At 40.4% G+C, this 142,457-nt stretch overlaps 2 protein-coding genes across 2 annotated transcripts; one reads left to right on the top strand and one right to left on the bottom strand.

Annotated features, from left to right (window-relative positions):
- Positions 1 to 31,663: 31,663 nt before the first annotated feature.
- Positions 31,664 to 86,581, bottom strand: NECAB1 (N-terminal EF-hand calcium binding protein 1; the record flags this gene model as incomplete). The annotated part of the gene is made up of 13 exons (XM_080610651.1): positions 86,183 to 86,581; positions 82,020 to 82,044; positions 73,527 to 73,635; positions 61,779 to 61,804; positions 57,726 to 57,823; positions 46,755 to 46,891; positions 46,006 to 46,118; positions 42,910 to 42,986; positions 38,785 to 38,838; positions 37,480 to 37,592; positions 35,372 to 35,449; positions 34,555 to 34,646; positions 31,664 to 31,692 (listed from the first exon to the last, which is right to left on the bottom strand). The coding sequence occupies exons 1-13, from the start codon at positions 86,456 to 86,458 to the stop codon at positions 31,664 to 31,666; spliced, it is 1,227 nt and encodes a 408-aa protein (XP_080466777.1). The 5' UTR covers positions 86,459 to 86,581.
- A 32,408-nt stretch (positions 86,582 to 118,989) lies between these two features.
- Positions 118,990 to 129,198, top strand: TMEM64 (transmembrane protein 64; the record flags this gene model as incomplete). Its single annotated transcript, XM_080610538.1, has 3 exons — positions 118,990 to 119,754; positions 125,683 to 125,838; positions 128,939 to 129,198. 3 exons carry the CDS (start codon positions 118,990 to 118,992, stop codon positions 129,131 to 129,133), a joined length of 1,116 nt encoding a protein of 371 aa, XP_080466664.1. The 3' UTR covers positions 129,134 to 129,198.
- Positions 129,199 to 142,457: the final 13,259 nt, after the last annotated feature.

Here is a 142,457-nt window from a genome sequence, read left to right as displayed (position 1 = left end):
GTGGATGTTTCAGGGATACATGTAATTTAAATTATCTATGTTCCTGCTAAGACAAAATGATATTCAGATAAGGATTTTGGAGCACAATAAATGTAAATGATCAAACTGTAAATGACCTGTCTTTGTATGTTGCTAAATGTATAAAAGCAGTAGCTCAGGATTACAATGTACCTTTTACAAATAAACTAATAAAGAAATAAAGATTATTATTCAAACTTAAAATATTTTGTTATGTATATGTAAAGGAAAATACACAAGTGGAAGAATTTTCTGGTATGAGCAATGAAGGCATTGTGCAGCAGAGGTAAGTTCTGCATTTTTGCCAAATGGCAGCCTCAGGAATACAAGACAGCAAGAACAAACTACCGATGTTTTGGGAAGAATGAGGAAGTAAATAAGGGATAAGACTACTGTTTGGGATTGTTTTCTTCAGTCAGTGGCTTATTGAGGGGAATATGGTAATATATTCTTTTCCTAATTCTGTTTACATCCTTTTGCTGTAGGGATTTGCTATGGTCATTTGCATCTTAAACCTTTGAATGCTCTTTCCAGGTGTCCTGTATTTCAAAACACTGCCTGGCCTCCATGTCCTGAAATAAAGTAGGCTGCAGCTGTACAAAAAATCATCTACTGCTTTTGAAACAAGGGCAAGGGGAGCTTAGGCATAATATTATATTAATGAATCAAAGGAATTTGTACCTTCTCTCCCGCCCCACCCTCCCCCCCCAGTGTTAAGCTGTACTTGATTTCCTGTCTTGTGTTTTCTCCTTAAATTTTGTGTTTTCTTCTTAAATTTTTTGAGCAGAAGGGAAGATACCAGGGCAAAGTATTTTTGTTTGGATAATAGGATGATACTTGCTACTACTTCGTTTTGCAAAGTGAAACGTAGTTATTTCTATAAAATTACATTTATTGTGTCACTGTGTTTCAAACACTTTGCGGTATGTAAGAATGATTTTAACAGTGTAAGAAAATGGCATAATCTGAAAGGATCTCTATAAGAAACTCAATTGAATCTGGCTACTTGCGAAACAGGCGTGTTTGTGGAGTCATGATCTGTGTTGAACTACATCTCAATCTGTTAAACTTCTCTAAACTAAGTTAAAAACAATAAAATAATCCTGTGCTGTGCATACCGACCTTTTTACTGAACTAGTTTCTTCCATTGACTTCTAATAGACTATTCCTCAATGTATTATTTTTGTGTTAGAGGTAGATTGGAATTCACAGTGAAAGGCTTCTGTGCTTTAGATTTTATCTTCACCTTTCCCTACTCTCCTTCCCATTAAAGAGTTTTCTTACAAACTGAGTGGTGGTATCTACGAAACACTTCAGGCCTTAACCTCAGGGAGTGTGTGTGTTTGTTTTCAGTTGGGGTTTTTTGTTGTTTTGGTTTTTTTTTAATTGCAACCCTACTGCTGGGTGTGTTAACTGATTTTGTTTGTACCCATCATACATGCTGAGCTGTTGTCTTTTAAAAACAAAGACTTAGAGGGTAATGTTTCTGCAATCAGACTATCAGGAGATCTTTGTCATGAGTAGCATGTTGAAAGAAGCTTGAGGTTTGAAACGGATGATGAGCAATATCTGCTGTTTGCCTAGTCTTTCACACAGAGTATGTCTTTACAAACAGAGGGAAAGCTGGGGCAGGAGCTTAATATCACGGGCTAAAAAAAAAAATCTCTGTAACTAACTGTAAAGACTTGAATAAATAAATAGGTAAGCAGTAGCAGAAAGGGTTTGTCACGTTAGATGATCTGTCTCTTCTGACAGAAATTCTGCACTGAATGAAATATGCCCTCTAAAGACGTGTGACATGTTCTTCCAAGTAAGCTTGAGAAACACATTGGTAAAATTATTCAAAGGTAATGATTATCAAACTAGGAGGATCTAGTGAATCATAGAATAGTTAAGGTTGGAAGGGGCCTTAAGATTATCTAGTTCCAACCCCCCTGTCATGGGCGGGGACACCTCACCCTAAACCATGCCACACAAGGCTCTGTCCAACCTGGCCTTGAACACCACCAGGGATGGAGCATTCACAACTTCCCTGGGCAACCCATTCCAGTGCCTCACCACCCTCTCAGTAAAGAATTTCTTCCTTATATCCAATCTAAACTTCCCCTGTTTTAAGTTTTAACCCATTACCCCTTGTCCTATCACTACAGTCCCTAATGAAGAGTCCCTGCCCAGCATCCCTATAGCCCCCCTTTGGATACTGGAAGGCTGCTATGAGGTCTCCACGCAGCCTTCTCTTTTCCAGGCTGAACAGTCCCAACTTTCTCAGCCTGTCTCCATACAGGAGGTGCTCCAGTCCCCTCATCATCCTCGTGGCCCTCCTCTGCACTTGTTCCAACAGTTCCATGTCCTTTTTATGTTGAGGACACCAGAACTGCACACAATACTCCAAGTGAGGTCTCACGAGAGCAGAGTAGAGGGGCAGGATCACCTCCTTCGACCTGCTGGTCACGCTGCTTTTGGTGCAGCCCAGGATACGGTTGGCTTTCTGGGCTGCGAGCGCACACTGAAGCCGGCTCATGTTCTTTTTTTCATCGACCAACAGCCCCAAGTCCTTCTCTGCAGGGCTGCTCTGAATCTTTTCTCTGCCCAACCTGTAGCTGTGCCTGGGATTGCTCCAACCCAGGTGTAGGACCTTGCACTTGGCATGGTTAAACTTCATAAGGTTGGCATCAGCCCACCTCACAAGCGTGTCAAGGTCCCACTGGATGGCATCCCTTCCCTCCGGCGTATCAACCGAACCACACAGCTTGGTGTCATCGGCAAACTTGCTGAGGGTGCACTCAATCCCACTGTCCATGGCACCGACAAAGATGTTGAGCAAGACCGGTCCCAACACCGATCCCTGAGGGACACCACTCGGTACCGGTCTCCAGCCGGACATCGAGCCATTGACCACAACTCTTTGCGTGCAGCCATCCAGGCAGTTCTTTATCCACCGAGTGGCCCATTTATTGAATTGATGTCTCTCCAATTTAGAGACAAGGATGTTGTGTGGGACAGTGTTGAATGCTTTGCATCCAGGTAGATGACATCAACTGCTCTGCCCCTGTCCATCAGTTTTGTAGCCCCATCATAGAAGGCCGCCAAATTGGTCAGGTAGGATTTCCCCTTCGTGAAGCCATGCTGGCTGTCACCAACCACCCCCTTGTTTTTCATGTGCCTTAGCATGCCTTCCAGGAGAATCTGCTCCAAGAGTTTGCCAGGCACAGAGGTGAGACTGACTGGTCTGTAGTTCCCTGGGTCATCCATTTTCCCCTTCTTGAAAATGGGGGTTATATTTCCCTTTTTCCAGTCATCAGGAACTTCACCTGACTGCCATGATTTTTCAAATATGATGGCCAGTGGCTTAGCAACTTCATTCGCCAGCTCCTTCAGGACCCGTGGATGGATTTCATCAGGTCCCATGGACCTGTGCATGTTTAGGTTTTTAAGATGGTCTCGAACCAGATCCTCTCCTACAGTGGGCCTAGGGTCTTCATTCTCACAGTTCCTGCATTCGCCTTCCAAGACTTGGGTGGTGCAGTCAGAGCGTCTGCCAGTGAAGACTGAGGCAAAGAAGTCATTAAGAACCTCAGCCTTCTCCAAATCCAGGGTAAAAATACATGCCAACTATTTGGAAATACTTAATATTTTTATAGTGTGCAGTTTATTTCATTTATTTTACTCCTAGATGGTAGGAACTGAGAGCAAGCGCAATTACCCATGCTGCTTTCTTACTTATTTTCCTTCTGATGTGTGATTCTGATTTACAATGCTGGGGACTGACCTTTACTTTTCAAAAAATCTGATGTGGAGAAATAGATCACTGTTGGAGAAATTACTATCACTTCCAATAGGAAATTCTAATAGCATTTAATATAATGTGTAATGTTCGAAAGCTGGACTCTATCCCCCTTCATACCAAAGTTTATTTTCTTTATAGTGGAGTTACAAGTCACATTTGCCCCAGTAGTTAGATTAAGTTGTCCCCATTTCTCAGCCTTGCACTTATGTCCATCCCTATACTATGGTCAGCAGCAGAGCTGTACCCCAGGAGAGTGTGAGCGGCTACACTGTGCACCCATCACTGGGGGGGTGGAGGGGAGTCTGCTTGAAAATAACTTTAGAAGTGCCTCCTTCCTTCAGATTTCTTCCAGTGATTTTATTGGTACAGCTGATGAGCAGCGGATTGCATGAATGTGAAGAACAAGATGATGGAGGTCATGAAAGAGACGGGGGAGAGGAACCTGATGCCATTTAAGTTATTTGCAATATTTTGTTATGGTTATTTGAGCCAACAAGAGAAGAGTATCCAGGCTCAGTTTCGTACATCTTTAACCACAAAAGGGCTTTTATTTTTGAACAATAAAGCTACTTGTTAGCCTGATTAGCCAGCAACTCGTCATATTACACTTCACTGGAATCTGGAGAAGTCTACCAGGGAGGTATCCCTGTATTATTGTTTCTGCTTTTGTACTCTATCTTTAGGCATTCACTGTTGGCTGCTTTTGGGAAGAAAAAGGACATCAACACTCAATTGATTTTTATGGTTCCTTTTTAACAGTTATGAGCAAGCAGTGTGTTCAGTTAAATCTTGTCGACAAAAGTAACAGCTATGGCAGAGTATGGATTGGAAATTGCTGATCCAGGTGACAAGCTGTATGTCATTGCAATAATTTAGTAAAACAATTATCAAATGGGTTTAAGAACACATAAAAAATGGCTAAAAAATAAATCCTGGTGATATGTATGGGGTCAAGAGGACAGTTGCTTATTATTGTTTTATCCAATAAGCGTGTCTCATAATGGAGAAACAATTTATTTCAACATAGATTTAGTACTAGCTCTTTTGCATAGCTTAATATCAATTTGTAATGACACAATTACCATTCCAGCTTACTAAAATTTAAGTGTGTTGCTTAATGTTTAAAAACAAATTGGGGGAGGGACAAAGAGGCTGAGGTTAGAAAAACACCTCTGATGCCATGCTGCTTGTTTTTCTTGCAGTATTTTTTAGGGAAAATGATGTGGTTGATATGAATTTCAAGACTGATTTGCGTTAAACTGTGTGAGAAAGAAGTTACTAGCAGGCTCATGAGGCCAGGCCAGATGACACACGGCATATTACCTTCACAGAAAGACCAGACTGAATTTCTGGTATTTCCAAAGCAACTTCATTAAACTTTCACTGTTACGTAATGAAGTCTTTTACCTATGTATGTGTCCTGGGTTCAGCAGTAGCAGTCACTTCTTCTTAGTAGCTGGTGCAGCGCTGTGTTTTTGACTTTCAGCCTGGGGACAGTACTGATAAAGCTGATGTTTTCAGTTGCTGGTCAGAATGTTTACTCTGACCAAGGACTTTGTGAGTCTCATGCTCTGCCAGGGAGGAGGGGAAGCTGGGAGGAAGCAAGGACAGGACACCTGACCCAAACTAGCCAAAGAGGTATTCCATACCACAGCACGTCATGCCCAGGATGTAACTGGGAGTTTCCCAGAAGGGCATGCTCTGCTCAGTCAGGCTCATTTTTGGTGGGTGGTATCATATTCTCTTCCCTTGTTATTTCTCTTATCATTATTATTATTGGTGGTAGCAGTAGTGATCTGTGTCATACTTTAGTTACTGGACTGTTCTTATCTCAACCTATGGGAATTACATTCTTTCGATTCTCCTCCCCATCCCTCCGCGGCGGGGGGGGGGGGAGTAGAAACTGCGTGGCTGACTTGCAGACTGGCTTAAACCACAACAGTATGATACATCTTTCCTGTTGTACTTTCAATTCGTTTAAAAAATCTAGTGTTGTTGCCTAGATAGAAAGAGGCAAAGAATTTGATTTTTAGATTATTTACCTCCAAAATGTTGTCTATGTACTATTACTGGAGGATTTTGGGTCCTCAGTATTTTTGTAATGTAATTATCATCTTTTTCTGCAGATATGTTCAGTTTTATGTCTGTAACTGATACTACTGCGTATACTATTTACCATTTTCTCAGAGAAAACTTGAAATACTTTGAATACTTGCCTATATAAGGGATACCTGTACAACACACTGCATATAGTTTCTAACCATTTCAGAGAGATAAAACACAAAGCACCTTGAAGAAAATAATTTTTCATACAGGATTTATTTCTATTGAACACCAATTTGAAAAGTATAATACACTTCCCAAGAAGCTCTACAAGCTTGGAGCTCCTCACCCTGAGCAGGCTTTGTGGCAAGGAACCCCAAAAACCAATCTGAGGAGCCAGCAGAGAGTAAGCAAGCTTCCATAAGAGTCTTCTGGCTGCATAAAATGCAAACACTGCAGGAGGTTTCCCTTCAGAAATCTGAGTTTGACAAACTGGCATTCTCTGATTACTTTATTTTTTCTCTCATCCCAAATTACTCAGCTAACTCTAATCAGTACTAGAGACGGCTGAAAAAGCCAACAGTGCTATTTATAGTCATTGTACCTTTCTTATTTAGGAGTAAGAAAACAGTAATTTATGTTCCTTTTAACATAAATGCACACTATTGTTATTTTGATGGAAAGGTCACCGAACTAGAAAAAGTGCTTTTAAAAGAAATATTTAACTAGCCTATCATTTCTATCCTCTGAGCTTTTATTGTTTCATTTCTGTTGATGCTTATAATGTCAAATATTAACCTTTTAGATCAAAATTTTCCATCCCAGGTGTCTGTCTCGGGCATATTCTCTCTGCACTTTCAGTTAAAATAGTACTGGTTTTCCAGGAATAAAAGCAGGAGAAAATAGTTTAATTTCTTATGCTTGAATAAAACCATATAGCCAGAAAATTCCAGCTATCCCTGCCCTATGCTTTGGAGAGGTCTGGCAGGATCAGTTGGAATTGTGTCAGGCATGTTTCCAACTCTCCTGCAAAAGTGAGCTGAAATGCAGCTGACTTAGAAAAATTTCACCTGTGTTCTCTGTAGATGTTTGTTGGTAGTAGTCAGCTAAAAATCTCAAAACATCTATTTTATACCGGGTGTCTGTTTCCTCTGAACTGATCAAATTGGTACCTTCATTCTGGAGGTGCAGGAAATACACATGGTATTACACAGTATTACATCTGAAGCAGGAACCTTAACAAGAATGCTTTTTCCAGATTAGCAAAGGAAAAACTAGGGAGAAGAAACCTTTTTTTCCTTCATCTTTGTTATAAGGTAAAAGCAAAAAACATTATCTGTTAAATATCAAAAACTCCAAAACCAGCAGCCCTTCTGCTTCAATACAGTTTAAAACAAAAATCTAGTGCAATTGGTTAGATTTTTCTTTTTTTCTTTTTAATTGTATTTTCTTTTTTAACAAATCCTAACTGAAAGCTTGGGATATATCTCATTTTGGAAGACAGTAAATGAAAGCTTTCCATAGTTTCTTACCTGGTGAATTACGGAAAGAATATTGTTTCCTCCTCTAATTCAGGCTTTGCCAAACAAACTATTGAATTTTCCTATGCTTTTAGCATTAAGAAGACAGTGCAGGTCAAGAGTGTGTAGAGCCCAATGCCATGCTTCACTGCCTGCAGGAAAAGCAATATATTCCTGTCACACACCGCCAGCACGATTCTGTGTTGGGAGTAACACTGCCCTTCACTCCACCAGAGAAATCTCCTGGCTGCAGCAGCAGCCAGCCATCAGTACAGTGACAGGAGCAAGAATTTCTAGCGCTGATAGAAAAGGCAGCATTATCACAGTAGAATTTATAATCTTGTTATGCCCAAAACAGCACATGTACTTTTAACACAGCTTTAAGTGTATTTGACTGTTGCTAATACCGAGAGTAGGCAGAGGAAAACGGTAACATTTACAATTCAAATGTTTATATTTGTGAATTTTAATTTACTTCCCTACTAGGATTATCTGCTTTTAGTTTCACACTTGTAAGCACAGAGGCTGGATGAGCTAGAAGGCTTGAACAGAATTTTCAAGTTAACAGCAGATCCTAAACTTGGCTTGAAGGAAAGCATTGGTATGAGCTGATTTAATGAGATACTGATGTGAGCTGACTGAACCCTAAATTTCCTATTTCATTATTATTTATGGAATCCCTGTCCTTCTTCTAAGCCTACAATCTTTCCTAAATCAATAAGGCATACATGCTCTAATGAATATAACAATTTCTTTGATACTCTTTGACTAGAGTGACATAACTTCTTCTGTTTAGTACAACTATCTAGAATAGTTTTCATGATGGCCATATTGCTAACTTTGCTTGGATTCAGGACATCAAAAATTAGGATCTACTTATCCTGCAAAAAAAAGATAGTGCTGATAAGAGACTGATACCACTGGAATCCTTGGAAGTCACTTTGCAGCAGTGAGATCAGACTGAAAAACAAATTCGTGAGGCAAGCCAGCCCATGCTTAATGATCAGTATGGGATAGTGTCATCTGTGTTTAACTTCCCAAATACATGTGTCTACCCCTGGCTGTTCGGGGTGGAGAGAGGGTCACAGCAGCTCACCTGTTGATTTCTCATCAGAACTGACCTCCTAGTGACAGATGTCTATGAAGAATGTGAAGAGTCCCTCTAAAATCTCAACTTCCTAAATGCTTTTGTGCTTAATTAAAAACTGTGGATTAAAAGCTAAATAAATCTGGAAATGGGTTATATTTGTTGTTCAAAGTACAGTTAACATATTATTAAAAAGACTATCCCAGAAAATTTCAGGTTTCTCATAAAACTTGGTTTTAATTTGCAGTGGCATTTAAAAACATGAAAAGTGAAATACTTGCCTAAAAATCTTCTTTATGGTTACAACCTTTGAGAAATAATGTCATTTTTTTGCTATATCGTATATAAATAGAGACTTTTTTTTCCCCCCAACTGTCTTTCACTACACTTGTATGAGAAACATGAAATCTAGATTAAAGCTCCCTTTAAAAATATTTATCCCAAAATACTTTTTTAAAAACTTGGAATATAAGCCATGGTAGAATAATATAAAATAGAGAGATAAGATGTACTGGTATAAATTTGTTCCAGGCCATGAGATATTATTACTGTAATACTTTTAAAGCCCTAAAAAAATAAGATTTATAAATTAAAACAAAGGAATACCTGTAACTACCTCATGGGACCAAAAGTCTCTAAGCATATGCTCGGAGAACAGACTGATTAACAAACAGTATTTCCTACAGAGAAATGAGAACTTGATCTGATTTCTTTATGTTTCCTTTTTATTTTTAGTAAGATGAATTGACAATCCTTTAGTTTTTGCCAGTAAAGGGGACACACTTTGTGCTTATTCTTAATAATGTCAAAGATGTCTCCTGTTCATTCTGCTGGCAGTGAAATTCTTTATTCCACTTCATATACTGAAAAAGAGACCTTTGCATATTCAAAAAAATCTGACTAATTTTAATTCCTGGGGTGGTTGTAGGGCTTCTGATCCAGAATAGGATTTTTTGTCCCTGCCCATGTCAGGGGGTTAGAACAAGATGATTTTAAGGTCCTTTCCAACCCAAACCATCTACGATTCTAGGTACTATGTGTTTTCTTTTTTTTAATTAATGCTCTGTTCGGTTAATGACAGCAGCAATTCTTTTGTTTCTGTTTAGCTCCTTATTCTAATTTGCTGTATGGTGACCTTTGCTTTTCCCTACCTTTATCACTGTTTAATTAGCACACAGTAAATTACAGTATAAAATATAGAGCATGCAGGTGAGAAAAATCATCTTCTTGGATGGAACAACCTGCTGTCTCTTTTATGAAAACAGCCAAAATGTGATGGGTCCATTGCTACAATGAAGTGGCAAGCTTAGATAACTGAAAGTAAATGAAGAGTGCTCTGGAGCATAAACTGTACAGTTTCTGGCATCTTTTAGCAGAGTAATCTCCTGTAGGCAATGCCAAGCCAATCACCTTAATGCATTCATTTTCCCTTAGTGCACCCCAGTTCAAGAATTCACTTGCCAGAGCCTTCCTGCTTCTGGCAATCAGTTTCTATTGCAAGGAGTCCCTGCCCAGACAGGAGTTAATTCAACTACCTCTATCAAACTGCTGTTTCTGGCAGAGAAAAGGCATCCACTAAGTCAACAGATAGAACTTCCAGTGCTAAACTATTTTCTGCATTCGAGATTATCTCTGCTGTAGGTAGGTGTATGCTCCAGACTCTTTCAGGACACGACTAAGGCTCGTCCCCTGCCTGCTTCCAGACAGAATGGGATGTATGAACTGCAAAGAGGTACAATAGTTCCCCCTGTCCTTTTCCATGATTATAACATCTGCTGGATATTATACAAAGTGTTATCTGTCCTTTAGTATACATAGAAGTGAGAAGACAGAAAGGCCTGGAAAGCCTATTTACTGGACAAAGCTTTTAAAATCCTGGGACACACACATATAGAACACAGAAATTGAGGTGATGTATGACATAATGCAGAAAGATCAGTATGCACTGAGTTTATACTGACTGCTGTCTTGACGGTTCATCTTTACAAGCTATTAGATATACACTACCACCAGAACAGTGAACTCACACAGAACAGTGAACTGGCTTAAGATAGATACAAACTTAAAAGCTGTAGAAATATTAATCTCTTTCCCTTGTACGTAATTTAAAATTTAAGTACTGATGTAAGTAAGAAATTTGATTTTGATTCCTTATAAATCAGCCATACCTCACATTTAGAAAAAGCTAAATGAGATCAGAGTTTTTCCACTCCAATTTTACAATAATCTATTTCAGGGTGACAAAGCAACTCTGCTTTCCTAGGGTGCATGACAATGAACTTATTTACAAAGACTAATTTTCACTTAGGTAATTCCTAGCCTTGTATGTATATACACACATCTGAACACATAACAGTGTTACTATCTTCAAATCGTATTTCCTATTTGGCATGTAAACTAAAATTGTCAACAATTCTGATAACCATCTTTCCCCACAGCTATTATTATCTCCATGCATGACTGCATAGTTTTAATAATCACTACTCTTTTGCACAGCTAATATGTGTTTCCTTGTGTCACATTCCAAACTTTGGTCCTTTTTTTCCTGTTACATGCTTGGTTCTGGCTCTTCTATTCCCATTGTACCATGTCTTTATTTATCAGTACAGGTTTTGGTGCCATCTGCTGAGTCATGCTGATTTTTTAGTCTGAATCTACAGGTAGCAGTGCCTTAGTCATTAGAGGCTACATATACTCCTTGTACTAAAAGCTATGACAACAATCTCTGTCAGCATAACGAGTAAACCCAGTTCCCATGGCTGAAATACCTGAAAGCAAAATTCTGCATTCTATTGGTGCATAAGGTGATTTTTCTTGAATGTTCAGATTCAGAGAATAATTCCAGCATATATAAAGATTTTTAGGTCTTGTAATTCAGCTATGATAGTTATATCACAGGTGAGAATTCAGAGAAAGGAATCTATAAAAATATTTGGTGAAATTTTGGGCCAAACCCAGGAAAAAAGTAGAAAACTTGCACTAAATTCATTAAGCCACAACTTCAGAATTCCAGTCTCCCACAGCAAATTGAGCTCTTCCAGGATATTATCAACTATTAACTGCAAGAGTCTCTCCCTCTGCATATATAAAAACATACAAAAGAAATATATATAGTTAAAAAAAAATCTGTCTACTAGTAAGTGTATGTATACATAGATTATAAAACTTTGTTGTTCTAAATAATATTAGATGTGGATGCATTTTTGTTGATTGATTTGTGCAAGACCACAAATCTTTCTTATCTTCTTTCTCTTATGCTTTTGATAATGCAAAGAAATAAGCAAGTAGCAGCTATTTTGATACTTTCTGATACCCACCTTCATATACAGCGTTAGTTCATCAAGCTGTTTGCTGCAGTCTGGCAATTTTCCTTCTCTACAGATCAACTGTCCCATGGCATCTTCTTCCACTATCGGAGGCAATCACGGCAAAATGAAGCTCTGCATCAGATGTGCCTTCCACATGCCAGTTCCCTCAACAGAGGCACAGTTTTGTGTATCAAAACCAAAAGGGCAACTCTGAGAAGCATGCAGCTCCTCTGCTGGTGCAGGCAGTAACAGCAGACCCTGCTGCCTAGGTAAAACCTCTGTGACATACAGAGCCTACAGTTTCCATCAGCATTTCTGCCTTTTAATCCTCCTGCCAGTAGCTTCTGGCATCCCCTTCAAAAAGCAGGACATGCAGGTGGCTTTTCAGAGCCTACAAAATAAGGGTCAGTTGAAAATTTGATGTTTGGTGTCTGCAGCTACTGGGAATATTCAGGTCACACAGCCTGAATGCTCTGTTCAGTTTAGATGTGGTAATTAACCTCTGCAATTCAGCACTGCCACCTCTCAGTGGTGAGATGTGAGCAAGGCAGTCCTCCCCTCAGACAATGAATGCTTAATTTTGAGATGTCTTTTATATATTTAGTTATAAAATTTGTTTCATTTACCATTTGGGGATTTTTCGGTACTTGTATCGTGCCTTTGATCCATGTTGTCAAGATTTTTCTCTACATTCACAGAAATCAGAAATATTGAAGAAAAATGTTGAGAATATGTTAAAATTAATGATCCTAGAAAATTAACTTTAAAGACAAAAATCCTAATCCAAGAGAAGCATGACAGTTTACAGAAATGAAAGTTTTGCATGTGAAGAAAATATGTTTGCATATATTAATGTACATAGTATTATATGCTGAACAAACTTCTTTATATTTACATGTGGTAATCAGTAAATACAGCAATAGTTTCCTACTTTAATTCAACAGTTCCCTAGTCAAAAAGAACAAGAATAATACTCATGATGAACCTGAATTCTTAAATGTATTGACAGCACAGCATCAATACAGTGCATAGCTCAACTTCAGTAACAGGCAGAGGGTAAACAAGCTTTTGTGTTCTTTCCCTGTGCTGCTGCCACAGGACAAGTTACTAGTTTAGCTGTAGGATCCACTTCACAAATGTACAATGGAAATACTCTCTGTGCACACATACACATTTACACGTTCTTGTCTATCGGTTTGTTGACTGACTAATAAAGCATGTAACATTGGAAATAATGTTTTGCTTTGTCATGAAACTACTTTGAAAGTGCCTTCAGAAAAAAACACAAAAAAGAGTCTCCCAAAACGTACTGCTAAATAAATTACAATTACACATGCAAATAGAATGATTACATTAGGCTGCACAACTGAGTAACAAATCACACTGGAAAAATGGCTTTTTAAACTTGCAACTACAAGCCTGCCCTCAGGCTGACTCAGGAGCCCTTTCATTTCAGCACAAAGCCATTACTTTCCTATTGAGTGCCATCCACTACAAAACTAAAATCATGTGCAATTACAATTACACGCTCATTTAGATGTGCAACTGCTCATTTTTATATGTGCAATACTGATACTGTTTTTTTAAATGTTCTATGCTTTCCTAAACCCTATCTAGAAAAAGGAATGTGATTGTGTGGCTTTCTGCTATCTGTAGCCTTTAGGAGCAGAAGCAATATATTTAAACAAAGGAAATAATCTCTCTGGTTCATCAAGCAGTTGGTTTTGCAGTGTTTTTCCCCTACATATATACATTTTGTTCACACAGCAATAAAACTTTTAATAATTATATTTTGTTATATGTAATAAATCTTTCTTGGCTAGGCCTGTCATTAGCTCTTTATGTTAAATATTGTATATATCAAGTACTTGAGAGAACACTAAATTATCATCACGTAATGTAAGAACATAAACCAAATGAAGTAGAAGTTTCTAGTAGGTCAGTTACAAGCACCAGCAAACTGAGAGAAAACTGATAAAGCAGAAGAAACGTTAGTGTATGTTTTCACCTCCCACAATCAGAAGCAGGAGTCTTTCTAGGCACAGGCCAAGTTGCTTGAGACAGCAGGTTGCTGGGATCTACGAAATGGCTGTGGTCCAGTGCTCCCTCTGCCTATGCCAGACTGCTGGAAAGCTGGACTCACTGCTACTGCTGGTATTGCCAACTCACGGGCAGCAGCGTGTGAGGTGTTAACTACTCCTGCTGGGATGGTCAGCGCCTCAAAAAACAGCCATTACCAGCCCTAATATTCCCAGCTTCCCAGCAGGTCCAGGAGCAACAAGCTTTCAAAATATCTGGCACACTCCATGTCTTTCCTTTTGCCCTATTTCTGCTCCTGCTCCTTCCCCTTCCCTTATATGTTAAAACCAACAGCCTAGTCTACAGCCCTTGTGAAATACAAAAGTGAGGTGTTTTTTTTTGCTATTTATTTCATCATTAGCATATTTAAATCTGCAAAAAATACTGGAAGGATACATCACTCTACGCGATACCATTTTGATACATCAACCACAAAAAGGTTGTATTGATCTTGTGCAAATCTGGTCTATAGCTCCTGACACTCTTCTTTCAAAAAACACAACAGCCCCATGAAAAACCATATCTTTGTCTTGGCTGCTCCACTGACTTTCCCACCAGTAACTGTTCTGCAGTAGCAACAGACAATTATGTGCACTTACATATTATTAATTGGTAATTATTCTGATGTAGAGAATGGTTAACAGAAATAACATGAATCGTTAACCATGAATAGGGGAGTAACTTTTACATGACAGTCCTGTGAGTATAAATAATGGGTCAGAAGAAACATGATACATAATTCTGAGTATAAATGAATTAACTTGGGATAAATTACTTCAAACCAGATTTAAATGGCAGCAAGTGGGTTTGCGAGCATGCAGATACGCTGCATCAGTGTCTGCAAAAAGAATGTGATGGTGCACCATGCATGAACAATTCAGGAAATGAACTGGAAGATGCTGTGTTATGAGAGAAGACTACAGGAGCATGACTTCTAGGTATAACAGCCTTTATTTCAGGGATGGTATTTAACTTTGCACACTTAAGAAAAATAAAAATCAGAGCTTGCAGCAAAGACAAACCAAGATGCTTGGTGTTAGAACAAAAAAAGTCTTTATATATGACAAACCAGGACTGTAAAATATTAATAATTAAATACCTGTTATTTAAGTACTTGCTATTTATATAATTGTTACATACTTGATGTTAACTACCTACTCTGAACCTCTGGAGTCAGAGTTAGCGGGTGCTATGAAATACCAAAAACCAGAACCAAACGAAAAACAGAACAAAAAAACAAACCAAAAAATGTAAGGACTTTTCAGTAATGTGTACTTAAGTAATGTAAATAAGGTGACCATCTGGAATCTAACAAATTAACATCAGGGAATTTTATTCTGCCCCCTTGTGAGTTACCAAGGCATTTCATGTTGTAAGAAAAAATACATTTTCATTTCCAAAACATGCAGGATGCCATCACTTATGTAAATCAAAAGCCAGTGGCTGTTCTGTGGTCCCTCATACACATGTAACGTGTGGGTGTGATAGGGGCAGGCTGGCAAGTGCTGTTTTCTGGTTCACAACTCCATCCGACTGCTTTCTCAGGCCTGTGGATTTTACTTTTCTGTCTGAGTGAATTTAGTTGTGGAGGCCTTGCAGTTGTGTTCAGAAATCACTTATTTTCTCTTAATTTTCACTCCCTGGCAGTGTTCAAGGCCAGGTCGGACAGGGCTTTGATCAGCCTGGTCTAGTGGAAGGTGTCCTTGCAGGGGACATGGCAGGGAGGTCGCTTCCAACCCATTCTATGATTCCATGACTACGTGTTGTGGAACATAGTTCTACGGACAGCATTTCCAGTCCCTCTCTGTCCTTACACAAGAGGGAGCTAGGGACAATGCCTTTCCTGCACCCTGGCAAGGCCGACAAAACCCTTGCGACCCGAAAGGCACCTTTCAAGTCTGCACTCCCTCCCTAACACAGCAGGTAGCGGCAAGAAGCCACAACAGCCACACCAAGGGGCGCCCAAGGCCCTCCCTCGGCTACACCAGCCCCCCCCATCCACCCGCTTGGCGGCGCGACCGTTTAACGGGCTCCGGCGCCTCACCGCTCTTGGGCCGCGGCTGTAGCAGCTGCCGCCAAGCTTGGGCCGCGCCCCTGGGGTACTGGGGCGGAGGCGCTGCTTGCGGCTGGGGAGGCGGCCAGAGGTAGGCTAGGGGTCGGACAGAGGTGGGTTGAGGCAGCACTCCAGGGCGTGAGGGGCTAACAGGCGGTGAGGTAACCCGCCGGGGAACGCCGCCGCTTGCCTGTAGGCACCGCTGCGCGGGAGGGTGACAGCTTCTGTCCTGCTGGTGGGGAACGGTAATGGTTGCTTGTGGGTTGTGGTGAGGGCTCTGGGTAGAACAGCGCTGTACTTCTTTGGGCGAGGGGAGATTGTCAGGTTTTGGTTACTCGTGGGCCTGCACGAGGGGTTTTCACAAGAATTGTGTTAATTCTCATTCATGTGTTCAGAAAAGTGTGTTCCAAAGAACATTTCTAATGGCCCTCATCAGCTGTCTACTGTGAATGTCCAGTTTGTTCAGATGCTCAAAACTAAAAGGTCATGCAGAAACCCTGCTAGGCCCATTTGCTACTGCATGGAGCTTCCTCTGAGTGGGCAGGTCACCAGCTGGAGCAGCTCCTGAGAAGCACTATGGCCTTTGTAAGGGGGAGGTCTTGGCGTGCAGAAGGCGTCTCTGAAGTAGTAGTCTGTCATGGAAGCAGTTTATTTCTCAGGTATTAAAACTAATTCTCCTCCACTTTTCTTGATACTAGATAGAGCACCAGTAATACAAGAAGGTTGGGCTAGGTAACATGAGATCTTTTCTAGCATCTTGTGCTTAAAGAAGGAAATAGAGCTGGTTTTTTATTTCACCTCTGCCCAAAATTCCCTCTCTCTCATACTCTGTTATATTTTCCTTGTTTTCGGAGTATGGGGTTTCTTAGAAATCCTCCTCATAGAAATTTGGGGTTGAGGGAAAGGGGTAAAATGCACCATTTTGCTGTCACCATAACTGATCTTGTTTTTGTAGTAAGGAGAACACTAAAAATAGAGGTGTGCTATGTTTTAGAAGCTAGCCAGCCAGCCTCTTAAACAGTTTCTCCTGTTTTTAAACAGGGTGCGTATCAGTTGCAGTCAAGGCATGGAGGAAAACTTGTTTTTTTTAATCTTCCAATGCAAATACTGCTTTATGTGGAAATTTAGTATCTTGAATAAATATGATTTAAACAAGCATTCCTAATCTGAATAAAATGAAATCTTTCGTGTCAGTAGTTTCAGTTCATTCACTTGCAGGAATTTTGATTGTTGCTTTGATTACAGCTTTCAATCTTTCATTTTTAAGATGAGAAGGTAGCATACCCTGGGGAATCAAATCAGAACTTTCTTCCTGACTTTTGCTCAGCTGCTGTAATTCAGACAGTAAAGATTTAACAGTTGGTTTCTAGACCTGAATAGGTTCAAACTGGCTATGTTGGAAAGTTGTTACTTGAAGATATTGAAAGTTAAGTGGTCAACTTCAAATTATTATAGTTTAGTAAATCTTCAGGTGATTTCCCCCACCACATACCAGTTAAGGAGTGATACTGGATCATATTTTAAATAGCCTAACTTTTCTCCTGTTCCATACTGGAACTGGTTAATAATCTCTATAGTTTTAACTTTTGAAGTCATGATTGTTTACTTGGGATTTTTTTTGTTATAACAATTACTCCCTTGTCTTGTAAAGTCAGAGAAAACACAATTTCAGTACCCTTCATTATTGTGTTAGTTGTTTCTGCTATTCTTTTTCTCTAAAAGAAGTTCCTTCAAATGATGAAATCTCCCAGTTGACAAAGGAGATTGGAGGGGTGTAGGAGAAAAGTTAAGGTATAGATATTACAAGTCAAGATTTTACGACCAATGGTTTAGATAGAGTGGGAGATCTGTCAGCCCAGCACCACCTTACCAGTTTTTGGTGCTTCTATAAGCAGCTAAACTGAGTGGGAAGTTGCAAAACTGTATTAATTTAACTAAAGTAGATATTAAAAGCCAATTATGCAAGTTTTATGTAGATATATATGAAACTCCTACAGCCAGTAGACTGTAAAGGGTACACTGGTGTTAATTAACCCAGTTAATTAAATTGTTAGAAAACACCTTCATTTCCATCATGTGTCCCCATCTCCTTTTTCCAAGTGTACAGACAAGCATATAGAAAAAAAAAATCTTTCAAAAAAGAAGCTAGGGTAGCTCAGTTGGAAGGAAAAATGAGAGGTATGTCTGATTCTGTCCTTATGCAAATTCTATCCAGTGTATTCTGTCGTGTAATAAAATTTCTGTGTTAGGCCTTCTTTTTCCTGTCCAGACACTATAGTATATCCTCTTGTCAAATGCAATTAATGAGTAGTAGATAGACTGCTGTTCTTAGCATCCCCATGTGGAACTGAATGCTCTGTATTGACTTCTGGTGGTTTTTTACAAGTGTCGTGCTACAAAACGTTAAAGGAAACTAAAAAGTTTAGTGGTAAATCAGTTCAGCCAGCACGACCTGTGCATCATCTGTCTTTTAAACAAGGTGTGAGTAGCACGGATACGATACAGTTCACTTTGCCAAAGCTGCAGTTGCTTTTAAGGAGATAACAAGGACATGTAAGGTGACTTGGATTTTGTTTTTTAATGACTTTGTTCAAACTGCAGTCATGTGTGAATGTCTTGCTCTGTGTTGAGTTTACTGCATCATCTCTGTGATAAAATCTGAATTTAAACTAGATTTGGTTTATGCAGAACTCTGGTGGTGTTCTAGCTTGGCATCTGAAATTCTAGCTTCAGAAAGCTGGATCAGGCTTCTCTATTAAATCTGGATTTCTTGGGTTAGTTACACATAATGTAACATAGCTTATTGTTTAAGTTTTATTGCAAGCATGCTATGCTGCACTGTACTGTTCTTGTCTAGCCTTCATATGAGTTTAAAACAAACAAAAGCCTTAGAAAAAAATCATGCAGTATTTATCTCAGGTGTGGGTTGGTTTGTGTATATGCTATCTAGATATTGGAGTATTACAGCTACTATTATAGTTAAATTAGAAATAGTTTGGTGGCCAGAGAAAGTAACAGCACTGATGATGTGAACATGGTAAATTTTTACTTTCTTTAAACTTCATGGAAGAAATGGAAAAATGGTCCTATGGCGATTTAAAATTTCAGGTTTTGAATACATGCCCATATAATCTCTTTGCAGTTGGATTTCAGCAATGTTCTTGTGGCAGTTATCACAAAATAAAAATGTGAAGTATATTTAAATGTTTGGGTTTTTTTTTTCTGAATTTTTTCTGTGTCTTCTCCAGAATCAGCCATTGCGTTAAACTTTCAGACTGAATTACCTGGCAACACTGATGTATGTTTGCAGAGTAAGGTTGACTGGGTGAGTACTGAATAAATAATAGATTACAAAGTTGATGGAATGTGTTCTAAACTGTTATGAATTGGAGGTCAGCTGTTCCCGTATGTGATCAAATGTAAACTATTTTGAGCTAGGAGTGTCCTTGATGCTATAAACTAGCAGTGTCAGAAGCGTTAAAAAGAAGTATGAGTTTCATGAATGCCCTTCCCTGATATTTGCATACACTAAGTCTCTGAAAAATGCATTCTATGAATTGCTTATTCAGATAGAGTCTTACAAAAATCTCATTGGAGTTTCTTTAGTCTTCATTGAATTTAAGACAGCTGTTTAAAACTTAAAGTACTCATGTACAGTCTTTGTTTATTATGTGTAAAGAATAACATTAGAATTTTTTTTTTTAATCTTGCTGAATGTTATGTTTCAAAAAGCATCAGCGATGATCTGAAAAAGCTGTACGTTGTTACCCATTTACTCTTTGGCTCCTGATATGGTGAAATGTCCCCATTCCTAGAATAATATACGTATAAAAATGTATCTATTTCACTTCAAGAACTTTTTCTTCAAAATTGTAATTGTATTTCACATACTTTAAATCTTACTGCCTTTTTGGCAAGAAAGTAATAGTGCTGTATATCTTACAAGCGTAAAACTTTAATTATCCTCCTCCCCTTTCCTTCCTCCTCCTCCAATATAGTACCTTCTACAAAAGATAAATAAGCACAACACTAAACACACTGTAAAGTGAAAAACAAGTTTTGCTATAACACTTAGTAGGGCTAAAGGGCTAAAGCTTGTTACAACTTTTTGTACCAGTCATAGTCTTATGTAGTGATAGTCTGATGTAGTGATGATCTAGTAAAGAGAGAATAAATTGAAGTTAATATAGGTTAGGATACAGGAAATACAGGTTGGTTTCTGGAAAGTATGGTGAATGGTGAAGATTTTAAAAAGTAAAGCAGATTATATTTGCCATGAACTTACAGATGTTTAAAAAATAAACTCGGCTTTAGAAACAAAAGAAATGCCAACTCTGACAAACCAGGTTCTTAAAGCAGTGAAAGAACTGAAGAAGAATCTGGCAACTGAATTCTCGAAACTGCTTTACTCTGGTATATTTAGTATGCACACTTAAAGCTGCTTAGACTTCTGCCAGGAAGAAAAGGATCATCATTATGGAACATCAGGAGTGCTGTTCAGTGTTAGATTCAACTCAGTACGAAGAACAGTGAATTATAGAATTAAAACTACTGAGTCTGAAACTTTTAGTCTTAAGCCTTAGAGGAAGTGGAGAAGATCTACTGTTAATAATGGGCATGGTGACAGTACTTGTATGTAAGATGTTAACTTTGATTCTAGCGAATTTCTGCCAAACTGGTGTTCAGAGTGAAAGTGAAGCCTGAATGCTCGCTGTGCCCTAACTGGATAATTTAAAGCAAAGAATAAATTTTATTACTTCATGGTGTGCCAGGAATTTTCAGATCTGGAGAGTGTTAAGTCCACTACCTAAGATCTACTTGAGGTAGAGAGAGATGCTTGAAAAGTCTCCCATCAGTCAGTATCAGCTTTAAATTACTACTTCTTATCTACCATTTAAAAATGATGTTGAGCTTCAGAAATATGTGCCCTGCTCTTGGGTTATTCTTTATGAATGGATTCCATTCTTTGTAGATAGATTTCAGATAGGAATGTGGGTAAGAGTACTGTTATGAGTGGTGATGCTCAAATGTTAAGTTTTGGACTGAAAACTGAACATGGAACTCTTGATATTATAAAGCAGTTGGCAGGATGATGTGATGGAGATGGTGCAGGAAGAAAGGTAAAAATATTGTGTTGACACTGGCACATTGCTGTAAATTCTGCTTTATCATGTATGTATTTTTCTGTGGATTTGAGAGTATGTTAAATTCTTATTTGTACTTGGAAAGAGCCTTTAAATAGCTAAGAGTTGTGAAGACTAGGTAAACATCACAAAGTAGTTAGAATTAGCAGTAGGGTTCTCTGTTACTTCATTCTCCAAAATCCCAAGATTTTTTCAGATTTTTTTTTTCCCCAGTTTTAGACAAGTCAGAAAAAGATAACTGAATTTAAACCACAAAAAATGGAAGTGCGAGCAGGGTGGATAATATACTAGAAAAATTTGCCATGTCACAATTTCTACTCTTAGCACACCATGAAAGCTGGTGATACAGTTACGGTGTTAACTGCTGTCTCTGTCCAGATAATAGGACCTCTTCTGCTTTTGCAGCTGCTTCCTAAAATTTTCAGTTCTTTCTGCTCTCCCCCACCATTTCCCCCTGTCCCCCCCAAATGAGGCACTGGAATGGGTTGCCCAATGAAGTTGTGAATGCTCCATCCTTGGCAGTGTTCAAGGCCGGGTTGGATGTAGTCTTGGGTGACACGGTTTAGTGCGAGGCGTCCCTGCACATGGCATGGAGTTGGAACTAGATTATCTTAAGGTCCTTTCCAACCCTAAGTATTCTATGATTCTGTGATTCTAAATCTGTCGCAGAATGAGATTACAATTCCTCAGCCAAACCTGTGGAGACATTTGAGCATTTGAGAGCTGAGTCAAACTGTTGAGAGTAAACAGCTTTCCTACTTTCCTAAACAGTTCAGGGTTTTGGCAGCTGGAAGGAACTCAGTGTTATACTGTAGTTCTTAGGTCTTATGAAACCTTTTTCTCAGTGACAGAATCCTAATCTCTCTCTTGGTCTTAAGGAAAGTCCTTCCTGCTTTTATTATTCCCAAGTGTAGCAGCTTCTGGCTGTGTTCTGAGTGAGTTCAGAGAAAAGGAGGTAATTGTGTTATTTTTAAAAACTAACAATAGCACTGTGAGATTCTGTCTGAAAGATTGCTGTCTCAGATGTGGTTACCTATACTGTTTTGTAAGTAGTTGAACTATTCCTTTTATTATATGTAATCATGAGTAACAAACATTCTACAGGTACAAATTAAACTGTGCTGCAATTATTTTTTACTAAGAAACCCAGAAACATACATCTGTGTTTTAATGTGCTTAACGTAAACAAACTTCATAACTTAATACTGTGAAATATATCAAAAAATGCTTAATTCTTTCCTTCCTATTTTAGTTATCTGAAATGACTGAAGTGAAGATTTTAACTCAAACTATGATGCCCTGTCAACCAAACCAGCATGAATCAGAAGGAAAAAAAGGTAAAATGCTGCATAAAGATCTGTGTCAGAATTATATTTTCTGGATAGAAGACAACTGAACTTCAAAGCAATGTGGGATAGGATGAATATTATTGCTTCTGATTAACTAGTGCTTAGAAAGTTTGGCTTTCTTCTGTATCACAGTGAGAGCTACATGAAACATTTCTGGTTTTCATATAACACTCTAGAGAAAGCATACAAATTGGCCACAGCTGAGGTGAGAAACCTCCACTAGTAGATTTGCTCACTTATAAGGGTGTACCTGTCTTTTTTCCTTCATTTTGTTTTGTTGTTTTGGGGTTTCTTTGGGGGGACCACAAAACCAAATAAAAAACCCCAAGCATAAAAAGAAAGTCTTCACACAAAATCCTGTTTTTGTGTAAAGTACTTCTGGGTAGAGTAGTACAGATTTGAGTTGCATCCATTAGCCTGTTGCAGGGCTCAATCATGCCATGAAGATTATTGCATGGAACCAATTAAAGAATTTAGCAGTTTGGCTTCGTTTTCCTACTCTTACTACAGTGCTTCTGAAATACTAATTTTCTGATGGTTAGGAATCACTTAATTTCTTTTATGATTAGTTCTAGACAGTTCGTTCTTCTGTCAACACTATCCTTAAATTTTGGTTCTTATGCTTTTGTTTTTGTACTGCCTATCACTCAGTACTCATAAAGCATAACAGTGTTCTTGTCATTGTTTGATAATATAAACAAGCCAACCTTTTACTCTTTTTTTATTAAGAAATAATCCCAGATCCCCGATGTATCCTCATGGTCCTCCTCTGCACTGCTTCCTGCCTAATTCTTCATTCTTAAATATGTCACAGGAGCTGTGACAGTGATCCACATTAGGTCATCAGTTCATTGAGACAGTTTCTTCTGTTCATATCTTCCTGTAATCAGGTATCTCAAATCTCCATCTGCAATCTCTAATCCTTAAGTAATCTCTGGAGACTTGGTTTGTTCAGTTGCTCTTAGTACTCAAGAATTGAAATAATTCTGGTTTTTTGAGTCTTTCGTATTTTTCCTCAGTCTGAGGTTGCCATCACCCAGGTTCTTGAGCACTAATTTTACACTGTCGTGTGATTAATTTGAAAGTTAAGTCTTCCATGTAACCCCTTTCAGGCTCAGGTTTGTTTCTTCTATTTTTAATCTTAGTAAATAGAATACTGTTCTTCAGGCCTAGTTTGGTGTCAGGCTTGTCAAGTTCTACTATCTGTTTCTAATCTTTTACTGATTCTGCTTTGTGGTATGTTGAGACTGTTGTGTTTTACAAGATCTTACATGACTTCTCATCAGATCCTAGTCTCATTTATAAGTCATCACATTGAGTCTTTTTTAGTGGTTAACTGCTCTGTGATGCCTTGCTGAGACGACTGCTCATTTGTCCGTAATGTTAAACTTTTTTCAACACTTGCTTTCAGAGGCCTTTTGTTTGTAGATTGTCATTATTCTTTCCTTAAGGAAAGTTGTAGCACAACTTCAGAGGTCCTGCTGTTCAGCTGCTGTCTACAAATACTTCCATTGCATTGTAAGATTTCCACTGGAACTCCATTTTTATCTCCAGTTGTACCTTAAATTCTAGATAAGAATTTCCATTGTGTATCTGTTCAGTTATCTGTCTCTGCAGTTCTTAAGTGCTTGTTACTGCTATCTCAATCACTTCCTTGCTTTCTTTCAGAATCATACAATACTTCTGAGTTGGAAGGGACCTTTACAGGTCATCTAGTCTAACCTCATTGCAATGAGCAGGGACATCTTCAACTAGATCAGGTTGCTCAGGGCCCTGTCCAACCTGACCTTGAATGTTCCTGCTCCAGTGCTGACGCTGCAGAGCTGGACACAGTACCTCCAGGTGGGATCTCATGAAGAGGGGCAGAATCACCTCCTTTGACCTGCTGGTCATGCTGCTTCTTTTTAATGCAGCCCAGAATATATTTGGCTTTCTGGGCTATGGGTGCACATTGCTGTCTCATGTCCAGTTTTTCATCCACCAGTAACCCCAAGTCCTTGGCAGGGTTGTTCTCAGTCCCTTCGTCTCCCAGCCTGTATTGATACCAGGGGTTTGCCCCAACCCATATGCATGACCTTGCACTTGGCCATGCTAAACCTCACAAGGTTCACGTGGACCTAATTCTCAAGCTTGTACAGGTCCTTCTGGGTGGCATCTCATCCCTCAGGCATGTCAGCTGTACCACTTGAGCTTAGCGTTCTCTGCAAACCTGCTGAGGATGCACTCTATTCTACTGTCTGTGTTATTGATGAAGATATTAAACAGTACTGGTCTTGGTACAGGCCCCTGAGGAACACCACTCATCACTGATATGCTTCTGGACATTGAGCCATTGACCACTACCCTCTGGATGTGACCATCTGACCAATTCCTCATCCACCAAACAATCTATCAAATCAATATCTCTCAGTTTAGAGAGAAGGGTGTTGTGGGGGACTATATTGAAGGCCTCATCAAAGTCGTCTTCATCATATGTTTTTAAACAAGGGAAAAACAAAAGAAAGCCCTAAGTTTTCAAATAAGTCAATTTGATAAAGTGAAATTCTCTGTAATTTCCTACAAATTATCCTAAGGCAAGGTCAGACTTAAATTGCTGTTGGGTTTACTGCTGATTTTTGTATTCTATGTGCAGCATTTCTGCCTTTGTAGAAGAAATAAATCAGTTCTCTGAATTCCGAACCTTAATGCCTTGAACAACATCAAACATTGTAATTTTGTATATTGACAGGAAGGATCAAATACAGCAGGGATTTCCTTCTGAAACTTTCAAGTGTTTCTCTCTCTCAGAAGAAGCCAGATTTTCTTCCTGATCATCCAATTGTACTTGAAAAGCCAGTAAGTACATTTTTTTATTAACTGAAGTTGTAAAACAGTCATGGAGGTTTTGACAACCCATTTGATAGGAAACCTTTTTCTTCTGACTTGCCTCCCAAATTGGTAAAACTGTCAAAAGATAGATTGTACAGTTCGGCTCTGTTACTTTTGTACATGATTTCCCCAGTTGGTATTTGGCATCTTACAATGGCAAGTGCCATAAAAAGGAAAAGTGTTTTTTTTTCTTTGTTTTCCAGAAATTCCAAATTTAAAATCAGAGTGGAATCATATAGAAGCTTTCTACCATGAAATCACAGTACATAGCTTTAGTAGTCTGTGTGAATTCCATATCTGTCTTCTGAAAATAAAAAAGAGCAGTCGATAAATTTCTGGCTTTATGAAAGTCTGGTTTCAGTGTTGCCCATGCCTCAGTGTCCACTGATGAGCTTAATGCAGTTTGTGTTAACATTCCTGATCTGTGTTGTTGGGGAGAAATGAGTAAAAATGAATAATGAATGTGAAGGATATCCAGGAGTGCCACCTTAACCTGTAAGAGGAAGTAATCCTCAAAGACTTTGTATGCTTAGAGAAAAGAAATTAATGCCTTGCATTTCACACATCAGGTATGGGAAAACATTCTTGGGTATAAACATATCAAATCAGGCTAAATACTAGGCTGCCTTTGAGGCCATAAGGGTGTAGTTCTTCCAGAAGTAGGATTCCTATCCTGGAGAAGTATGTCCGGATGACTGCTGTGTTGGCCACAATTTGAGACAGTTTTAAACTTCTGATCCTTGGGAAAAAAAAAAAAAAAGTTAAACTAATATAAGACAGAAATTGCCCTTCCTTGATCTTACTTTTGACATGTCCTCAAGGTGAAAGCTTTACTTGTTTCAAAGCCTGCCTGCAGATAAGGAAGTTACAACTCTTGACTTTCCCAACTTCTTTTCTCTTCCTGTCACTTGAGTTTCCACGGGGGCAAATTTTGATAATATATACATTTTCACATGGCTATGTTCGTAAGTAAAGGAGAATCCCTGCAGAATGTAATCAGTGGACGAATGAACTCTAAAATTGCTCATGACATGGCAAAATTGCAAGTAATTTGGATAGAGGGAAAGATGGATAGTAAAAACTGGTGCAAGCCAAGATGGGTTGCATGTGTGTTAAGAGATTGTTTTGGGGCTGGAGGATCTGTGTCTGTAGGATTCAGTTATATATAGTTGTGTTGTTAGAAATAAAGAGTAACTGACTGTGAGGCCTGCTCTTAAAGTCTGTCCTCTGCATATGCTAGTTTATCATACATATAAAAAACCTGAGTTTTCTGATTCTATTCAGCTGCAAAAGGGGATGGGTAAATTAGAAACCCTTATTAGGCAGGATATTGAATTAAAATAACATAAAGTGTATCACTTAGCTATCATTACTGGTGTCTTAAGCACAGAGTATGGATGGTTAAGTAGGAAGCTAAAGGGAAAATAGTCCTGTTATTAAAAGAGGCAAAAGCTGGAGAATTTGCTGTGTGATCCTGGAGAGTGTTGAAAAAGGTATTGCAAGTATACTGCTCTTGTTAGTATATAAGGGTAGTAGTATGAGCTTTCCAGTCATACTTCGGAAGAAACTTGGTTAGTGATAGTCTGCATTTCTGAATTGACTAGAATAAATGTTTTGTTGTTAATATAGGGTAAACCAGCCACTCTTGTATTCCAGTGTTGAATTTTGTGTAGACATTGAATTTTTAGTAATTTGGGAATTCGGCAGCATATTAGCATGAATTAAACATTTAAGCTATTTGGATGTGAACTGTCTTAAGATACATTTTGTATGCCTGCATGGATATACCTGCTTTTTTTTCACTAGGCAGTTTCCTTATTGGCAAGGAAGAGAAAAAAATTACCATTGTTTCCAAGAGTGTTGTAAGATCTCAGTTAAAGTATAAGAACCTTGCTAGAAATCCCAATGTCAGTGAGCTTGTATTTAGGAGCATGTGGTTGTCAACAGTTAGCCATGGAATTGACTATTCAGGTAGTCCTTGCCCATCTCAGGACTTTTCCCTAGTTCTGATTTTTTGAAGTTGCTGCTGAAGTATATGCCCATTGTTGAGTGAAAGCCGTACTTTCAGATGGAGAAAGCTCCCTAGAGGTACAAGGCAGATGCTGTTGTTGCCATTAGCAGGCTGTGGGTTGCATTTGTCCTGAAGGACACTGGGGTTTTTTGAGACATAGGGATCAGGTCTACCTATACATAGCTCAGCATTTGAACTGAAGTCTCTGTGTTGACAACGTCTTCCAGAAGGATTTCAGCTGAAGTCTGTATGATTAATGAAAGTAGAGCTGTTTGCATCAATCAAAAACCCCAAACGTAACAAAAGAACAAAAACCAAAACCAAACAAAATTGTTAAATGTATGTGGAGTAGAAATGGGTTATAAGCAGACCCATAAAAACTTCATTTAAATGACCTCATAGAATGGAAGTAATTTGACGGTTTATTTGTCTTACAGGAAAGGAGCAGGCCTTTTACTGACATGTGCAAGAAGTGACAGGTTGTTTGGAAAATGAGAAATCCATCAATGAAGGAGCTACATGTGATGTAGATCTTTAAAATTTTTGAAGGTACTTGGGTGCCTACAGATGAAAGTAGAACCCAGTGAAATTTATGAAAAAGCCTGTAATTGCCTGACTGCGTTAAAAGCCAAACCTTTAATTTGTAAAGCCTGAGATAGTAATAACAATTACAGTGAAAATAAAAAATTCCACATTTTACTGTGGCAGAATTTTTTCCTTGAATTGTCTGTGTTACATAACCATTTAGTGTGTCTGACCATAAATTCTAAACCAATGCTTGACTGGAGCTTTTTGCGTGCTCTCACCACCCTTTGTTAGCACTAATAATGGAATGATACATACTGCCTTTGTCAAATTTCAGCTGTCTTAGGGTATGTGCCCCTCTAGCTTATTTTTTCCCCCCCGAAACATCACTGGCTTGCTTTCTTAATTTGAAATCTCAAACTTGACACAAGGTAGTACATCCTTAGTATATTATGGATACGTACCTTCTTTCAAATTACAAAGTCTTTTGCTACAAGTTTCACTAAAACATGAAATCTATCTCATCATGGATCATATAGAATAGTTAGGGTTGGAAAGGACCTTCAGATCATCTAGTTCCAACCCCCCTGCCATGAGCAGGAACACCTCACACTAAACCATGCCACCCAAGGCCTCATCCAACCTGGCCTTGAACACTGCCAAGGATGGAGCACTCATAACCTCCCTGGGCAACCCATTCCAGTGCCTCACCACCCTCTCAGGAAAGAATTTCTTCCTTAGATCCAATCTAAACTTCCCCTGTTTAAGTTTGAACCCATTACCCCTTGTCCTGTTACTACAATCCTTAATGAAGAGTCCCTGCCCAGCATCCTTATGGGCCTCCTTCAGATACTGGAAGGCTGCTATGGGGTCTCCACGCAGCCTTCTCTTCTCCAGGCTGAACAGCCCCAACTTTCTCAGCCTGTTTTCATATGGGAGGTGCTCCAGTCCCCTGATCATCCTCATGGCCCTCCTCTGGACTTGTTCCAACAGTTCCATGTCCTTTTTATGTTGAGGACACCAGAATATTCCAAGTGAGGTCTCCCGAGAGCAGAGTAGAGGGGCAGGATAACCTCCCTTGACCTGGTGGTCATGCTGCTTTTGATGCAGCCCAGGATACGGTTGGCTTTCTGGGCTTCAGGTGCACACTGCCAGCTCATGTTAAATTTCTCATCGACCAACACCCCCAAGTCCTTCTCTGCAGGGTTGCTCTGAATCTCTTCTCTGCCCAACCTGTAGCTGTGCCTCGGATTGCTCTGACCCAGGTGCAGGACCTTGCACTTGGCATGGTTAAACTTCATAAGGTTGGCATCAGCCCACCTCACAAGCGTGTCGAGGTCCCTCTGGACGGCATGCCTTCCCTCCGGCGTATCAACCGAACCACACAGCTTGGTGTCATCGGCAAACTTGCTGAGGGCGCACTCAGTCTCACTGTTCATGTCACCAAATCTCACTGTCCATGTCACTGAGACATCAGATCAGAGCAAGAGAACTGCCTATGTTTTGCATTCCTTGAAGTTCTTTGAAAATAACTGACCCGTGGTTTTGACTTTGAAAAGTGGAAGTAATGGACAAAACTGAGGAACAAGACAGATTTTAATCATGTCTTATATGGGTAAATGAGTATACCAAAGCATAGTTTCTTCTGTTACTTCCTTAAATTAGTAGAGTATTTCACAGAGAAGTGGAATGCAGTAGTTTATGTTCTGAAAGCATCCTTCAGATGGCGAGTGTCAATAATAGATATTTGTATGAATACAGTTGCCCTCAAAACCCTTACTCAGACCCACAGCAACATCATCTGGGCACTGAAGGCAATTTTCTAATATGTCGCAAATGATAGTGGAAGCTAAATGAGAATGTATTGACTGGTAATCGTAAAAGTGCAGAAAACTTTCAAGTTGCATTTGATAGACACTAGATTTCTTTCCCTGAACTACTCAAATAAACTTGTTTCAATTTAGGATTTTTTTGATGTTTAGTAGCACATAGTCAATTAGAATAAAGTTGCAAGTATATTCTATTATTTGTATGTTTACAAGTAATGTTACAGAGAACTGAAATCATTGGTTGGTTGATTGGTTGGTTTTTAATCCCTGGGAAATTTGTGAGTCCTATGGATCTTTTTCTGCAGTATGTGTTGAAGGCAATCTCTTTGTGTAGCTCTCAAAACTCTTAAGTGAAATGTCTCAAATGTATTCTGGTGTGTGGTTCATCAAAGTGTTTGTTTACTGTCGTGGCTTAAGCCCCGCCAGCAACTAGGTACCACGAAGCCATTCGCGCACCCCCCTGCTTCTCTCTCCCCAGGCAGGATGGGGAGAAGAATTAGAAGAATGTAAAACCTGTGGGTTGAGATAGGAACAGTTTAATAATTAAAGTAAAATGTAGTGATAATAGGAATAATAACAACGATAACAATATTAACAATAGTAATAATAGGGAACAAGAAAAAAACGAGCAATGAAAATTCAAAAAACACAGTAAATTGCTTACCACCACTTGATTGATGCCCAGCAGAGAGAAATAACTCTATCTGAGCTGAAACCAGAATATTTACTAGTAAATATACAAAGCAGAATAACTATTAGAAAGACATATGGCCTACTAGGACTTTCCTTCCCCCCCAACACTCAATTGATATGGAATTCTAAAGCAGGTTATTTAAGAATAATTTTAATATGGCTTTTCCAGTGGAAAGGAAAAATGCCATAAACCTCAGTGTACTCAGTGTAGTGTGTCTGTTTTCACTTACAGATTTACCCTGCAGCAGAGTCACGTATCACTATATTTCCTTTGTCTATAGATCAGTAATGACAAAAGAAAACATGCCATACAGTAGAGTAGCATCTTTGATAGGAAAAAAGCCAGCCACATCTTGAGGTGTATGAGTAGTTTTACTTTGCTAAAGACAAGAAACCTTTAAACTTCCACTGGTATGTCATTTTGTGAGTATAATATGGCTATTTGAGTGCCTTTTTTTAAATTAACAGATCTGTAGTTGGATCATGTCAATCTGGGAAAGCTTTGGACTTCAGTATTAAAAGCATTCACTTTTGCTGAGTTACTGTAAGAATATTTACAGGTGAAATTTGTCTTTAACATGGGCACCTGTCATTTTCTGACACCCATATTTGTGTAGAGAATCTAAGTTCCCTTGACTTAATTGGCAAAGGATTTGATTCAATAATCTAATGCAAATATTTTCTGAGTGGTAAGGATATAGGGTTCAAAGCAAATTGTTTGTGAGATGTTAAGTCTGTGGATCTATAATGGTTTGACAGACAGGTAGATATGTTTCCTCTCATGAGGGGAGGGGCTAGAGGCTGAAGAGAAAATGGTACTTGTCTTGTCCTAGGCAGAAAATATCTTGTATGAGTGAAGCTGTGTTAACACAGAAAGTTGTCCCTATGTTTACTGTCCTAATTAATGACATAACTTCTCTGAAGCATAAGACATGTATGAAAATGTTTGTGTTCATGCATGTTCGTGTTCATACCTGTTTGTTCTGTAAAAGGAGAAGATAGGAGCGTTAAGTGACAACTGTTTATTAATGCAAGACTAAAACTTTTCACAAATATTTAGTCATATCAACCAAGATGAACTTTTCTGTGACAGTTTTCACTGAATATATACAGTAAACAGTTAGCATAGTTGCCTTATTTCCGCCTTTAGGATGCATCATTTCACTAAAGTAGTCACAAGAAGGTCATACATGTGCAGTTTTCCGTATTTTAAAATGGAAAAGGTCATGTCCAAAATAAGAAACAGTATCACATCATAAACTTATAACCAGGCACACCTGGACACTGCTATATGAATGTTACTGCAATGAAAGACAATGCAACTTTAACATTACTTGGAACCATAGCTTCTAGTTGTTATTGAGGACCCACCACGATGCTGAAAGAGAGGGGAATTTATTTATTCAGTTGTTAACATAAACAGTATTTCTTTTCCCACCTCTTATAAACACCCTAAATAAAATAGCTATGACATATATAAAGAAACAGCTAATACTACTTTATTTGAAAGCTGCATACCATCAAGGACAAAACCTCTCCAGGCAGGGTAAGAATACTTAAAATAGTAAGAGAGCTGAGTCTTAATTGGTTGGGGTATGGCTTCAGCACAAGAATTTATATGTCCTTTTGATAACATCCAAAGAAGCATCAGTATGTCATAGGTGCAGCTGCATAGAATTAAGCACCCAGAACCCAGAGAGCAAACCACATAAATCCTCCCTCCTGTTTTGCTGTGTGTCTCAGTGCTTAAGCCAAGCACTGTGTTCCCTGGGTGGCTGTGATGTCTTTAGTGTCTTTCCTGCTGACATATTCAAAGCTGGTGTTCTTTTCACACAGCTCTAGGGCTTGAGTGTTTTGTCCCAAAAGCAAGACAGACTTGTAAAATGTCATTCCCGTAAAAGAAGATCTGTAATCACCACATTATAGATGGAGCTGGAGTGAAATACATCTGTATTTCTCCAGAGTCCCTACCTTTTGGCCTTTGGAAATTGAATGTTCTGCAGAGGAACTGCAAGATTTATGGAGAGAGACAGGATGGGAGGAAAGGAATCATGACTCTATGTGAGATGCCCAGTTCCCTCAGTGGAAGGGCGTACTAGGCTCAGTAGGTTTTGCACTACACAGTTTGGGGATTAAATTCATTAACACAGTTGTTTTAGTGAATGTCCATAAATTTGTCAATTTATGCCATTTTCATCAAAAATGTTATTCTTGAAGAATGGTGAGAAGATACTTAAGAATCTACCTGAGTTAGTGCTAAGAAAGCCTACTAGTCTCCCAACACATCATTGTATTAATGAATTTGGGGAAAAAAAATGCCAATTGAACAGTTTTATTTCATGGATTATAGTGTCAGTAAGTGCTGAACAGTTTTCCCCTAGCTTTTCTTCACCAAAAGGTTCTCTAGTGTCCTAAAGCCCAGATCTTACATAAAAACTGTGCATTCACTGAAGATGAACTGATTCATGCCACCCTGGTAGATTGGCCTGAAGCATACTTGGTTGGTTAACAGGTGTGTGAGTGATTATAATAGGCTGAGGTTCCTGTTAACTGATGGTAAATTAATTTGCTTTAGAATGATACTGGATCTAACACTGTTGAGGACTCTTTCTTGTCTTCCTGACTTATTCTTAGCTGCATAAGCGCACATTTATATATTAATTGGTGGAGACTCTTGAGTTGTAATCTTTGATTGAATCAGATTCAGATTAGAAGTTTTTCAGTTCTTAGTTACCTGGATGTGTAAAAAGATGGGGATGTGTCAGAGCTAGAGTAAATTTGTTTTTAAAATAGAGCCTCTATATGTATTAGTGGCAGAAGGGTTTTTCTCCCTGATTTTGCAATGGTACTACAGTGTCTAAAATTCTTTCATAAAGTATACTTGTAGGATTGCAGTCATCATTTTTTACTTCAAGATCATTTTCTGTCTTTCAAATACAAATACAATTTATATAGATCAAACATGGGAAGTACTTTCATGAAACAAAAGTTCAAATTTTTGAGCAGATTTCTAAATTACAGGTAATCTATAGAGCTGTAGAAAAAGCACTGAATGCCATACTCCCCACTGCCCCCCAGCAAGGAGTGCACAGTGAGAAATGCTGTTTCTATGGCAACTGTGCTGCAGACTGAAATCCTCTTAGCAGGCAGAGTAGATGCTTTAATGAGCATTTTTAGTCCAATTTCAGGTACTTCTATATGTAGGCATTTAAAAATTATGTTTGCATTTCATTTTACGTTAATTGTACCTTAGCTGTGAGTGAACCGCCCCTGGAACATTCCTGGGCCATGTGCACTTTAGCTCTTGGACACCAAGAAGTTAGGGAAGAAACTGCATTGTTTCCTTCAGCCAAGTTTGTCTTAAATCCAGCAGTCTCCCAGTAAGACAGAAGATTTTAATAGATTCTTGATTCATTAAGTACAATCTCCTGATACTGCGGGAATCCCTGGCATATAATCGTGTGTCCAGATCAGGCTCATGAGGTCTGAAAATGGGTTGGCTGCTTTCTTTCAAGGTGAAACCCCAGGTACAGAACTATGTAATATTGTCTTCTTTTTTTTTTTTTTTTTCCCTGCTAGGTGGGATTTTATTATTTTAAATGTGTTCTGAGCTCAGACATAGGGAAATCAGGGTTTCACTGTAATAGATTTGTGTTCCCTAACAAAGATTTGCTGTTCTCCCGCTGTAAATATGGGACTGATGCTTGCTTTGCTTCATCCTTCACCCTTTTGAGAAAGATAATGTTGCATGCTTATTGGTTTTGTATTAGAAACAATAATTTATAATATTTTAATACCTTGCTGTTTCAATTTTTTTTTCTTTAAACACAGCAGGAAGCAATAGGTTAGTAAATGTCAATTATTAGTAATCAAGGATCCCTTCAATCAATGTAAGTATTAAGTTGATGAAATCTTCATCAGCATTTTTCTGCCTGAAAATCTTACACAGGGTCTATTTTACGATTCACAAATACTATTGTTTAGATATTTTCTTAAATAGTATATGCTAGCATAACTTTGCACTATATAAAATAAAGCATTGTGAGTCTCATTCTTGCTGATGCACTTTACATTTCTATGCTTAAAATAAAAACATTTGGATTTCCTCTCTCCTCCATATTTCACCAAAGATGATGTGACTAAGGGTGATATTTTGCAGTAGTCCTGCATAGAGAACACACTAACGTAGCAGGATTCTTCACATGGAACAAATAAAATAATGTGAAATATTGGTATTTACCAGGGACTAGCATTGTTGTCATGAGCTCTGGAGCTTCCAAGAAGTCCACATTACTTCTTTGGAATGTCTTGCTGTAATTCATTTGAAGGTGGCTAAATAATTGTAAAAAAATAAGAATATATAATTTTTTTTTAAAGGGGCTATTTTTTTTTTCTTAATGAGCATTAGAAATTTTGCAATTAATGCTGTATCAGAAATAACTGTGCTGCAAAACTTCGGCAATGGTGATAGTAGGAGAGGAGACCAGATGAGCTGTGAAGTGCTTTCATGTTTTATTAAACACAGGTTGACTTCTGTGCAGTTAACTGCCACTCTGAGGCACTGGGTGACTGGTTGAGCCAGTCTAGCGTTGACGTGTTTTATTGAGTCTTAGTGAACATAAGCTTTGAACTGGGGTTTTGTTCAAAAGGAAAGCAACTAAACTTCTAGAGACTTCTTCAGAATGGTTTCTTGTCTCCAGGTTTAGGACTATAGGGTTTGTTTGGGTTTTTTTAACAGTAAATTTACTTAAGGAAAATCTTTTTGTCTGAATTTCTCAGCCGTCTGCCTCCTACAGGCTAGAATTTGCCTGGTAGGACTTTTAATCACTACAACTTCTATTCAAATTAGCTTCGTCTTTCTGACATTTTTCTTTACATATGTTAGTATATTTAAGTCTTTAGCAACCAAAATATTGTTCTGAAGTATTGTGATATATTTAGCAAGAGATCACTTAGCCTTATTTAAAGCAATTTTTGTTCAGTCTTTCTACATGATTGCTTTCTAATCTTCAAAATGGTATTACAAAACCAAATCAAACCAAACCCCCAAAACTTACCTATTCCAGGCATTGCTGTTCTCCCAGAACTCATAAACAATGAAGCGGGAATCACTTGGAAGCTTCTGTATGGAAACACTATGAATTGTAGAGTAGAAATTGTAGAATTTAAAGAAACATGGCAAAGTCATTGGACGTACACATCTTATTCCAAACTGCTTAAGAGTAGCACCAAATGCAGTGCTTTTTGGGAAAAAAAAACCAAACCAAAACTAAAAAAAAAACAAAAACAAAAACAAAAAAAACACCAGCCCAAATAATAAATGTAAATAAATGCAAATTATGAGCTTTTTTTTTTTTTTTTCCTAAAAAATGTCTTGGAATATTTTCATGGCTTTTTTTTTTTTAATAAACATTTTACTTTACTGCACTTATGATGGACCCATTTATGAAACTCCTTTTTCATATTGCTCCAGAAGTGTAATTTATCTAAAGAACTGCTAATCAGTAATACAGAAAATTAATCAAATAACTGTGGTTCAGAGAAAATCGGCAAATACAGCGTATCATAGAATCACAAAATCACAGAATGGTTAGGGTTGGAAAGGACCTTAAGATCATCTAGTTCCAAGCCCCTGCCATGGGTAGAGATGCCACTCAAACTGATGTTTAGACGTGTAGCATAAAAAGTATATATACATATTTCTCAGAGTGCCCAAGTGTGAGACTGCCGATCTTACTACTGACGTCCTTGAAAACTGGTCTCAGATTATATTTCATTCTGTGAGAAGCAAAAATTGGTACGATTTATCGTCTTTCTCCTGCTCTGTGTGAAAACACATTGTAAATTGGCAAAAATACCAAGAACTGTTGGAAAAAAGTCATATGCAGCTACAGTAAAACTCAACCGCTAGGTGGCACTACAGACTTACCAAATGCCGGTAAATCTGGGAAAGAAAGTCAATTTTTTGCCATCATTTGTTAAGTTGCGTTCTGAAGTCATGTAAGCTCTCTCCCCTGACAGGGTTGCACTCACTGCAGTGTTTTGCTGGATGTTCGTTTTTGGAGGAGGGCTGGGCAGCTTCTCATCTTTGTTTTTTCCAGCTTTTGGTACAGAAGAGAGTTTTATTTTCATAGAATCATAGAATGGTTTGGGTTGGAAGGGACCTTAAAGATCATCTAGTTTCAACCGCCTGCCATGGGCAGGGACACCTTCCACTAGACCAGGTTGCTCAAAGCCACATCCAGCCTGGCCTTGAACACTGCCAGGGATGGGGCAGCCACAGCTCCTCTGGGCAACCTGTGCCAGTGCCTCACCACTGCAAAATAGGTCACTCTTTTCTTCTTCTAGCTAATTTTACTTTTTCTGGTCTGGGTGAACACTACTGATACAGTCCTAAGTGTGACAATCAAAGAACCACAAGGCTCACAAATTAGGGATGTGACAGTCAGCTTTGGAAGCCTTTGAAGATACAGGAAGAGCCTGTATTGTGCACACATTAAGAAAGTATTTCTTCCAGAATGTTCTGTAGTGTGTAAAATAAGCATCTTTCTCCAGCATGTTCAATTAAGAAATTCAGTACACTAGTGAGTCATTAAAATTTATTCTTAACACAGCTCTAATGTTTTCTTTAATTCTAAAAGGAGCAAAGCAGAAATACCCCCATTAGTTGAAAAATTTGCTTTTTAGTTTTTCCCATTATTATGAATGAAAATTTTAAAACTGTAGCTTAAAGGGAAGATTCGGGAAGATTCTGAAAGATTCTGAAAACTTCCAACCAGAGAACTGGCAAACAAGGTGGTAAGTTGTTCACTTGCCAAGTGAGCGCAAATGAAGGATGGCAAGTGAGTCTTCCAATATAGCGTGTCAGCCTAGGATCTTCCAGAAGCCATGAATTGATGACCTGCAGAGCTGAGAAGCCTTAGAAGACTGTTTAGGATCTTTGAGATAGTCTGTGTTGACATTTTGTGATACTACTTAGCCTGCACATACACTTTGACATGTCTGTGGTTTTAGTTGTCTTTGAAAAGCTCTGCCTTACACACATGCCAGGAAAGAGGATGTTACAAGTTCTCTCTTCATAAATAATCCAGCTCCACTTAAAAGGTATTCAAGAAATTAGGCTGCATTCCTTCCTTCAGCCCAAGCACAATAACGTTGTACTTACTGCAAGCAGCCACCCTGAGTAGAAGCGGATTCTACATACTGCTTCAGAGCAAGCCGGAATTCCTCAATTTCTTCTTCTATCACAGACATTTGACGTTGGACAATCATTATGTGCTGATACAAGAACAAAACATTATTACTGCCATATCATCTTCTTGAGTTACTTGTGCTTTAAACTCAGAAAAGTCTACCATAAAACAATAAAAAACACAGTTTGCAGTCTCTAGTTTAGTGCTCTGGAGTGAAGAAGTATAAATGCTCGTATTTGGCTTTTACGTCTGGGCAAGGTGAGGCGCAGAATGGGAACACTCAAATGAGTGTCCACATTAGAGAAAACAAGAGTTGTCTGAACCCTGTATAAGAGAGTAACTATGTGAAGCCAATGCTGATCTTTGAAATGTTCAGTAATACAGTCAGCATGTTTCCTTGGATGAATCTGGATGCAGCCAGGTGCGAGGTTTGAGATAAGAGTGTATTCCCACAGTCTGCAATGGATGCAGTGTTACTTTCATTGAGGTGCTCTTATAGTCTTTTACCTTTTAGAGCTATGACTCACACCTGAATGAGATGCCTAAGGTAGCCCACGTTAAATGATGAACAGAGATTGTCTAGCAATATTGTATAATATAAAAAAATATCTAATTAAACTCCTGTGATGAAAGAAGGAATTTGATGGATCACCTCTTTTGGCTATTTTTTCATGTGTATTTGATTCGCATTTTGCTAGGTCCAAAGCCCTGAATGTATGAATGCTAGTGTATCAGAAAAAATGAGCTTCATCTTGGGACATAAGCTTACTTAACAGTAAATTTATTGCTGGTCATGATTTTGGTTTTGTAAGTTGCAATACTGAGTATTGCTTAGTACTAGATGATCTCCAGTCTTTCCTGATAAGGTTTCCTGTAGCAGTTTTGGAAAGGAGGGAGGGAGGAAGGAAGAGGAGAAGACCATACAACAGTGATTTAAAGCATGCATTCAGCATTAGGTGATTTGGAGGAGAGAAGCTATCATCCCTTAAACACTGCTGCCAAATTGGTAAATCTTATTAATTGTACCTATTCCTCCTTATGTGAGTTGAGGTTTTGGCTACTGCATCCTTTGAAAATGATCAAAAAATTAATATAAAAGTTTTGCCCATATATTCTTTTGTTGCCTCTTGCACGATGTATTCTGCTAACTAAAATGGTTTCTTATTGCTGGAAAAAGTGAGGATGGTGATTTTTTAAATTAGTTTTCAACAAAAGAGATCAGGTGAGATTGTTGTCTCAATACCTGGCATGCAAAAGCAATCTTGAAAAGCACTTACAGATTTTGCATTTTCTTCCAAAACCTCCTCTTCAAATGGCTCAAGCTTTAGGTCCTTTGAGGCAGTTGAAAAAAACAGAAATATACGAGGCAATACTACATCTGTAGTCTGCTCTTTTTAACAAACTACTCCAATAGCGAGATTCTGTTTAATCTCCAGAAGTTATAATTAAATCCCTTCTTTATTAGCTGTAAGTCAAATAGAAGTATTGTTTGCAATATCTTGCACGCTTCAGTGGTTAAATCCAACCCTAGCTGTTCTGTACAGTTTTATTTATAATGCTGATCAGGTGATATTTCATTTGTAAGAAATCCACTTTTCACAAATGTGTAAGACAGATACCTTCTGAAGTTGTCATGTGGACTATGGACATGAGCAAGGATGGTGATTTCAATTACAGAATCAACTAGGTTGGAAATGACCTTTAAGATCATCAAGTTCAACCATTACCCCAGCACTGCCAGGACCACCACTAAACCATGTCACTAAGGGCCTCATATACACAGTTTCTGAACACTTCCAGGGACGGTGATTCCACCACTTCCCTGGGCAGCCTGTTCCAACGTCTGACCACCCTCTCAGTGAAGAGGTTTTTCCTAATACTCAGTTTAAACCTCCCCTGGCGCAGCTTGATGTCTTATCACTCAAGACTGACCCCCACCTCACTATTACCTCCTTTCAGTTATTTGTAGAGATCTATAAGGTCCCCTCTGGGCCTCCTTTTCTCCAGACTAAAAAACCCCAGTTCCCTCAACCTCATTTGAAACAAACTATCAGCTACCATTCTGCAATCATAAAACTTTACACAGAAGAAACTTCCCTATGGGGGTTAAAGGTTGCAAGGGACTGTTTTTCAGCATTGCTCCAAGTCAGATTTCTGAACTACTGCACTTGCTTCTGAGGACAGGCAGGGCAGCAGCAAACAGATGCATCTGGGAGGCAGCAGTATGCTTTCTTGGCACACAGACTGGATGCGCACTTCATGAATCAGTGATTCATGCAAACACTGTCTAGTAATGCACACACAATGAGCATTTACATGCCAGGCACATGCACTACCTTCGAGCCCAGTGCCATATGGATATTCTGAGAAATATCTATATGCCTGACAAAAAGCAGACTGATTTGCAGTAAGCAGCTGGAGCAAGATGTGCTCTTTGTTAGTGGTGTTTCACATCCTACTGCACGCAATTCTTGTGTAGGAAAGATAAAAACATTCTGCTTCCTGCTGGGTGAGGATTGATTAACCTCAAGGAGCAAGTGTTTTGCCAGTACAAATACTGTACTCATGGGAAAGCCAAGAAGAGGTGTGCAGATAGAATCCAAATGACCAGGGGACCCACACCAGCAGCAGGTGGCAGAGCAAGGCAGGAGTGAAGCTGCAATTGCACTAAGTCCAGTGTAGCTTTACTTCTGTAGAATGTGCATAGAAGGGCATGACATGCATGATTGGAGGGAAGAAAACACAGCTTTTAATCGCTCATTTGTCAGTGCAGACACTTCAGGTAAAAGCCCTGAGGGAAAATGCATATTCCTGTGGCTCTTCTATACTTACAGTGCCTTTTATTTCTAGGGGAAACAAATGGAAAAAGAGAGGGAAGGAATGACTCAAGTTGTACTGGAAACTCTCTACTAAGGTAGCAAGAAAAGTATTCCATTTTTTTCCAGAAAATATGAATGTAGAAAAGAAAAAAAAAAGGTATTATTTAAGGAAAAAAAAGACAACTTATGAGACTGATTCATGGTTAAATTCACCTTTGACAGAAGACAGCAGAAGAATTAGACAACACTAAATCCTTCACCAGGTAGTTTTCCAGTAGCAAACACAGATGGGTAACTTGCCAGCCCCCTTAAGAAGTTTTAAAAGGTCTATGCCCTGCCACTGCTTCCCTTTGGCACTGAGATCCTTTTCAGGCTGAGGTTCTCTGTCATTTATCTGTAGCAGATCTGATCATTTTCTAACATCCTTGTTAAACATCCTCAAGTTATATACTACAAAATGGTTGGCTGCTTTCTGTAATGCTTGCAGTGCATTAGTGCTGTATGCCAGGTCTCTTTTTTCAGTCAGATTCTTTTAAATGTTAAGTTTCCTTGAACTCCTTTTGGCATCAGTTCATGTCGGGAGGCAACTGTGGCAGGACAGGGGGCTGCTGTTTCCAAAGCAGAGCTGGGAGTAAAGCTGGACCAAAGGTGGGAGTTGTGTTTCATGATGGACTTTGACATTTCAAAATCCAACTTTTATCTATTCAGAAAAAAACCAAGTTGCTACTAAAATGTCATTAATGTGGCAACTGCTGTGTAATTGCTTTCCTCATGCAGAAATGACCTCCGGGAGGAAGCTGCTGTGTGCAGGTGGATGGGTATGCCCTGGCCAGAGGCTTATTGGAATGAGCAGACCGTGAGGAGCTACTGAGCACAGCAAGGAGCAGAGTGAGCGGCTGACAGAAGTTACAGACAGTGCCACAGAGAACGACCAAATTTCACAGCTGGTTAAGGAGAAATGATGCGAGAGACTGTCAGACCTCAGGGATAACCGAAGGAAGTACTGAGCTTTTGGAGAGCAGCCTTACATGGCCAGGGGTGACTGCATCAGTCATGCAGCTAATCAGTTATAAAGCTAACTGAAGTACCAAATTTTGATCCCAAAGTGGGACCAAAGGGTAAAAGTAATTAGGAGCAGTTTGTTCATTTGGGAGGGAGCAATGGCAGAGAAAGGTCATCTTTCTGAGCCCTGTGCCAGATCACCACCATTTATTCTGGCTTCTTGTCTAATCCCTCACTTAACTATTTTTTTCTGTGTGTATAATTTGCTATTGAACTCAAGCTGCACTAGCAGGCGAGATGGAGGAGACACTTGTCTGCCACGACCCAAGGTCTGAGCCAGTGCCTGGCTAAGGGGCATGGATACAGCCACAAACACTAGATAAACTTAAAGCCCATGATAATGTTCACAGGGGAACATCCATCCTGCTCAGCTGGGAAGAAGGATCAGGCTGTTGCATATTCTTCATGTTTCTGTAAGTGATGCCTGTCTGAGGGTGCTGGTGAAGGTACGTGTGCTGCTGTGCTTTTGACCTATGTTTCTGGAGTATGTGCACAGCCTCATTGCTGGTGAGCTCTGACCTGCACAGAGGAGCAGCATCAGCCTGATTGAAACTGGAGCAACTCCTGGGTGTGAGAGCAATTCAACCTAAAACTTCGCCTCTAGTAGACCAGGAGGAAGAAATCCCCTGAGTCCCAAATCCTTGAATACAGCTACTCCCTTAGCATCTATCCAACATTAGCTGTCTGTCCTTCAACAGAGATACTTCATGTAGAGAGCAACACAGGAATTTAAAACCTTACTTAAACCCCTGCTTTCTTCTCCAAAAAGAAAAAGTCATCACACATAGACATAACCAAAATTTTAAAAGCTAGGGTAGCATTCAATCTCATTGAAAGAAAAAAGAAACAGGTACTTTCTCTACAGACAGATGTTACTCAGGTTTTTACAAGGCCCTGGAAGCCCCGGTTTCATTGGATCAGATGGGTCATTTGTCAGATGCCCAGATGGCTCTACTTTGGCATGGGAACTGCAGGCAGTCTCCGGGCTCTGTGAGCTGGTGCAACCACCTCCCAGACAGGATGATAAGATTTGCATTAGCTTTTGGCTGAACTGTACTCAGAGTACAGTTAAAACACTCAGAGTGTTTTAACCTTTATAAATCAGTTTTCTCTGGTGGGGAAGGAGGAAACACAACTTTATGTCAAGCTCTAGTGGGAAAGTTCAGAGAGGAAATGGAAAAAAAAAAAAGATCCTAAAAAGAGAGACTTGTCCCATGTTCCTGAAAACAAGCATAACTAAATACAACAGAACCCTCCAGTCATAATGTGACTATTCAATTCTTGATGAACAGCTGGATCTGTGATGATGGAAAGGGGAAAGGAAAACAGAAAAAAAACATGTCATACTCTGATGAAGCAGGAAAGAAGGTGGAAGGAAAAATATAGGGATTTAATGGGTGTTAGCTGTCTTAGGTGATGTTTCACTCACTGATTGGAAAGGCTGTGACTGGGACATGGAAAGCAGTTGTGGTTTAAAGACTTCTTTACTGAAAAGACAAACAGGTGAAAAGAAACACACACCTTCTTTTCCAGCCTGTCAATCAGGTTTTGGAGTCTGTTTATCTGGGTCATCCACTGGCCGTTTTCCTCCATCCAACCTTTGGAAAACATAAATAATGAACATTTATCAAATGTTACACAATCCTGAAATACAGCATATTCATTTATTTTACAAAAATATTTGGCTTAGCTGGCAATTTATTTTGGTTCTTGAAGATTGTGCTGCAACTAGTTCCATGTTCATTTAGGTGTAACTAAAGGAAAGCATGATTTTGACTATATGAATTATTTTCTTTCTTTTCAAGATATAACTGAAATCCAATACAGAATGAGAACTACATTCTAGATTAATACATTCAAGTGCTTTTGAAATCATGCTGGTACCTCAAGAAAGAAACACTCTCCTCTGCAGATTTAACCAGCTCATTACCTGAGTACTTCTGCTCAAAATGCAAAAATAATCTGGGAGGGGGGTGTGTGCGTGAAGGTTTTCTCTATCTTAATATTTTTCTTAGTTTGCCGTTTCTTTGTCTTCTTTATGTAAAGGTTTCTCTAAGAGTAGGAGTCAGCTCTTCTGCTGCATAGCAAGCGTGTCTTTGGGATTCCTTTCAAATACATCCCATGGAGGGACCATGTGTGTGTCTTGACTGCAGTTCCTCTTTCCCCTGAGAGCATCCGTGAAAGTGAAAGCAAGGCAGTTAAGAATGTCTGAAATATTCTGGCATGGGCAATACAGCTCTAGTGACAGGATCTTACTTCCCCCTGCAGACACAGCAGAGCTGCTGTGGGAACCTGACTTCAAGGACATTGTCATAGCCAGTCTGTTGCTGTTCTTAGGGTCCTGATACAGTGTTTCCAGCAGAATTCCAGGATTATTCAAGGTTAAGAGTATGAATGTTCTTTCCAAAAAAACCAAAACAAATCAAAACACAACATTCTTATGAACAGTAGAAAAGAATTAATTGGGTGTACATCTGCAGCTAAGTGATCTAGGTTTCTGGCATGGCATGTTGAGGAATCCTGATATTGAGGGATTCCTGAAGGAGCCTCCTAAAATAATTGTAGAATGGCTTGTATGCATTGGGAATAAGGGGCTTTTTCTTCATTCAGAGAAGGGCATTTAGCTGCTACAGCTGTTTTCATACTTAAACTCTGACGGGTTTTCAGCTTTTTAATAGTTATCTGCAATATGCTGTCTTTAGGGCTTTCATGTATCCCCTAATTATGGTATAACCTTGTGGTGGACTCTATAGCTAATTTAATAACATTAACTTGATGTCTTTGCAGCTAATGACCCTTCTCCACCTTTCCAACAAAACAGCATTCCTAGGTGCTTGATGAATTCATAGAATCATAGAATAGTTAGGGTTGGAAAGGACCTTCAGATCATCTAGTTCCAACCCCCTGCCATGGGCAGGGACACCCCACACTAAACCATGTCACCCAAGGCCTCATCCAACCTGGCCTTGAACACCGCCAAGGATGGAGCATTCACAGTTTCCCTGGGCAACCCATTCCAGTGCCTCACCACACTTTGAGTAAAGAATTTCTTCTTCAGATCCAATCCAAACTTCCCCTGTTTAAGTTTGAACCCATTACCCCTTGTCCTGTCACTACAGTCCCTGATGAATAGTCCATCCCCAGCATCCTTGTAGGCCCCCTTCAGATACTGAAAGGCTGCTATGAGGTCTCCATGCAGCCTTCTCTTCTCCAGGCTGAACAGCCCCAACTTTCTCAGCCTATCTTCATATGGGAGGTGCTCCAGTTCCCTGATCATCCTCGTGGCCCTCCTCTGGACGTGTTCCAACAGTTCCATGTCCTTTTTATGTTGAGGACACCAGAACTGCACACAATACTCCAAGTGAGGTCTCCCAAGAGCAGAGTAGAGGGGCAGGATCACCTCCTTTGACCTGCTGGTCACGCTCCTCTTGATGCAGCCCAGGATACGGTTGGCTTTCTGGGCTGCGAGCGCACACTGAAGCCGGCTCATGTTCATTTTCTCATCGACCAACACCCCCAAGTCCTTCTCCGCAGGGCTGCTCTGAATCTCTTCTCTGCCCAACCTGTAGCCGTGCCTGGGATTGCTCCGACCCAGGTGTAGGACCTTGCACTTGGCATGGTTAAACTTCATAAGGTTGGCATCAGCCCACCTCACAAGCGTGTCAAGGTCCCTCTGGATGGCATCCCTTCCCTCCAGCGTATCAACCGAACCACACAGCTTGCAGCAATATTGCAGCAATATTTTTATTAGGATTGATCCATCCTCCACTAGATTCTCCTAGAATGAGATTTTGGGTTTGAGATGTGCAATTTATGCCTGTGGTGACTTCAAATTTCGACCGATTCAAGATCGATTATGTTTTGTCATAATAACTTTTATATCTTTTTCTCCCAAGTCATAGAAGTTAGCAGCAGAGGAAAGACTAAAGACACTGTGTCTTGTCTCTTTATATGGATAAGACATGCCCCTTTTAGAAGACTTTCTAGCTCCCCATCTCTACTGCAGCCATATTTATAACTGTATAATGATCTGATATCATATAGCAAAGGTGAAGCTAGAAAATGTTCTACAAAGGCGCAAGCATCTCTGAGCCTCTCTAAAGTCTGTGGAAAATTTTGCTTTGCTAAAGCCTCAAGAAAATACTCAAGGAAACACATATGTGCATGTTGAGAGCTGTTGCTGGCATCACCCACAGTGTGAATGTGTATGTCAGTGATTGCTCTAAAGAGAGAGAAAGGTCATTTATCAGAAACTGAAGAATTTTCAACACATGCTCTTGATATGCAAATTCAGTAACTTGCTCATTTTCCAGCTGAGAGTTCCTGTGGCACCTGGACTATGTTTTGATCAAACAAAGAAATCTTAATACTTGGGATGTACCATGGGTGTGATATGTAGAGGAAGCAGTGTGGCTTTACCTGAAAAAGTACAAAGGCTAAAGAAGTGCTGGCTTGAGAGTTGCGCACACACACACACCTGCGGTATTACTGTGCACATGGGTAGCAGGCAGTAAGGAGGAAGACCAAGTGCTGAGACAAACACAAATCTTGTATGTTTTTTCTGTATATGTGTGTGTATGCGTGGTTTAAATATCTTTAAAATGTGAAATGCTATACCTGTGCTAAAACGAGGGCTGTTTGGTGACAGGCTGTTATTCCTCTGCAGCCTTCGAGCTGAGTGTTCTCCTGGCCACTGAATTGAGAGCACTTCTGGTTTTACTGGATCTTGTCTGCACAGAAACAGGAGACTTTATAAAGTAAAAAAACAAAGGTTAAGCTGGTGTAAAACCTATCTTTGAGGGAGAAAAAGCTCAAAGCTGGTGTTTGTGATGTGGTTCTGACCTGACCTAATGAACCATTCACACCGTTCCCTCATTCTCATGAGTTTCACAACATCTCTGTGGAGGAACTAGGGCCACAAGAACAGCTAAAAGTGAGATATGAACTTTAAATGTTGACTCCTTCAGCTTAAAGATTGAAAAGATAAACAGTAACATGTATCTGATAATAAGGAAGGAAAACTGATGAGAATTAGCTAATACTGGATGGAGAACAGATACATTTCTGGGACTATGAGCACCCTTAAATTAGTTTAGGAATATGTTAATGGGATTTTGATTCAGACAGTTTGCCTCTGGGTTAAGCATAATTGAAGATGATTTTACATAGGGACTGGGGCATCTGCACTAGGAACTAACTTGTTTTCTCCAAAATAGCTGTAGTTGAAGTGCTGAGTTACCCTGGCTTTTCCATTGCTACTCCTATATTCCTTCAGTTTGCAGGGTGAAATGTAAAATGGTGTTGGAGGTTCACGGTGACCCCTCTGCTCACACCCTTCACTGCAGCTGGGCAGGAGGTTTGCTCACCTCTCCTGCCGCGTCTGTTCCTCTGTGGTTTCCATGGCACACTCCACGGAGCTCTGGAGGGACTGAAGCTGGTTCAGTGTTTCCTTCAAAAGAAAGCGAGTCACAAACTGCTCCAAATTAGAAGCTTCCTGATAGTCCTAAAAAAATAAAAAAATAAAGTAAGGATTTGCCTACTAGGTTAGAGGAAGGATTCAGATTTAATTCAGAAAGGAAGCAGCCTGGATGTTTTCATGCTTATACATGTGAACCACATAAGCAACCTATCTTTACATTTTGGGACCAAAAGACTTCTACATTTCCAGGTTTAAATGCTGATCCCACCCAAGCTGAGAGAGCGTCACAACATCATTTCCACCTCCAAAAAACCCTTTTCCTTACATTTCTTAACTCCAGTTGATGGCAGTACCACATTACTTCGTAAGTGTGGAAAAGCCAAGATATGATTGACAACTGCAGAACTAGCTTTTATTCAGCTCCACTCTTGTGAAAGAAGTTTATCGAGCCCACTGACCTGTCTCTGACAGTGATTAGGGGAATAGTCTTTGAGCAAGGCACATGCCTAGTGATACTCCCGGAAAACTCCACCAGCACTTTGGCTGGAGGACTGCCTGTGCCAGAGAGATTGCCCTCTGAATTTAACAGTCTTTAACTGATTTTTGTTCCTATAATTTAATTATTTTTGAAACCACGTATCAATATATTTCACAATTACACTAAATGGATCCAGAAGTTCCTTGAGTTGGAGCTTGGTTATTAGAGAAGTTTGCACCTACATTTAGCATAATATAAAAAACCTCTTTGTGGTTTTCTCATTAGTAAATATAATAGAGAGGATAGACCCCTAGAGCCTCTGCTTACTGTGTAGAGCTCCCATCTGGAAAAGGGAAGGAAAATGGACTTCTATCTCTAACTGTAAATGAATTTGTTGGGTCCTACTCTGATGAAAGTATGCTGGTGTGCATTTTTCATATGCCCTAAGTGTGCTTATGTGTGCAGAAATCCCATTCAGCTGATCCTGAAAGCCTTTGGCTACAATTCCATCTAAAATGGTTTCATAAAATGTGAAGTACATTGAACGAAAGATTTCTCTAGTCACCACAGTTGAAGATGGATTGACGGTCTGTTATCTCCAAGCTTTAAAGAAAACTTGTTGTTTGAATGTTGTTGCCTCCTACTCAAGCTGACAACCCATTTGAGTATTTTTGGCAATGCATATGAGTATTTTCAAGCTCTTCCCTATTCTTCTCAATGTGAAATGCCTTTTTGACTTTTAGACTTCTCTTAGAATTTTTGCATGTATGTGTTTGCAATCAGAACACAAATGTGGGACGTTTTGAAATTTGTGTGTAAAATAAAAGGACTGAGTTAATAGCTTTAAAAGCATTTTGCTCTCAAGTGAGAACAGTCAATTCACGATATGTGTTATTAACTTAGTTCTTGTTGGAAGACTTCTGCTAGAAAGATCTCAGATGTTAAACCACCCATGAGTCATTGGAACTTACGTTGCCAGGAGCAACTTCTATATTTACTTCTGTCTTCAGATGAATCAGGCGTAAGCCTCTCTCCAACAAATAACTTCTCATTTATACATTTTTAAAATAGATTTTCATGGGAGACTGTCCACCTTTTGAATGAATACCTTAGGCTCACACCAGCCTTACAAATAACATTTATGGCAACCTTTATGATTAGTATATCTTATTATGCAATAGCAAAGCTTATTTTCTTCTTCTGCTTCTACATTGTCTTCACTGCAACTGATTTAAAACTGGTGCACCTGGCAGACATCATTTAATTTCATGCTGATGGGAGGGGATCATACAAACATTAGCTCTGTAAAACTTGCTGCTCTCTGAGGCTGGCTGCTTTTTGACTCCTTTAGAAATATTTCCTGCACCTGAAAATCGTTAAGATTTCAGGGTTTTTTTTCCCATCAGAACTACTACAAGTTTGCGCATTGCACCAGGATTTAGTCTTTTTTCTCTTCCTGTTCTGTTGTTCTGTAAGTTCTATACTTGAAAAAGACCTATGGAAAAGGTCTTTGTGATCTTTAAATACAGCTTACAATTACAGGTACACAGAGTTTATTTCTAAAGATGGGCCACGCAGGCAGGATGCTAACATATCTGTGCGAGTCTAGAATTATCAAAGACTCTTTCCTTATGCACATTTTACCCAAACAGGAGTGCTTACAACTCTTCTATACAGAAGACTTAACTCTTTTAATGAGTAAATGGCTACTCAGTATTTTTCTTTAAGTAATGGCTCTAAGCCAGCAAATCTGAGCTCACAGCAATGTTGGACAACTTTGACTCCTGCCCACTGAAAGATAACTATGCCTACCTGTCCTTCTCAAATTCTTCAAAGGTCATGGAAAAAACTATTCAGCATATCTAATTGTCAGCATTATTATAATTTAAGTCACGGAGGAAAAAAGATTGGCCATTACAATTCAACTTAAAGCTGAACTCCAGCTCTCAGCAATGAGGAATTACATGCTTTGTTATCATTTCACCACTCTACTTCATACAGAAAAATGCTTTCATTTGCATTTCACAAGAGGCACACTGGTACAAGATTTCATTAGGAGAAAGGCATTGTTATTTCTGAATTAAGAAAAATGTGTATTAATTTATTAAGTGTACATTATGGTAAAATCAGCATAAGTGGCATGCCCAGTATTTCTATTCTTCGTGTATCGTGCCACCAATTAATAATAGGACCCACAGATGGTGTCTATATATAAATTAGAAAAATGACCTGTTTAATTTCATTAGCTGCAAATTCCCAGTCATTAGCATATACATTATACTGCACAGCAGTTTGAGTAGTCCACATGAAATAAGTCTGTGTTAACGTATCACTCTGCTTGTTAGTTTTACTGATTGTGACTGAATGAGGATAATTTTCCACATCTACCTCATCAAGACACAACTGTGACCTTTGTGAGTAGCTAAGATTTGAGTTCCCATTAATGCAACTGAAAATACACATACTTGGGTGATTTCTCTGTGGAAAAGGTCACTGTGGTCTTTAAAGCTTGCTTACAGCTGTGTTAAAAGGTTCAGAAGAGGTTCTCCTTTTATAACGATGGAGGTGGTGGGGCTTTAGGTATCCACATCGCAGGAGTCCACATCTCAGGGCCACCACAGGTTCAGTCATTCTCTTGATCCTCTCAAGTCCTGGTGCCAGCCCCAGTTCTCTCCCCCTGGGAGACCTGACACCATACTGATCCACTTATCACAAGAGCAGCTCCTTGAGATGGAAAGGAGGGAGATACCTGTGTTCACTGACTTGGGACATGCAAACTAAATTTGGTTGGGGCAAAAAAACTCTGACATCTCTCAGAAGAGGTGGGAGCTTAGGCAAAGCTCCGCAAATGTAGTGGGAAAGGACATCTGGCTGTCATCTATTCCAACCCCCTTTCCAGAGCAGGGCCAACTTCAAAGCTAGTGCAAGCTGCTCAGGGTGATGTGCAGCTCAGTTTGGAACATCTCCAAGGATGGAGATTACTCCATCTATCTGCAAAAAGAATTTTCCGTATGTCTCTTCCACAAGCTGCAGAAATTGCCTCTTGTGCTTTTGCTGTGCACCCCTGAAAGAGATGACATTGTTTGGTCTTCACTATAACCCTCCTTTAGACAGCAGAATTACATCTTCCCACAGCCTCTTCTCCAGGCTGAACAAACCTGGTCCCCTTGGCCTCTCCTTCCTATATTGCTATTCTACGTAGCATATTATGTTATATAGCACTTTATAACTTATTTATTGTACTTTATTTGTAAAATTACTTATAATAGTTATTACTGTTTCTTACTTTGCAATTTTCTGTTTCCTATTTTATGTGTCATATAAAAATAATTTCATAAAAGATATTTATGCTTATCTTTACAGAAAATACCCCCAAGGTGACTGAAAAGTAGTTATAATTGACAAAGACTCAGTGAGGAATAACCTATTTAAATTTCTCTTGATCATGGGATGTCTCGTGCCCTGTGTGTTTATCCTACATTAGTGGGACAATGCCATGCGTTATAACTTTAAATTGAGGATATAAAATTAGTCAGGATGACTGCTATGCTGGTGTGATGTTTTCATATGCCCATAGGAAAAAAAATAAAAAAAAATAAAAATCAAGCATTTTGATTTAATTCCGTAAGATCTAGTTCTTCAGACTGTATCAGAAGAGTAAAGTCAAGAGTAAAATCATAAATTCACCAGAAGCCAGATCCAGATGCTCACTGTGTTGACTTTTACAGCATCCTCATTGTAAAAATGAAAAAGCATAGCATGCCAAACTATGACATAGATTCAGCTTCAGTTTTTGAGTGTGGCACAAGCTTTCCAAGTTTATCAAAGTATTTTATTTGGAATAAAATACATGTTTCAACTCTGCCTAGAGAATTGGAACAGTGACAATCTCTACTAACCACTTGCAGTGCTGATGTAAGAGCAAGGAAAAAAATAGGTAATCATGGGCGATTATAGGAGAATATTGACGTATAATAGTAATAGCATCCATCAGAACCACATAGTCTATCACTCTACTGAGATTACTGAAGAAGTAATATACTCCTACTGCAGTAATAGTACGTACGAAATTCATGCATGGATAAAAAAAATAACTTGTATTTAACTGCTATTAAGTGCATCACACACCTTGAGACAAGAAACTGTGCTTTTTATCAGCAGGTAGCAAGGATATGTGTAATGCCATTGCTCCCAGGAGAAGTTTGTAAGGATTCCAAGGAAAACATCAAAGCTGTTGGTGGTGGTTTTGATAGGTATCAAAAGGAGAATGGCTAGGTTTAATGTTTCTTTTTCTGCTCCGAAGTTAATTCTATACACTTCTAGGTTTAAAGGTATGGATAGTAACTTAATGAAGGGGTTTGGTTTGGTTTTGGTTGGTTGCTTACTTTTAAGTTCTGACTATTTAACACATCTTCTCTGCTACCAGCAGAATTTTGAGCATTGCCTCCTTCTCACCCAGTAGGTATAAGACTTCCATGAAAAACATCAAAGAAGATTCCAAGAATTTTCATTACTCTGATAAGGAGCTAGAAGGAGAACCTTGACTTGCCCTAGTAGTCACAATCTTAAATAAATTTCACAGATAGAAAATCCTATGAAATTAAATTCTAAAGCCTCATTTATTAATGTCTCTAGCTAAAATTAGCTGTTTATTCATAGGGTCATCTCTGCCTTTAGCAGGGTGCAACTGGTGATATATTTAGCCCTACCACCAGCATTCTTCTCTCACAAGTGGTGTTCCCAGGACTCAGTATTCAGGGCAGTTCTGTTTAGTATTTTTGCCAGTGATCTGGATGAGGGGATCGAGTGCACCCTCAGTAACTTTGCAGATGACACCAAGTTGAGAGCGAGAGTGTTGATCTGCTGAAGGATAGGAAGGTTCTACAGAAGGATCTGGACAGGCTGGATCAATGGGCTGTGGCCAATAGCATGATGGCCATTAGCACAAGGCAAAGCACCAGGTCCTTCACTTGGGCCACAACAACCCCATGGAACACTCCAGGCTTGGAGAAGAGTGGTTGGAGAGCTGCTGGCAGAAAAGGACCTGGGGGTGCCGACTGACTGAGTTGAACATGGGCCAGCTTGTGCCCAGGTGGCTAAGAAGGCCAATGGCATCCTGGCCTGTATCAGAAATAGCGTAGCCAGCAGGACTAAGTAAGTGATCATCCCCCTGTACTTGGCACTGGTGAGGCTGCACCTCAAATCCTGTGTTCAATTCTGGCCTCTGACTGCGAGGGAGACATTGAGGTGTTAGAGCGGGTCCAGAGAAGGGCAAAAAGCTGTTGAAGGGCCTGGAGTACAAGTCTGATGAGGAATGACTGAGGGAACTGGGGTTGTTTACTCTGGAGAAGAGAAGGCTCAGGGGGACCTTACTGCTGTCTACAACTACCTGAAAGGAGAATGGAGTGAGGCTGGGGTTAGCCTCTTTCCCAGGTAGCAAGTAATAGGAAAAGAAGAAATAGCCTCAAGTTGCCAAGGGCAGGCATGGTTTAGATTGGATACTAGGGAAAATTTCTTCACAGAAAGGGTATCAAGCACAGGAACCGGCTGCCCAGGGAAGTGGTGGTACAAATACCACCCATGGAGGTATTTAAAAGATGTGTAGATGGGGCGTTTAGGGACATGGTTTAGTGGTGGACTTGGCAGTGCAGGGTTAAGAATTTGATTTGATGATCTTAAAGGTCTTTTCCACTCTAAACAATTCTATGATTTTAGATTGACACTGACCTGAAAAAACTTTGTGATAAACATAAAGGAACAAATGAAGTGGATTCAAAGCCAATGCATGAAACTTAATAATCAGGATAAACAGAGTAATACTTGCCTTAGGTTATTCTCATGCAGTAGCTATTCATTACATTCATTCTGTGAAAGGTGCATTTGCAAAAAGTGCAATTTCAAAGACAAGATTAGATTCTATGAAAATTGTTAATAAATTCTGCTCACATACCCAATCTGGTGCTAGCCAATTTAACACAGATTATGTGAAAACAAAACTACCATTTGAAGCTCCATTTTTACTCAAACAGAATGTTAGCTGTGGAACTCTGTTGCTGACATATGCTTATCTAGTTTTTTTGCTTTTTTCCAGTTATTTTGTTTTGCAATATAATTTACATAATCACTACTGTTACTATTACTCAAATATGAATTAAAAAAATCTTGGTATTCTGGTTTATAATGGGTATCAACCCTCCAGAGTGCAGCTATTTACATAATTACTATAAATGCACCATCAGTAACCAAATTACATGTCCCTGTGTTACTCTTTCAGCTCCTATAATTTTCTCTTTGACTAGCTCCTATTTTTAGATTATTCAAGAAGTTTTCCAGTAATAACAAGGCTGCATTAACTTCACTTAGCTTGTTGGGTTTTTTTTTTTGAGCAAAGCAGAAAAATGACTGATTTCATAGGACCAAAGAATTAGACATGCTCTGTCAGTCCCCAAATCCAGCATCTTGCTGTTGCACACCACATACTGCCCTGCCTATCTTTTTGCAAGCAACATGTAAAAAATAAAAAGTAGTTAGGGTTTTTTATGCCCCTAAATGCTTGGAAGGATATTCCAGAATTTGATTACTCTATTGAATAAAAATTATCTTTCATTTCCATCCTAAACTTAATATTATCCTTTTCATATTGAAATGATGGGTATAAACCAGTCATGGTTTCTGCTGTTTAACTGGCGTTTGCTAGTTCACCAAGTGTCGTCCCCAGCTATCACTGACAGAGTCTTTGCTGTCCTTCATTAAATAGTTGCAAAGGAGGGAAGAAAGTCCCTGCAAAGCAATTTCCTACTGACAGTCCTTCCTGCTTATTTCAATGTTCCCTTTACTTTAGATCTGAATTCCTCTTTTTGCTGTTCATAAATGTTTTCTATTGGATGTGTAAAAGTCCTGGTCAAGCCAAGTCACTGAAATCATGGAGCAGGAAGCATGTCCCATCCTGGAATCCCCCTAGTCACTTGGCCACCAGCCAGCTGTGGTTAAACTTTCACTAACTCTGCAGTATAAGCTGCCCTCAGCAGCAGGGGGTTTAAAATCATCTGAAATGGTCCCTGCTTCCGGACAGTCCTTTGCTGCCAGCCACCACTGTGCAGGTGCCAGTGGGGACACATGGGGATACGTCCTGGCTGGAAAATGACCCTGTGCCATTGGCAAAAGGGAAGGCAGAAAGCAGGAGAAGAGAAGAGTGCTCTTCAGCTAGTGAAAAAACGTGAACTTTAAATGGGTGTTACAACTTTGATAAAAGGCACTGTCAGATCAGGGCAAGCCATCACCAGGTCTTCCTTTGTTAGACAGTTCCTCTGAGCAAACACCCTTCAGACCTCAGAGCTATTCAAGTACCTAAACTTGAGTCTTGTGCGCTACAGAGACCCCTGCTTTCCAGCTGCTGCCTCAGACTGGGGTCTCATTCTGCCCCTGGGTCTCCAGAGGGCCTGTGTGCATTTGTCAGGCCTGTGCAGACATGTTGGACACCCTTGAATACAGATTCTCTAAAATACCACTAGGTGCTTGATTAAACCCCTGAATATTTCTGTATTGTCAACTTCATTGTATACAAAAATTACATTTATAGTGATTAAATGAGCTTTTTCTAGTTTGCTGAGAACAGAATAGCCCACCACCACCAGCAGGTTGCATTTCCAATAAACTATAGTAATACCAGAAATAAAAATAGAGAAAAGCTTGTTCTTACTGATTAAGTGGCAAATAGCAACGATTTTATGGCTTGATAGCTAAAGGAAGACATGTTCTTTTGTCTCTAAGTTTCTGATTTTCAGCATTCACAAGTCAACAGAACCAAGATATCAAGCACCTTAAAAAAATTGGTTTCTTTTCATCTATTTGCATCATAACTCAGTGACAGATTTTCTGTGCTGTGGGTTGCAAAGTTTCTCTTTATTGTATTTATATGTGACTGCAAGCTACAGATTGTAATAAACATGCAGCTTGCTGAAAATGTTATGTTTATTTGGATAATAAAACCCCATAGATTAAATATTTTAATTACATATGCTTCCGTGTTTTGCTATAAAACATGTCAGGAAAAAAAGGCTTAAAGAAACAAGCCTTCTAATGCCTTTGTGAAGTTTTGCTGAGTCTTTAATTTGTAATATTTCCTGTATATAAGATGAAGAAGAAATGAGATAAATAGAACTATACCAGCTTATACTTTCATCAGGAAAATATCAATCAGGCAGGTACAAGAAAATGATTGACACTAATGATTAATTTGTGCTCGCCAGTCCGGTATAAGCAATTCACACAGACTCTTGACATACGAGAGAAATTATCAAATACCACATGCCACAAATCTCTTTTAAAATCCTCAGATAGATGTGTTTCCCTTCTTTGTGTGAAGATGAAACACGAGGAGAGCAGTAGCAAAATGGAAGGTCTGTAGCTCCCCAAGCATCCTCTGGTAAGATGTTTTTTGTATTCAAAGTGTGTTGCTTGCAATGCAGCTCAGTGGTTTTTGTGCTGAAGTATGTTCTTGCTATATCTATTTCTCTGTATTTTTAGATTAAGACTTTCCCATCAAGCAATGGAGCATGATCCACTCCTACACCCCCAAGGGCTTCCTGTCTGTTTAGTTTGGTTAGGAGGGATCTGGCCCTAGAACGGTGTAAGGAAGTCTGGTTTGAAAGTTTCTTGAACCTGCTAACACACTGGAACGTTTTCTCTCATAGATGACTTGGTATGTCTACTTTCAGATAGCACAGGACTGGAAGAATGGAGAAAAGCTCAGTTCAATAAACCTGTGCTGACAACCCTTCAAACCACAGAGGGCAATAAAGTACATAGAAATTATCCTGCAATTACCTTGTAGGAATCAGTTATTTGCTAATGTGTTGGATTAAAAGTATCTATATGTGGAAATAATTTGGAGTGATGGGAACAATTTGGTTGATCTTGATTTAAATCCAGGAATCTATAGCCAAGCCAAACTCCAGCTGCTCTTGGTGGAAGACTATATTTAGAGTTTGTGTGGTAAGGTTTGGGGGGGCTACAATTTATGGGGTTTTCATCTGTATCTCTGTCTATATCTGGAATAAGGTGGGTTTATAGATTAGATTTAAATTTTTCAGACATGCCAACCCACTGTTCAGCTTTTCATTCAAAACTGACATCTTCCTTCTCTGGGGTTTCCTTGGAAACTGAAGCTGAAAAATTTTGCTAGCGCTCCAATTCCACAGCTGCCCCTCATGCACAGTGTCTACTGAGTACAAGCAACTTGAATTCGTAGAAGAACACAGACTTCCTATAGGAAGGACTGAGTGGTGATTGTTTATCAGACTCTAAGCTGGATAAATGAAATGATCATTATTCCAAGTTGCTCCCTTTTCCTCTCAAATATTTAAGACTGAATAAGCTGCCTACCTGAAGTGGCATGCACTCTGGGAAAGTTTAGCAGAGACTCAGAGGTGCTGAGCTTTCTCTAACCCACAAAAAGTCAGAGGGGTGGAAACCCCACAGCAGCCCTGAGGACTGATAATCTGTAATCAGCCCCACACTCTGCAGAGTGGAGTTCAGGTTCAGCCTCAGAAGTTTTTACTTTTGGTTTTTAATAGGAGAATTTGGTCCTGGCCATTGGAAATAGACTCAGCCACTGTACATATGCACAGCATGTCTTTGTAGCTCTCAAAGTGTAGGTCTTCAATTCTGGTTTGCATTTTTTTTTTTCTTTCTTATAGATGAATTTTTAAACTAGATGTTGGCTTAGAAGATAGTAACAAATGCTCCCATTACTCAGTGACTACTCAAAGGACCAGGTGACTACAGTGGCAGAGCAGTGACAAAACTTTATTTTGCACTGGGAGAGGAAACCCAGGCCTTGCTCTGGATACATGCTGGTGTCCATTCATAACCAGACCACCCATTTCTGAGGACCTGCTTGTTTATGCTGGGGAGTTAACTCAAGCTAGTAGCTACATCACATCTTGTGTGTCAGTGGTGATGTGCATCATTTATACACGATATCCCAATATGCTAACTCGCTTTTGCTGCACCCCCAGCTCTATCACAGTAGTGAGAGAGCTAGAGCAGCTCTGGTGAGCACCTGGTGCCCAGGCAGGGTCAACACACCACAATTATATTTCTCAAATTCAAACAATTTCCAGATGTTGATATGCTGATCACATTTACCCACATCTGGATATGGAACCCTCTCAGTACAATTTGAAGAACATTCTTCAGATGTTTTCCAAAGATAATTGTAGTTATATCCAAACTGTAATACTTTGCAAACAGAGCTTTACAGCTTTGAAATTCAGCCATTTAGACGAGCCTTTTCCTGCTGGACTTTTGCTACAAACATGCATATTTGGAAGAACTTAAATATGAACTAGTAACTTTACCTACATAAGGAAAATACTGGATACACATTCAAGTAAACAAAATATACAATGTAAAGAAAATTTCACAAGTTTTACTCACTTTCTTTGTTTTGTCCATTGCCTTCAGTATGGTTATGTTTAAGTCTTCCAAGACTGATAAAACATTTTCATACTCTCCTAAGTGCTGGGAAAAGTATTCTAAAGGAAGAAAACCCATGTCAGCTATTAATGACCTGAAAAAATCAATGTTTAATGAAATACCAATTTTATCATGTCTGAATTTAGTTATGCTGCTATTAACTATCTAAACATATAAAATGAACAAGAGTTACAATGAAAATGATGATTTTTTTTCCTTCAAAATCATTCTCAGAGTACTTAAAAATACCATAAGCAGTGTTTTAGAACATTTTCCCTCAATGAGTTGCCAAATTGACAAAAATTTAAAATGTCAGTTTAAGAGCTGAAACAGACTGACAAAATATCTGCATTTTCTTTCTAAACTGGATTTCCAGTCTAATAGTTTACTTTACCGTTACTAGCAGGAAATGAAGTTTTCATGTGTTTGTACTAAATCTGATTATTTCCATACAAAACCAAGTAATTCTGGTAAAGCCCTTAGAGGAGATACGATGAAGTGGGGTGTGCTGTGAGTTGGGGTTAAGTGAGAAATTTAAGACACCATGATCTGGTCAGATAAGCTTCTAGTCCCAGGTACTGTGATGACATTTTCAACAATTATGATGTATGCAAAATGCTTTTAAAAAAAACCACGGAAATAACATAAGGTGTGGGATATCCTTGCATAGGTGCTCAAAGCAAAGGACATTTTAACAGAAAGAGCTGATGTAAAATCGGGGTGCATAACTCAGAGGCATTACAGTGAGAGGAGGAGGCAAACATGGGAAATCATGACCCAAGTTCCAAGTCTTGGAAGGCGAACGCAGGAACTGTGAGAATGAAGACCCTAGAGCCACTGTAGGAGAGGATCTGGTTCAAGACCATCTTAAAAACCTAAACGTACACAAGTCCATGGGACCTGATGACATCTATCCGCGGGTCCTGAAGGAGATGGCAAATGAAGTTGCTAAGCCACTGGCCATCATATTTGAAAAATCATGGCAGTCAGGTGAAGTTCCCGAAGACTGGAAAAAGGGAAATATAGCCCCCATTTTCAAGAAGGGGAAAATGGATGACCCAGGGAATTACAGACCAGTCAGTCTCACCTCTGTGCCTGGCAAACTCTTGGAGCAGATTCTCCTGGAAGGCATGCTAAGGCACATGAAAAACAAGGAGGTGGTTGGTGACAGCCAGCATGGCTTCACTAAGGGGAAATCCTGCCTGACCAATTTGGTGGCCTTCTATGATGGGGCTACGAAACTGATGGACAGGGGCAGAGCAGTTGACGTCATCTACCTGCACTTGTGCAAAGCCTTTGACACTGTCCCACATGACATCCTTGTCTCTAAATTGGAGAGACATCAATTCAATAAATGGGCCACTCGGTGGATAAAGAACTGGCTGGATGGCCGCACACAAAGAGTTGTGGTCAATGGCTCGATGTCCGGCTGGAGACCGGTAACGAGTGGTGTCCCTCAGGGATCGGTGTTGGGACCGGTCTTGTTCAACATCTTTGTCGGTGACATGGACAGTGGGATTGAGTGCGCCCTCAGCAAGTTTGCCGATGACACCAAGCTGTGTGGTTCGGTTGATAACGCCGGAGGGAAGGGATGCCATCCAGAGGGACCTCAACACGCTTGTGAGGTGGGATGATGCCAACCTGATGAAGTTTAACCATGCCAAGTGCAAGGTCCTACACCTGGGTTAGAGCAATCCCAGGCACGGCTACAGGTTGGGCAGAGAAGAGATTCAGAGCAGCCCTGCGGAGAAGGACTTGGGGGTGTTGGTCGATGAAAAAATGAACATGAGCCGGCTTCAGTGTGCGCTCACAGCCCAGAAAGCCAACTGTATCCTGGGCTGCATCAAGAGGAGCGTGACCAGCAGGTCGAAAGAGGTGATCCTGCCCCTCTACTCTGCTCTTGGGAGACCTCACTTGGAGTATTGTGTGCAGTTCTGGTGACCTCATCATAAAAAGGACATGGAACTGTTGGAACAAGTCCAGAGGAGGGCCATGAGGATGATGAGGGGACTGGAGCACCTCCCATATGAAGATAGGCTGAGAAAGTTGGGGCTGTTCAGCCTGGAGAAGAGAAGGCTGCGTGGAGACCTCATAGCAGCCTTCCGGTATCTGAAGAGAAGGATGCTGGGGATGGACTATTCATCAGGGACTGTAGTGACAGGACAAGGGGTAATGGGTTCAAACTTAAACAGGGGAAGTTTAGATTGGATATAAGGAAGAAATTCTTTCCTGAGAGGGTGGTGAGGCACTGGAATGGGTTGCCCAGGGAGGTTGTGAATGCTCCATCCTTGGCGACGTTCAAGGCCAGGTTGGATGAGGCCTTGGGTGGCATGGTTTAGTGTGGGGTGTCCCTGCCCATGGCAGGGGGTTTGGAACTAGATGATCTTAAGGTTCTTTCTAACCCTAACTATTCTATGATTCTATGATAAGTTCCCATTTGGCCAGTGTGATGAAACACAATAGAGAGAGGCACAGAAGGGAAAAAGCATAAAAAAGAAAGAATAAAAAAATAATGTTAAAGCTAGAGACTGTGTTAGACAAGGCACTTGGACATCAAATCACCTGGAAGAGCATGAAAAACAACAACTAAATGGCAGACAAGAAGAACAAGATTAGATATGAGCTTTCTGAAATAATAAATAGCAATACTTTGAGGTTTTTTAGAGGTCAGCATGGACTTCTTGAGGGAGTCATGAAACATAAGGTTTCAGGACACTGAAACATAACCTGGTATCACTGAAAGATTGAATGGAATGATGCATAACAAAAATATATCGTGAATTAGTATCCTGGAAATGAAGCTTCATTTCTGACAACTCAAGTAACTCAGAAAGAGCTGTATAATCACTAGGTTAAACACGTGTTCAGTAAACTTAGTACCAGGTTCACAGATGAGAAACACCCTAGTTAGCAACCTATGAAAGATTTAAAAGGCAGCTGAAGTAGCCCATGTTTAACAAAATGAGAATGACCATGAGGCTGACACCCCAAGCCCCAGCCCCAGCTGCAACCCTAGCCCTCTGGCCAGTCTGCAGGGTTAGGTGCTGGGCAAACCTGTAAGCCTCCAGTAACACATCAAAAGCAGTAAAACTCTTGTGGAACAAGGCCACCTGCCTTCCTTGGCCAGTTTTATATAATTTTGGCAAGATGTTCAACCAGAAGTCATCACAGCCCAAGTCACTTTACCTGAGTCGCTTGCCATATATTTACAAGCCACAGGCTGAGTATGTTCTTGGCCATGGGTAGAATCACTGTGTAAATGAGCTGGCATTGAACTTTACAATATTTGCAGCTTTTATAAGTCTTTAACATCACTGGCCACTGGAATATTTATCAGGCTGTCATCTTTCCTTCAGAAATAGGCTGGTTTTAACAAGCATAACTGGATTTTTTTTGATGTTTTGTGGGAGGACTTGCAGAAAGTTGCACTCCTTGCACTCCTAAATCAAGTGCTGTAAGATCAGCTAGAGAGCAAATGGGGTTTAGGGGAAATTACAGCCCAGAATGTGGTACAGAAATGGGTAACTGGGCCTTGCAGGAGGGTTTTTTTCCTTGTAGAACTTGTCAAACTGCTGTCATCACCGGCTCAAGCTGGAGGGACACAAGGAATTTTCTTCCAGTGGGTTACTAATATGACAATCTCTTTCAAAATTGCCAAAGCATAACTCTGAAAGTGATAAACCAACTAGAAAAAATATCTCACATGAAAGGGAAATAAGATAAAAGTTATCTATCAGAGCAGATCTTGAAGCTCAGAGAATGTGAAGTATTGATTAGGAAAAACATTTTCAAAGTAACTTTTGCAAGTAATGGATGACAGAATGTAAAAAGGTTGTAAGTCATCTTCATTTTCCCAGGAGTTCTTTCAATTGAAACTATTTTCTGTTTTAGCTACAAAGATTAAACAGGGAGAAAAATCGTATCACATGATATGTTCACTTGCGCAGGGCTGCCATAGGCATAGATTATTCTAGAACACATAGATTATATATTCTTGCCCAAAAAGGAACTTACCGCAGAGCTCTTCTGTGTCAAGGTTGCTGGAAAGATAAGAGTATAGAAGGTTAGTAAGCTTAGTAATTTACTTTTGTTGGATTGATGAACAGCAGGACTTAAAGATTAGCCTGACTCAAAGATCAGCCTCCCTACCTGGGCTGTAGCAGGAGATGTGAGAGCCTGGCTCTTGCTGGCCTTGCTCTTCTGCCTTGGGGAGACTTGTCCTAAGCTGAAGGCAATAGCTGTGCCGCAGCCTTTCTGAAGGTGGCTGCAGGTGCAGTATCCCTTCCCAATCATAGACTTGTTTGGGTTGGAAAAGACCTTAAGATCATCCAGTTCCAACCCCCTGCCATGGACAGGGACACCTTCCACTAGACCAGGGTGCATGTTCCCACTGGCACCTTCCTACTCACCAACAACCCTCTTCACAAACCCAGGCTTTGTGAATCATGGTGCGGAGCCATTTCTCCTTAGGCTTTACACACTTGGTCCCAGTGCTGGCAGAAATCCATCTAAACACCAGAAATTGTTTGGTTTTTTTTTCCCCTCATCTTTCTGCCCATACTCCTTTTCTGTTGTTGTCGTGCTGGACAGCATGGCTCAGAGAGCTCAATTCTCCATGCTGTATGAGGGAAAACTTGGTAACTTTCTCCTGTTTACAATCCGCACTCTGCAGTAGGGTTCCATTGGAGAGACAATACAGCAGGAGGATAAAACCAGACATAGCCCATCAGCACACATAGTTCCTAAGAACTTCTGGACATAGAAAATAATTTCATCAGTATTACGGCAAAATTAGTGATGTGAAAAGCATAGCTGTATTGCCATATTCCCATGCCAACATTATTAAAATACATAAATACATTCAGGTATCTTATACAATTTAAAGCTGTTCACTTGAAACAGACTTCATCTTGATCAACTCTAACTCTTAAGCAGTATTTCCTCTTTGAGGCCTTAACAGTCAAAAGAAAAAATGTTTGACCTACAGCTCGGTTCTGAAAGTTAGCACATTGACTGTCTTCCAAGGAGGAGAAGAAACTGATTATTAAAGAAACTTAAAAGCATGAACGTCCTTTTTGAATCTTGCTGAGGGGTGAATACTGAATGGCTTATTGCACTTAGGATTTTTTCACTTATCTTTTTAATGGGATTTTTTTATTGACCTTTTAATAAAATGATGACACAGTGTTATCTTAAAGTCGGTTTCAACAATGTTAACTCCCATACATCTGGCTTTTATTTCACGAGGGAGAGAAACAGACAGAAATTACATGATCCTGGGTTGTTACAAACTTGCATACTCAGGGCTATAAAGACTTCTGAACACTTTTAACTGATTATGTAAATGAGAATTTCCTACAACTTTTATTAATTGAAGGTGACCTTATCTTCATTTGAACAGGCCAAGCTGAATGGCTGCAAATGAGTCTTGCATTTGATTTTTCCAGTAGCCCTGGTGTTAGGTATAATTCATGGTCTGTAAGAACTGGTGCTGAAGCTGAAAAACTTAGCTCTTGGCTCAACAAACTATGTGATGGGGAAAAGTGTCTGTGACTCCTCAAGGCTGTTCGCCAAAGATTACTGCTGCATCCATTATCAAATGTGTTCTCTTCAACCACTTCTACAGTTCAGCAGCCATTTTTGGAACAGTCCAGACATTCACTTTTTGAATGCAAACTGAAACCCTGAAAGCTGGAAAATTGCCTGAGTCAAAGGCAGTGACAGAATAACGTTAAATGACAGAATTTGCTGTTATAATGCCTATTCTTTCTCATTGTCCCTGCATTTTCTGCCCCTTCATATCATCTGCCCTAGTGCATTCTCTCTTAATGGACAGCTTGATAACTGTGTTTTAAACAGCCTTTCACACTGCTTAGCAAGTTGAATTCATGCTCTCTTTTCAAAATTCATATTGAAATCCATTCTGGCCCTTGTTTTTCTGCAGTATCCTCAGCAGTGTGGTAGTGATAGGGAGTGGCTCAGAGGCTTTCAGCGTTGTGGTCACGAGAAAATTGCTGTTATTCCTATTCACATGAGCAACACAGCTGCAAATGTACTACAAGTGAAAATGGTATTTAGCTGCTGAATTTATTTTCGGTTAGAAATGGGCACCTGAATAATGAGAAAATTATTGTTCAATGTGATTTATGCAGCAGCTTTCAAGAAGCCTGTGACAGAACGTAGAAATGACATAAAGAGCATGGATTTCAGTCTAGCTTACTCATAGTATTTCCTTCTCTATTACAAATACCCTCTGAGGCTCCATTGTTCTTGACATTCTGTTTGAAAGGGATGCTCATCTAGGTAGGGAAACTATAATTTCTTGTCACTGATTATTTCATTTGCTCAGAAATAATAACATGCTGCTTCAAACAGAGTCATGAACAAACCTAGGAGTTCTTTTTCTGTATACAAACAATTTTGAGCTCCCTGTAGTATGCTACAGAAACAATTAAAGAAGTTTGAAATATATTTAATAGTACAGCAGTAAGGTGCACACCAGAGGGCTGTTTCTGCATCTCAGTACTCAGGTGTACAGTTGGCACCTGTTAATCATTTCAATGGGTAAGTATGCCTAGTATGCTTCTGCTTAGACCTATAATCTGGTAATGCTGAACATGTTATTTGCAGTATTTGCTGGATGACTCACATCCAGATGCCAGCACTCCACTCATGATAAGCACCTGAGGCAGAGGGTGCAGCCAAATGCATTCACGTCATGTCAACATGATAATTTTTCAAACTTGTGCTCTCAGTTTGCTTCCTGAGTACTAAATGCAGCCGTTTTGCATGTCTGGCTTTGGGTCAAAGAATGTTTTCTACCTAACATGAGCTATTTTTAGGGGACTGTTGTAAATATTCCACTGAGCAGTCCTGATCATTGCAGCACTGATCATACCTGTTGCCCAGTGACAGAAGCTTTAAGCAAATTCATTTCAATGAACCATGGCAGAAGTGCCTATTTGTGACACCTCTGGAAGAAGCCCAAAATGTAGTAGTGTAAAGCAGCTGTGATCATGCTCTTGTTCTGCCCACCAGAGTCAGGTGTGAACTGGGGCCAGCAAGGGAGGAGGGAAGGTTAAAGCTATCCCACCCATCCACTGGTGTGAATTCACCAGTCCACAGCCCCATCCACTGATCTGACACATACTGTTCTCTGGAAGAAAAGGCATCTCTAGGCAGAGGTACCAGCAAAAGATATGTATATTTTCTCTGGACCACAAGAAGAGGCAGTGGCATCTCTTCAATACAGGAATTATATATAAATCATGGACTCTAGTGTCTAAAGAAGCTATTTTATTGAAGAATCCAATATACGAAAGACTTTCTGAACTAGCTTAATTTAGGAAATTCATTGCCATGAGTATCATAGCTGGAGAAGGATAGCACTTTTCTTCTTCAGATCTCTCTTCATTCTCAGATATGACAGAGACGTATTTCAGAGGCTTAAATCAACCCTTTTTGGGTCCCATTTGCACATCTCTTTGCTAAATTTGGATTCAGGGAGGAAAGTTCAGGGTTGGTATCTCCTATTGTTAAGTAGAAGCGTATAATTTGTGACTGAAAGGAATTAAATGTTACTTAGACTGTGCAACTGAATAGACACGCATGGATAATCTCAGCCAAAAAGATGTAAGCTCTTTGCAACAAGAAAGCCTGCATACCATCCCACTTCAAGTCAGCAAAATGAGACATGTGCCCCAACACTAGAAAAGGGAGAGGAGGAAGAAGAGGTAAAAGTGCGACAGAGCTCCCAGGACTGATCCTTGGGAAACCAGACTTGCTGCTGCCCTGAAGACACCTCTGCTCTTCAACCCCAGGGCTAGCTGGTCTGTGCAGCTTCTGGGCTTCTAAAGGCAACAACCAGCTTGGCTGTCTGGGCTGTGGCGCGCTTTGTGTGTGGCAGAACTACAGAACAGAATAAAGGGTTTTTTTTCCTGACTAACAATTCATCTGAAAAAGAAACCCAAAACTAGTCCTTTGATAGGCAGCAATTCACAGGGATGTGATGACTACACAGCTGGCTAGCCACCTTAATCATCCAAGCTGTAACAGTCTCTGTGCTGCTAAAAGTATCTTAATGATACTATCAAAAGTTGCAGTGCATGATAAAATCTGTAGACAGCTGTACAAGGGCTGCAGAGCTATGATTTTTGAGGAGATGTGAGGCAATACCATGGTGGGTTTTTTTGCCACAAGGAGCAAATTTCAGAGTTTTCACCCCATAGAAGCCGATGTTTCAAATTCTAGTTCTGTCCCCAAATTTTTTTTAACTGTGTTTAAATTATTTATTGTTATACAAAATTATTTATTGGTATACAAAATGTTTATTTTGTTTATTAAACTCCTCGGAAATGCACATGTTGATAGACATAACAAACCTGCTGTGGTTCTTTAGGAAACCCAGATTATGGAAGGGACTAGGCCCTCAGACTACATCTACCATTAAGCAATGAGCTCACTGCTTGAAAACCAGTGTTATCTTCTGAAGAACTGAACTGATTCTAGGTCAACTACATTTAGGTCAATGCAACTGAAACTCCTCATTACAGTTTGATCTTCCCACTGTAAGTGATTCTGTTTTTTTCTGCAGAAAGCTGAATTTCCCCTTAAAAATAACCATTCCTATGGAAAATTTCCAAGCAACTCTATTTGCAACTTGTCTTTCTGACCAGAGGATCTGTTAGCATCAGTACTTGTGTAAATCATTCTCAGTGAACTTGTTTTGTTCAGTCATGAAATACCAAACTATATAATCAGCTCACAGTCTGACCAGTCTCTTGCCTTTTTCTCTGTTCATTTCCAACTAATTTATATAACTATTGTTTTGAAAAGTGATACTTAAAACCAATAGCTGCAATTGTGTCTCTTAAACAGTAGCAAACACGCCTTTCTGATGTCAGTGCTGCACCATACGCCTGAAATTCTTACTCACTCTAAAAAATCTGGTTTAAAAAAACCACTCAAACTCCACTGTATTATTTTAGTAATGCATTTTTTTTGCATTCAATAAGTCCTTTTTAGAAAAACATCTTCAGTCGCCTGCAGTTCATCTAATTAAAAAGCCTGTCTGTATCTCACGCTGGTTTTAATAAATCTTTTTTTTTCTTCATTGTACTTATAAGTTTATTATTTTTTTACTTGTATTGAACCATGATAAATCAGCAATAGCATGAGACTAAAATATGCCTTCTAACTGAAACAAAAGAAAACCATCCCAGCCAGAGATTATAACTATCCTAGACTACTGTTAAGCTACTGAGGATTTGTCATTATTATCTTTATAACCAGAGTCTTGAAGGAAGCACTGTGGTGTCATATAACATGCATTCCATTTTAGTTTCGGTGCTCAGTGCTAATGCAGGCTAATGTTGGATGGGTTCCCATGATTGTAAGGATAATGCTAACCAACCTTTTGCTCTCAGCCATCATATTGACATCCTTTTGGAGTTTGCTATTTGGGCAGATGATCTCAGCATTCCCCTTTTGGCCTAAAGGAGGAACTAGGGCTCTGCTAACGAAGATCTAGGCAGTTGGAAGGAAGGTGGAATCACTTTGGGGCTGAGTCCTAAATGCAGATAGCCGTAAGCGCTCTTTGTGTCCAGCCTCCCCTGCCAGGCAAAGGAGCCCCAGTGTATTCAAAGAAGTTGGGAGATTTTCAGTAGACCAGCTATCAGGAACCTGAGTAGTTGGATATAACATAGGCATCTAGCGTTGTGTCAGATGCTCTGGCATTTCTCCCACCACCTATGTCCCAACTGCTTTGCCTGTGTCATCCTGTCCCTTTGGGCTGATGTCTCACGTGTGAACATCTTAAATGCTTATGCCTGGGCATCAGTGCTGAAACCTCTGTGAGCAGAATTACTTCTTAGGTGCCAGTGACTTCACTGACTACGAGGAAGCCTCATATACCCTGCTGACACATATGCATGCAAGTGTAGATGTGTCTCCATAGTGCCAAATCCCATCCCTACATGTGCAATATGTGCAGTATGACAGACTTTCTTCCAAATGTGCAGAATAAGCTCAGCACTGCAAGTGGCTGAGGCTCTCAGGTCCTCACCAAATTCACCTCTGGCTTGCGCATAGTTAAGCTTGTGCCACAAACAAAGGTTTAATGGGACCTTACCTTTGGGAGGTTGCCTGTGCCTCAGGTCTGCCTCAGTAGTTCTAGCATCCCTCTTACCTTCTAAGGTCCTGGCTGAGAACTTTGTTTTACCAATGAGAAAAGTGAGAAAACCAAGTCTAATTCCCCACTGACTCATCCAAGTCAGTAATCAGTGAAGCTTTTATCACAGTCTCTCTAGCAGTGCTGCAGACTGAATCCCCTTGAGATCATCTGCATGTCTTTTAGTTTGTAATTTTGCCATATCTTCTCATTATCTTCTGATAATTTTTCCCTGAGGATGCCATTATTCAAAAACAATTTCCATGAAAGTTATGAGTTGGGGAAGGAAAGTAGAATGATAAGAGTAAAAGGGAGGCTTACATTTGCAATGATTGCTAAAACCCATTCACTAAACCATTAACTGTGTCAAGGATTCTTGCTCTGCTGAAACATGGGCTCATCAGAGCTGACATTAAAATTAAACTGGGGCAGATTTACCAAGGAAATGAGCTATAGAAGTATTCACCCCATAAGCCACAAATTTCAAACTTTTCCTGAATACTTCTCTCCATGTATAAAAAGATCTGTGCTGCTGATAATTTCTCTCTATTTCAGGCAATAACAAATGTAAACAAAACAGCTGTGTTTCTATAGAACTTCATCTTCTGAAGCTGAACTGTGATGCGATCCTGTCTTGCATGCAGGTTGTTTAACATTCAGTAAAGGCATGTCCAGGTAATGCAACCTACTAATTGTTTAGATCACTCTAACTCCACAATTTAGGGTTTTCTGGATTGGGATAATCGGAAGTTTAAACAGCTCTTCAGCAATATTACAACCCCCAGACAGCTGCACTGAACATACACACACACACTGGATTGTGAAAGCAGATGACAGTTTATAGAAATGTTTAATATACAAAGTAGCTAGTAGGAATGAGGCACACATTATTAAAATATTTAAAATATAAATTTACAATGAAAATACGATTTTTGCTCCTGATTAGATGCAAACATGGAAGAAAAAGATCTTCAGATTTGGATTTTGTGTATACATTAGGATTTAGTGATTCAGAAGGGCTGAGAAGTGAAAAAGCAATGGAAAGGACACTAAAAAAGTCTTCTATATTTTTCAAATGGAAAGTCAGCAAACCCAGTCACATTCCTATTAATCTTCCTATTTAATCTGCAAAATAATCTTGTGCTCCAACCTGCTCCTAAAAATAGTGCTTAGGAGAATATGTTAAGAAACACAATGCTTAAAGTTGCAAGACAACTTTACCTTACACTTCTCGGATATTGCCTTTGTAGAAGTCTGCAATTTCTGAAAACATAAAATGTTTCTTGTAGTTAACATCATTAGCTCACTTCTATCTTCAGGTGTCTTTGAGCATCAGTACCTGATAGCCTTTGGCTTGAGCTGTGTATATTGATTTATACTCGTGCCATTATAGTACTAATTGCTACGCAACCAAAATAAGTGTTTCATGTTCACTTTGACAGAGGAGTTAATAACTGGGATGACATATGATATGATATGCTGGAAGACAGCAGAGCATGTGGGTCTTCAGCCTCAAAATTACTTCAGACACGACCTATAGACCATGTCTTCCATGAGCTTTGTTTTGTCACCTTCCCTCTCAGCCCCAGGAAAGACTCCTGGTGCCTTTACAGCACCTGCATTTGCCTCCTCATGTCAAATGTATGTCAAATCAGGAGGCAAAGATGAGCAATTCCTCTTGCTCACAGCTGTGCCCTCATGTTGATCTAAGTCATATTGTGGGGGCTTGACTCCTGCTCAACACACTGTCAGGATCTATCTTGGCCTTCTGATACCCTCAACAGATCTTAAGATCTTGCCCAGATGCTTTTATTGTGCTTATTTCCGGGCTGTCTGCAAAACCCTTAAACCATTATGAATACGGGGAGAAGGATCATTGGTACAACTCTAGGTTGAAGCTTAAGTCTTTAATACTGCTCTTGATTTCTTGCCTATACTTTTTAAAGGTCTTTAAATACAAGACACTGGGGTTTGCAGTAGATCCAAGTACTAAGTGCATGCTAGGAAACAAGAACCTGAAGACCCGACTGTAACAGGTCAGACCTAATCACTGCTGCTTCAATGCAAAGCCTTTTTTTACACTGACAGAGTGAGGGCATCTGAGTAGGGCCCTCCATAACAGCTTCTTTATACTATTTAATGGCATGTGATTGAATAGGGATTGCTCAAAGGTTTCATGAGATGCTACATTGTAGCAGTACTAAAATATGGGTAAAAATAAAACCCTTCCTTTTTGCATGGACACAATACTTCACCTAATTTGGTTGTCTGCATAGTGATAGCATCATTATTAATCAATATCATACCCAGTATATATTTGTTTCTTATACATTTGTTTCTGGCAGTATTACAAGGAAAAATGAACGGACATTAAAAAAATCAGGCAATCCATTTGTATGGCATGTCTTTACTGGTACTAATTTAATATTTAGATTTCATGCAAAGGTAATGTAGATTTTATGAATTAGAGAAAAAAAATAGCCACAAAGTAGTCTACATGTAAGTACATTCATAAATTGCAAAATATATGTCCAAATGCTGTACTGAGGAAACATCCTTAGATAATGCAAATTTTCAGTAAAAGCAATGATCTGCCGCAAATGAATAACCTGTACTTCAAGGTCTAGACAAATTGTAAATATAAATTCATCCTGGCATAATGAACTCCTGTTCAACCTGGAAACTTCAAGTGGTGGTGACTAACTCCTACTCATCTCTTTTCCTGGTGATTATGGTCACTGAATCAAACAGTAAGGTGCAGAGATCATAGTCAGTTAGGCAGACACAACCTCAATTACTGGGAAGTTAAACCCTCTATTATTTGCCCTGCTGTCACACTGAAAATGGTAATTGCTCATTTTAGCAGTCTTCCATAGCCGTCCATAGTTTCCATATGCTTTGTAACAGGTATGTTATCTTAGCTTGGCTTGGTCTTTTTCAAAGTTAATAATGTTCTGTCTCTCTTCAACAAGATTGACATTAGGACCCTTGTAACAGGGAGTTCAAAAAGTGTTAAGCTGGTGTAAGTTTTGTATACTTTGAATATTTTTTTGAAAGATTGCTGCAGCAGAGCTGAGAACTCAGACTGATTGAGCTTGTGGCCCATCGATATCATCTCAAGGCAACCTCTCCTTTTTTTATCTTCAGGCTTTGAAGAACAAAGACTCATGCACACAGCAGACAGTGACGTTCTGAATGCTGGCAGAGCTAGAAGACTTACTGCAGGTGGAAACAACCTGTCTGCTCTTGTGACAAGCTGAGTATGAAATTTTGAGATACTCCAAGAAATGATCTAGCAGATCATGACATGCTTCCCTAGACATCTGTCCTAAGCATTTGCATGTACCATAAATCATTGTATAATCTCAATGCTTACAAAATATTTCAGGGATAGGGAACTACAGTCTGCATTTTGTAAATAGTGAAGCAGAAGATAAACGATTTGCCCAGAATTTGACAAAATCTGTATTTAAACTGGGTAAGAGAAACAAAATAGTCTGTGCAAATCTTCTCCTACTAGAATCACAAATGAGTAGAATTTCTCACCCTCCCCTACCAAAACCCACCCACAAACTACTTGAGATTTATAGGCACAAACCATGATTTTCATTTCATGCCCTTGGGTAATTTGCAAGTAAAGCCATCACAAAGTACGTGGTTTGAGGATTGTTTGATATGTACATGATTCTCCTGATGTTTACGTTACAAAACTTCCCAAGGTTCAATGAACATTTTGCTACTTTTCTTAACCAGATGGTTAATTTGAGACATTTTACATAACCTGCCCTTTTCAGCAAATGCCAGTGAGTAAAGTTTTTGCCTCCTTATTATATCTGCTTCATGTGATTTCTGCTGGGAAGCTATATTAACAAGAAATTTATATTGTACTGTCCAAGATGTCTCTTTTTGCTATATCCATCTGATATTTGACATGCTCCATCTTGCTGCCTGCCCGATGACAGGGCTCGCAAAAGCTTTCAGAAGTACTAAGGGAAAGCCTTCAAAGTGTTTACCTCTGTTAAAGAGCAAGATCAAGCAGTGCAGATTACTTTTCAGCTGCAAAGTCAGGCACTAACCCTTTCATCAGCTAAAGACTTAATAAAAAAAACCCAAACAACCGAAACTCAAAAAGCTTATTATAAGTTGTGTTATTACCTGTTCTACTCTATAACCAATATTAACCAGTCAATACAAAGCACCCTTTCTTCTGGCTGGAAAATGCAATTCCGTAAGTTGTTTTTTATCCTTCCACCTGTTCATTTCCCTGAAATACATCCTTCACACTACTTATTCTCTGTGACTTTTGTGCCCTGCTTTTTGCCAGGCTTTTCCTGGCAAATGACCTCTATCTGAAATGGCTGGTGTGCTAGTTTCATTACCTGTTCTCAGTTAATAACTGTATGTAATTACACACATATTACTGAAAAAGTCCTTGATCTGAGTAAACATTACTTAGCAACTAAAAACATTGGTGTGTTATCAGTATTGTTCTCAGACAAAAGTTGAAAACGCAGCACTGCACCAGCTACTAAGAAGGAGAAAAGCAACTGTTACAACTGAACCCAGGACACTGTAGCATTCAATGAAGTCACACGTATTCTTCAGGTATGCCTATCTCACAGACAAAAAAACCATTAATGTTATTCTCACTTTTCCACATATTGTTCAGATCCAGATATTCTCTGCTAAAAAGGTTTAGAAATAAAAATATTTTACAAATGAAAAAAGCTTTACAGATCAAATGAAAGGAAAAATAAATGTAGAACATCTATTTTATTGTATTTTTTTTCTTAGAAATGTTACATAGTCATCGAGGATATCTGCCCTTATCAGGATGCTTCCTGACAAATGCAGACAAATGGAATCATGGTAAAATAAAACCACTTTCATGCAAATATGTGGTACACATGAGGAAGACCAAAGCTGTATAAAATGATCTTTGGCTCTGAAATGGGTGTTTGGGTTAAAAATTTGCATGGAGGCCCTTAATCTGCTACGCAAATTCCCATGGTGTTCTAATAAGCCTATTCATCCTGCTAGGATTAGACAGACTGCATGCTGAAGATCATCTTTGTTTCTCAGTCTTTGCCACTGATTTTAATAAACCTGAGGAAATAAAAATGTTATTTATTCTGTACATGGTACCTATTTATTTAGCAATCTTCTACTTTGAATTTGTAGCATGTAAGCACCTTTGATAAATTATAAAACTATGGAAAACAAGGGAAATAATAACAATAATAATTCTATTAATTATTATTAATTAATAATAATAATTCTATTCTTATCATGAGGGACATCTCATTTACATTGCTGCTTCTCCTGTGTTGTCTATTTATCTGGGAAACCTCCTTCTCTGTCTTTGTTGCATCCTACCCCATGTTTTCAGGACCAAAATCACATTTATTGGAACATGAAGGTATTTCTACAAGGTTTAGAAACACATCACTTGAACAGTTTAGAGCCATTTGACACAGCCTAGCTTCCCTCATGCAGCGTTCTTCTCAGACTTGTTTTCTAAAATCAGCCTGATGTCTTTTTTCCATTCTCAGGTACAGACAGTAGCACTGTGATTTTAAGAAGGGGGCACTTACTCATTGTTGTGTGTATCAATGGTGTGAAAAAGTTCATGTAGTTCTTCTCCACTCAAAATTCCATCAGCAAAGTAAGCTTTGAATTCATCAAAGGAGAGTTTTCCATCATCTGAAACAATGAAGAAATGGAAAGTGCCTTTGTTTTGTTTATAGTTTTGCTTATTTCACACAATACAAGAGGAAACTATTAAAAACCTCTAGCTCTTCAGACTAAATGTAGAAAATTTACATATTTGATCAAGACACATGAAGAACATGATGCTAAGTGCTGTTGTGTCAGCTGTTCCATCAGAGTTCTCAATTTGCCTGGTATCTCTTCTTCCTTCTTATCTTTCAGGCAAAGTTAGTTTGGTGTTGGTAAGTCTTTATTGACAAATATATGAATCTAGTCCTGTCTTTGCCCAGATCCCATTCATTGTGTCCTCTCCCCATCCTGCCATATGCTTTCCTTACTCAGTCCCTGCCTGTGTCCTCATATCTTCATGGGAGATCATTGACTAATGTAGTGAGTTTTAAAAGCAAGACTGATAATCAGCAAAAAAAAAGCCAAAAAAAAAAAAAAGATCCACTTTTTGCTTTTATTTAGAAGAAATTTGAATGGTTAAAGGGTAGATAAATAATAATTTATTTAAATTGACTGAGCCTCATGAAGCATAAAGAAAATTCTAAAAGCCTAACACCTTATAACTCTGTTTTGGGTAGCATTAAATTTAAGTTCACATGTCTCTTTCTCTTCCTTCAGTAATATACTGAAACCCTCATAGGGCACTAAACAACTGTAAAGGGTAAGATTAAGACGTCCTAAGCACTAGACTAATCTACAACATATTGTGGCCTAATTTTATAGTGGTGAAGAATCTATTACAAAGGCAGTTTCTGAATCCTGTAACTACATGCTGTACTACAGCATGCTGATTTGAAGAGTAGAGCTCAGGAGTTTCCTCACTCTTTTACTTGCTATTATTTCATCATTTCTTTGACTTGAATATATGGCTTCACATATGTAATCTTCAAGGGGTTGGAAAATTGTACAAATTAACTGTCTGCTTCACCAAAACATTTTGAAATGTTCAATACGAAAAGACAGATTGTAGCTGGAGATAATCATCATTATGATCAAAATAAAATGTCAAGATGTACAAGAGCTAAAACCAAGGATGGCACAATACTGCCGTGCCTACCTAATTGAGAATCTAAATACATTTGCTGCTTAGCACTGGCTATGGAGAAGGAATATCAAACACTGAGCTTGCTGAAACAAGCTTCTTTTCATAGCTCTGCTTCCTTTGATTCATACAGATACAACTGACTGTTTAATCAAACTGCCTCTGCAGCTTTAGCCTTTGCTGGGAATGAGCGATTTGCATGGAAGTTACACACATACTGAACAAACCAGTGATTTTTGGCAACTTTCCTGAGACTAACATATTATGACTTTGTTCATAGAACAGGCTGGGTACGACACAAACCCTAAAACATCTGTTTCTCTCTCTTCTTCAGGATCATTTGCTTTACATCAATACAGAAAACTAATGATCTGCAAACAGACAGGTTGGACACTTTAGCTATTTTCTTTACATTTTACCATCCAAGAGCAGACATTGACTTTTACTTCATTGCTATTTATTCTCAATAACATTTTGAATGTTATGAACGCTGACTGATGCATCACCGAGCCTGTGGCTGTCAAAACCCAAGGAGGTTTGAACCTATTTGATGACTGGAAAAAGGGAAATATAACCCCCACTTTCAAGAAGGGGAAAATGGATGACCCAGGGAATTACAGACCAGTCAGTCTCCCCTCTGTGCCTGGCAAACCCTTGGAGCAGATTCTCCTGGAAGGCATGCTAAGGCACATGAAAAACAAGGAGGTGGTTGGTGACAGCCAGCTGTTCAGCCTGGAGAAGAAAAGGCTGCGTGGAGACCTCATAGCAGCCTTGCAGTATCTGAAGGGGGCCTACAAGGATGCTGGGGATGGACTATTCATCAGGGACTGTAGTGACAGGACAAGGGGTAACGGGTTCAAACTTCAACAGGGGAAGTTTAGATTGGATATAAGGAAGAAATTCTTTCCTGAGAGGGTGGTGAGGCACTGGAATGGGTTGCCCAGGGAGGTTGTGAATGCTCCATCCTTGGCAGTGTTCAAGGCCAGGTTGGATGAGGCCTTGGGTGGCATGGTTTAGTGTGGGGTGTCCCAGCCCATGGCAGCGGGGTTGGAACTAGATGATCTTAAGGTCCTTTCCAACCCTAACTATTCTATGATTCTATGATTCTAAATCCTGCCTGACCAATTTGGTGGCCTTCTATGACGGGGCTACGGAACTGATGGACAGGGGTAGAGCAATTGACGTCATCTACCTGGACTTGTGCAAAGTGTTCAACACTGTCCCGCATGACATCCTTGTCTCTTAAATTGGAGAGACATCAATTTGATGGGTGGACCACTCGGTGGATAAATAACTTGCTGGATGGCTGTATGCAAAGAGTTGTGGTCAATGGCTCAATGCCCAGCTGGAGACCAGTAACCAGTGGTGTCCCTCAGGGATTGGTTCAACATCTTTGTCAGTGACATGGACAGTGGGATTGAGTTAAAACTTAAACAGGGGAAGTTTAGATTGGATATAAGGAAGAAATTCTTTACCGTTAGGGTGGTGAGGCACTGGAATGGGCTACTCAGGGAAGTTGTGAATGCTCCATCCCTCGCAGTGTTCAAGGCCATGTTGGACAGAGCCTTGGGTGACATGGTTTTGTGTGAGGTGTCCCTGCCCATGGCAGGGGGCTGGAACTAGATGATCTTAAGGTCCTTTCCAACCCTAACTATTCCATGATTCTATTTGGTTATATGAAGACTTCATATGGTTACATTTACCCCCAAAAAAAGCTCTGATTCTCCAGGGCATTTCTCTGATTTTCTACGAATGCAACTGCTTGCTAGTGCAGCTGGGGACTTGGCTGCTGGTGGCTCACGCCACCCCTGCGCTTCCTTACTGCTCAGATGACGTGCAGACCCAACCCCTAACACGTGCTTCTTGTGCTGTGTAATTGAAGACATGTTTCATAGCTAGTTTTCTGTTTCAAGTGTCAAGAATAGGTTTTATTTTAAATGCTGCATTACATATCCTCAGCACTGCTTCCCTGGGGCACACCTCACTGCCCTCAGAGCAGCCACATAAATACTGCCTGGTTTAAGTGTTTCAGAGCAGCTGAGGAGAAATCTCCATTACAGATACTTCAATCTGTGCCTCTGGGGCAAAATGACAGGGGACAGATGATTCATGAAAGACAGACTTCTCTGAAGCCATGCATCCCTCAGACAAATCAACCTTCAGCAGTGGTTGCTTTGGAAACATGATCTCAAAGAAGCTGTTCTGCAACTCTTGCTTGCTTCTGCGTGTCTTCTCTGATGTCTGTCAAAAGCAGGGTTTCTTCAAAAACAAGCACAGTTGCCCCTTCTCCTTGGAGCCAAACACTCCTGACTGGCAGATAAAATCATAAGCAATCAAATGAATATCCCTATGTAGTGCTTGCATTTTAGGAATATATTTACACAGTGTTTTAGGGGAGCCTTCCTTTGGGTTACAATTGCATTCTTACATTTATCTCTGTAAAATTCACCTTTCTATTGAATAGATGGTTTTATGCATAAAACACGATCTAGTGATATCCCCCAGCCAGTTTGCTCCAGAAACACAAGTAGTCTCTAGGACACATTCTTGATGACTTAACGGTTGCCTTATACACAGAGAGAAAGAGGCAGTGGGGACACACACAGGACAACAGACATAAATGGATGGAAGCAGATACAAAACATTGAAAACCACCTAATTCATTGGCATATGGCACATAGGCTGGAATCAGACCAAGGAAGACCTGTCAAAATAGTAAGGTTCAGTGTGCCAAAGAGTATGCTTATAACATGCACTAGGTCCCAGGTATAAAAAGTTGCATAAAAAAAGGCACAAAAAAAGGCACAGATGTAGACTCAAGCTTTAAAGATTTTAGGCAAATGCACTAAACTTTCATTGACTCTGGTCTGTATTAAGTGTTGATAAAACCAGAAATAATGATTTCGAGGCATTACTGCAGCTGTTATGCTGGGAAAGCTTAGTACATGTAACCAAGTGGTCCCACATAGACTAAGTGAACAGGGAGACAGTTTAGGTTTAAAAGCAGGCATTTGATCTTTACAGAAATAATTTTTTGGAACCTGGAGCAGAGAGTCCAGCCCTGCACCTGAAGGACCCAAGGAGGTGGCATGGGGAATGCCACCCAAAACAGAGCCTGTGAAAGAGGATCCAGAGTGGTGTCTGCAGTAGATCCAGATCGTCAGGAAGCAAATAGCAACCTACTATTAATAGAAAATAGCAAAAAACACTGCTGCCTATGAAATAAGGAAGGTAAAAAATTTTCTTGATTACGAAAGACTGCATTTGGCAGCTCCAGTTTCCCGTATTTCTTTGCTCCCTCCCTTGCAGGCTAGGGACAAGGTTTTACTTTTTGAGAGGAATCTAACAAGTCTGATTTTGTTTTAAACAGCAAAAGCAAGGAAATAAACTAAGAACTTTGCTTTTAGCTGGAATTTTTCCACAGCAGTTCTGTGTGAAATCCACATGCTTTCCTTTGAATACACGGAGTTTTGTATAGTAAACCTGACCAAAATTTCATTTTGACATGCCAACCTGATACTCCTCCTTTCCAAAAAGGCCAACGTGCAACATCTCACCTTTATGAAATTACTTTTTTCCCCTTGGGGTTCTCTGCTGCTGTGGAGACATGGTTAGCAAGCAAAGGTCATGTTCCCATGTCTGAGCTTAATTAAGCACAGATTCTGTGAAAGTGAGAAAAAACACCAGTTGTGTACAGTTGCCAGCAATGGAAAAACCCTGGAAGTTAGCAAATAGAGATAGAAGAGCAGCTGGCCTACCTTGTAGCTAAAAATTGTCTGTGAACTAGGAACAGAGACCTTGAGAGGAGGATGTGTATATGAGCAGGGAAAATCACCGAGATGCACCTGGAATGTACCCAATGCTGTATATGCCAACCAATCACTACGGGAAGCTGTGTGTACGTGGCAGTTTGACACTATATATACCCATTATTTGAGCACAATAAACGGATCACTTTTATCAATCATATTGATTGTGCATGTGTTCCCTCCGTGCGCGACGACATGCTGCTTTTGTCAATATTATGCACCATGTTTTACTTAGAAATGTGATATTCCTTCCTTATAACTTGTGCCCCCTCTAAGAAAATCGCATGACCTTTTCAGTTATGTGAGGAGTGTGGATCTTCTCTATACAGTGCGGAGCTGATAACCCATGAAATAAGAACTATAGATTTTGTGTATGAAGCTGACTCTCTTTGGGAAGCTGTGCACAGTGGTATTTCCAGAAACAGGAAGGTAACAGAATGATTTACGTACCTGAGCTCGCAAAGGAAGAAACCACCACCACAAAAGAAACAATATTTGTACAGCTTCCTTCAAATAGGGCAGGGACTGATAAAAGAGCTTCTCAATTAAACCCCGCTGTCATAAATCACTGTAGTATCTTTAAGTAACAGCAATTCAGCAGGATTTCTTGGCTCTTTTGATCTCTTATTATTATTATTGTCTTTGCAGAACCATTGTCCGCCTTTGCTGTGGAAGGCTAACCTGAAGTGCCACATTCCCTAAATTCCTATCTCCTATAATACTCTTATTTATCTGCTTAATTCACTTTTTTTTGGATGGATACTTGTCCTGGGTTCAGCAGCAGCAGTCAGTTTTTCTCCTTCTTAGTAGCTGGTGCAGCGCTGTGGTTTTGACTTTCAGCCTGGGAATAATACTGATAAAGCCGATGTTTTCAGTTGCTGGTCAGAATGTTTACCCTGACCAAGGACTTTGTGAGTCTCATGCTCTGCCAGGGAGGAGGAGAAGCCAGGAGGAAGCAGGGACAGGACACCTGACCCAAACTAGCCAAAGAGGTATTCCATACCACAGCACGTCATGCCCAGGAGGTAGAACTGAGAGTACCCGGAAGGGCTGGATCACTGCTGGGGTGGGGTCGAGGTATCGGACGGTGAGGTGTCGCATTCTCTTCCCTTGTTATTTCCTTTATCATTATTATTATTGGTGGTAGCAGTAGTGATTTGTGTTATACCTTAGTTATCAAACTGTTCTTATCTCAACCCATGGGAGTTGCATTCTTTCGATTCTCCTCCCCATCCCTCCAGGAGTGGAGCGAAGAAAGGTGGGGGGGAAGTAGATTGCATGGTTCTAATTTACGGCCTGGGCTTAAACCACAACAATACTGTCAAGCAAGTGTACAGTAAGGTTTTTGGTGCTAATTTTTTTGGGGGTGTTTTAATCTCACAAAGAGAAAAAGTACAGCAGCTCTGAGAGAGTCCGATTAAAAGTCTATGGGAGAGCTTAACAGGGCCATGTCACGGACAGTAACATAGTATTTGTTACTGTAAGCCAATACTTGTTTTCCCATTACTCAGAAGGGTGACATTGAAAATGTATCCTAGTCATTAACAGCTTGAAATCTGTGTTGACAACAGTGTAAACACATTAGGCAAGTCTTCTCATATCCAATAACCTTCCAGAGAACATACTTAACTTCCCAGCCTTAAAACAAACTTCCTCCCCATTAATGTGGCACAAGCCTGCGCAGTGCTGGATTAGCAAAGTGGAAATCCCATCGGCAATTGATGGTTGAGCAAACACAATTAAGCACATAAGAGCTGAAACAATTTCAAATTCATGGACTTAAATTAACAGAACTAAAGTGGTTGAACTTAGCCACTTTTCTCCTAACACTATGTTGTAAAGCATCCACATATAGGTACGAATGCCAGTGACCAAAGTGTTGGCAGCTGATGTGGTTTTGTATGGTGCTGGTACAAGCATATTTATCACTGATTGTATGAGCTGTTTCCCCTAGTTTTTTAGCAATGTGTAAGTAAAAGCTGTGGGGTAAACCCTGTGAGGACTGGAAGTCTTCCTGACCATGAAGGTGCTGTGAATCCACCGCAGCTGGGACAGAGCTTGAGCTCAAATTCCAGGGCAGGGACATGAAGCTGTAGGGATCCTTTTCTCCTTGCCATCCCAGCCCTCATCTTGGGATTCAGCTTGTACCACCACTGCCCTTGCAAGCCACTGGCAAGCTGACTGAGGGAAATAACAAAAACACTACCAAAAAACCTCTCACAGTCATGGATTTTGTGGCTCCTGAACTCTCTGAGGGAGCCTCCCACGGTCTCGTGGGAAGTGCCAGTTGCTGCACGAGCTGGGGGTGGAAGCAACTGGAGGTGAGCTGTGCGGGTGAGACTGTCCTCTCAACAACTGTAAAGAGCTATTCAACAGGCTCAGTTATACCACCAAACCATATGGTAGCCCCTTTCTGTCCAATAGTTCTTCCTTGCAAGTTATTCTGATTTTCGTAATGGTGTCCATATGTCTTCAGATACCTGCGAGTACACTTTATTGAACCTGCACAATACCTGTTTACTGAGGATTGATTGGGAATTATTTGCCAGGGTTAAACCTGTTTGAGCTGTGGGTTTAACATTGTTCAATGCTTTCAGGAAAAGACAAAAGTCTGGCTGGTGCTTCTGCAACAAGTCATATCCCCTTCTTCCTGTATTTCAGTATTACAGTACTAAAAAACTGCTTTTTATTACAAGGAAACTTGTGTTTCCTTCTTGTCCCGCAAGAGCTAACTCTGGTTATTGGATTGAAGTATAAATACTATTATGGTAACTGCAGAGCTACAGAAGCTCTTCATAGCCTAAAACATACCAGATCTCGTGGTCTGTGTGATGCAGAGACAGGCTAGTGGCTTCATTTCTCTGCTGGGGTATGTGGCACAAAATCAAAAATGCAACTTGTCCGAAATTGTGCAGCAATTCTAAGATGGAAAAGGGAGTTAAAGTCAGGTTCCAGACCATGGCTATGTATATGGCAAAAAAACCCAGTAATTACACTTGTAGTCCTTACAGCAAGGACCTGTCCCTGCTGCAGGGGAGCATCTGTGAAGCCTTAGAGTACTGTGCTGTACGTGGGCAAAACTTCTGATGAAGAACATAACAAAAACTCACAACTTCTGTGTTATATATTGAGTTCAAGGGTTTATCCTGCCTACTGACATGCCAAGCAAATACATAACTGCAAAATGTAGGAAACAAGTCTGATTGCTGCATATAGCCTATGGTGTTCTTAAAAAGTCATGAGATGGAGCTACTAACAAGTATTTCAAACCTTGTGAACAAAATATCACTAAGACAACACCCACGTGCACCCAAAGTGCAAATCAAAAACATACGCCAAATTGTGAAAGCACAAGATCTACCCTTGAAGAATTCATAGGGAGGATCAGTGCACAACAGAATACATTGCATGAGAGATGTCTGGTTTTCATGTTAGGATGTTTAAAGCATGACTTAAAAGGTTGAATCAATGATGGATAGGGTTTTTTTCCAAAGGGAGAGGGGAAGACACAGTCTTACCATTCTTGTCTGCTCTTCTTAATATCTAAACAAAAAGAGAGAGAGAGAACAGAATCACTCTTTTTTTTTAATGAGCTAATAGCACACAATACAATTTAGTGGGCAACTATAGTTTGAGGTCTACCTTCCCTCAGATCATTGCTTTCCTTAACTCCTCCTGTGCTACGTGCACTGAAAACCAGGACCATAATCAGAACTGGCTTTTATTTTCTAGTTTGTGCATGGCTTCTAAGGATGATGTTCAGGCACAAAACCTGATACTGTATGGCTACCATGATACTGAATTCAAGGTTGAGAAAAGTGGTTTAAGGAAGCAGAGTAAGGATGAGAGCTGGGAGGATGTGCTGAGCATCTGAGATTGTGAGAAAGACTCAGGGGTTTGTGGGTGGAGGGAACAAAGGTATAAGTCAGGAGAGGAGCCGGACGGCAGGAAGGGATCAGACTGAGTGTGGGAGGCAGTGAGATCAAATGTGTGGTAGCTGGTATGAGGATCTCTCTGATAGCAAGTAGAAACCAGATGCAGAAGCAAGGGGAGAAGGAAAACACAGAGGTTTATAAGCTGGGAAGGCAAAGGAGCATGAGGGTGCCTGCTCTAGATCCTTCCCTGCAATACTTCTGCCATGGAAACTGTGCATGGCCCCAGCTTACCCTCATGGTGTGCACGCTGCCTTTTCTCCCCACTGTAAATGACACCTGCTGGAGAAGCCATTTAAATATGCAGGCAGAGTCTGTAACTCCTTGTGCAAAGTCTGAGAAGAGGATCCTGAGGAGTGCACCCTGTGAGCAGAGGTTGCAAAGCCTTCCAAGCCAGCCCTGCCATCGGTGGCGGGACACAGCAACCTACCCCAGACCGCATGCAGGTGTACTGCCTTGTCTTATGCTGGTGAGATGCTGGCATGCCCGCCAGTCCCTGCTGCAGTCCCACTGCAGGTACCATGACATTAGTCCACACTTAGGAGAAGGGATCAGGCACAGGGAGTGGAACCAACAGAGGAGGTCTTCTCCAGTTTCTTTGCTCTCCAGATGAGGTAGGTCTGCTGTGGCATGGGTCACCATGTGACACTTCAGATATGCGCAGTTGCCATCCCTTGTCACCCTGCTGTGCCTCTGGATGTAGACCCCATCACTACTTCAGCCTGAACTTCAATGGGGAGTTGTCTGGGCAACGCTCCAAGTTTACACAAGGGAAGAAAGCAAATCTTCCAAATATAGTTAGTTTACTATTGTTGCTATGAGTATCAGTAAAGTTTCAAAATGGGCACATATATTTTTGAGAGCTGGCAGCAGTGGAAACACTCTCTCATTTGATAAACTCCTAGTATTATTTAAAAAGCTTCTCCAGCACATGCCATAACTGCTCTGCTCCTAGAGGTGAAACCAAGTGAGAAACCCAAAGACTGAGGTGGCAAGCTCTGTTAGAGCATCTTCATGACTGTGTTCTATAGGGGAAAATTGTTGGGGAGCTAACAGAATTGTTACCCATATCCAGGACTTCACTAATGGTCTCTAAGCTGAACTTTGTATTGGATCAAGTTTACAGCACATAAAGTATGACATTAACTTACTAAGATGGAGCTCAATTTTCAGTATGAGGATTGGACTGTTTAGGAGTTTTAAACTTCTACTCTTAAACTGAAGATTTTATCCTAATGAGAACTAAAGACTAAATGCAGAGCAAATGAAAGATCAATAAAAGTATTATTTGAATAACATAAAACCTGTCTATAATCCTTAACAGGTAAAACAGAGTCCCATATTCCTGGCAATTCTGACTGGATTTTGGGGGGGAACTGTTGTTGGTCTTTCTCCTGTCTCATTGGCAAGCAGCCTCGTTTCCTGCTGAGATCTGATAGCTTTCTTCTGCCCAGTTACACTCAACAAAAGAGAACAGCAGGTGCCCCCACATAGATGCGAGCACTGAAACCCTCCTCCTTGCCACAAAAGTGCCTGGGCTGAGCTGCCCACTGTGTCCGGCGGGAAAGAACAAGGTGTGCTTTAGCAGGGAGATAAATATACCCAGCACGGGCCTGAGCAATATTAACAGGTGACCAGTGACTTGTGCCATGAGTAGCAAGGGTCCATATGGAGCCACATGGGTGATACAGCCACACCAGGTGACGCAGCCCACACCCTGTGCAAGACTTCTATGTGACCAAGAGGACTGGCTGCTCTGGCTTGGCTTATGGGTGGACAGGACAGCTGTAGCAGCAGAGTTTCAACCAACTAGAAGTGCTCTGTAAATATGGGTGAAAGGTGGCAAAGGTTTCTGCAGATGTAATTTTTGGGTTTTATTTTGAAATTAATTTTAATTATTTTTTATGTATCATTATCTTAACTTTTAATTAATTATTTGTCCTAATTTATTTTTAATTATTTTTTTTTTTTTTAATTAAGATGTTAAAATCTTTTGACACTTGATAGGGATTTTGACACAAAACCAGGGAGGAGATATTCTGACAATGAGCAGTTTCGTAACCCAGTGTGCTGAGTTAAACTGTGGAGTTGGCTCAAGCTAATGTTTTTTAACTCTTTCCTGACTACTTTGGGTTCTCTTCTGTCTTTGTGATGTGTGCCTGTAATTCTCTGGTTTCTCTTACAAGTGGTATTTACATACAGAAAAGCTGCATTTTCCTTATACACTTGAACGGAAATAAAAAAGCAACAGAGTCTAATTTAAATGCTTTCTCATGGAGGCTTGAGAAATCGGGAGATGAGCAGATGGGAGCTGCTTGAAATAATTTGTGGTTAACGTTGGGGAAGTTAATGTGGGCACATTAGAGAAGCTAGATGAAGGATCCTTTAATAAAGTACTGATACTGTGGACTAACCCTAGTACAAGAGTTGGTCTTAAGTAGATATAAGTTGGTAGTAGAGCTGGTCTGAAGATACGTAGGTCTCACCAGGGACAGGTGAGATGCAGGGGATACCTTGGAATCTTTTGGTGGGAGTTTGCCTTTTTATCATAACTTGCCTCAGACCAAGGAAATGCTCTGAGCTGGGCATATTTAGACCAAACCTTCACAGCTGCATCTTGGGAGATGCTGAGCCCTTGGTCATGGTCTAGGCCACCACCCCTGAGGGGTAGGATGGCAACTTGCTGGGCTGCCCCTCAAATGGCTGAGGGACTTAGAGGAACATCAACTGTGGGCACCTCAAATTCATCCAGGTCTAACGGGATGGGAGGGAACCTGCACAGTTTGGGAAAAACACTTGCAGCATGAGCAACGCTTCAGTGAAGAGCCCAGAGAAAAAACAACAGAAATCCAAGCAATGTATTCTGAAATGTGACAGTGTTTTCACCCAGCACCTCTCCTAACTGCTTCCAAGTGCTAACGGGCTCTCCTCCCACATGCATGCCATCAGAGGAAGCAAACTCATTCCCCTCATGAACATTTTAAATGCTAAAAACATTGAGAAGGGAAGGAGAAAGAGGAAAAAGACAAAGGGAAAATGAGAAAAGGGAAAAGTGGAAAGAAAAAAGGAAAGAGAAAAGGGGGAATGGGGGAAAAAAGGGGGAACGGGGAAAAAAAGGGGAACGGGGGAAGGGGAAAAGGAAAAGGAAAAGGTAAAAGAAAGGCAAAAAAAGGAAAGGAAGGGGAAGGAAAAGAAGAAAGGGAATGAGAAGAAGAAAAGGAAGGGGAAAGGGAAGAGAAAAAGGAAGGGGAAAGGGAAGAGGAAAACAAAGGGGAAAGGGAAGAGGAAAACAAAGGGGAAAGGGAAGAGGAAAACGAAGGGGAAAACGAAGGGGAAAACGAAGGGGAAAAGGGAAGGGGAAAACGAAGGGGAAAACGAAGGGGAAAACGAAGGGGAAAACGAAGGGGAAAGGGAAGGGGAAAAGGAAGGGGAAAGGGAAGGGGAAAAGGAAGGGGAAAGGGAAGGGAAAGGGAAGGGGAAAAGGAAGGGGAAAGGGAAGAGGAAAAGGAAGGGGAAAGGGAAGAGAAAAAGCAAAGGGGAAAGAGAGGAGGAAGGGAAAAAGGAAAGGAAAGAAAAAAGGAAAGGAAAAGACCCACTGCTCTGCTGTGTTTCGATCCCTTCCACCCCAGGGAGGAAAGCAGGGGGAAAAAAAAACCAAAACATAAAAAAACAAGACACACACCACATGCACCCCCCAACTGCTGGAGGGAGGGTTGCACGTGTTCATGTGAGGGATGCCGCGTACTCACATCGCGGAAGATGCGCAGCCCCGCTCCCGGCTCCGCCGCCATCCGTCCGCCGCAACCGTCGCCGCCCCCCGACCGGGCTGGTGGCGGCTTTGGCGCGGCCGAGCCGCACGCCCCGCCTCGCCTGTCGCTGGAAAAGCACTCAAAAGAGGCTGGGAGGGGCTGCTGCTGGTTTTGCTCGCCGGCGGTGACAGGGCGAAGGGTTTGTCCCGTTCTGCTCCGCAGGCATCTTGCTGCGCCTTTGAAGTGGGCTCGCGGAGAGACTTGCGCTCTCTCCATGGCAGATATTTGGTTCTTGCAGCCTGCCTTTGTCAGGCCAGGTTTTCATCGTCACTTTGGCTGCTTTCCCCTTGAGTACACTCACTTGGAGGAGATCTTTCTGAAACCGCAAGACTGGCCATACAGTGCAGAGGGGTGATGGGGCAAAACTGAACTTCACGTGGCTGATGGAGACATCATGATCAGCTGTACTCTACAAAAGCACTTGGGCTTGAAAATACGGTCCTTGAATATAATAAAGTTGCCTGATCAAAAATCAGGGCTGGGAGGACCTGGGAGTGCTTTTTTTGGAGCAAATGGGGAGCTGTGAGATGGGGCAGGAGCAGGCTCTGCAGGGTGAAGACAGGGGAGGAGGAGGATGTTGGGGTGAGGGGGAAAGCAGTCCTGAGGGCAACTTCTGTTTGTGTTATTTCAGACGTATGCCAGGAGGCTATTATATGGACATCACATAATGGGGGCTTTGTCTTTGTTCTCCTACCATGCACCACTGGCAATGATACATTATACATTACCGTGTTGTTATATATGATACATTATATCATCATATATTGTTATAGATTATATAAAACATAAAAAACGTTAGAGTGAAGTTTCTACTTTAAAACACCTTCCTGTCACCTTCATGTATGAAGAGCCTCAGCTGTGGCATGGTTTGGTGTGCATGAATGCTCCTGATTCTTTCACCTCCCTCCCTATGTTTCAAAAGAAAACATGCGAGAGAAGAGAGAACTGTCCAAAAGGAAAGATGAAGAATTTCAGAGGGTGAGAAATTTTTCTCACATCTTAAAGATGGCTCGAAAAAGACATGGAAAATAATCTCAGGCTATTTATGCTTTTTTAATAATACTGAAAGGCTTTTATTTAATCTGATTCTTAGCATGGAACTATGGGAATGTATTTCTTTACAGAGAGAGAAAAGAAGAAAAATTCCAAAGGTCATCTCAAGAGCCAGAAATATGAGTGGAGATAAGGAAAAGGTTCTTTAGGCTGTAGAGGGGCTTGGTTTATAATTAACTGCTATAACAAAACCTATAATAATTTACATATTTAATTTTATTGACTAATTACTGTCTTGGAATGAAAAGACTTTGGTTGAAGAACCAGTATCTTTCCCCTTTGATTAGTCTTAACGGTCGCTGTGATTGTTTTGTCTAGAGAAATCTTCCTGAAAAACAATTTTAAAAAAAAAAAAAAAAAAGGCAATCAGATATTTTCAGGGAAAGATTAAAGCATAAGAAGCAAAAATAACTCACAGGCCTTTTATTATACTAGGAAGCATTATTTCCATGATTAAAAAAACTAATTTGCAAATCACCGTTGTGTGACATAGAAATTTGAAAGCACAGTTCAAATAATCATGTTTAGAGACTTTAGCTTTCAGGTGCAGATGAGCAAACAAACAAATCTGGGAGTAGAGTGTATGCATCACTTAGTGGTGATACTTTTTTATACCACTTTAAAATTATCTGAAGTAATAATTTTAACAACACAAGCAGATGGAAGCTCTGAATTTCACCGGCTTACTTATTCCTTTAGTGATTTCCCTCTGCGTCTGAGCAAGAGGCTGTGAGATGCAGGACAGGGAATGTGGCCTGAGGTTTCTGTGATGGTGAAATACAGGTATGGTACCTGCTGTCTTGATGGGAGGGTGACAGCTCTGTGAAATCCCCAGGTGAGGTTAGCAGAGGCCAGCACTCAGGGATAAACTCGCTTCTGCAGTCGCAGACCCATGCTGCTTATCATCTGTTATAATAAGGAGAGTTGTTTCATGTGCGGGTAAGGATTAAACCTAAAAGCGCCTGCGGTTTGCCTTGCCATTTGTCAAATCATTAAACTTTTATTTAGAAACCAGCCTACTGCACTATCATCTTTGCTCATGTGACATGAAGTGGCCAGCCAGTATTTAATGGTTTTGCCCTTTTATCTGGGAAAAACCAGCAAATGAAAACTGGTGATAAGAGCTACTTTACACTTTCTGTGCAGTGGGCTGTGCAACAAGAGCCATCAATGCTGAGGATAGATAATGAAACTTACTTTTCACTGAGGAAATGCAAGCTGTCTAATCAAGTTTCTAAATCACTCTGTGATGGTTAGCTATGTGTGTTGCCTCTAAATGACAGGAAAACCGCTATGTAATGCTTATGTCAAAATACAACCTTTCCAGCAGAAGAACAGCTTTTACGCTTGGGAACCCCACAGATTTGTAGTAAAAAGTACTGTTTGCCCTTGGCTAAGGAAATTATCTGCTTTATGGTTCTTTTTTTCACCACAGGAGTGGATTGGTACCTATCTAAAGAATTGAGTCAGCATAATACAACATCTGCATTCAGTTCTTCAAACAAGTTTTGTCATGGTGTGACCACCTGGACTGGTGCTCTGTAGGCCAACCCCAAACCAGTTTGACTATTCATGTTCTGCTCCCTGTAACAGCTCCCTATTGACTTTTTGTGATCATAAACTGTACAAACAGAGAAATTTCAGAATTAGTATGTGTGTGGACATGGACAGTTATATCACTGGCAACAGATGATGGTAGAGGCCACCTTTTGTTTCCATCTTGTGTCTTGCACATGGACTAATCTGACCCAAGTGAGGAGCCAGTATCTTTATATCTCCCTGTTTCCGCAAATGGGTTTACGAGGATGAAGAAGTGAGTCCCCTTCCATACAGCATCTGTGCCAGTGACAGCAAGAGTAGATATACTAAATCTGAAAAAGACTGATGGTGTGCCTGGAAAAATGTTGGGTCAGCTACCTATAGATGGAGTGTGTGGCTATGTCTAGTTCATCGTATGAAAATCACATCAAAGTTCCCAGCTCAGGGGCTGAATTTACCCTCACCCTGATCCCTCCTGGAGCAAGACCTTAGTCTGCCCTCCTTTCCCTCTGATCCCATACGTGTTCTTTAGTGGAAAGGAAACCCAGAAACCACCTGGACTGGAGCCACAGCACAGTCCAATGGCAATCCAGCATAGGCAACTGGGATGCAGGATGTACATCAGCAGAAGAACTTGAATGCAGTCTGTGTGTATCGGAGCTCTTTCCTGAATCACCAGGAAAATAAATGTAATGTAAAGCCATAATTACACATAAGGAATTCGGGGAGATGCTGGTAAGAGTTCCTGCAGGAGGAAACCACACAGCTTGTACTAGAACATTAGTTTGTTCTTTTCGTTTATTTGCATGCTCTCATACATGTTTGAGAAAATCACTGAAGACCTACTCATTCAATACAGTTTTCATGTATGTTTCCAAACCTAATTTTTGTTAATAATTTGGTGCTTCTGACAGCCTCTTCGCAGCCAGTGGGAAATGCCAAACCTGGGATCTCCTGGCATCTAAGGCAGGCTTTAGACCAGCAGCTATGAACCTCAGTCTCTCTTTACCAATCCCTTCTGTCTGCAGGGGATGCATAACACTCCTGTGATAGAAAAAATATCATTATAAAAATAAACATAGTAAAGATGGAACTGTTGTGGGTCAGTAACACACAGTGGTGCATTAGAAGTGCCTAAGTAAACTACATATACATCACTGTACATGGAGTATTAGTTGTTCCTTGCAAGATGTAACCCACATTTTTTTACACACTCTTTCACATAGATCCAATTTGGCATATTTTAGGACAACATTTTAGGGACATGTGAAATGTGTAAGATATGTGATGATGATTGATATACTGCATAGACAGACTCTCTCTCCTATGCACATTCTGTTTGCAACCAGCCCCACAGGAGTGTTTTGGAAGCAAGTATGTAATAAAAATGACTGTAACATGGCATCCGGCAGAGACTATGGCTCATGTTGAGAAAAAGCTTGCTGTGTGGCTTGATGGCTAAGTCAGATAGTTACTTATGAGATCTAAGAAACAGAAAGATCAAAACATGACAGCGTCAGAAGCATAACATGAAACGGCACAGTAAAAAAGATGCACTTTGATTTTCTGTATTTGCATCATACTCAGAAAAAAGGTAGAAGGAAATTGCTACTTTTAGTCTGTGGTTAAAAATAATTTCACGTTTAATCCAAACTCAAAGAGGTCCAGCCCACCGTACCTGTCAGACTCTGATACATGCAATGGTCCTGAGCAGTCTGTACATCCTGGCTCCCTTCCCCTCCAGAAGTGGAATCATAAGGTTGTTTGTATTGTAAAGCTTTAGTTGATAATTATTTGTCAAACCTAGAAGGACAGTTTTCAGTACAGCTGAAGAAGCCATTGCCTAGGAGCCTGGTAAATTTATTCAAGTACATGAGGATTGCTGGGGTGTGTAAATAGTTTCTTCTTCCATACCTATGTATGCTCCTACAAATGCCAACCTATGAGTAACATGTTTTGAATTAAGAAGTATTTGAGAAAAATGTCAAAGGCTTTCTGCCTCACAGCTGGGCTGGAAGTAAGCACATACATACATATAACAGACAGCACAGTTATTTGGGAAGGTGACCAAGACATTGTATGTGTTTCACTGTGAGAGGCATTTTTAGCATTCAGGGACTGATTGTACAAATCACATTAAAATTAATGGGAATTGCAAGACTGAGTTTTCTACATGGGATACGTATCCTCCTTAAAGACTCTTTATTGCACTCAGTTAAAAAATAAACAGACAGTTTATACTTTTTTGGTCTCTCTCTGTGCTCAGTTATATTAATATAAGGAAAGATCAAGAACAGACTTGCATTGCTCTGTTAATATAAGGAAGAATGTCAGCCAAAATGAAAAACTTTATAATTAATTTTTCTGATCTGATTTTCAAGAGTGCAGGTTTTTGTGAATGTCCTCACTGACCAAGTCAGAGAACAGTTTACCTGGATGAAAGGTAGCAAATTTGGAAAGGCCAGTTTTTCATTTGTATGCTAACCAGGAATTCCGATTTACTACAAAAGAACCTGGCTAATAAAGTTATAATTTCCCCCCCACCTTTGGTTATATATTAGATGACTAGATACAGATATTTCTGATGGACATATATTAGCATTTAGATGAGTTTATATTTAGATTTTTATTATTCCACCATAATAGGACCTCTCCAAATCCCTGGCATTTGTGACAAGTAACAAACATGGCAGTACACAAATTGAGAGAAAGTTAATATTTTTGTTGCGGACACTCCTAGAAATCTAAATCATGGATAATCACCCTGTTGTGTTAGGTGCTGAACAGCTGCGGAACAAAAGGCAAAACTCACTGGTGAATTACGCAAATAATATCATTAAAAAAACCCACAGCATAAACATAATGATATTCCTCCTCCCTGCATTGTCCTTAACGCATATGTGCTGCTCTTTACCTCACATCATCTCCTCAGTAGTCAGGGGATAATAAAAGCAAATATTCTGGAGACAATAAACCTACACTGTCCACTGCTTTGTGATAGGCTGCCAGAGTAATGCTTGGGTTAAATTTCCATAATATTTTCTGGGTCATTCAGAGCAGTGAATCTGAATCCCATAAATCCATATTACTAACATTACTGGCTCACAGGGTGCATTTGTTGCCTTGTGGATTGTATCATAAAAAGACTATTTTCAAAAGGTCATTGGTATCTGACATCTAATTAGGGATTGTTCTCAAACTCTTTTGCTATTCAGAAATTGAAAGTTGTTGCAAATGGAATTGTCTGGAGGATGGAGAGAGTTTGTTGGTATTAAAGAATTTTCCAGCTTAAAAAAAAAAAAATAGATCACTGAAAGCTATTCCATAATCATTGTAACATTTGACTGAAATTTGAATCCAAAGTCACAGGATTCTATTACATCTCAGGCATAACTGGTTTCCTTGTTCAGAAGTCCTTTCTGCTTTGAAATTTTTTTTGAGGTAAATAGATAACCATTGATTATTGAAAAGATTTCAGTATTGTCTGTTGTTTATGGGCTCAGAGAACGCTGCCCTTCATTTAGAAATAAGATCTTTTTCACCAGAATATGATAGTTTTTCCTCCTTCCCCATTTCTAATTGGTATTAAATACTATGCTAATTTTAATTTTTAATCTGTTCATGCCGGGCTGCTTTATGCAGTTCTATATAGCTACTACAGCTGTGCCATCTTGTGGTTTGCACAAATCTGGTAATGTTTTATAGCTTGGAAGTTAATCAGAAGTATAACAACTTGTTCTCAGCTCCAGCCAAGGCAGCATGAATCAAATGGCACCCCCAGAGCAATAGTCCAACCACTCTGTGTGGTAAGCTCCACACAGATAGGTGCCCAAACCAAAGTTTCAGGTCTGCAGCCTCCTGCAGACCAGTGGCAGAAAGAGCAAGGACTGTTATTGTGGTAAGGAAATGTCCGGAGGTCTTTCACCTTCAAAATGCACAGATGTCCTACCTGGAGTCTCAATAATTCATAGCAAAAGTGTATATAAGTTTTTATATAAGGTACTGCGTTTTTTCAAAGTAGAGTATTTGTGCCAATAACCAACCCTCTGCTGCTGCATTTCAGCTTGAACTGTGGATCTGAACATTGGTTGAAATTACTTATTGTGGGCTTGTTGCTCTTCTTGTTGCCATTCTTTTTGCTCTACATGGGCTAGGTAAATTTGATTGTAGTTTCAGTTATAACTCCAGAGTAAAGAAACTACTTGTTCTGATGTAGGACTGGCCTCTAAATACCAGCGTTACTAACTGCTTAGACAGCAGTCTCTTGCATTGGAGGAGGAGAAGTGGTTTTACTGCCATACAGTTTGGTATCCTTTGGGCTTCTGTATGTCCAGCTGCAAATTAGAAATGCCTTATGGTTTCTTATTCTTTCTTTTTCCTGCTGCAGGATGGCAGTGTTCAAGGTGGCACTTCCATATGCTGATTGGCTGCTGTCCTAAAACTGCATATGTTTTTGTTTTATTCTTTCTACAGGGAAACAAACCCTTGCTTATTTTTTTTTTTTCCTATTTTCCAGCCGAAACATATTCATGGCCAGTTTATTCCCATGTCTTGCTGTGTGAGCTAAAAAGTCCTTTTTTCTTCACTGAGGTTTGGCCTTGATAGCTTTACAGAGAATAATTGCTTCTTCTTTCAGCCTTGATTTTGCTAGACTAACTAAGCAAATACATTAGTGTTTCTCTCATTAAGAGAAGCTGTGAGGTCCCTTGTCAGGTTTGCCTTTTCTGCAGTGCTTCACCTTTGCTTCTCTTTTTCAAAGTAAAGAACAAGGGGTTTATGCCACCTGTGAGAAAGAGCTCACAAGGCAAGTGTCATTTGATATTTCCTCCTCTTTGCTAGAAGTAGCTCAGATTATGCTTTCCAAGTACCTTTGCTTCTTTGAAAGTAAACCCTTGATCCATCATCTGCCCAAAGGACAAACTCCCAGTCTATAACACAAATCTCATCGAGGTCCAAAGGGCATGGCCTTACAACATATTTGATGGAAGCTGATCACACTGCTGTGACTCCGTGCCCTAAGGTCTTCTAGTTCCTCCTGAATGATATTGTAGTCACCTGCTTTGTTACGTCTGTAATTTCAATTATAAATAATGTTTCATGGTTACCAATGAAAGTTATCTTTTTGTGTTCGTCATTTGCTTCCACCCAACACTGAAACCTACTTTCTTTACTAGTTGAAGGGTGACCGGGCAATGCTGTCAACTAACAGACGTGAGTCTAGAAGGTTTTGTGGTCTTTGTGTGGCCCTGCAGAACTCTTCTGCAAGTTTCCATGCTCAAGGGAAGTGAGAGGCATCACCATTCCTGTGCTTGCTGGGTACTAACGCCCTCCCTGGAGCAAATGCTTGCAGCCCAGGTGAGGATTTCCCCAGGAGGAAGGGCAGGGACTTGCAACACAGGTTCCCACTGGCTGGGTGACAGCTCAGGGTCCAGAGCAGCATCGCATTCGTTTGCTGAGCAGCCCTGAAGCGTCTGATAAACAAACCCCCAGGAAAATATGGGGCTGGGGGGGAGGACTGGAGGAACAGCATAAGTACTGTTACAGAAGATGACCAAACCCACCACAAATCCACAAGGATCTTCACTACTGACCTCCTTCCAGTATAGTCATTTTCCTTTCAACAGGATCAGATTGTCATCTACCCTCTTCCAAACCTCATGAACTTTTATGGTTCTTTTATGAGTTCCTTTATCATCCATCTAACAGATACAGTCCCAAGTGGCAGCACATTAAATGTTTTCCTGAAGTTCAGATAGATGAGACCTGCATTTCCTATTCAGAGCTCTCAGCACATCAAAGATGCTTAATCTGGCATGATCTACCATTGGTAAACACATGCTGCCTTTGATCTCATTTTCTATTAACCTCTCTGGGCTAAAATTATAATAGATGCACAGTGTTTCTAATTAGAAATCAGAGTTCCCACGAGTCTCATTTTTATTTAAACTTTAATGGTTTCCTTTCATTTCTTTCACATTTACTTATACATTCATGAGCATCAATGTGAGTATAAATAAATATATATATCATGTTCCTGAAAAGCAGGAAATTGGAAGCTGGGCTTGCTGAAGTCCATTAATCTAAGGATCAGGTACAGCACAGGCTACAGCCTGAGGAAATCCTGTGCTCACATCTGCCATAGACTGCACTGGTGAAGCCAGAGCAAGAGTATTCCAAAGGGTCTAGAACTAGCGCTCTGCGTGCCCGAGTGGGGCTCCTTGGGCACAGCCATGGGCTGCCCTCTGGTCACAGAAGCAAATGCTCTGCCTCCAACTGGCCCTGCTAGTAAGGCTCTGAATAGCACATGGCTCTCAGGTTTTTATTTTAAATAGTCTGCTCTTGTACTAACTCTCAGAGCTCTGTTATTTTACTCTTCTCATCTGTTGCAATTCTGATGTATAAAGCGTACAAATCCCAAACTGTTTTCAGCTTTCAAGCAAAAAGACTGAGGCTGCAGGCGTGCTCTCGTCTCCCGTTTGAGCTCTGCCATGAGACAACACTCCTCTTTTAATTTAGATTTTGGTTTTTACACTGCAGCCTAATACTGTCTAGTCAAGAGCTTTAGGGAACTTTCTCCAGTTTTTCCCAATTAAAGTGCTAGAATAGGATATTTTCAGCAAACACACCTTCTTCTGTCTCTCAGCCACAGTTGGTTGAATAGAATAATAATATTTGAATTTCTAACTTTCCACATTAAAGTGTTTACTCAGAACTAAACAAGTAAATCATTGAACACGCTTGTGAATAATGCATTTGACAAATGCTGTGAAACATTAAAATGACATTGACAAATATCCAGATCACTCTCCCTTAAAATGTAAAAGGAACAGGAAATTTAAGTTACATTTTTAGGACACAGTTTATAAATATCTAATTTATATTCTGAAGTATAAACATGGTGCCTGTATTAATTTTATCTCATTTTGAGCTCATCTGTAAACAAAACTCAGAATTTTAATCAGATGAAGCATCAAGGTGGTTTAAACAACATCACTTCTTTGTTTTATTGGCTTTGTCACTCCTAGTGAGTTTCTGAAACTGAACATGTTAGAAATTCTGAATCTTACCTACCAAGTCATTAAAACAAGAGATTTAAAGCTGCGCCAAGCTTGTCTCCTATTCCCCTCTGCATGACATTCAGCAATTTTGTTTAGTCTTTAGAAAGCTATGCTTCATGGAAAGAGGTTTAACAGTCACATCTGGTTCCCAGCTTACATTCTTTTCTTTCCTTCAATTTTGAATTTCAATTTCTACAATTGAAAAGATGTGAACAGGTTAAATATTTATGTACAAACTCCACCTGCACAAAGAACATTGCCCATGCTAAACCTTCCTTATGGGTATGAATTTGGGAGTTAACAAGAGTTAGTAGTATTTGTTGTGTAGTTGATCAAAGCGTGAAAGCAGTTAACAGGATGATGACCTAAGATACTTACTAATGGATTATAATGGGCTATCAATTTCCACAAACCACAAATTAAAGCAGGGTAAGTGATTACACAGAGAGCGCTTTCCCCATTGGCCATATCGAGACAAGCATGTGCGCTGTTGCAGAAGTTGGCATGGTCTGTTGGGTGCTCCTCTCTCCTTCATAGCACTGTGGGTTTAACTGGATTATCTTTAATAGCTCAAAGCTGTTGGCTTTGATTCTCAAGGTAGAATGTGACTGAATATCATAGACGATTACAAGAAGGGAGCTTTAATTCCGGTGAATATAAGAAAGTCTGTGGTAGATACAATGCACAAACAAGTGCAAAAAAATGACAGATTTAATCCTTTCCACATCTGTCTTTACTCAGCACTTGATTTGTCAATGTGGATATTCTTAGACAATTCTCATTTCTCAACTGAGAGGGGATTTCATGTCTGAACCCTTTGTATAGATGAGGTTTATAGAGATGTATGACAGCTGTGGTTTTGCCCTTTTTTTTTTAATGTTCGCAGGATCCCAGATGATGCCTCTTTTATCTATAACAGACAAGGTCCTCACAGCCCCAAGGCCTGCATCCAAAGGAGTTTCTCCCTTTAGCTGCCTCTGCAGTGATGTTAATCTCCATGCCAGCTTCCTTCACACAAACCTTCTTGCTTTGCACTGTGTGGACCATCATGGTCCTGACCATCCTTGCCTACCTGTTCAGCAGACATGTGGAAAACAGGAGTCTATCTGGGAGGTGGCATGCACCAGAGGAACATCTACACTGAATATAAGGATAGCTAGCAGATAAATATTGTAAACCATCCTTTCATGTTTTGTAGCTCACAATAAAACAGCCTGTGCTGTTCTCCTTGATTCTTGCATGAAGCAATAAAATGGCCATTTATGGCAGAGTCATAGAATCGTAGAATCAAATAATGGTTTGGGTTGGTAAGGACCTTAAGATCATATAGTTCCAACTCCCTTGCCATGGGCAGGGACAACTTCCATTAGACCAAGGCACTGTCCACCCTGTCCTTGAACACTGCCAAGGATGCAGCGTTCACAGCTGTCATGGTTTAAGCCCAGGCTGTAAATCAGAACCACGCAGTCTACTTCCCCCCCACCTTTCTTCCCTCTGCTCCTGGAGGGACGGGGAGGAGAATCAAAAGAATGCAACTCCCATGGGTTGAGATAAGAACAGTTTAGTAACTAAGGTATAACACAAATCACTGCTGCTACCACCAATAATGATAAAGGGAAGAGAATACAACACCTCACCAACCAGTACCTGGCCCCCATCCCGCTGTGATCCAGCCCTTCCGGGTACCTCAGTTCTACATCCTGGGCATGACATGCTGTGCTATGGAATACCTCTTTGGCTTGTTTGGGTCAGGTGTCCTGTCCCTGCTTCCTCCTGGCTTCTCCTCCCTGGCAGAGCATGAGACTCACAAAGTCCTTGGTCAGGGTAAACATTCTGACCAGCAACTGAAAACATCGGCTTTATCAGTATTATCCTCAGGCCGAAAGTCAAAACACAGCACTGCACCAGCTACTAAGAAGTAGAAAAAAATGACTGCTACTGCTAAACTAGGACAACAGCTTCCTTGGGCAACCTGTTCCAGTGTCTCACCATTTTCACAGTAAAGAATTTCTTCCTCATATCCAACCTAAACTTCCCTGTTTAAGTTTGAACCCATTACCCTTGTCCTATCATTACAGTTCCTGATGAAGAATCCCTCTCTGGCATCCTTGTAGGCCCCCTTAAGATACTGGAAGGCTGCTATGAGGTCTCCATGCAGCCTTCTCCAGGCTGAACAGCCCCAATTTTCTTAGCCTGTCTTTGTATGGGAGGTGCTCCAACCCCCGTATCATGGCCCTCCTCTGGACTTGCTCCAATAGTTCCATGTCCTTCTTATGCTGGGGACACCAGCATAGCCTTAACTAACAGCTAAGATTTACCTTGTGGCTTTATATTGTCAACAATGAGGAATGTATGGGCAGTTGAACAGTAAACACAAGTGCTTATCAGGTTGATCTCACTTGAAAAGAAAACAAATTATAAGACATTTTTAAGCCACTAAAGCAGCCTTTAGTAAAAGAACATCACTAGTGTCCATGGGAGCCTGGGAATAACTCATCTGTTAACTCTGGACTATCTGAATAAAGGGCAAAGATGAGGTGCCAGAGCTGCAAAGAAGTTGTGCACCCTCTCCTCCTCCCAACGACAACATGCGTCATTTGCTACAGGACACATGCACAGAATATTTTGGTCTCCATTTTATAACCCCAGTGTACTTCAGCCACTGCCGCTTTGAATGTCCTCCTTCAGTGGGAAAGCCACGATGTCTGCAGTGTGCATACTCTGTCTAATCATATCTTCTTGCCAAAGGTCAGCTTTCCATATGTGTGCCCAGTAATAAATACCCATAATCTCTGCCAAATAAGCCTTGATTCTTGTGTTGGTATTTGTTTCACACTTGTTTTTTTTCCTGTCCTTTGGAACAGATGTTGGACTCAAATCTACCATAACCAGCCTGGCAAATACTTGTCTATAGTTACCTCTGACAGTTTCCCATCCACACATCTTTTGCTTTGACTTCGTCTGGCCCTGCTGCATCCTGCTTGTACCTATAGCTGAGCATTGTTTCTTAGTTCTTTTCCCTGTCTTTGGGAAAATGGATGCCCAGTAAAGCAAAACTCCATCCACTTCATTTATAAGAGGGGACAAGGAAATTATACAACAGGTCTGCAATGTGACTCCATCCTCTCTTTAATTCCCTATTAACCTCAAGAGAACCAATTAATTTTTTCACTGTGCTTCAAGTACAGCCATTCTTTGGAAAGCTTTTCCCTGTTAACTGAGATATTGTCTGTGTATTTTGCAAATTCAAGCCTTATTCCTGCCTTCTAATTTTTTAGTTAAGCTTCTTTTCCTAATCTAGCGATTGCACTCTGATCAACTTTTAAAAAGCAGAAGGCCTCATTTAGCTAACAGTCACTTCCAACATGCAAAACTTTATTTACAGCCTTTAGTGTTATAGTTTGGCACTAATATTAACCCTTAGGCAACTTTCAAATTATAAAATAGCATATACATAGAGCTGTAATGTCTGTGTTGTAATACACTTTCGTACTGGCAGATGGAGTAAGAGACTCGTACCAACAAAAAGGGGTCGATGGTGGTACAAGTGTCAACATTTGTGTAACTGAGTGTCAGATGAACAGAGTACAGAAAAAAAAAGGATAAAATTAAAAAGGTAAGAAATTGACTGTATGAAAATTAAGATAAATTTTCATTTAGGAAATGAAGCTTCATTAAAAGCTGAACTATCTTGAAAACTGCATTGCCTTTCATGAAATTCCATGATGAAAAGAATTGAAAAGCATTTTAACAATGTTAGTGCAATTAATTTTGATCCTTTTTGGAACAAATTGTCATGTTTGAAATGCAAAGCTCTTTACTACTTAATTATCTTAGGGTAATGCATTTCAAATTTCCTGAAACAGTATCTCTTCCAGAAACTTCTGTTTTAAGGAACTATAAAAAGTTGCTTTTATTCCCATTCAGAATGCGCACAACTTTCAGAGAGTCAGAATTTTCCTATAAAATTCTGATTGCCGAGCAGCTGAAAATAATTGGGATGACGTTATAGCAAAAGGATTTTGAGAGTCTCAGTGGAGACAATAATAAAGTTTAGAAATTAATTCTAAGGCTGGTGTATTAGTGACCACATTCTTCCTCCCTTCTGCCAATGTAAAATCTTATGGGAAAGGTAATATTAATATTTTTTATTCTGGATCTTTCCAGAAAAGGCCAAGTCCTCTTGATCTCTCATTCTCTTGTTGATGTAAATTCAATACTGATATTTATCTAGATCTGTACTGTTGTACATGATGACTGAACATGACCGTGTTGTCTTAATTTTAACACTGGGGACCATCAGGATATCTCACAGATATGTACTGGTGTAAAATGGCAAATATCTACCACTGGAATACAGCACTCAGACATACATTAGAGATAGTTATCTCACTGTTAATTTTGCAACCCACAAGTCACTTCTGTCCCTTGTGTTTTCACCAGTTAAATCTTCTGCACCTGGAAATCTGCTGATTCTGGGAACTTCACTAAAAGGTCATGAGATAGAGTGAAATACTGGCTAGTTCTGCTGCCTATACAGTTTTAACAAATGAGGTTAAAGCTTTGCTTTGTTTCCAAAATAAGCAAATTCAAGCAAGCCTATAGAGAAGAAGGGTTTGATTAGTCTCTGATGATACTTGCACAAATTTCAGTTGGGTTAGCACATCTCCATTTATATTACAGCCATCAGTTTAGACAATTCCCTTTTAATTATCAAGATGGTAACTGATTGTTCATTGTCATATATTATATAGTATTTACTAGTATTAGTGGCCATGTTCTCCCTTTTGTTGGGGACTTTTTCTCTCCTTCACTTAGGGACCCTTTCTTTTTGCACACTTTACTGAGTAACCCATATGAGAAAACAACAGTATAATGGAGAATACTGCTTAGTGAAACAATTTCCCAAGATGGCTTAATATTTGGCAGCTGTACTGGTTTCACTCATGCTTTTTGGGGTTTAAATTCAAGTTCTTGTTTTTCTTTTGTACTTCAGAAATAGCAACTACTAATGAAGTGGTTTCCACAAATAAACTCTTTCTTCTCTTTCTTCCTTTTCCTTCCCTCTTTGACAAATCCTTTGTGTAACTATAACTTCTATCTTAATCTAATTAGTACAAATTAACATCTCCAGCTTGAAGGGTGAAAGTGGTTCTTGCTCAGATAAGGAAGAGAATATGAGGAAGGATCAGAAGATGGGGGCTGAGGTTGAGGCTGCGAAAACCTCTACACCTGGATACAAAATGGTCTGCAAATGCTGCTGTGGAGAAGCCAGCTTCAGAGCTAGAGAGATGGGACTCTGATGCATCAGCAAAATCCCCTGCAGTTAAGTCACTGCATTTTTGAAATACTGGAGTTTAGCAGAGGATGAGTTTGGCAGCTGTTAAAAGAATAAAAGAATTTATATTTCCTTGTACAAACAATTTTGCTATCAAAGCAGGCAAGAGATTTTTATTTCTCTCTTTGCTGTTGTGTGTGTATCACAGGCACTACAGTTTATAGACTCTCAAACTCTCTGTAAACACTGAATTAAAAAAAAATGATTGTATGGTTTGGCAGCGGTTCTGAGAAGAAAGCAGCAGTGGAAAGGCATTTGATGTGCATTTGTTGGCATAGCAGTAAATATGAACAGAACTATGCATGGAAACATCTTCTGTGAGAAGGGAAACAGCATCAAGATACTCTGTTTCACTTAGAATTTCATACTTAATCTGCGGCAAAATTACAGAAATATTAACTTTCTCCCTTGTTAAGGATACGACAAGGCTTCAGGTGTCCTTACTGTCTGGCACTGCTGTGAGACCTGTTCTGCCCACCATTTCCACCTGGGACAGAAATTCTGGTCTCTTGTAGGCTTCAGATGTACGTCAAACTGCTTACAAACCCATTGCTGAGTATTCTGAGTATTTCTCAGAATCTACATTCCTGTCTTTCCCCCCCCATGGCTTCCCTTTCCTATGTCCTTTATCACAAAGAATAAGGCTTAATAATTTTTTTTTGGCAAGCAGGGGAAAGGACATTCCAGGTACTGACTAACCTGAACTAATGAGATTATTTTAAACACAAATGGCAACAGAATCTAAATAAAACCCAAGCACGTCTTTCATTGGATGGGCTGTATTGACACTGCTCTTTCTCTCAGGCTCTCAAACTCTCAGTATTCCTATTTCCTTTTTCTTCAGTTCCCAGCACAAAAATTGTATAAAGCTACATAGCCTATACAAATCTATAAATTTACTAACTTATAACTACTTAGAAAGGGTAAACTTTCTAAAAAGTGTCTAGAGATGGACAAGAGACTAAGGGTTTGTATCAAGGTCTCATTCATGGCTGTCTCTGCTCACCGTGGCCCAAATCTCTCTGGATAATGCAATTAGAGCTGCTAATTCCTGGGGCTTTTCCCAAGAGGGATCCTGGCCTAATTCAGGGGGTGATTGAGCTTCACCCACAGAAAGAAGTGTTAGTGTATATTCACCTGCTGCATCCGATCGCGTGCCTGAAACTGGCACACAGTTGATTACATGCAAGGCACTTTAATCTGTAAAATTTATACTTTTCTATATAGTTATTAACATTTTCCCTCTCCTCCTCACGTGCTAAAGGAAATCTCAAAGGAAATTTTTTTTTGTCTCAGAAGAACCCACATTGCTAGGCTGCAGAAGACCCACAGAGGACAAGTTCTTGACAGGATCCTAGGCTCATATTGTATACAACACAGCTAAAGCCAAGACTTTATTATAATAGGTAAAGATTAATAACATGGTTTCTGGGAAAATCTGATTGGCATGCTGATATTTTGAACATTAAATAAGGACAGATGGTATAAATTATTGCGAGGTCACAATGGCTCCAAGCATATTAGTTTCACTTAGAACCTCTCCTAAAAGGTATGTGGCATCTTCAGATTGACTTACTTTTAACATTTTTAAAGGAGTCTTACTGTGTGCTGAATACATGACAGCTGCCAAGGAGATGGTCTTCAAATTTATCTTTTAGTTTTTGTCCAGTTTTTAACCCAGGAGCTGGCCTGTGTCAGCTGGTGAATGAAAGCTCAGGAAGTAAAAATAGACAAATAATTTTCTGTTTTAACCTCTCTCATTACTTAATTAATATCATAATGATAACACAGTCCTTTTCTTTATTTTTGGTTACATAGGTTGAAAAGTGATGTCTGAAGGAAGCACTGGCACAATCCCATTAATTACTCCCCTTTTCTAGAGCTTCTTGAGAGTACAGGCTCTCTCGCATGATTGCTAAAGCAGCCTTGCAGCCTCCAGCCACATTTTACAAGAAAAGTTATCTCTGTATCTCAGGGTGTATATTTCAGTGTCAGATTCTGCTGTCATGGTAGAGAGTTTTGTGTACACTGTCAGGTGATTTTGTGTGTATTTGTTGACAGCGGTGTTGCCAAGGGACTTGCAGCATCCAAGACGTGTGTGACTTCTGAAAAACCCTCCAAGAGAGCTCCTGTGTGGCAGTCCCTGGAGAAGGCATAAGGCTCAACAGTAAGTTTAAGTCACCTTGGTGTGACAGTAGCAATTTTACAGTCTGCTCTGCACTGCAACAGGACTAATAGTTCAGTTCAGAAGGCTGATGAGATTATTTCCTTTACAGGAGGCTTTTCTGTCTCAAAGTCAGGCTCAGTCTTTAAATTGCATTGCTGCAGAAATACAGGAAATAAAGCAACTGCTGCTGTAGTAACTATTTGTGCTAGTACAATGTATTTTTAAATTTAATTCCAAAACTGAAAACTGAGAATCATGCTTGTGTGGCAATCTGTGCTTTAAAGGGTAGGACTTCATGTGGTACTGCCTGTACACATCAGCAGTGAGGAAGAACCAGAAAGCTCACCTATTTCCTGAGTTCCCCTGAAAACAAAGATCTGCTAGATACTGGCTGGTTGGCTTCCCTCCAGTGTGGTCTTCTTCTAACGCTCACGCATGCTTGTCCTCTCCTCTCTAAGATCTTTGTATGAACTGTCTTCATAATCTCTTGCTATGTTTTTCACTTGCTTGAACTCTAAGAAAGAAGAAATCCCTTGGCCCTGTAGTTTGTCCCCTCAGTTGACCCGATTTTTCTGCTTTCCACTTACAGTAAAGCAGAGATGCTATTCCAGACCACAAAGTGATAATCTTTGCCACAGATGTGTGGTATCTGCAAGTGTCTCATTACAACTGGGCAACACTTTTGCTCTTCTGCAGGACTGCAGGCACAGCAGACCCTGTTGCCACACTGAACATTACCCTCATGTGCTGCTTTCAAATCACAGCTTCCCTCTTTGGTTTTGCTTCCAAACCACAGAGACTGTTAAGAGTCCCTGCAAGGGTAGGAAACAGGTGGGGAAATATTTTGGGGCTTTTTACATGTGGTTTGCTGTGATCTAAATGTTGGCATAGGGGAAAGCAGTTTATTGTCCAGTCACACATGGTATACATCCATTTTCTTCAACCAAAGATGATGTGTTTTAGACTCTTCTTAACAAATAGCTTAAAACCAGCTGGTTTTACACTGTCGGAAGGAAATACAGGCTACATATGTGTCGTGGTTTAAGCCCAGGCCGTAAATCAGAACCACGAAGTCCACTTCCCCCCCCCCCCACCTTTCTTCCCTCTGCTTCTGGAGGGACGGGGAGGAGAATCAAAAGAATGCAGCTCCTACGGGTTGAGATAAGAACAGTTTAATAACTAAGGTATAACACAAATCACTACTGCTACCACTAATAGTAATAATGATAAAGGAAATAACAAGCAAGAGAATACAACCGCTCACCAACCGGTACCTCACCCCCACCCTGCCATGATCCAGCCCTTCCGGGAACTCTCAGTTCTACCTTCTGGGCATGACGTGCTGTGGTATGGAATACCTCTTTGGCTAGTTTGGGGCAGGTGTCCTGTCCCTGCTTCCTCCCAGCTTCTCCTCCTCCCTGGCAGAGCATGAGACTCACAAAGTCCTTGGTCAGTCTAAACATCGCTGTTATCAGCTCCATTCCCAAGCCGAAAGTCAAAAACACAGTGCTGCAAAAGCTACTAAGAAGGAGAAAAACTGACTACTGCTACTGAACCCAGGACAGTATCCACCCCTTATTCCATACCATTCACGTCATGCTCAGATCCCACATTTTCAATATACCATCATTTTCATCTCAGTGCACTGTTATCTTAGTGCACGGACCAATCCCTATAAAGCTGCTGAGTCCATTCAGTCCATGATGGTGGGCTCCATCTCTTGTAACAGTCTTTCAGGGCAGGAGAGGCCCATTGCAAAGTCCACCCCTCGATCATGAGTCCATCTCTATGTTGCATCTCTGCCCTGATGGATGGGCCCATCAGGCTTAAAATAATTCACCCTCCCCTGCAGCAGTCTCTGCAACTTGTCGGGGACTCCACACAGCTGCCTTCCATCTCCGACGCTTCCAAAGCACTGGAGGGGCCCAGTGGATTAGATACTCGCCCATACTGTCCCACACACCGTGACACTCAAGACTGTCCAGCCTTGGGGAAAACCTCTCGATCCTCCTGTATTGTCTAAACCCAGACAAGACCCAAACCTGACTCTGCTTAACTTTCGAGATCAGACAAAATGGCCGTGGGTAGAACTCACTCTGTGTGTGTGCCAACATGGTGATCCCCATCACAATCAGCAGGCAGGTCCCAAGGGTACCCAAAGGCCTTTCAAAACCTTCAGAACTCTCAAATGATGCTGCTGTACTTGTCACTGGGGCTGGTGTAGCTGCTGTGCTTGAAGGCTCTCTCACCACCAGCTCTACTTTTTCCGAGTCCAGATCTTCCTCCTCTGCCTTGCTGGGAAATGCTGCGTGGTCTTCTGCATCCTCCTGGGGCTCAGGCTCACGGGGCTCGGCGGGCGGCTGCTGAGGAATGCTCTCGGCTGCCGCGGGGCTGGGCTCGGCTGTGGGGCTCGGCTCCGCCGCCGCCTCCTCCCGCTGCTCGGCAGCCGCCTCCTTTCCCTTCTTGACCGCCCCCACTTCTTCCACCGGCAGCCGCTCCCTGCCGGCCTCTGGCCCCGCTCCCGCCGCCGCTTGGTCCCCGGGGCCCCTCTCCCGAGCCGCTTCGGCCGCCGCCGGCTCCCGGGGCCGCTCCCCCTCAGCTCCCCGCAGCCTCACGAAGACGGAGGCGAGGACGAGGGCCAGGACAGTGAAGAGCAGCGGGACGGCCAGGTACAAGTCCGCGGCCACGTCCATTCTGCCCTGCTGCCGGAGCCCGCCCATATTACAAGCCATTATCCTAAAGTACAGTGAAACAAGAACCCTAGCCCAAGGCCCACACTTGATAAACACTAACACAGCAAATACCGGCTCTAAGTAAGCTACAGCATACTGAAACTGTGACATCAAGAGAAACAACTTTGAGAGCCAATAAATCAGCATTGTGCCTCGGTCAGATCTGTCGTTATCTCAACCCTTCGTGCCCCACGTTGGGCGTCAAAAAGAACTGTCGTGGTTTAAGCCCAGGCCGTAAATCAGAACCACGAAGTCCACTTCCCCCCCCCCCCACCTTTCTTCCCTCTGCTTCTGGAGGGACGGGGAGGAGAATCAAAAGAATGCAGCTCCTACGGGTTGAGATAAGAACAGTTTAATAACTAAGGTATAACACAAATCACTACTGCTACCACTAATAGTAATAATGATAAAGGAAATAACAAGCAAGAGAATACAACCGCTCACCAACCGGTACCTCACCCCCACCCTGCCATGATCCAGCCCTTCCGGGAACTCTCAGTTCTACATCCTGGGCATGACGTGCTATGGTATGGAATACCTCTTTGGCTAGTTTGGGGCAGGTGTCCTGTCCCTGCTTCCTCCCAGCTTCTCCTCCTCCCTGGCAGAGCATGAGACTCACAAAGTCCTTGGTCAGTCTAAACATCGCTGTTATCAGCTCCATTCCCAAGCCGAAAGTCAAAAACACAGTGCTGCAAAAGCTACTAAGAAGGAGAAAAACTGACTACTGCTACTGAACCCAGGACAATATGTGAATCTACTTTCTTAGGAGCTCTGGGTGAATTGTGAATCCCACACCTGTTTCCAGGGTTGGCAAGCACAGCCTTTTCACTTTCACACAAGAAGAACGGCCTGCTGCACTCTGAAAATAACCTCAAAATTAGGCAGATCAAAGTGTATCGTGACCATGGTGGGTGCTTTTGCTTTTTAAAAAAAGGAAAAATAGAATGTTTCCCTTTAAAACTCTTGTTTTGCTGAAGTTTCTCTTCTTCCCTGGGACTTCTCATTATGTTCCCACCATCAATCATACTCCCCAGTGAATCAGCTCATCCACTTATCTTCAGCTCCATTGCAATTTCCCAATGAGGTTAGCAACAGCAAATTGCTGTAGTTAAGTAATAAAAGCCAACCTTTTTCTGACTTGGCTGTTGCTTATTTTTCTAGAGTGGATACCAATAAAATAGAAAGAGGTCCCTTGAGCAGCACATCTGAGAAGCTGGAATGCTTTTAAGTGTGACAGGTTACAAGAGGTCTTTAATCTCCAGTTCTCTTTAAAATGAACTCTGTGGAGGAAATCCTAAATAATTATTCATAACTAGAAACTTTGTAATGAGTTGCAGCAGAGTTTCAACTACTTTACTGCCTCTGTTGTTGAAGCAGCCTTCCATTACACTGAAGACTAGGTAAGGCTGACTGCTTCTGTTTCCCTGCTCTTCTGCTCATGGAAAACCTCTGGTGTTATGGAGGATAACTTGTCCTAGAGCTATCTGTTGAATCAGATCAAGTCCTCAGCTATGTAAATACTTGTGTAGGGTTTTCATTAATCTCCCTCCTCCAGTTTGCTGTCTGTTTACAAAACTAGTTTGGATGACAGCACAATTCCCTGAAAGTAGGGCTTACTGGAAAAGGTGGAGTGGCAAGGAGGGGGGGAAGACAAGTAACATGGCCCTTAACGTTCTCCTTCTCCCTGGCCATTCTTCTTTAGCCTCTTCCAGTGTGGCACACAGATTCAGACACATGGTGTGAAGGTTTACACACAGCACAGTCTGTACCCTAAAATATGTAGTGAGAAATCTGTAGCAGCAATAAAAGTATATTCTGATTAAATATTTTCTGCATGTCATCCAAAAGATACACAGAGCAGAAAAAGTCTTCTGAGAACATGAAGGAAAAGAAGATGATTGGGAGCAGTCACCATGGATTTACCAAGGGAAAATCATGCATGAGCAACCTGATTACCTTTGATGGACTCCATTTGTAGTTCTGAGATAAAGGAATAACAACAAAAATAGGAAAGGATTGCTCAACCTTAGCTAAGTGAAATGCTAATCAAAAAGACATTAAAAAAGAAACAAATGCTTCATGGATTTCAAATGCCAGTGCAATGAATTATCCTGTATTTGGTATGTCTAAAAGGTAACTTTGTAAAAAGCTTCTCGCATCTCTTGGGAGGCTACTGGGATTGACTTTATCACTACACACTGAGTTTATGATCAGCTGTCTTAATTCTGAAGCAATCTCCATGGGTATTGCCTAAGAAATGTAGTCTGCTTTCTGCCCTGTAAGTTTTGGCCAAACATGCAAGTGGAGGAGTAGTGGATTTTGAAGTAACATAAAGCATCTGAAGGGTTGAAAGTTTAAAGTGCATGATAAATTTTTAAGGAAGGGGCAACTAGGAAACAAGAGAGTGAAATCATGAAGATTGGAGGTCTTGTACGGACCCAAGATACTAGATCTCTGCTCTCAACAGAAGCTCAACACCTCACATCCATTTTTCTTGCCAGTCTTCTGATTTAAGGAACTGCAAGAAAGAAAGAAAAAAATAAAAACTACAGGAAAAAAACCAATAGCTACTGCAAAACAAAACAAACATAGAAACAAAAGCCAAATAAAACCTTTTTAATGACACGGATGCAAATAAGAAAGATGTGATCCTCCTCTGCACTTGTCAACCTCTACTAGCACGTAACGTGTAAGCCAGACGAGTTGTTCGCATTAGTAACACAATTTTCCTTAGAATTAGCAAAATAAATTCTATTAACTATATTGAACTGGTCTTCACAGTTTGGGATGTCTGCACATTTGACATCAGTGCTCCTGAAGTTAGTACAAGTACAGCAAGTACAGGGACAGCAAGTACAGTTTGTCCATGAATTCAGACTAGAGCTAATGTATGTCTCTGTCATTACTGGAGTGTGTATGATACAATTGACGAAGGTGATCTAGAAGAAAACTGCTTGCAACATCTGCTTTGTGAGGAAGTAAAGGCTTGTGCAGGAATCCAGCAGTTCTCTTTTGGCACTGTGGACCAAGGTATGTGTTACAGAAAAAGTCTATAACTTAACAGGTCAAGAAAAAAGGCACCACAGCCTTTTGCTTAGGACTGAAATAAGCTATTGTGGAATGGAGAGGCTCGTAATAGGGCATGCCACGATCTTACCCAAGCCATAATTAGCAAATAGCATATAGTGTGTTTAAGAATATCATGAATATTATGACTATCTGGTCTAGTGGAATGTGTCCCTGCCCATGGCAGGGCGGTTGGAACTAGATGATCTCTAACGTCTCTTCCAACCCAAACCATTCTATGATTGTACAATTCTATGAAAGTACATATATTGGGTTTAGCAGTGTAAGTTGGTCTGCTTTTTGTACTGAAGGATAATGTTAGCATCACACACTGTAACTATTTGCTCAAGTTATTAAGTCAAAGTCAACTCCAAATGTATTTTAATGATTGTTGTTAATGATTTTTTTCCTTGACAAATAATTACTTAGTGGAAATTTTTGTGCACTTTAGAGGAGGTGAAGTAGACTTTGCACTTTAAAATGTATCTATTTCATAGCAAAACTTTTTGTCTTGCTAGAGGTGAGACTAATCTGGAACACCTTAATGCATAAAGAAGAAAACTAGGAATAACTTCAAATTAAGGCAAATTTTGTGCTGGAGTGGTGTTGAGTTGCACTCAGAAGTCATTAAAAATCATACATACATGTCTACATAATAGCTCTTCAGTATCTTTGGTATAAAATTAGTCCTGCCTTGTTGAGAAATATTAATAACACACATAAAGCAGAACAGAAATAGATTGTAATGAAGAAACATAGCTGCTTAAGTTATCCGGTTTCCAGTAAGGAATTCAACAGCAGTGCTGCTGTAAGGATGGAACGGCATGTCAGCTGGTCATGGCTCAGGACTGATGCCTGCTGCCCATCTAGCAGTAAAGTGATAAAGCAGCAACAGCTGCTAAAGGGCACGGAGAAGTTAATTTGAAGAGATATGCATGCCTGAAGTAGCTGGTGTAACTGCTTGAAGAAATACTATACGCCTGCTACTCCATGGCTGTAGCAGAATGCCAGAAAGGAGACAGAGAAGAAAGGATAACAGAGCTGAATCTCCTATCATTCTTGACTAGAAACAGGGAATAAATGCAGATGTTAAGTGTTAGCACTGGGACTGTACAAAATGATGAAAGCTAACACTTTCCCTGAGGATAGATCAGGTGTCTGTATATCAACATACCATGTTATTTCATGAAGGAATGCAAACAACATTGAAAGAATGATTTCGGAATATGTTAAGGAAACTGTGAAAAGCATAAAGTAAATTTTTGGAACTTCTGTTGCACAAATTTACTTTTTAAAAATATATGATCCTCTAAATTTTTTAAGAGAGAAAAAGAACTCACAAAAATCTAAATTTGTATAATAGGAACAAACCGATTTCAAATCCCAGATTTGGAGCGAATTCCCCTTCTGTCTAACTTAACCCTTCTGCCTTACTTCTGATCACAAGAAGTAAACAAGCAAGCAAACACTACATTCAGGTTTTATAAAGAGAGCAGGTTCAATGTTGGAGAAAGCTTCATTGATCTTTCAATTAAGAAGAAATTCTCTACCTAAGTTAGGACTTGATGCAGTGGTTCACATGATCAGTTCTGTTACTTTGGGAGGAATAGTAGGGAAAGACTGTATTTTGAGTCTGAGATCATCTTCCTGGGATATCTGATATGCTGCTGTTGTGTTTATTGTCTAAGGAGATAGCTGGGTTTGCAGACTGCCTGTTTGGTGTGATGATTTGGAAAGCAGTTTGGAGCAGATTTAGTCAAATGTACAGTGTGTTGGATTTAATGTATGCGTATTTTATAAAGGTAATTTTAAGTGCCTCATGGGACAGACAGAGGCAATAAATGCAACACAAAGTGCTTATATAGTGTTTTGAGGATGCAAAGTAAAGGAGAGCCAGACAGTTAAAAAAATTGTTGTAGCCCAGTGAAAACTATTGAAATTGAAACTGTTAGAATGAAGAATGAGCAGCAATGGTATAGATGGCTCAAACCCCCAAACAATGACCTTCACAAACAAACTCTAAATCCAGGTAAAGACTTGAGCTAAGCAAGAGATGAGCTGTAGAGCCTATCAATGGTAACCTCTTGATGCTTTCAGATTTTGTGGATGTCTCTACATGAACATGTCTACCAGTAACATGTATAACTTTTCAGCTGTTTATAATATTCCTTTGGGTTTTATTGGTTGCAGAAAGCACAATTTTGCCCAGGATACAGTCAACAGAGGGCAGACCAAAGTACCTACTTACTTGACTAAAACCCATGTGTTCCTATGTCTTTGCAAGATCAGGTTTGCAAACCTTTTTCTGATTTTATCTAACAATACAATTTGAACCAGGTTTACTACATAACTGCACTTTAAACATATGCTTTTGGGTATCAATGTATAAGCGGTTTAAGTCATTCTCAAAGTCAATAAATAGTTTCAACATTTTGAAATATTTTTAAACACAGCTATTATGACTCTATTGAACGTGGTTAAGAGGTGCAATTTGGGAATGCTTGTATTCAAAAGTCCAAATTGCCAGGCATCTGGACTCTTACTTGCCTAAGCTGTGTGCCCTATGGAGATCTGCTCTGTACACAGGTTTCATGTTTAGCAAACACACTAATCTTAATTACTGTGTGCAAGGCTGTCTCTTACAGCATTAGAGGTTCCTCCTTTTTGTTGGGGAAAAGCTGCCCTCACATGCAGAAAGGGGTGCATAGAGGTTGCCTTGGATAGAGTGGTTCTGGGGCTGATGGGAGCAGAGTCATGTACAGACCCTGTACTTCTACCCTGTTTCTCATACCTTCTCATGTATAACTCCATTTAAGTAGTACTAAAAGATATGTACAGCACCCCTTGTTACTGGGGGAGCAGAGAAATGGGACTGAAAAGAACACACAGCCCTTTTTCATGTGGTTTCCTGTCAACACTAATATTCTTTAAATCCTGTCAGCCCTCGCTATCACATCTGACCATTTATTTATTTGCATTCTGTGTCTATCCCTAAGCTTCTTGATGTGAAACATACGAGTTCCTGAGGGCACACTAAGCTTGCTGAGGACTACTGAATACTTCAAAAGAGAGGACACTCCAAGCCTTTGGCAAAATATTTATTTCAAACCTAATGAATTGCTGTTCTTTCAGCTACAGTGTGCCCCATCTCAGCTGCTGGAGCAGCGGTGCAGACATCAGAGCCTAGAAGAAGCAGGCAAGAAGTGGAGATTCCATTTTGCAGTCTTAACACATAAGAGGTGAGACTGTAAACAGTTTTCCAAACTCAGTCATAATCTGCCTCTCCTTTAAACTACACAGCAGAGGAGAGCCAGGCTGCCTATATAACTCTGCCTTTTGGGGATTCTAGTTAAGATGCTCTTTTGCCCGGTGCTAGGGCCATAACAATTAGCATGGGAAGTAAATTAGGCTTCAAATCATGTTTGCACCAGTGTTTCATGTAAAATGTGAATGTTCCCTTAGAGGAGGTTTGTAACTCATCAGTTAGTCTAGCTGGAAACTAAGAAAAATATATGATTTAGTAGATATGCTACAATAAGGATTGTAAACATGTAGACCCAATATATTCATGCTTTGTTGCAGAAACAGTGCCTGATACAGTGTAAGTCAGAGAAGTGTTCTGCCATTGATTTTAGAAGCTGAAATTTATTCAGTCCTCATCCTTCTACAGAGGCATAAAGACTTGCTATGTTCAATGCCTGCCGGCAGTTACCACATTGTGGTTTCTCAGTTAAAGGAATAACAAGATGGGAAAGGGCTGCTAAAACTTTGCTATGTAAAAGCTAATTATAAATCAAGACAACACGAAAACATAAATCCATGAGCTTCTTTCTGATCTTAGACTGCTGTAACTGAGATCAGTGGCCTGCTTTGTACCAGCAAACTTAAACATGTGTTTGTTTATCCAAGGCACAAACTCAAATACAATATTGTGCTTCAGTGCTCACTTGAAGCTAACCTTAACGCTGCTTGATAAAGCTTAATAGTAAAACTCAGTCAAATATTACTGTGGTGTTAAAAGAGAACCTTTGGATTTTGGGTTAACCTTTAATGTTAAATATTTTTACAAAAATCACTGATATAAAAATATTAGGAGAAACTAACCTCCAATCCATAACCTGCTAGGACTACACCCTTGCCATGGAATTAGTGAAAATGCAGTCTACTTTTCTTTGCTTTGAAACTTGGTCTAGTAAACTTTATATATATATATATATATTTAAAAGTGTATATATAAAAGTGTATAAAAAGAGACAGATACAGCTTTTACAAAGGGAATCGGCTAAAATGCATTGCAGATGTATCAAACGGAATGTGACGGTTTGTTGAAGAATATCGAAGTACACTGCTAGAAAGACACAGATGCATGGGAACTGATGAAAACATGACACTAAAGATATGGTAACATTGCCATTTTCCTAAACCCATGCCACTAAAAAGTGCCTGAGCATGGTATATATTTAGTCACACTTCTTTTAGTCACTTTTAAGTGGTCTTTTTTCTGTAGCTTATCATTTCCAGGGTCTGCAAAGCTAGTCTAGTCGTCATGTGCAGTTTTGTGACTTCCAAACTTTAGCCTACTCTGCATTACACCAACAACCCGTAACTAATGTGGTCTTTTGGCAACAAGGCAGTCATTTCATGGAATAAAAAATTGGCGGAAGTTTCTTCTGTCAACCTAAGGATATCCTTTTGTAAGGAAGAATCCCATGTGGGTCTTTAAGATGAATTAGCTTAAGTTTTCCATGACTGCAACAGTTCTAAGCAGCTGTAGAAATACCAAATATATAGCTGTATTTTTGCCTTATGTATAGGGATGATTAAGGTTTCTCATTTACTGTTTCTGGGCTAGGACAACTCTAAGGAATATCATGTAAGACATCATAAATCCTCAGTTCTACTGAAATGAACTTTAGATGTGTCACTATTTATATAATAACTAATGGTAGAGTGATGTCTCAGAATCTTCCCTTTAATGTAAGTATTTCAGCACATCACTTATTGTATTTAATTTCTGTTCATGCCTTACACATAGCTTTAAATAAAATCTGCTTGACATGGTTTTTGTAAAATTATGTATTAAACCATATTTTTTATGTATAAACATGTATGAACATAAACACATTCATATTCTGAATTATACAAATTTATGAAAGTATATAAAATTCAATGTTTTTAGCATGATTATATGGGTCTTATCTGGGAGGCTGGGACTATAAATAAACTAATGAAGTTTCTAGTCCTGTATGTAGACACCTAATGAATCAAGCTGTAAAATAACACTGTCTGGATTCCCACCCTAAGACTTGTAGTACTCTTTAATGGATATATTTATTGAGTTTTATTGACTCAATAAAGGACATGTCCTTTTTTTTACGATTGTGTCTTTTATTTAAAGATCTTTTCTAATCTAGATAGCTCCAGGTGAAAGCAATGCAAGCTTTGTTCCATCTTGATTGATACTTGTCCAAAAAATTAAAACACTGAAGCAATCCTAAATTGCTAGTAGTGCCATTTCTTATCTTACATCTCCTGTTCCTGAAACAGCAACTTCAGAACTACCACCTTTCACTCGGAATTTAACCAATCTCATATAAAGCTACCTGATAGATTATTTTTCCTTCAGCATACTTCTCATTCACTTTGATTAAACTGTGAATTAACACGTGTTTAAAATAACTACCCAAATCAGTGGTGCTCAGGCTCTGGCACCACTACCAGAATAATTTCGCCAGCCATTATTATGATCTGCCAGAGTAATTTCTCTGGTCATGGCTTGCTCCTTGCTAATATCCTCCCCCAGATGCTTGCAACTCAGTGTTAAACAGCAAAAAGTATACTTCCTGCATAAGCAAAGTGTATTCACCTTCCTTCATGTGGATGTAAAGGAATGTATGGCAAGGAATACTGCTGCAGATAAGATGAAAGTACTTCTAGTGACAGCCTGCTGTCGCCAAAGAATGACAAACTCCTGACAAAATCAGTCAATGTTGCAGTGCCCACCAAAGGACCTTCACATTAACGCTGATAGAATTAAACAGCACAAGCATCTAGAAGTACCTTGGAGTTACAGCCTTTAACATCATCTTCTCAAAAAAGTCCTGCTTCTTCCTCCCAGAGAGCAATTCAGAAATGAGTAAGGCAAGTTTACAGAACCTTGCAGAATATTTTGGCTCCTGATTTGTGGCTTAATCACAGAATTACTGCACAGTTTGGGTTGAAGAAACCTTAAAGGTCATCTAGTTCCAGCCTGCCCTGCTGTAGGCAGGGAGACCTTTCACTAGACTGGGTTGCTCAATGCCTCGTACAACCTGGCCTTCAACACTTCCAGGGATGAGGCATCCATAACTTCTCTGGGCAATCTGTGCCAGTGCCTCACCACCCTCACAGTAAAGAATTTCTTACATCTAATTTAAATCTATCCTCCTTAAGATTAAAGCCGTTACACTCTGACCTATCCCTACATGCCCTTGTAAAAAGTCCCTCTCCATCCTCCTTGTAGACCTCCTACAGGTAGTGGAAGACTGCTCTAAAAACTCGCCAGAGCCTGGCTGACTGAGTCCAACTCTCTAGCCTGTGTTCATAGGAGAGGTGCTCCAGCCCTCTGATCATTCCCATGGCCCTCCCCTGGAGGACCCCTGAAGTGTGGTCCAGTTGCATGGGCCTAAATGAGCCATGTCTTTCATTTCAGTAAGATGACCCACACAGTTAGTTGGGTGTGTTCACATGTCAATATTCTTTGAAATAAAAAATGAGACAGGAGAAGCAGAGTTTCAAAACACAAAATAGCGTTGTTCAGTTGCTCACGCCAGGTCAAGAAAATATCCTGGACCTACAACACAGGCCTGGAAAAAAAAGTTCTTCAATATCGACAACAATCTATGTCATTATGAGAGCATCTTTCTATAGAAATGCCTTTTCTTGAAGCAGAACAGTCCTCTGGCTGTTACCCTGTGCCTCTCAGGTTTTACATTGGTTTATTGACAAATACCAAAATTATATATAAAGAGAGGTAAGAAATCAGTTCAAATGATAGATGAGTTTAATGAGAAACTAGATAACTCAGGAGCAGTTTCAGTTGATGTAACCATTTGAACCCATATGTACTAGACCTGTAATTTTTATCCCCATTGCTTCAAATAATTTCTGAAGCTAACCAAGGCAGCAGTTCTTTCTTATAGAACAGGTTAGACAACATCTGCTGGAGATTATTCACTAAATCAACTCAACTAACCTACCTGAGCAAAAAAAATAAAAGCCAACAAACAAAAATCAGTGCTATCTTTTGGAGCACAAAATGTTTGTCCAGGAGCTGTGTACTCAAGAGCTTGTCTGTTTTTCTAAGTGTAGTGATTGGTCTAGGAGAAGATAACTGCTTTTCCTTACAGATCTTACCTTGCTTATATCATCAAACCATTGCAACCGCATCACACATAGTACGGGAACATCTTATCAATCACTGACTAGTAAGGGTGAAGGTGAACCATTTAGTCCAGCATTTTGTCCAGCAATGTGCCAATCTGGCACATTTTCAAGGATGTTGTGAGGTTGGTTTTTTTCCCCTTGAGATAGTAACAGCACATTGGGAAAGCTCACAGGCACCAGCTGACACTGCTCTCAGCTCTGTAGCTGTATCTGCTATGTGTAAGGGAAGGGCTTCCAGCTCCACCCCAGTCCTGCTGAATTCCTGTGGCCTCACTTGGATGTTTATCCAAAGATGCTTCAGCTCTTACTCCGCATCACGCTAAATCTGACTGCCTGTTGTTTTTCCTTCCTGAGCTATTGCTCTAAGGATCTGTACAATGCCAGGATTTGCTATTTTTGGTGAACCTAGAGATTTTTAAGGGAACCTAAAGATATTTTAGGGATGGATGAGATCAAGAAGTTTCAGCCTGCATACTCTTAGAGACTAGAAAAGCATCTCCACCAGCTAACTAGTTAAAATATTTTTATACTTTGGAGTGTAATCTCAGGACTGTCAGTTAGATAGACTATGATGTTCCTCTTGTAAATATGTTTTCTGTGATTACAAATAGAGAACCCTGAGGCTTTTAGGAGCAACAGCAGGCAATTCATTCCAACAAGGTTATACACTTTAAATACAGAAATGTAGGGGCAGCATAAAGTGTGGAACTCTGATAGACATTTTCACTCAGGCTTTTTCATATTCTGTGAAAACAACTGCACTGAACAAAAATACACGTAAGCTGAATCCACATCAAAGACATACAAAAAACAGAATATTTTGTCTCGTTTTTCTACTCAACTTCCAGCCATCCCCAGTTTGCTGAAATGCCTTACTGAATGTACAAGCATGCCAACCACTCTCTACAACCCGCAATGTGGGCCATTATTATAATTACAATAATATTATTATCGGATGTATGCCCTGCCTGTGTTTGCATCATAAGTAAAGAGCACACACAAAATCAAATGCTCACACTGGGATACAAGTGACAGCAAGAAAGCAGATTATGCTGGAGATATTGATCTGCAGGTCCCTGTTGTACAGTGTCTCCCAGGGTTGTTTTATTCTGCTGTGGTACTCAAAGACATCTGTCATTTTCTTAGGCTTATTTGTTGGACTACCCAGGTTATATCATTTCTAAATGGCATCTTTTGCAAGTGAATATATCTGCAGTATACTCAAGGTATTTTCTTCATTTTTTTCCAATCACTCTTTAACCTTTACAGCTCCCACACAGTCTTGTTTTATATATGCAAACAAATTTCGTAGTGGAGGAATGTAACTCTACTGGAACGCATGGTACGTTTAAGTGTTGTAAAGGAAACAAAACACTTCCTGCACTATACAGCTTCTGTCATTAGTAACGCCAGAGCAACAGCCACCTACGAAGCTGCTGAGCCTCGGCGAAGCTTCAGAGAAAGGCCCCTTGTGAACGAATCTCCCGTATTCAGGCTGTTTCATTCTAGCAATGGCTGAAAATTCAAGCTCAAATTGTCCGAAAGCGTGCCTGAGCCTTCAGGCATGTGAGCTAAGCCGTTGGGTGGGTCAACCCGCCGCGATGCGAGCATCTACTCAGAAACGCCTCAGCCACCCGCTCCTCTGACACAAAATCACCGGCTTCCTAGCGCGGTCCCTCTCCTCGCTGCTGCCCGCGACTATGAACGAGGGCTGCCGAGAACGCAGCAGAGAAGCAGCCAACCCACCACCGCCTTGCTACCTCAGGCGCAGGCGAGGCGAGAGGCGCGCGCAGGCACACCCGGCTCGGGGCGGGGCCGAGCGGGGGGCGGGCCGCGGCGCTGCCGCCGAGACCCACAGCGGGGCTGGGCTGTGTTGTCGCTGGAGTAGAGTCTCCTCCTCCGCTGCGAGCGGAGCTCGGGCTGCCACATCGGCACCGCCGCTCCGAGGACGGGTTTCGCGGAGCGGGAGATTAGCGCGCCTGGAGATGGAGCTCCGCTGCTGCCGCCGCTGCCGCCCCCCGGGACTCGCGCTCCGCCAGGGCCGCCGCTGCCACTGCCTGGACGGAGAGTGCGGCGTTGCCGCTGCTGTCTAACTCTGAGGGGGGAGGCAACTCGGAGGCCGCCGCGGCCGTCCGCCTGCCGGGCCCGCGCGGCGGCGGCGGCGGCGAAGCGCGGCCCTCACCTCCCCGCCCGCCCCGCTGCCGCTTCCCCGCCCCCGCCCGGCCCTCGGCTGGGATCCGCCGCCGGCAGCCGGGCCATGGCGGGGCGATGAGGGAACAGCCGCCCCTGCCCGCTGGCTGCCTGCGGAGGCGGGAACCGACGGGGCTGGGCAGCTCCGCGGCGGTAGAGCCGGGCGGCGGGGCGGGGGCATGTGGAGCGCAGGGACCGCGGCGCTGCAGCTCCTCTCCCGGGCCGTGAAACAGGCGGCGGTGCAGGGGGCCCGGCAGGACCTGGGCCGCTGGCTGTCGCGAGCCGCTGGGACGGCGGCAGGAGGCGGCGGCGGGGATACCGTCGGCTTCGTCCCAGCAGAGGCGGCGGAAGCTGAGGGGCTGCTGCTTCGGCCATACGTGGAGCAGGGCGGGCTGCCGCCTGCGGAGCTGCTGCTCTGCCAGCTGCCCGAAGCGGGCGGCGGCGGGTCCGGGCTGGCCGAGGCCCGGGGCTGGCGCTGCTCCTGCTGCCTCCTGGGCACCTGCTGGTGCAAGAGCTGCCTCAGCGTGTGCGTCCTGGCAGCCCTTTGCTTCGCCTCGCTGGCCCTGGTGCGCCAGTACCTGCGGGACCTGGTGCTCTGGGCCGAGAGCCTGGACAGCCTGGCAGGTGTGTTGCTCTTCACCGTGGGCTTCATCATCGTGTCCTTCCCCTGCGGCTGGGGCTACATCCTGCTCAACGTGGCCGCCAGCTACCTCTATGGCTTCTGGCTGGGCATGGGGCTGATGGTGCTCGGCGTCCTCGTGGGCACTTTTGTCGCTCATGTGGCCTGCAAGCGGCTGTTGGCCCACTGGGCGCGGGCCAGGATCCAGGGCAGCGAGACACTCAGTGCCATCGTCCGCGTCGTGGAGGGTGGCAGTGGCCTCAAGGTGGTGGCTCTGGCACGGCTGACCCCGATCCCCTTTGGGCTGCAGAATGCTGTCTTCGCGGTGAGTTCCCATGTGGCCAAGAAAGAAGCTCTGGCTGGAAGGATGGCTTGCAGCGTAGTGGCCGGTGTCACTGGTGGAGGTTGCCCTCTTTCCCGGGAAGAAACCTTGGTTTCTTTTCTAACAGCATTAAAAGTAATATCCCCTTGCCTGCTTTTGCTAGTGGCTCTTCTGTGCTTGTCGAGGGATGTCAGGTTTTCAAGGTGCCTTGTTTGGTGTCATTGTGTTAGAGCTGCTGTGTTTCAAGACTATATTCTGATGTTGGAAAGAAGCACCAATGTGCTGGTTAGCAAAATCTGTGGAGAACACAACGGTTTTTAAGTGCCTGTGTTTTTAAAGTGGTTAGAGTGGGAGGAAAAGTTGTATTTTTAAGTGGTCATGTCAGATCTCTCTGAACTACTTCACATAAGTAATTACATTAGAAAGAAAGAAATTGACAAAATTTCTCCTCTGCTTTGTGTTTGTAGCATACATTTGGCAAATCCATACATGGTAGGTCCATGCGCATCAGGGAGGCCACATTATCTTGGGCAAAGGAGGAAGATGTAGCCTCAGAGCTGAAAAGAGACTATACCACATTGGTATTGAAAGTTGGTTTAAACTTGTATTTGACAGGGTGTTATTCTGGCTTTTCTTTCTACTTTTAAATGACGATTGGTGTGTTCTTTAAGAGTAGCCATGTAAAATTTATAATCTTACTGTTCTCTTGGTCATCCTAAAGGAGAAAGTAGAGTATGGAGGGTCCCGTTTTTGAGCACCATCATGCTGATGATGACAATTTCAGACCCTCATCTTTTCCTGAGTGCTTTGTTTGAAGGTTTTGGTTTTGGCTCTGTGTTACGCCTTAGTTGTGTCTGCTAACTCTGTGAAATCAAAACAAAGCAAACCAGATGGTGAAATATTTTAAATGTTTAACAGGATCTCATAGGTTATTTAGTGTAAGAGACCCTCTAAAAAAGTGGTTTGGTCTGCCACTTTGTTACAGCACACTTTCCTTTCCCCCTTCTGCAGTCCTGGTCCTGTACCCTTCTGAAGTGCTTTCTTAATTCTGACAAAATCATCAGATTGAAATGCATAGGTCACTGAATACTAAACTTTTTATTTAAGAAAAAATCCACACAATTTTTAGGGGTTAACATCCCCATCAAATAGTTCAAGTTGCTATGTATAAAGCTATGCATGCTGAGGCATTCGTCTCAAGAGCTGCAGTCTCTGTCCGTAAAAGCGGTAGCAACTTATAATTTCTTTTTAAGCAGGTCATTTAACTATTTCCATGTAATTGAGAAGAACCTCAGCCGTTTTATTTATTTTCCTATATTACTGCAGGACTGAGAAAACTTAGACCCGTGCAGCTGGGAGCAGAGTCCCCCCAGAGCCCAAGGTCCCGGTGTTGCAGATTAGGCTTCTGCTGTAGTGTGACCCTCCTGAAGCGGGGAGAGCTGTTGTGCTCCAGTTGTTCACAGCTTCTGGGTGTCACTTGAAGTAGTCAGCAGATGTAGAATAGTATTGAATCTCGAGAACTGGCCAGGGAATTACTGGGTTAAAAAGATTTTCTTCCTGGCAAACCATTTGGTTGGAAACACAATTGAGCAGAGTATTCAGGCCAGTGCAATATTAAAATGATGCTGTAAATCAGCATTTTGTATTCTCTTAAGTACTGCAAGCTAAATAATTTTCTTTCCAAGGGGAAGGTTTCAGTGTTAAAATAACAGATAGGAAATGAGATGAAACCAGATTCTTGATACGCCAAGTAACTTGGACATTGCCTGCTAAAACTAGTTTGGATTACGTTCATTACTCCAGATTTACTACTGCACAGCATTGTCAAATAAAGCACAGTGTGTTCAAATTTTAACTGAGAACATTTAATATGAACTGCTAGATTACTGAAAAATAAAGATGTTGCATGCAAATCTGGGAATTCAGGGCAGTTTCTCACTGTTAGTCAAGTGTAAACTATGTATATAATACAAAATTCTACCTACACAGGTCAAGTTGTTAATTTCTTTGAAATCTGATTTATTTGAAAACTTAAGTTAAAATTTGCAAAGGGGTTTGGGGTGCCCTAACCATTTATCCATTACCTGTCCTAGCAGCTTTAGCAATGAATTTGAAAAAGATTGCTCTTAATAGTGGAGGAGAGACCAGTGGCCTTAAGAAAACCTATGCGTCTTTAATTTTCCAGCAGTCTGGTCTGTGTATGTTTTCTGTGTGCGTATGCGTAAGTAAACAGGAGATACTGAGAATGCTTAAATGAGAGGGAAGGGAGGAAGCGACACATGAAGTCCAGGGCAAAACGTAACCTTGATGTGGGAGTGGTCATCTGCAGGGCTGGGATTAATTAATGGATTTCCACAAGCACTTGTTCAGTGGTGTGTACCACCTGCTGAAGGGATTGAGGAGGTTGAATTGCCAAGGCGTGTACAATAGGGAGGAAGAGCTTCCTAGCACTTGGCAAGTGATGGAATTATATTATCTGAAACAGCACAAGAGGAAAATTAACACAAGTTCCTTCATCTTTCCCCAGCCAGACATGAGCGTCTTGTTTCTTAAGTTCATTCTGCTGCTCTTTAGGAAGGTGCTGATAGTAGGAGCAGTGGGGTAAAGCATTTACTTGCCTTTATAAAGACCTAGAAACTTGTTAACTGAAAGCATTTTTGTATTTCTCTTTGAGTGGGTTTTGCTTAATTGTTGTTCCTGTGATGCCAGGTTAGCCTCAGTTGCTGGGGTGGGCTGATAGCTGTTACTGGAGTGTTTGCCCACTCACAGCCGTCTTCCCTTGGCAACTCTTGAGTGTTTTGAAGGCAGGTCTATAAGGAGTCTTGGTATGCAGGTTATCACCTCCTTCCTACTAGTAGGTCCCTTGAGCAAGATTTGTGCAAACTGATTATTTGTAGTGCCTGGTGTAGGTTAGGTCAGAATTTATCTTTTTTTATTTCTTCTCCTCTTTGAGAGGAGTATCATGTGTATGAAATAATCTGGCTAAAAAAAAATCTGGAGCGTTCAAGTGAGCATCTTCGGTTCCAGAAATGCAGTGTGAAATCAGACATGAAGAAATGGTACCTACTTTGCAAGAACAGGCAGGCTGCTTACTCTGCTTCTTGAAAAGTTGATAGCTATTTTTTGTCTTGTTTTTTATTTACTACTTGGTGGCGTTGCAGGTTTTATTCTTCCCCCCTCCCACAACACCTCGAACCTCACCCGCCACCCCGAGGAAATGAAAAGCATCAACACTGTCCTTTGCTCTCAGTTGCTAAGCCTTCCAGATCTGAAACACACGGATTTGTAAGTTGAGGGGAGAGAAATCTACTGCAGTCCCTAAAGGCATGTGAAACCCCCAACAAAGTCCTGACACAAGCATTTATTCTTTGATAGTACTGAACCAAAGTTGTGAGCTGCAAAGAATACACAGAAATTCTACCAGACAAAGCCTGTTCAAGTCTTACTGGCAGATTTTCTGGCTAATGATCTTGCTACCAGAGCAGTTAGGTAGTTCTTAATTTCATTTAAATACGTCATTATGGCCCATAGCACAATTATATCCATGCATACTTTGGTATTTCACTGCTAATTTTTGCTGGCTTGAGCTTTCACTAGAAATGGACTTCTGGTAGCTTCTGTTTGACAGAAGCTGTGTTTGTCTGGCCACACAGACCCCAGTCTAGCAGATTTGTAGAATAGGTCAAGTTCATAAAAGGAAAGAAACGGAAAGCTGTAAGTTTTATTGCTGATTTCTCCCCTTTCTTAGGCAGGGACACTGTCCACCCCTTGTGCCTCCTGGGGGAAGGAATACTACTGTAGGTGTAAGCCTTGCAAACCAGGGGTTAAAAGGGCATCTGCAAGATTCCACCCCCCTTTCCCTAGCTTTCATTTTAATGGAAGCACAGGTTGCAGTTCAGTGTGTTCATTGGCAGCCTGTCCTTTGGAGCCTCTCTCATGGCTCAGGAAGTCCAGTTGCTTCAGGACAAATCCAGGTGTGCATATGTGTTGCTCTGCAACCAAAGTTTCCTTAATGTGTGTACAGAAATGAGAGAGGTGCCTGGAAGCATTAAAACAATCTTTGGGAAGTTTCCCAGCTCCATTACATGTAATGACAATGCCCTACTTAGGAAATCTTGCCTCAGCATTAGTATTTCAGAGACTTTTAATAGCAGCTCCTTCATTCCCTTGGCAATATGATAAATTTTGGTTGTGCATTCTCACTGCATGGCCCAGATTACTATTATGTTCAGGGGGAAACAAAAAAAGTTTCAAATCATTGGTCAAATGTGAAGTTCTGACATAATTGGAGAGGGGCTTTTTACAAGGGCATGCAGGGAAAGGACAAAGTAGTGGCTTTAAACTTAAGGAGGATAGATTTAGATTAGATGTGAGGAAGAAATTCCTTACTGTGAGGGTGGTGAGGCATTGTAACAGGTTGCCCAGAAAGTTGCGGATGCCTCATCCCTGGTAGTGTTCAAGGCCAGGTTGGACGGGGCTTTGAGCGAGCTGGTCTAAGTGTAAGGTGTCCCTGCCCACGGCAGGGGGTTGGAACTAGATGATCTTTAAGGTCTAACCATTCTATGATTCTATGAATTATGTAGAGCTTTTTCATTATAAACCTAAATTAATCTTGTGTAGAGAGGAAATGTATTATTTGTGGTGCTAGTATATATTTCAGCCTGTGGGAAAAATAATTTGCAGCATGAAGTTTTGATTTGAGTTATTGGATCTTGTTCCAGTGAATCAATCTTTATGCTTCAGTGCATTTGCCTCCTCCATTGCCCTTCCTCCCAAAAACTTTCCACTGATGGTGCTTAGACCTCTGAGAATTCAGCACTGTGACTTTCATAGTAACCGAAGTTTATTTTAAGAATAGCATGATGAAATGAGTAACTTTGCTGCTATTCTCTTGTCTTTGACATTGTACAGAACTGTCAAGGTCAGTAATTTCCGTGTGGGCTCCCAGTGTTAGGGGCTGTTCTTAATTAGAACTTGTTTTATGACTATGTGATCAACTGAATTGTCTGGAAAATTCCTTAGCCTGCTTGTTTCAGAATCACCCTGTTTGTACTCATTTTTAACCTGTAGTTTTCTCCTGTTTCTGTTTTTCTTGAGTAAATATCCTTTGGCCTCTTGGCTCTTTCATTTAATATTTCCTAATGGCTGCGGATACTAATTTAGCTAGTACTGTGTATTTTGTTCCCATGTAAACTGTCCACATATTGGCTGAGAACAGAAATTCCAGCAAAGAGAGGAAAATATTTTGATGCATTGATAATGTTTTTTTCCAGATAAATTAACAAAAGCTGTAACTGTGTACTGTTTTGTTCAGTAATGAAAGTGTGATGTAAAACATCTTGGGTAGAGATTCTTAATGATACCCATACATCTCAGGGCAGATACAGATAAATATCACTGATGGAGATCACTGATAGATACACGTATCTGAATGAGATATATAACTTCCTTTGCAGAGGCCAATTGTATCTGCTGTTCTGTTTACCTAGATGTTTAATACAAAGACATTTTAAACAATTGCCTCTTAACAGTTGCCATACATGTAAAATGCAAAGCAAATAGGCTTTTGCTTTAGACCTTCACGTTTGATAAAGTAGTTTCTTCCTGCAGGCAAATTCTCATAAATTGTAGGGCTCTGTTCACCATGAAGAAATAAACATCTTGAATGAACAGTGAAATTGCATCCTTAGTTAATGACTTCTGCACAGAGATGTTGTGTAAAGTAAGTTGAAATGCAATAAAACCTAAGAACTTTTGAAAGGCTGGATGAAAACTAGCCCTATACTGTTTTGATTCACACACAGTGGAAACTTTCAGTGAAGGAATATAAGAAATTCTTTCATTATTTTGCATGGGAATGGCAGTCTGGCTGTTTGTGCACATAGACTGTGTTGGAGCTGTGCTCCATTTCTTATGCTTTCTTTTACTCAGATTACAGATTTGTCGCTACCCAACTACCTGATGGCTTCCTCAGTTGGACTGCTTCCTACTCAGCTCCTGAACTCATACTTGGGCACTACCTTGCGTACCATGGAAGATGTGATTGCAGAACAAAGTGTTAGTGGCTATTTTATATTCAGTTTACAGGTAAGTTAAAAGAATAGCTTTCGTAGACCTTGGTAACAGTAATGTCAGTTTCTTTATGACTCCGTGGGTAAGGAGTTACTCTTGGAAACAATCATCTGAGTTTTTTTTTTTTGTATCCCACTGATTTCTCACCCATCTACTGTACCAGTGGGATTCAAAGCAGGATTTTTCTTCTGGAGACAGTAGACAAGTTTCCTTCCTGTAGCTTTGTCTCTTCAAGTCATTCAGTCTCTGCTTTGGAAACTGTATGCCCATAGGAATGTGTGAGACACAGAGATTTGTCTTTCGCACTGTACAGCCTCAAGTAAAAGGTGTGGGTTGCGTTGGTTTTGAGAGAATGCGTGTCTTGGGGGTTAAGAACTGTTATCTGTTGGCATAACAGATCCCTAGTCTGAGATAACTGACCTTGTACAGGCTGAGCCAAGCGAATGTGGCATGTGGTATTGAAAAGTAGTGGATATTAAAAAGTGTTTAATTTATAGCTGTTATTGGTATTTTCAGTGGATTGTGTAAAACTGAGCTGACGTTTCTTTTTTCCCAGCCTTATTGACCTAGATACCCAGAGATACTAGTTTCCAGTGTACTGTTTTCTTTTGATTTTGTTCTGTTAGCAAAGTTTAATTCTCTCATACCTCATATGATGCAAACAGAACTTAGTGTTCTCTTTTCTGCCACTGTTTTGTCAAGTTTTCTTCTTTTGCCCTCTGCGGTAATCTCCTGATGAATTTCAGTTGCGTCAGATCCCTGCTACACAAAAGCCAATGTGCCACCAGCTGTGAAGTAGCACATTCAGGGTGCATGGACCCAGCACGTGTGCAGCGGTCACTGTCAGCACTGAACACTCCCAATTTTGCATAGGTATTCTGGATGGAAAGTGTTGTAGAAATAATATTTTCCTAAAGCCAACATCAGAATATCCTAATTTTTCAAGTGAGTAAATTCATGAAAAGTATATAGTACCTTTACTTAGCTGATGAAATAATTTGTCAGTAAATCTTTGGGGTAAGCGTTAAGTCTGAGACCATTACAAGGATAGAGGTCATGAGTATTTCAGAACCAGGTTATATACTAAAACTTCCTCTCACAGTGTCAGTACTTCAGGCTGTGTTTGGCTGGCAGTTACTGTGTTTTGCAGACTTTGGTACTGCAGTCATTTATCTTCCTCCTTTTTTACAATTGTAAAGCTGATGTTTAAAAACACTAAGTTGTAAAACTAAGTCTAGGAGGACCATTTTAATATTCCTTCCTTCCCAACTTCTGTGTTCTTAAGTGGAACATTTCATTTATAGGCTTCATAGAACAGGGTTATGAGTATTAAAATGCCTTTTTAAATGTGGGGTAAATAGATAAAGGAAAAAATAAATGGTTACTTGATAATCTTTAGTTTCAGTTGTGAAATGTTATTTCCAGACTAGTAGACTAGATATGTAGAGTAGGTATGCTAACAACAAAGCTAGCATATCAGAACATAGCCATTATGTCATCATTATTCATCTAGGGAACTAGGCTACTGGTAGTAATATTTCTAAAACCAGTAAAATTTAAATATTTGGATAAGCTTTTGGCATAGGATTTTTATATGTATTCAGAATTTTGTGTCCATAGTCTCCTTTTGACTCTTAGATTGGCCAGCTTTTGAACTGTATAATTTGAATTAGTGAGAAACATCTTTTTCACCACAGGGATAGGAGAGGTGGTGAAACCTTTATCCTTGGATGTTTTCAACAACTGACGGGACAAAAGTGCTGAGCAACCTGGTCTGATCTTCCAGCCAGTCCTGCTCTGAGCAGCAGGTTGGGCTAGAGACCGCCACACTTCTCCTCTGACTGTACTTGTGAATCATCTTACTTGGGGATATTGTAGCATCTTTTATGCCATGCCAACAGATGTTTTAAGTGATAGTCCTCAAAGAAAACATAGCCCTACTGATTAATAATGAAGTTCAGGTGTTTGACTCGAAACTTTAGGTTCTGTTGTAAACAATATAAACTTTGTTCAGTGGTTTGTTTTTTTGTTCTTTGTTTTTGGGGTTTTTTTTTGTTTGTTTGTTTTCTTTTTGTTGGTTTTGGTTTGTTGGTTTTGGTTTTTTTTGTGAAGTTGCAGACTAGTTTCATAAAATAGTCTTTAAAAAGGCAAAGCAATTCTTTCAAAGGCACTGTCACTATGAGGCAGCTTGATTTTTATCTGAAGACTTTATTATTTTTCTTAAGGAGGATCTCATTTGTAGAACTTAACTGATGTTTTATTGAAACCAAAGGCCTCCTTTGGGGAGTGCAGTGCATGCTGTTGTCATTAAATGAGTAATTTCTAAGAAAAAATTGTTCAGATTTATTCCTGATAATTGTTGTGGTGGAAGTTTAAAATTCTTAGTAGTAAAATAAAGAGCAAAAAACCTGAACTAAGCCCTAGTTTTGGACAATATTTCCTGCTTAAAACAAACAAAACCCACACCACCAACATTCTGTCCCCCTCCCCGAGCCATTGTCCAGAAATCAAGTTCTTCCCATACAGACCGCTATAAGTTGCTCAGTCCTGTTTAGTCTTGATAGCCAAGAAGCACAGTGATAATGCTGCTCTCTGCCCTCTTCCACACCAGAGGAGCAAGGACAAGAAGCTTTATTTCCTTTCATCTGCATTATCCGCTGTCTGCTATTTTGCAAGTTGCTGATGCCCAGTACAATTTTGATCTATTATTCACTTGGTACATGGGAAAAGAGCCCTTTCAACTGACAGAAATACACCACGTTGTTTCTTTGTGGAACTATTTTTGCCAAGAGAGAAAGTGAAGGGATTGGTTTTTAATAAGTATTTGGATGTCAATAGAAAGAAAGAAAATACATTTTCAATTTATATCAATATTTAAGGTCTGTGTAATGTCTATGTTCTGATATGCTGTTATGTTGTTATGTTGTTAGCATGTGTAGGTTTAGAGCCGCCCATTGTTCAAGTTCATCTCCTATCTGATGTCTTTACATGGAGTCAACAGATGCCTCCATGAATCTTCGCATCAGTGACTTTTTGGTTTGTTCAGAACAGTTGGTTTGTATTCATGCTTACAGTTTATGTAGCCTACGACACTCTTTCTTGGTTTTTTTTGCAGGTTGTCATAAGCATAGGACTCATGTTTTATGTCGTTCACCGAGCTCAAGTGGAACTGAATGCAGCTATTGTAGCGTGTGAAATAGAAATGAAGACATCTCTTGTTAAAGACAGTCAACCAAGCATCAGTGGTTCAACCACATACTGCAACAAAAGGACAGTAGCATTCTCTGGAGGAGGTGTCAATATTGTGTGATTTCAAGTATTAATAAAGTAAGGTTTTGTGAACCTAAGCTATTGCCTAGAAATACCTATGGACAATTCAACTAGTTAAAAAAAAAAAAAAAAAAAAAGAAGAATTTACCAGTGGTTATAGGTTGTACTGTGGCACAAACCAACCGACCAGCTCTTTAGTTGCACTTGGGGTGACTTCTAGCAAGGAAAGAAAGATGGCAAAGTAACTTAAGATATAAATGCAAATTTGGCTGCACCTTTGGTCATTTATTATGCCTGTCATGGCCTGTAGTCTGCACTTTAGGTTTTTTTTCCTTTGCTCCTGTAAACTGAAAAATGCTTCTATAAACTGAGAAAAGTAGCACAGAGGTAAATATTTTTCTGCTTAGCATTATTTATAAGGCTGAATAATTATATGCAGTAGAATTTTATTACTGATAAAGATGAATGAGAAAGTATGCAATTCAGTGTATGTTATTCTTGAATGTGCTTTTGCTTTGGAATTGCTTCCAGAACTTGGAGTGTATTATTTACCTAATGATGGGACCATTTGGCTTTTCCTTAATTTTTGAGTCAAAAAAAAAAAAAAAAAAAAAACCAAAACAAAAACAAACAAAACAAAAGCCCTATACAAAGTTTTGGTTGAATGTATTTTTGTAAGTCATTAAAAATGTTGCAGAGCCATGCATACGTATTCATACAAGCTTAAATCCTACATTGTGGGACTGAAGTGCTCTTAAATAACATTTTAAGTTACACTGTGTAATATGCAAAGTAAAAGGGAAAATATAGAAGTTATAATAGATTGCAGTGACTAATTGAAGGAGACTTCGTGACCTAACTGTTGCATTGGTTTTGCCGCTTTGGTGATTGTAACAAAGGGCTGTTCCATGTTAGTCCTATTTGTAGTATTTTTAATTGTTAAACGGAGGGAGTTTTTCAACTCTAATGACAGCTCGTAATTGTGCTTCCAGAACAGGGAGCTAAATCCCTCCTTTAAACAGAATGATGGGATACTGGCAGTACTTATTTTACATGAAGGTGGCCTTTATTTTGTAAGTGAATCCCCCTTCTCATTTGTAAGTGAATCCTCTCTCCCCCCCCACCCAAAAGCTTTAAAAATTCACTTTGGTTGGCATGTTTTCTTCTAAAAGTTTTACATTTTTTTTAAAGGATGCAATCTATTATAAATTTCATCAGCATGAAGAAGTGAAAACTGGAGGTTCTCCTTGGAAAAATAAATAATCCAGTAATGGAGGAGGACAGTAATGTCTCTGAGACTCAGGAATTCTGACTCCTTTTTTGCAAGATAACACTGTATTGGATAATGCTTCTTTTACGTGTGCTGTGGACTGTTTTTCACTGAGTTTGAGTAGACTGGTTAACCCAATAGTAACGTGTGTGTGTGTAAAAGGAAAACAACAATAACGTCTGAACATGATGTTCTGTATGTGTGAGTTTCATGTAGATACACGTACCAAGGTTTAATTGCTCAAACACACACAAGTCATCTGATGCAAAAAGTGATGTATTGCCTATTTTGTAGTTATTTTGCGTAAGTTTGTAAGGATGCTTTCAGTCTTCAAGATTTGTGTTATTTTCTAACAATATGATTGTGCCTCCTTTTTGTAAGGCTGTTCGTAGGGTCCAAGCAGTTTTGGTGTGTTGAGAATAGCAAGCCTTCAAGGTTGTTGAGAAGCAGAGATTTGATAGCCTCTAGCAGTCTTACTGCGAGGACGTACGGTACTCATGTAACTTAGCATCTGCGCCTTCCCTGGTAGTGGAAGTTCAGTTTTATTCTTTAAGTATGTATCCTTTGCAGACTGCTGTTCTTGGGCCTTGAGACCTAAAGAACCGAACTAGTTAAATGAAACAACAAAGTTCAGATTGTCTCCTTTTTGCTGTTTTGGGATTTGGTACTTTTGTTTGGTTGGCTTGTTTTTGAAAAGGCAATCTGTGTATACCTGGAGGTGTTCATTTGCACATCTCTGCCTCTGACAGCTCCTGTGTGAAAACGAGAGCCAGATAACTCTTTGATGGCGTTATTTGTCATCATAATAGAATTGAGCCCTGTCTTAACTAAAGGTTGGTTGTTTTTTTCTTTTTTTGTTTGTTTGTTTCTTGGAAAGAACAATCCTTCAGTAGATGAACTGACCTGAACTTTGCTCCGTCTTGCCAAATCAACAACAGTATTTCAAAGAGGGTATCTCTTTATGTGCATTTTTTAACTAACTTAAGGTTGTGTTGATTATTTGAGAACATTTCCCAAATACGTATTTTGAAGTGCTTTTATTTCCATCACATTTTGTAACCAGAGTAACTTCACTATGTGAACACTTTTGTAGTATGGAATTAGTTCTTAAAACTTTTGCATTTTGCTTGATACTTGTAATGTTTGTGTACAAGTTAATGGGAAATGTGCATTAAAAGGAATTTTTCTGTACCATGCCAATCATAATTTTATACAATAAATTCACTCAAATTTCTTTAAAGGAATATGTATTAAATGCTTAAGTTGCTATGAAGGAGTTGGGAAGACAGTTGGAAGGAACTGTTGTCTACATGTGCATGCAAAGATAGTTGTCTACATTGAAGGAGTAACAAGTTAGTACTTAAGGCTGATTTCTGGGAAGGGGGAGTTACAAGGGAAAGATACTTGATTTTTATTAGATTTTAAAATTCATGCTTAATTCTGTTAAATACTTTGAAGGTTAGGTACTTGTAGCTGCCTTTTTGATAGAAGAATATGCATAGGGATGTTTATGAGAAATGTGCTACCGAACCAAACAACAGCTGTTATTTTTGAATGTACAAGTAATGTGATTTTTTTTTTTTTTTTTTTCTTTTGGATGGCTCCCTGCCCTAGTGCAATTAAAAGGTAAAGGGTATTAATCTAGTTTAAGTAATGTGGCAAATGAGCTTCATGAATATTTTCTGAGTTGCCATGATGGTGAAATTTCTACATCTTGTATACAAAATGTACCTAAATCACAGGTCATTCATACAGAAGAAGGAATCTCTCTCAGCTGTGCGGCACCAGTTTTGCTTCCTCTTCTTGTGATAAGTGCAGCTGTGTAATAAATTTGTCAAAAGTTTACGTTATACAAAGCACCTGGGAGGAAAACCCTTTTTTTTGTCCAAGAGCTTTATATACTCTTTTCACACTGATTATTGCACAAGAACTTCAAGAAGCATTGCTGAGGTGAGGTTCAAGAATGGAAAAATGGCTCTTCCATGGTGTGTGGCTAGTTTCACATATTGGATCCTTTGTATTCGCTTTAGCTTTCTGCCCGAGGCTGGTATGATTTGGACTTTGACTGGCCAAGCTTACTGGAGTCATCTGCGGCCTTGCAAATAATCTAGGATACGATGCTTAAAATGAAATACTGTAAATGTGTTCCTATTTACTGCTTGGTCATTCTTAATGACAGAAGCAAATAGCTTAAGTAGCTCTGACAGGCTTCCTCACTATAATAAATTCAAAGTTGGCACCAGTCCCATCTACATAAGAAGATGGTTTGGGCTTGAGGGAATAGGAAGTCAAGAGCAGAGGAGGAGGTGATGTAAATTCTGCCTCCGCTGAGGAAAGTGTCTTGTCTCTGTCCTCCCTAGTCCTGCAGGATTAGTGATATGCCTGGCAGCACTGAGCTGATGGGTCTAACATATCCTGCCTTCAAAGACATTAGGGTTTGTCTCAAACTATCCTCTGGTATTGGTTTTTAATTTATTGGTGTTAAGAAGCAAGAAATAGCAGTCTGAAGTTTAAATCCTGTCCATTCCCTCCTTCCTTAGATTATTCTGGCATACTGCTAAACTTAAAACTACATTTTAATGCAGTCTGGTGTTCATTAGTGGAAGTTCAGTCTTGCTTGCTAGCCAAGTGACTAATGGTTGGATCTGGAGTCTCAATTCTTTTGGAAAATTAGGTGGGCAAGTTTTCCTGTTGTGAATGCAACATTCTCTAACTTTCCTTCTAGTTATTTAAGACTTTAGATATATTGTGAAATAAATCAGGTAAGGTTATTGTACAGGGGGTTTGTGTTATTAGCAAGATAGCAGAAGAAAGATTTGCTTTGTCCAGATCCTGAGACTTGAATATTGGGTGTCATCCTTCTTAGGAGATGAGACTGTTGCTAGGATGTAGCACATGTAAGGAAGGTGAGTCAAGATAATTAGTTGTCTGCTTTGGTGAAGAGAGTGTAAAACCTGTATCGTCAAGTTAGCATGGCATGTCCTTTTTATACAACCTACAGCAGTTTGGCATTGGTGGCTGCAGTGCTTTGCTTCCCATCCCTCCTTATCTGCAGGAGGGACAATCTAGAGAGTCGCAGGTCTTTCAAAGCTAAAGAGGAAGAAATAATAGTCTGAGCACAGCAGGGACACTTTGAAGAGGTTAAAATAAGATTGCTGTAACTGAATACATGCAAGTGCCTTGCTTTCTTAATTGCTAAATCCTTTGACAGCATCCACTTTCCACAGAACTGCAGCTGGGTGGCCTCACCTAGAGGCAGGTCATTGTTTTCTCTTCTGGAGAATTTTAGTATGCTTTGACTCTCGGACCTCTTAACTTCTGAAATAGTCTTTTAACAAATTTTGTTGATGTTTCTCCAATCAGAATGGTTTAGTTTGTCGCAATAACAGGGTGAGATTGGCTGGGGTGCAAACATGTATGTACCAAGTGGTTTTTGTCCATGTGCACCTGGCCCAAGAAGGAACTTCCATAGGGCAATGTGCATGAGCTTGATTTTGCTGCATGTGAGGTGCTTTCCTCTGTTCTCAGTGAGGTAAAGCTGTTTCACTTGAAGCTTGTGGGTAGGCGGGTAGGAAGAAGGAAGGAAAGGCCTGTGGTGATGGACTATTCTAATAGCAGATTTTCACTCTCTGCCTTAGAAACATGATTGCTTAAGATCACAAATATTCTCCATTTAGTGTGAGAAATGGTGGGCGGGTGAGGGAATAGACTAATGAATTCTCTGTGATTTTTGTGAGGGAGTAACAGTTTGCTTCAGTACATGATGAAGTGCCCAGATGATAGAGGGGTGTTTTTTTTTTTTTGTTGGATTTTTGGGAGGGGGTGGGGTGGGGTGGTGGGTGGTATTATTGGAAGCAGCTAATGCTGAAATGGCAACGATACGAAGTTATTGCTCATTCTTTTGAACCTTAACTTCCTGTGACTGTTCCAGATGCCTTTTACATCTATGGGAAATAGCATCTCAGAAGCAGCTAGAGCAAGAGCTGTAACTAAGAGCATCTCAGCTTCTGAGGGCTGCTGAATATGTTACCTACCTCTTCTTCCAACACCTGCGTTTATACCTGAGGCTAGCAAAGTTGAAACCAGAAGCAATGGATAGCTGTCATCAATAGAGGAACATCGTTGCTGCCATTTTGATATCTTATGCAGGAGAGGTGTATAGCAGATGGTTTGCCTGCCTGAAAGCCTTCATTTTTGCCTTGCTTTGCTTTGCCTAGCTGAGGTGGTGGCTGAGTGAAAAAGAGCTGTGTACTTGCACATCTGGGGAGGCAGAGGTTGCACAGTTTAAACCAGAGGTTACTCTGTGTCATTCGTTCTCACACCACTTTGAGTAGCTTCCTTTCCCTATGCTCTTAAAAAAACCCAACCAAACCCAAAAAAAAAAAAAAAAAAAAAGCCCACAAACAGACAAAAAATCCCACCAAAAAAAAAAACCAAAAACCACCAAACAAACAAAAAACAAAACAAAAACCCCAGTACCGCCTAAGAAACCTTTGGGACTGTAAAATTCATACCAGTAAATTAATATCCTGTATATACTCCTGCGGATGTAAATTGATGTACAAGATGATTTGTGTTCAGCCAGCTGTAGTAATCTCTTCTGTGCTCAATGACTCCTGCATGAAATGAAGCTCTCCAGCTCTTGAGCTTGCTAGGATGCAGTCTTTTGGAGGCCATGAAGAGATCTCTTTGCAGCTCACACTATCAAATCACTGATATCCAGTCATCTTAATGTTGCACCAAATTTTAGGTGCAGCTCCACTGTCACAGGAATTGGTACTTTACAAGCCTTGTGTGTTGTCTGTTGCATTTTGTGGGAAGGCTGTGCTGGCTGTAACATCATGTGTGTCTTGTCCAGGTTTTGGCAAGAGTGAAGTTACTTGTTGAGATTTTTTTTTGGTGCAGTGAGTTGAACTGTCTTTCACTGGATACAGCATGCCTCTTGCCTCCTACCCCGCTATCAGCCATGATGGTTGACTGGATGTTGTATGGTTATCACTTAATTTGCAGTCAAAGAGGTGATTCTGCTGTGCAATGCATTGGTCCAACACTGAACAGGGGGTTTCTGTGGCTGGCTCCTTTCAGCTGAGCAATCTGTCTTCTTTTCCAGCTACATCAGTCAGTCTAATGAAATATGTTCTCTCTCCCTTATGACAGTACTCTTTCAAACAAGCCTTAGGGTGGGAAAATGGCAGGGTCTGGAGGAAGAACCCTCAACTCCCCAGAGTCCCTGTCATGTCCACTGTGTGAAAGAGTGTTGTGGTAATGAGTTCTAAAAATGTTTCTATAATCAGTTTGAGACTGGAATTGGAAACTTAGAGGAGGAGGGGGAAAGTTGCAATTAGTGCAAGACTATTAGTATACTTACCAGAAGGTAAAAATCCTGGCAGCTATAATTAGACGAGGTTATTCTCCCGTTTTCAGTGAATCATTCCTTAGAGAATGGATTAAATGTACTTTATTTTTTAAAATCCCTTTCACTTGTTAAAACCCAAGTAGAGGGAGGAGAGGGAGTTACAGAAGAATGTATTAACAATGCAGAAAATGCAGACTCATAAAGATTACTGAATATTAACCTTGAGGCAAGGCAAAAATTTGTTTTTATATGTGACAGGTATGTTGGTACAAATCTCCTTTTCTTCATTATATCCACTCTGATAAACACTAAAGCAAAGGTAGCTGTGTAGTGAAGCATAGATATATTAGTATCATGTGGATTGTATTGTTTTGGGGAAAGGTCCTTGGGATTCAGTTTTTAGGGGTTATGTCCAGCACTGAAGTACCTAATGTCCTCTTCCTGTGCTCCATGCCACTTGTGTGTCTTAGAATTGGCCAAATGTATAGCATGTATAATATGCTATAGCGTGAGCCTGAGCAAATAAACCCACCCTGTTGTCAGCATCTCTTACCAGATCAGAACTTGAATAAAGGAAAGTTGGGAGATGCACCTGTATTTTCTGATAATGGATATTCATTGCCTTTAATGATATTTACACTGTTCAGGTAACTTAGATGGAAGCCCTGTACAGGTCTAATGTATGATTGTATTTACCTAATTAAGAAATGAAATTTCTCCTAAAAAAAAAAACAAACCCTCAAGGTTTTTTTTAAGCATCATCATATGTAAGTTGCCAACTTCTGTCTCAAACAAGTGAGATCATATTGATCAGCTGAAGCTCCTGAAAGGCTGTTTGTCTCCATGTCGTAGCATTATAAAGTAATGAAGATTGGAAGGGATGTCACCCAGTCCAGCCCCTGCTCATATCAGATTCGGTTTTGTCAGATTGCCCAGGGGCTATGTGTAGTTGAGGCTTGAATATCTTCAAGGGTGAGGGATCCACAAGCTTGAGTGACCTGGTCCAGTCTTTGACCAACCTTATAGTAAAAGAAGTTTTCCTCCTACTTGGTCAGAGTTTCTTGTGTTGCAGTTTGTGTCCATTGCCTCCCCTCCTGTCACTGAGCGCCTCCAAGAAGAGTCTGGCTCTGTCTTCTCTTGCCTACCTGTTAGGTAGGCAAACACAGCAGCTGAACAGGAGCTGGGAGCCATGGCTGCTCCCTCATGTCTTGCCCTGCAAGAGGGCAGAGGATGCTGGCACGAGAGCTGGTGCTGGGGGGCTGGCACTGTGATGGGGAAACTTGGCTTGGCAGAGAACAGAAGTAAAAAGGTTATATTCATACATGCAGCCCTGCAGGTCAAAGAAATGCATGGTTTGTTGGATATGTTGTCCTCATGTGGTTATAATGAAATGCACAGGCTTTGCATATTTATTTTGCAAAACGATCATGCATGAGGAGAAAGCTGTCTCCTAACCCTGAGCTGGCTAAGTTGCAGCTAGAAAACAAAGAAAATTATGAAATCTCAAGTGACATTTCAGACTAATTTTGGTTCTATCTTGCTGCTGAATATGCATTTTTGCTATTTTATTATGTAACTTAGACATATCCTCAAAACTCAAATTTTTGAATTATTGTATTTAATTGCTTAAATGAAGTACCTACATAATATATTATTTCATTCCAAATTTTTCTTGTAGATGCCATTGAAATTATGAAACTGTTCTTTTCAAAGTATCAGCTTTAAAAGGTAAAGGTATCAGGTAAAAATAATACCAGAATATCAGCTATTCAGAGAAGTGTTCTTCATGGTAGTAAGCTTCTACAATAATGGCAATTAATGCAAATGTCTAAACTGTGATATTGAGTTGCTGGAGCAGGTCCGGAGAAGGTCAACGAAGCTGGTGAAGGGCCTGGAGCACAAGTCTTATGAGGAACGGTTGAGGGAAGTGGGGCTGTTCAGTCTGGAGAACCGAAGGCTCGGGGGGACCTTATCACTCTCTACAGCTACCTGAAAGGAGGCTGTAGTGAGGTGGGGGTCTGTCTCTTCTCCAACATAACAAGCAATTAGACAAGACGAAATGACCTCAAGCTGCGCCAGGGAGGTTTAGACAGGATATTAGGAAAAATCTCTTCACCTACAGGGTGGTCAGGCATTGGAACAGGCTGCCCAGGGAAGTAGTGGAATTGCTGTCCTTCGAAGTGTTCAAGAACTGTGTAGATGAGGCCCTAAGTGACATGGTTTATTGGTGGACTTGACAGTCCTGGGGTAGTGACTGGACTTGATGATCTTAAAGGTCTTTTCCAACCTCATTGATTCTACAATTCTATGAAATATTTATTTTAAGTACTGTGCAATTGCTGTGAGTCATTTGCAGTCCCAGCAATGCTTTATCTTTTCTATTGTTTAAGGGTAGTGTATATTTAGCAGGACAACAATGCCACCAACACAAGAGAAAAAAAAATTTGTTTTAGCGTATCGAAGAACACTGGAAGTCCTGTTATATGTAATAAGTATTAGATACCCAGAGAACAGTTTTCTTAAAGTACTTTGGTGCCTAAAGGATGCGTGAAGCCATGTACCAAGGATCTCCAAAGCACTTTAGTACCCAGTACCACTGAGCGTTGCTGATGTTTGCCAGTGCTTCTGCGGGTTGATCTGTGTCTTTGCTTTCTGACCTGCAAGCATCTGTATTACTTTGTCTTGCCAAGCATTCAGTGAGGCACAAAAGGATCAGAATGGGAGTGCTCTGGTATGTTCTGCAAAGCAGCAAGTTCCCTGATCCAGATTCCTACTGATTTCTGAGTTGGGCAGCACTTGGGAATCTTCACTGATGATGAATCAAGATACTGTGATAAAGGAATCATGTGTCTTGGAGAAGGGTCTGTCTCTTGCTGAGTTGCCTCAGGCATACCTGCCTCTAGTTTGGAACAAAAGAATTAAAATTAGATAGACTTTTCTTGAAATCTTGCCAAATCCTAATCTACCTAGATGTCATCATTTAAATACAGACTGCAAGACAAGCTCAGAAGTACATTAGATGTAACATAAATCATGAGTGAAGGATGTGACTGTACTGAAACAAGGGAGAGTGAACCAGACCTTCTCCCTACAACATCTTAAATTACTCAGCCTAAATCATGTGAGGGTTGTGAGCTGGAACTGCAAGGTAACGCAAAGCCAAAGTGCTGCTTGCTATATATCGTTTCACTTTGCTCTAGGATCTCTCAGTGTATCTGAGATGTGTATATGAGATCATCTCACAGTGAGGTCATTCTGAAGAAGGTAATGCTGATGCATTTTGCTTGTACTCCTTGTACTACATACAGGAAGAGAGAGGAGGCGTGGAACAAAGAGGTTAGGAAATCAGTTCATGTATATATATGAGACTGCAGATTAAGTAGGCTCACAGCCTTGTGATCTCAGGCAGACAGGCATTTTGGACTTCAAAATACATTCTTGATCTGACCAAAGAAACAGCAGCAGAGCAATTTTGATCTGCAAAACAATTTTGCACAAGGCTTTTTGTAGGATGCTGTTTCTGTGTCAAAAACAAGTCAAAACCCTCAGATTCTTGTTCTTGTAAAATCAGCCTGAATGTCTTGGCCCATGAGAGTGCTTCTGTGAAACTAGCTCTGAGATGCTGCACTTCTGTCTTTGCAGTGAGGATCATCAGGAAGACATGCTGCCAAATCAGGCTTGCAGTTGTGTTCAGTAGCATCCTAGTTTTGCCCCTCAACTCATTTGTTTTTCTAAAGACATTTCTGATTCACAGGAAGTGAAGGGAAGCACTCATTATTTAAGGCCATACCACTAGTTGCCAAAGACTGGCTTCTATTTTTGCTTGGGATAAAGTTGTTACATGGAAAGGCTGAAAATTTACAATAAGAAAGTAGTATCAATAAGCAATAAGAAAGCTTTATTATCTTGTGCCAATGTTCTCACAATATTAGCTTCACATGGATTCCAAGAACTCTGTGTTATATTTAGATTTGTGTCCTCTGATGTATAATTAACAGTTTGGGGGCTTTATAATAAATTAAAATACAGATGGCACTGACTCTGGAACTAGCTGGATTATCTCTTTGTAAGAGACTGGATCCAGAGCAGATAAAAGCAAAACCTGTTTTAAATTTTAAATATAATTAAATCTTATATAAATGTAAAGCTATTTTATCAATATGTTCATGTATAGATGCATTAACTCTCTAATTCCTGCTTAAAGGCTTAGTAAAATGCTTGGATGAAAAAAACGGTATGCTAAATATTCAAAACCGGAGAGATGAGAGAATTCCACCACTGTATCTGACATCTCCCCTTGTTCTGGATAACCAAAAAACCTTCATTTTCCACATCTTCATGAATTCCAGAGTTTTAGATCTAATAAATCTAACAGGATGCAGGCACATTGCTTAAAACATATTTACATTCATTTTCAGAGATGGCAAATAAATTCAACAAATATTTAGTCAATATTAATAATTCATAAAAAATAATCATAGAAAAGAACTATCTGTCTCTCACTTCATCCTTCCTCCCCTTTGAATATATATGGATGAATTTCCAAGCAGCATTTCTGGAAAATGTCAAAGTTTGGATTTAATATAATTAAGGTCTGAACCTAGCAGAGAGGTCTGTACAGGAAGGTAAGTTCATGCATTTTTGCAGAACAATGGCTTAATAAAGTAGTGTCATATCCCCCAAAGAAGAGTCTTATGTTAAAGGCTACATTAAATGAAATATATTTTAATCATTCCACCATTTAAATACCATTCCTTTAATAATCAGAATAATATTCACAGGTGAGAATTGCATAAGAAATAATAAAAAGGTATGTTGATTTGTTGTGAGCTGCAGAAGGTGAATCCCTCTATCCGCCTCTTGCAGAAGAGCATCTTACAATCTAGGTCAGAATGAATTAAAAACCCTACTGATCACTAAAAATGCAAGGAAATTTTTGGGTAGGTAACCTACATGAAGACAGTCAGGAAGCTTTTTGTACAGCCCTCATTTTGAGCATCTTTCTTCCACCATTTCCTATCACGAAATGGGTTCTTTGTATTGATAAGGTCAATATCTGTTAAAGACTCATTTATTTTGGGTTCTTTTCCCTTTTGTGTTTGAAAGAGGCAGGGATTTCTGAGGATTAGGAATCTTTTAAACTCCCATGGCCCAGGACTTGCTCTTCAGTGTTAAGCTGCTGCTTCTTTCATGGTTTGTTTAGCCTTTGTAATGCTATTCTCCTGGCTTTTCACCAGCAGCAGAAGAAAAGGCAAAGATCTGATCAGCTGCCACATGCATGCTAAATATGCCTGTAACTAGAAAACAAACTGATGTGATATTGACCATGATTTTTCTTCAAGAGGGATGCTTTGGTATAGAAAACTGCTTTATATTCTATCTGCTAGCTTGACCTATTTGGGTGCATGTCACTAATGATCTTTGTTTAGAACTAAAAAGCCACCTCTGGGTCTTATTAGAAGCCTCTTCATGTTGATAACTATGTTTGGCAAATTAATGAGAGATATTGATTAGTGTGGTCAGGAGGGAGAATTCTTGTCTGCAGTTTGTAATCTCCCTGACCACCTCTTCCCAAACAGGGATTTGTGCAGGAAAACAAATGACTATTGACCTTGTGGTCTGTGGTAGATGCAAGAAACAAGGAGAATTTGAAAGAACAAGTTTCTTTTCTTCCCTTTCATCTCTTCCACTAATGATTTATTTCCACTGGAGATGTCTGAAGAGGAGCTTAGGACAAGGGGTAATGGGTTCAAACTTAAACAGGGAAAGTTCAGGTTAGATATAAGGAAGAAGTTCTTTACTGTAAGGGTTGTGAGGCACTGGAATGGGTTGCCCAAGGAAGTTGTGAGTGCTTCATCCTTGGTGGTGTTCAAGGCCGCATTGGACAGAGCCTTGGGTGACATGGTTTAGTGTGAGGTGTCCCTGCCCATGGCAGGGGGGTTGGAACTTGATGATCTTAAGGTCCTTTCCAACTCTAACTATTCTATGATTCTATGAACAGTTCATGTTCATACAGCTAAACCCTCTTGTCCTCTTAAAACAAGGTGGACATGCCCAAACTAGATGAATTCCTCAGCCATATCAACTCCCAAACCCACCTTGGAAGCTTTTTGGAAGAGCACCAGGTAGCCTGGAAAGACCATTTCTATTACTAGGTTACACGTAGGCCTGCAAAACTTGGTCAAGCTGAGGCAGATGAATCTAAAATGGAAGAAACAGCTGCCAGGCAAGGGGATCCTTCTCCAGCTGTGGTTGAGGGAAACCTTTTCTACTCTCTGGATAGTTACCAGGTTTTTCTTGCCAAGTATTACAGACCCTTCTCCCTTCAGGCTGAATATCTCTGTGCCAGCTCTTAGCCATCTTGTGTGTCCACAGTTTTCCCATTAGAGTACAGATTCCTTCCTCTGGGGTCAAAGAGCATGCTCTGAGAACTGGTCAAAAAAAGGCAGATCTGAAAAGAAGCCTGGTTAACTAGCCTACAGAAGAGCTGACGGAGTGTGTATGCTGCCTGGTAGAGTGCGCTAGAAAAGAAACAAGCACAGGTTCCTCCTGCAGTGCTGCAGCCATACCACTGTAATTGCAGCTGAGTGACACCACCACCCCCATAAGCTGCACTTGTATAGGCTTTCTCCTGCTGACTAATTCTTTATGTCTCATTGCTTGGTGAGCTTCAAAAATTCAGGTCCCCACAAAACTCAGATGTATTGATTTACAACCAGCGAAGTCCACCCTTCTGGT

The sequence above is a fragment of the Psittacula echo genome (genome assembly GCF_963264785.1).
Source record: "Psittacula echo genome assembly, chromosome: 2".
Classification (NCBI taxonomy): domain Eukaryota; kingdom Metazoa; phylum Chordata; class Aves; order Psittaciformes; family Psittacidae; genus Psittacula; species Psittacula echo.
Note: the sequence above shows the minus strand (reverse complement) of the source record. Positions and strands in the feature narration are given on the sequence as shown.